At 41.8% G+C, this 108431-nt stretch overlaps 1 protein-coding gene across 4 annotated transcripts; it reads left to right on the top strand.

Moving 5' to 3' along the window:
- Positions 1 to 292: 292 nt before the first annotated feature.
- On the top strand, positions 293 to 85342 carry NFKB1 (nuclear factor kappa B subunit 1). 4 transcript variants are annotated; one of them, XM_050944406.1, is made up of 25 exons: positions 726 to 920; positions 3751 to 3753; positions 17936 to 17988; positions 21975 to 22059; positions 30481 to 30521; positions 34101 to 34199; positions 45225 to 45373; positions 46045 to 46208; positions 47101 to 47259; positions 50436 to 50540; positions 52650 to 52741; positions 53348 to 53486; positions 57460 to 57588; positions 58910 to 58999; positions 60341 to 60535; positions 63492 to 63633; positions 67813 to 67927; positions 70515 to 70716; positions 75090 to 75259; positions 77191 to 77293; positions 77811 to 77935; positions 79232 to 79298; positions 80716 to 80888; positions 81065 to 81242; positions 82982 to 85342. In XM_050944406.1, exons 1-25 carry the CDS (start codon positions 860 to 862, stop codon positions 83158 to 83160), a joined length of 3018 nt encoding a protein of 1005 aa, XP_050800363.1. In that variant the 5' UTR covers positions 726 to 859; the 3' UTR covers positions 83161 to 85342. The 4 variants fall into 4 exon arrangements, with proteins under 4 accessions (XP_050800361.1, XP_050800362.1, XP_050800360.1 ...); XM_050944404.1 differs by lacking the exons at positions 726 to 920; positions 3751 to 3753 and adding an exon at positions 293 to 719 and having other exon boundaries at positions 30484 to 30521; XM_050944403.1 differs by lacking the exons at positions 726 to 920; positions 3751 to 3753 and adding an exon at positions 294 to 719.
- Positions 85343 to 108431: the final 23089 nt, after the last annotated feature.

Genomic DNA, 108431 nt, shown 5'->3' with positions numbered 1-108431 from the left:
TAAGGGATCCTGTGAGCTCCTCAGGGGTGGGGCTGCCCCTCCCCAGTGTGTGTCCCGTGCACAACACAACGGGCCACTGACCTGATTGGGGTCTCCGGCTGCTACTCTCATATCAATAGTAAACAATAAGGCTGGCGGTTTTTTGAATCTTCCCCAACTCAAATCCTCGGCAGGGCAGGGCCCTGCTCTGGGACCCGCACCGGGATGGCTGCGCTACCCTCTGCCCCCGCAGGCACCCCTGGAGCTGCTGAGCCTTTGGAGCGCCTCCTTCGCGCGCAACTCCCCACCCTTCCGCGGCGGCCGCTGCTTCTCTCGCTCTCGAAACGTCAGTGGGAATTTCCAGCCAGGAAGGAAGTGAGAGCAGCAGCAGCGGCGGCGGCAGCAGGGGAGGGAGAGAGGAGGTAACTCGCTGCGGAAGGGCAGCTGCTGCTGACAGGTCTGTGGGACGGAGCCACCCGGGCCGCTCTCCAAAACGAGGGGGAAAATCCCCGCCGCGCTGCAGCTGCAGGGGAGGAGGACGAGGCGGCTGCTCCCGCCGGCCGCTCTGCTTCTCAGCCTGGTTTACATGGCGCCGCGCTGACTCCTGCAAAGGCGGCGGCGGCAAGCAAAGCGCGGGGCTGAGCTGCTGCCCGGAGCGGGGCTCGCCCCCCGCCGAAGTAGCGGAGCGCGGCCAGCCTGGAGGAGAAGGGGGCCGAGCCGGAATACGCTCCCGCCTGAGGGTGAGCACATAAATCAACGTCGGGTCTTTGTCCGCCGGGGCTAGAGCCGCCCGAGCGCTTGCTCTGGTGCCTTTTTAAACATTCACCTTCACCAGCTGCTTCACTTCCTCATTCCTGGTCGGGCTGCCCGTCCGTCCGTCATGCGTGTGAAGGGGGATGAGCTTCACACCAGTCAGCTGCTGCGCGGGGTGGCCAAGTGCCGTGCTACTCTCCTTTTAACCGGTGACACTGCGGAGTAACTCCGGATTGATGCTGGTACAACTGACAGCAGGTTTTGGCCTGGCGGGATTTGTAATGTAAAAGAAACTGTGTGCGGGGGAAGGAGAATATTTTCTATATTTAAATGTCACCTTTTTTTCTGAGAGCGCCTCAGGCATTGTTCTTGCCTTCCTAGTGCCGTTAAGTTCAGCTGTCTCTTAGGGGGAGGGTGGCAGCCCGGTGTAAAGTACAGTGCGTGCTTTCACAGAGGGGAATTTTGGCAAAGGACAGTCAGGCAGACCCCACTGCTTCTGACACTTGTCATGGGATCTCTAATAACAATAACACCCAACTCTTGTATAGCTGTCAACAGGGAACTGACAGAACCTACTTTTTTAAGTTCTCATTCCAAAAGACTGATACACAGTAAACGGCATAGAACTATTTCTCCAGGGTATATCCAGATTCATTAGTATTAGCTTTAAAAGAAAACAAAGGAGAGAAAATGGAGAATATTTATTAAAATAATCTGAGCGGGTCCAAAGCAATAGGTGTCGAGCAGGTGCTGCCTGCCAGGGGCACATATGGCTTGGGATACTGTTCAGTAATGTAACATACTGAACCCTAGCTGAGTTTACAAAATGAGAGCATAAGTGTACTGTGTTTCTCATTCTGAAAACCTCATTGCTTCTAAGTGCAGGTGTCTTACCTGTATATGGGAACCTGTCAATATGATTGATTTACTCCATCCCTATCTTCCCTTCTCCATTGATCTATAGAGTCATTGGACCAGAAATGAAGTGTAACTGGTCATTTAACTAGTCTTTCAGTAAATGAATGACTTATTGTGAATGACTTTGTGTTGTTGATTTTCCTTAAAGGGTGACTGTCCAATTAATTTTTTTTTTCAATTATGCAATTTCAAAAATTCCTGTTTCTATTAGAGCACACTTTAAATTTCATGCCGTGATCTTTCTTGGTAAAGAATACTGGAAATAAAATAAATGTATATTTCTATTCTTTTGTTAATGTTGTAAAGGTAAGTAAGGGAGAAACTCACTGGACATAAAATGCTTTCAGGTCCACAAAACAAACAAACAAAAACTGAAAAAGGAAGGGGGGAGAGATTTTTTAACTTTGTAGAGGTTACTTGTAACTAGAAGAGGCACAGATTTTCAGTCTGAAAATACAATGATTTTTCAAATGTCCCCTTGATTTCACATATGAAATTCCTACTTCATTTGAAAGAAAAATCAGGGGTTCTACTACCTTGCATTGTTTGGGTTCACTTAAAAACTAATCATTTACCAATATGACTGGTGTAAGGAATATTTCTGATATTTTCAATAATTCCATTCTAAGTGTAGGAAATACTGCAGCTATTTTAAAGTAATTTCAAAAGCAGTAGATGGGATCTTCAGTACTAAATAATGAAAATGAAATTATCATGGATGGAAAATAATAGCTAATTAATTGTTTGTTACATTTGGCCCTAAAAACAAGAGGATTCAACTCTCCATTATTTTTCATTTGAGTGGCATTTGTTGACATGAATGAAGGAGCATTATTAAGTTACTCACTTCACCTGAATAAAAAATAGGATATAGTGTCTGAAACTTACATATAAAATGGAGTCTGCATTAGGATGAATTATATTATGTGGCCCTGATCCCGCAAATGCTTCTGTGTATGAGCAACTTTACCCAGAGAAGCGAAATTAAGTATGAGTGTAAGAGTTTTCAGGATTGGGGGTTTACAGATTAAGCATTGCTATTGCTATAAAGTTCATTTCAGTTTTCAGTTAAAAATGGTAAGTTTTAAAAGGCAATAATCTTTGCAAAAACTATACACACTTACTAAAATGAAAAGTTTGAGAGGAAAATATAGATAACATAAATAGACAAATTTAAGTCCTTTTTCCTCTTTTTCTTCCGAAGAAGAAAAATCGAAGCAAATACTAAAAAGTTTGATGCTCCACTCCAGTACGCCAGATTTTCAGCAGTGTTACTCCATAAAACTGATGTAATTGGTGAGGAATGTGACCAACTGTTTCGTTTTGAATTCTGGAACTTATTTGCAATTTATTTGTGAATTTGTTTACTTTTCTAAATATTCTGCTAGCCAAAGAAGGATTTTTTTTTTCTGGTTTAGAGACATGCTTCTGTCATTTGAAGAAAGGAAACTATTGCTGATTTTTTGGGAAGGTTTTGGAGTATTTTGTCATCTATATCAATAAATGAGCAATAACTGAATTGCTAAAATACAAAAACAATACACTATTTAAAGACTTAGACGTGGTTCTTCAGCTGGTGTAAATTGTCATAGTTCTGTGATTCATTGACATTCAAGCTATGGGAGTAGGGGAGCAGTGCCTCCTCTCTGACCCTAGTTTGTCCCCCACCCAGACTTTTCATAGGTCTATGTGCTCCATTATGTCTTCTACTTCCTCTCCCTCACTCTTCTGTCCCCCCCACCCCCCCTGACTTTTCAGGCTATAACACCATATAATGTTATATATACTGAAACACAACTTCTTCCTGCCCCCAACAAAAAAATATTTCTGAAATGGCGCTCCCAGAGTTATGACATGCACACTAGCTAAGGATCTGCTCACAGCGTTTATGCACTTAAATTTTTATTTAGCCTTCTAAGGACTAGCTTTGGTAAAGTATTTGCAAGAACTGTGAATAATTGCAAACTGCAGTATTGATTTTAACAGGTGGAAAGCTTTTCTTTCCCCTTCCTGCCCAGACCATCCCTTTTAATGGAAGAAATTTACGTCAACAAAATAAGTCATCATAAAATTAAATTAGTTTCACTAATAAGTAGTCAGTAGGTGCTGGAGAGAGTTAAGCTTATGAAAGTGAGAATGATTTGGTTTCATTTTGGTGTGGAGTTGTGTAGGTCTAAAAAATACTGACTTCCTTAGTGAAGTAATTTTGTGACTGACAGGGAGCCCCCCTGGGCTATCTGAATCCTTCGGTAAATTTTGAAGCTGTTTTGCACAGTGAAAAATGCCCTGGAAAAAAGTACTTGTGATGGGAAAGGAAAATGGGGAAGGGGGAGGGAATGGAGAGCACTGTTTAATTGAGTATCACCTCTTAAACATTTCCTGCTTCTTATAATTATATAGTTTCACAATTATTTTAGGTATTTTTCTTGAAGCTTGATTTATTACTCTTATTTGATTGGGATTATGTGATTTCAGTAATGCTTAGCAATAGATATCTATAGGGAAGCATCATGACATCACAAACTCAACACTTGGTAAATATTGGAATTTTCATGAAAAATCGAGTTCCCCTTTCTAATCAGTGTTGCTTTATCCTTTTTACTTCCTGCATGCCGTGGCTTCATATATAATGCTCCATAAACAAACCCAGAAAATGTCCTTCAATAGTAGGACCCCATGTAGGGAGTTTCTTATATACAGTGGACCTGTTCTAGGAGCATGGGAACCAAACTGGAAGCCCTTTCTGTGTATGAAGGTTATGGAGTATGTTATAATTATTAAAATTCAGAGACTAATTTATGGAACCAAATTTTCCCTTTTAGTTACACACATCCTACCCCACTAACACAGAGATTGAAAAGATGTAACTGAGAACTGAATGTTTTTATTCATTTATTGTTAGTTTCTCTTGGCACAGAAAGCTATTGCTCAGAAACCTCTGTGGTCTTTGGACACGCTGTTTTATCAGATTATCGTGTGTCCTGAGAGACCACTTGAGAACAGAAATTAATCTGAACAAAATGTTCCTGCCTTGTAGACCACTGTTGTTTCCCAGCTATAATTATAAATGCAAATGTATCTTTATGGGAGAGAGAATCTTATTTACTCAATTAGCAATCAAGAATGTTTCAAAACACTTTCTTTCAATTTACTGATGGATTTATCCTGCAGGGGATTCCTTCTCCCAAGATGAAAATATTGGAATAAATTATTTTAAAAAATGGAAAAAGAGTTCTAGACATTCAGCTGTAGGTCACTTTCAGCTCTAGCCCAGACAAATTGTGTCTTAAAGTTCCCATATAATGGCCACTAAGTGAACTGTCTGATAGGCTTAGAAAAATTTCTGCCTTTCCAAAATCAAAATCAATCACAACTGTCACTAATTATGAAGTTAGTCCAATATTGTACTTATTTATTATCCAATATTGTCTCAGTAATTATTTCCTCATTTCCAAAAGGTACGTAAGCATGTGCCTAGCTTTAAGCACATGAGTAGTTCCATTAAAATCCATGGGCCCACCCCTATCTTTCTCTTAAGCATGTGGTTAAGTACCTTGCTAAATTAGGGTCTGTCTTCGTTGACAATTTCATCTGAGAGGCCAAGGACTAAATAGGCGTGTTTCTGAATTATTCAGTCTCTGTCCCATTTTATAGGTAAAATCTCTAGATTAGTGTTGAGTTACACTGGCAGACTGAGCACCAGTGAAATCCAGCACCAAATTAATTAAATTCTTCCTCTTGTAAGGCACAGAATTAGTTAAGGTAAAAACACTGTGGTCTAGACTAACAAAGAAATGTATATGTGGTAAGGTTGAGTATTTTAGCATGCCTAATTTTTAGGCACCTAGAAAATCACTGGGTTAGGCACCAAGGTTCCCTGTACAATGAATGGGGAGAGATGGATGCCTCAGAATGTGATTATGCAAAAACCAGCACACTGGGTGCTCATTGCCTAATTTAGCCTGTGGAGATGCCACATCAAGAAGTGTGCGCTAAACCCTGCTCCTCTCTTGGAGATGAGTGCCTAAAGCCAGGCTGCAGGGATGTTTCTCCCTCTCATTGGGATTCCCAGCTGCCAATCTTGTTTTCAGACTAGGACCTCCCTTATAGCCTTTAGACGAGTGGATACGGTACTCACCCAAGATGTAGAAGACTTCCCTCCCTGTACCCCATTTCAGATCCCTCGTCCTGATGGGGAGAAAGGTGGCAAATCTCTCTTCAGATGCTCTCTCAAGCGAATGCTCTAACCACTGGGCTAAAGGATATTTTGATCTGAGTCTCCCTTAGTCTCTCCTGTTGAAGCTGTCCCACTTTGGATTTAATAATGAAAGACTCACTGGGCAAGAGAAAGTGTGTGCAAACATGAGAAGGAGTGTAGCCTGGTGATTAGAGCAGGGAGATGCTGGAAGAGCCAGCATCCAGTTCCCCCCTGCTGCAGTGACTTTTTTATTATTATTCACAGTGGAATAGATTAAACAGGAGAGATTGAGGGATTCCCCTACTTCAGAATATCCTATAGTTCAGTTGTTAGGGCACTCACTTGAGGGTGGCAAAGCCCACTTCAAACCCCTTCTCCCCTCACGTGGAGGGTTGACTTGAACTGGGGATCTCCCACATCCCAAGTGAGTATCCTAGCCACTGGCTTACAAGTTATGAGAGTGGTCCTCTTTCTTACACTCCTCCATTTTGTGTGAGTTCACTTATTGGGGTCCGATCCAGTAGACAAGATCTGAACACGTTCACTGGATGGGGCCCTGTAGGCGAGTTAGGTGTAGGAATGCCTATCTTCACCTAGTTTGTGAATTAATCTGGGCTTTAGGCCTCCATAACCTGGCGTGGAGCTGCAGTGTACATGCCCAGAGGCTGAAACATAATTTCCTTGGAAACTTTTACTGCACAAATGTAGGCGGAGAGTGATTTTTAAGCACCAACAAGGTGTGGGAGGCAGCTGAGTGGGGGTTTTGTGAATCCCAGTGGAGCCTGATTCTGGGATTTAGTCACCTACCATGGCAGTTGGGATACATTCACAAAAGGACTTAGGCACCTATCAGCTTCAATACAGGGAGTGACTCCTATTGGTATTTAAAAGGGTGAAGAACAGGTGAGGCCCTAGGTTTGATAATGTTCTTTAAAATCAGATTTTTTGCCTCTCACAGACCGATGGACAGTTTGAGGTACGTTAATAAAATGAGCAATAGAGGTACTCCCATGATTTTCTAATTTTACTAGTGATGTTTTGCAATATTTTATGTTGTATAATATGAATTATACTGCATACAATTGAGGCCTGAGCAATTGTTGTCATTTGTTTTGTTTTATGTGGATTAAATCCCAAACAGCCTTAGTTCCTCCTCCCAAATCTCATTTTGAAAACAAGGTTCAGCCTCCTCAAAACCCACACTTTTAAAAACTCACGTTGCTGTCCTCAGTCTTACCTATGTTATTTGCTAATTGACATTGCACCACCGACCAGTCAGAAGGTCAGCACTTCCAATTTTCAGTGTCAGCTTGCAAACAAAGGGCCATTGAGAATCTCTGGCCATCCCCACCACAAAAAAGAACGGACTTAGCTCTTGCTACCTCCAGAGCCCCCTCTCTCCACAATGTATGTTAATGTTCTTGTTTAAATAGGGAACCCACCCTGTCTTTATTACACTCTAGAGCCTGCGCTGAAAGTGCGACTGATGGTTCATGACAATGTGTTGGTGCTAGAAATGTGAAATTGTGTTGGGGGTTTTGTTTTTTAGTTACTTGATCATTTATGGAGGATGAATGATTTCTCAAGTTCTACTCTGGATACTCATGTGCAATTCTCATTTAGAAGAAGGGAAAGGGTGTATGTTTCCTGGTTTACAACTTGACTGCAGTGGTCAACATTTACATGAAACTTGAATATAATACAATTACAAACAGGGCCAGCCTTAGGGAAAATGGTGTCCTGGGGAAACTTGTATTTTGGTGCCCCGACCCCCACTGCTTCCCTCCCCCCATATTGCCCTCAGGCTCAGTTGCCTCCCTGGGCTCCCCACCGAGCCACTCTGTCACCCCTGGCCCCTGCAGGCTTCTGCTCCTGGCCCCTTCTGCTTCCCCATCCATCACCCCTGGTCCCCGTTACTCCCTGGGCTCTCCCCCCTGCCCCTGTGTCCTGCTGCCTCCCTCCCATTGTCCTAAGCTCCCTTCTGCAGCCTTGCACCACAGACCTGCCTTCCTCCTTACCTGTCAACCACGGAGCCCCTCTGACCACAGCGCCCTGGGCACTTGCATACTCATAAGGCCAGCCCTGTTTACAAACATAAAACTTAAGGGTTTTATAAAAGCCACTCCAAATTATTGTTTCTTTATTTCTTCTGATATTTTTAAACCTGAGTTGAACAAAAAATAGATCATCCAAAATTCTGTTATCACTCAAGAAAGAGATCTTGGAGCCACTGTGGATAGTTCTCTGAAAACATCCACTCAATGTGCAGTGGCAGTCAAAAAATCTAACAATGTTGGGAATCATTAGGAAAGGGATAGATATAAGACAGATAATATCATATTACTTCTATATAAATCCATGGTACACCCACATCTTGAATACTGTGTGCAGATTTGGTTGCCCATCTCAAAAAAGATATATTGGAGTTGGAAGAGGTACAAAAGAGGGCAACAATTATTAGGGGTATGGAACAGCTTCCATATGAGGAAAGATTAATAAGACTGGGACTTTTCAGCTTGGAAAAGAGACAACTAAGGGGCAATATGATAGAGGTTTATGAAATCATGAGAGGTGTGGAGAAAGTAAATAAGGAAGTATTATTTATTCCTCATAACACATGAACTAGGGGTCACCAAAAGAAATTAATGGGCAGCAGGTTTAAAACAAAATGAAGTATTTTTTCACACAACACGTAGTAAACCTGTGGAACTCTTTGCCGGGAAATGTTGTGAAGGCCAAGACTATAACAGAGTTCAAAAAAGAACTAGATAAGTTCATGTAGGGTGATCAGACAGCAACTATGAAAAATCAGGACGTGGGTGGGGGGATAATAAGAGCCTATATAAGAAAAAGACCCAAAAATCGGGACTGTTCCTATAAAATCGGGACATCTGGTCACCCTAAGTTCATGGAGGATAGGCCTATCAATGGCTATCAGACAGAGTGGGAAGGGATGGTGTCCCTAACTTCTGTTTGCCAAAAGCTGTGAATGGGTGACAGGGGAGGATCACTTGTTAATTATTTTTGTTCATTCTCTAGTCTAAAGCACCTGTAATTGGCTACAGTCAGAAGACAGATACTGGGTAGATGGACCTTTGGTCTGATCCAGTATGGACGTTCTTATTCCTATTTTACTGAGGATCAATATGCTTGAAGCACAACTTATGTGTGTAGGGCAAATGTTAAAATATCGCCGTCTGTCATTAGGTCACTACTTTATTTTGTATTCCTTCCTTAAATGCCAATCATCTAGAAGTCCCTGTAGATGGAGAGTAAGGAAAAGTCATTAGATTTCCAGGGATGCTCAGTGAAGTAAGATTAATGAGAGAAGAAAGCATTAAGGAACAAAGCAAAACACAAGTGCAAGTTACAAGAACTACATATTCCTCACTGATTTTCACATTATGTTTAGTGCCAGTTATTATTTGCACATTTTATCTTAAACTGTTGGCATCAGGAGCACAGTATTGGGGCAATTAACCTTATTAGGCTCAATGGGGGAGCATATTCTGCAACTTTTATGCAGATTATTCCCAACCTATTTTAACCCTTAAAAGCAGCAAAAATTTGGTTTATATTGTACATAGATTAATTATACAAATAAGACAGCCATTCCCACAGTATTATTAGTGTTTGTCTGATAAACTTCCCCATGCTGTTAACGTTTAGCTCAATAAAGTAATTGTTTCTTGTAGAAAATCTATGGCCATATATTCCAAAGAGCTCAGTCTGCCCCCAGTAGTTCATGTTTACATGTTTAAATAAGTGTCTACATTTTCATAAGATTTCAGCTCTCCCTTAAGGTACGATATTAAGTGGCCATATTTTCAAAAATGCTCAGAATTCAGCAACTTCTGTTGAGAGTAGTTGTGGGTGTTGAGCACATTTGAAAGTGTGGCCCCTAGTCTTTGTTAATCATTTTATTGTCACAAGCAATCACAGACTTTCTGTAGGCTATAATTCTATGCGGATTCTGTGGGTAGGCATCCTTGATGGCTGGTAATGCATCCTTTGCTGAAAGAATGTTTAAGATGGAGTGTAAAATTATTGCTTAAAAAGAACTAAGATATTATCTAAGATCCCAAATCAAGAGGAAAAATAATTTTGATTTGAAATAGTGTCAGTTTTAAGATACACAGGGCCAAAACCTCCTGAATCCCATCAAACAGCAAATAACAAAGATTGTGTTAGTAGAAAAACCAGTGTGCAATGTCATCATTCTGAGCTGACATAGAAAAATTAGACGATCTACAGATTTGTAAGTGGCTGGAGAAATGTAGCAATTTAAATTCTGCACCCCCTTAACAGCACTGGAGAAGGCTTCTTCTCTGTGATACAGTAATATGCAACTATTTTTAATGTATTTTCTTTTCAATAGCATGTCTAAAACTGTATGATCAGTATAAAATTCTTTAAAAAATCTCAAACAAAATCAGTACTGAAGTCACAGAGGGGGAAAAAGACATTAGTAATATGTAAAAAAGGAAAGCATCTGCTAAGAGGTTTAAAGGATTCTGTCAAGTTGAGATTTACTCAGTTTCTGTAATGAGTTAAAAGTAGTTTCACATATTTCAGCTGCCTCAGAGACCCCCATCAGTTTTTGTGATTTTTTTACCAACACCTTTCATGTTTTTTAAAATGTTCTTTCCCCTCTTGGTGTATAAAAGATCCAGTCATACAATGAGTGTAACAGTGAGGTTGACTGTATACAGAATGATGTTAAGAGCAAACAAACCTAAAAATTGAGGGAAATGTGTCTAATCTCTTCGTTACAGTAAATTGGGGGTATCACGTCTAACTGTAGCAGGCAGGTGTACATATAAAATGTGTAATTGTGCATGCTATACTGGTGAGTGTGCTGGCAACTTTCAAATTCCCAGTATTTCCAAAGCCATTCTTCAGAACAATATTTTAACTTGATGATCGCATCTTATTCTGCCATTACCTAGGTATTAGGTAATACTGCCAGGTATTAGGACTAATACAAACAAAATAGATAGTGGTATACTGTGAAAACAAAATAACTGCCACAGTTAAACCTTCTCTGCAATAGACTTTTTTTTCCTGAATAATTTCTCATTGGTTCAGCTCCACCTGTGGTAGCAATGATGGGAGTGCAAGACACAGGTAGCTGCCAGCGATTATACCTCTTTGTTGTATATACCTGCTTTAAGTAGGTTTAGACAATGTGATCTTTACAATGCCGGTGACTGCCTGGAGCTCTGCCTATGCTAGTGTTAGCAAAGGGAATTTTTTCAGAAAAAAGCATTGTGTAGATACAGTCTAAAGTTTTACAGTGAACTAAAAGGCCAGACGTGATTAAAACTACAAAAAGCAGGTGCTTCTATGTAGCTGTTGTACATTAAGTTGATGACCTATCTTGCCCTATGTGTATCCTCTCCCGGAATTTAGAAGCCCTGAGGCTTTGTGCATGTAATATATTGTGCTTCTCATCAGTAGATCTTAAAACACTTTACAAAGAAGGTCCGTATCATTATCCCTGTTTGCAGATGGGAAAACCATGGTGCAGAGCAGTGAAGTGACTTGCTTAAGGTTCCCCCAATCTGCCAGAGGCAGACCTGGGAATAGAACCCAGGTCTCCTACGCTCTCAGCTCGTACAGTGAGATATAACAGTTTACTCTGTACAGACATGGATTATGTACCAGTAGAGAAAAAATAGGGCTAAGGATGCTACTGAGCTTACAGAGAGTAGGAGCAAATAGGAGGTCTTAGTGTAGGAGGAAGAGATTCAGGATGAAGTATTGTGTGAGAATTATGTAGTACAACAATTATCAGTTGTATCTGCCGAATTCACCACTAGAATTTCTAAGCACTCAACAACTATGGGCATATCTCCAAAACCACAGTCATCTATAAGCAAACAGAAAGCCTGCCATATTTTGTAGCTGTGATGTAGTACAACATGATATATAATTCTGGTATCATTCCTGTGAAATATGACTTCAGTTCACCTCCCCATTTCCTGTTTTTCCTTATTGTGAGTAAGCAAAAGAAACCTGCTAACGGGATTAGTAATGGTTTATCTGCAGCAGCTGTTGGTTTACACATTTTTATTTGGAAACCCTTCTTTTTTTATATATAAATACTAGGGAAGGGCAAATTTGAATAGAAAATAGAATTGACGCATGTGTGTGTGAGCATCTCTGGCTGGAAAACTTGCAGCAGAAGCTGTTCTTTCAGGATTTCCAGCCAGTTGAGGGTGGGAGTTGTTCGTCATTGGGCTGTATTTACTTTCTAGAGTCCCCTTTCTGAAAGAAGAGGGTGTGCTTATACACACCAATATCAAGAATGAAAAACGAGCTGTTTTGTAAAAGTTTTGTGGGATATAATAGAGGTAGATATCCATCCTATAGAACTTTTAATAAACCATCTGAATAATTCTGTTGCAGAGGTATTATCTTTTGAAAAATCTATATGAAGGAGACATTCTCCATTCAGTTACATACATTTTCAGAGTAACCTCTATAGAATTTTACTTAATTTCTAGAGATCCCTGTTAGTTTAATCTCTATTAAATTCTGTAGGACATATCTATTGGACTGAATTTAAATATCTTGGCTTAGGAGTTGGCCAAATGGTTTTCTAAAATAAAATAGCAAGAAACCCTTCTAAACAGGGAGGGTTGGCATGTATGTGCTCTGAAGAGGCTGTCAGCATCATGTTAACTTGTAATTGACCGCTTTAATGCAGTTTAGGTGGCATAGAAAATTTGAGAAGAGAGATCAGTAGCTGCTTAAAATGTTTTCACCAACTGTCACTCTTCATGTGACTAGGCTTTAGATGTAAAAACCCTAGAAGGTGTTACGGGGATAGTATTGGCATTGATCTTTCAAAACTGAGTTCTCAAGAACACCTAGACCATTTGTACTCAACCTGTGTAGACAAAAAGCAGAGACCATATCCCTTCTTGCAGGGTGGGATGAAAGAGGCATATGCTGTATGGGTTTTTTTCTGTGGTTTCAGGCCTCACTGAAGTATGAGTCTTACTCATAATTACGCTTCAAAACATGAATAGGGAAATCTCTGGGAATAAATCTAAAATTATTTTTTGTTTTCACTTTTATAAATAACTTTTGGCTCATACTGTTTTTTTCATGTCTTTACTTCCTGTTTGGATTTCCCAGTTCATTAGTACATGTTTGCTATATACGTGTTTCCAGCAAGACCAGTGTCATGCAACCAAAGCTAATAAGTAAACATGAAGTTTAAAAAAAAAAAAAAAAAAAGGAATTTTGAAAAGCCCCAGTAGCTGCTCGAGAAGACCTTTGTAAATGTTTGCTGAAATGACTGGTAAACCAACATCTGCATCATCAAGTCTGATTCCTCCCAGACTAAGAAGTTAATATCAGGTTCTGCTTGTTCTCAAAAGGGTGAATATTTTTAAAAAATCCAATCCCAGTCAGTTTCTATTGTGTATGCTAGTATGGCTACTAATTTAGAGGAGAGAAATGCCTTTGCTCACCTATTAAAATCCAAATCTGATAATGAGCCAGCAACAGTAGCTGGGAGGAATTGTCCACCAAGAAAGCAAAAGGCATAATGAAGATAGTATAAGCGCTTGCTGGCATTGTCTGGAAACGCATATCTTACTCATAGACTTTAAGGTCAGAAGGGACCATTATGATCATCTAGTCTGACCTCCTGCACAAAGCAGGCCACAGAATCCTACCCATCCACTTCTGTAACAAACCCCTAACCTATGTCTGAGTTACTGAAGTCTTCAAATTGTGGTTTGAAGTCCTCAAGCTGCAGAGAAGTGCAGTGGAAGTGACCCATGCCCCATGCTGCAGAGGAAGGCGAAAAACCTCCAGGGCCTCTGCCAATCTGCCCCGGAGGAAAATTCCTTCCCGACCCCAAATATGGCGATCAGCTAAACCCCGAGCATGTGGGCAAGACTCACCAGCCAGCACTCAGGTCTTGTTTTGTTGTTTTTTTAAAAGGCTACATCATTTCACATATAGTCATCGAATACAGAAAGATATCTAAAATATGCTGATTGAGCGACAGCAGCATTCCTCAGGTTTTGGTTATTCTTACTGGCTCTTACTCAAGCATTAGTTCCAAGCCTTAACACCAAGTAATAGTTGACATTATATTCCATACTCTGCCCTGAGTTAGATCCATGCAATCCCATTAGCTTCAGTATACATTGTAGAAACAGATATTTGTTACTTCATTATTTAATAACAACAAAGCTGTAAATGACTTTTCTCTGGGAACTTCTCTGAAAGTGTCTAACCCTTTCCTCTTCCCGAGTCACCTTCTCCTACATCTAAAAATAACACTAAAGGGCAACATTTTCCCCTCTGCTTCTATGAAGTCATACAATAGCCACCCTGCAGTGGGGACAAGGACGTAAAGCAAGGACACAGGAATTCAGCCTGGATGGCATGGATCTCAGCAGATCCAACCAGTCTTCAGGGACCTCCTGTCTGTGGTCCAAGGGGGTAAATGCTGTTCTTCTATCCTCCTAGGGAGCAGTCAGAGGAAAATTCCATAAGTTCAGAACTCCAGTCTCTTATGTGGGAATAACCCAGAAATGATTTCCCCCAAATTGAAAGAGTTTAAATTGTGCAGTCTTTCTCTTTCACTAGACACCTCTCTTTCACATCATACCTATTCATCTGCTCTCTACACTGGCTTCCCATAGAATATTGAGTTAAGTTCAAGGTCTCAGTCCTCATCCTCAAGGCACTCAGTGGCCTAGGCTCAGAATACCCAAAAGATCACCTGAGGTTCCAGGATGAGGACTGTGGTTGACAACTCTCCTCCTCAGGCATATTGGAATTTTCTACCACAAAGTTAAGGCTCGTCTGTGCAGGAGACAGAGCTTTTTGGGGGGCAGTCCTAAACTGTTAAACTATCCGACAGGAACTGAGGACCACTAGAAATTTCTCCATCTTCCATGCCGAGTGCAAGGCACAGTTCTGTGACCAGGCTTCGCTAATGTAAAAACATAGCAGCATATAAGTTTACAGAAATATTTCCTAAACAAAAACACTATGCTGCACATATAATTTTCTTTCTAGGAAGAAGTTGAGAGAGTGAAAGAATCACACATGACAGGTGTTATGTCATGTAATATACGTGTGGAAGGTGCTCAGATACTACAGTGAGGAGGGCAGTGTAAGAATTCTTTGGGGAGGAGTTATTCTCAAAGTCTCCTATTTTTGGTGATGTTATTGGCTTTGCCTCAATTTCTTGGATATATGGAAAACCTAAGAGATGGGTTAGAATTTATTTAGAGACCAAAACATCTTGTATGTAGGTGAAATGTTCTAAGAGCATTTTCAACACTACTTTGCTTTGAAGATGGATGAAATGCTTTTAGTTTGAAACAGAGAGTATATTAGTCATTTGGAGGGGATTGTTTTAGACTTCTTGGGGGTGAATTTTTAGCTAGTCCCTGAAAAAGCACTCAGTCTATTTACATACATAAAGCAGAATGTTTGCATTCCCAAGTCAGTGTGTGTGTGTGTGTGTGTGTGTGTGTGTGAGAGAGAGAGAGAGAGACAGAGGGTATTTAGTCAGTAGGGTTATATTCCTCTATAATCCAGAACTGTAAAAAACAAAACAAAACCTACTTAGAATGCCTCATTGTTTGCAGTAGCTGTACTAATTTTAAACACATTTGTTGGAATTATTAATGGTATAAATAAATAAAGTCTATTACACAGAAGGATGTTGTGTAAAGAGAGGCTGGCTACAGATGCTCTCTCTGCCAGTCTTTTTCTTCATAAAGGTTTATAATGTCCATAGCAAATTATAAAACATAATAGGAAAGACAATGCTTAGCTTTCTGAGTTTTGTAATGTTATATAGTTGACTAACCGTGCTTTGATTACTGACATCTTGTTGTAATAATTGATCAAATACAATTTATTATTATACCCACTATTTCATCTTTGGCTGAATACCATTTCCAATTATTTGATACATGACCAATACTGCAACTAGACATAAGGTACACTCCCACTTTAAAAAAATCTCTCTTGAAAGTTGAAGTTAAGGGAAAAGCAAGTTTGTACTTGCTGTGCTAAGATGTAGTTTTACCGTCATGAACTCCTGTTTTCCCAAAGAAGGCTTCTGTTTTTCCTTTTTTGATTTTCTCTCTCTTTTACAATGGTGCTGGAAGACTGAGCCACATCTCCTTTGGACCCTGTCAACTTACCAGGTTTAATTTCTGCCCAAAGAAAGTACATGGATGTTCCAATTTTTCTTTTCAATGCTTTCCCCTCTAGTCATGTAAAGGTCACTCGGTGACTCAATTTTCCTTACAGAGTCTTAATCATTTCCCACATTTTGCATGACTATAGATTTTCATAATTGGTTTTTAGCTCACTGGAAAATATTGTTAATAATCTTTGTGATGAAAGATGAGAGCCATTGGCTTCTGCCTATCTTTGTAAAGTTAGTCTCCTTTATTTACACCATATGTTTGCATGTTACAGTCAAATGAGTCTTTTAGAGTTAATACAAGTCATTAGCTACATTGTACTATCTACTCATACATTTCCCTGAGAAGTTTTTTTTAAAATATTTTAACATTATAAAGGAAATTTAACTACATTTTACAAAGTTAAAATAAAAAAGCAGTCTTTTGTCACAATTAGACTAGACAACTAGAAGCCAGGATTCTGAGATTAATTTCCTAGCTCATTTCCTAGTGACTTGCTCTGTGGCCCTGGGAAAATAAATTAGGTCCACATTTCCGAAGTGTCCACCAATTTTGGGTGCCTCTCTTTGGGAGTGCTCACATTAAGGTATCTGGAAAGTTAATTGTGAGAGGTGCTGAGCACCTGCAGCTCTTACTGGCTACACTTGCAGTTGTGGGTACTCAACACAAGTGGCAGTCAGGCCACAGATGTCTCGCATCGGGCATCCACAATCAAAGGCATCCAAAATTAGTCAACACTTTTGAAAATTTGCACTGTACCTTCTTTGGCCCTCCATTATACTGTGCAGGGTTTCTGTGAAACTTAATTCATGAATGTTTGTAAAAAGTTTTGAGATCTTTGGAAAATAGATTCTATAGATACACAGTATATGATTATTGTTGCTTAAAATATGCTAATAGCTTTGCTTAAACTGCCAAAGCCCAGAATGTTCAGAGTAAAAACCAGGGTAAATTGATTTTAATCTCCAAGCAGAAAGCCTTGATTTAACTTGGTGATTTTCATCATCTTTTTTGTTTGTGTTTCAGTTATTTTTATAGAGAAAGATGCATTCTTATTTGTTGATATAGCCATTAAAACCTATTTATTTACAACTAAATAGAACGTTTGCATTAATCTTTTTGCTACGTAGGAGGATACACGATATCTGCATACATTTATTTAAGCAATTACATAACTTAATATTTTCAGATTCTTATTAATTGTACATTTTTAGTATGTTGGAAAATGGTGAATGATATATTGCTAATTTACTAGATAATTAACTTTTTGCTTATGATTTGCATCAAGTTGCATTAGGATGATAACTGAAATTTAATTAAAGACACAAAATAACATATTTATTTTTCATTTAAATATTTTAAGAGAGTATAATAAATTTGGGTCTTAACATATTTTGTATTAAATTCAGATTTCATTTTAAACAGGTTTATTTTTAAAAAGAAAAATTTATAATTTGAATAACTTAATCCAAAAAATCTGATTTTTTAAAAAATTCATTTTAAATAAAAAAATTGATTTTTATCCACCCTGGTAAGACAAATTTATTCCTGGTTTTAATATCGTTACAAGGGGAGATGAATGTTGACCCTAATACTTTGTTTGAGATTTTCAATTCAATGGGAGCTGAAAGCAGGAAACTCCAGTCTTTGTTCTGAGTCCCACCCTTTGGAGGTGCTGAGCAATTTTAAAGGTATCTGGGCAGTGGATAATGTTACTATTACAGTTGGATAGTTCAGAGATGGGTTGTCAGAACTTTAAGAATGAATGCATGTGACTTTTCATTTGAAAGCAGACTAATGTTATTTTGATACAGGTATTATTATTGCATACTGAAAAAAATACGGCTGTCAGTGAACAATCATTCTCTTCGTGCTTTCATCATTTCAGCTCTTAAAATGGCAGAAGAAGATGCCTATATCATGGGAGTATCTGATCATCAAGTAAGTATTAACACACAGTTTTTATATGCTCTAAATGTGTCAAAAGCATATGAGTTTATTCTGTCTGGCTATCTTAGCTATTTCTCATGTGCCCATTCCCATAGTGTCTAAACTTTCTATAGTCTGACAACATTAAAGAGAAAAATACCAGAATAAACCTGTCTCACTAAGAATCCCATATCAGTAAAATGTAAATGTCTCCCACTGTCGGGCCTACCCTTTGACATTGTCTGTGGCTTTGAAAGAAATTTGTTGATATGATATTGACTGCAGTGTTCCTTCATTCACAACCATTTTGGTACAACTCCAGAATTCCCAAGCTCTGCACTAATCCAAAATGACTTTAGGTCACTTTGCTTATAATTAATTCAAGTGATGAGAACTGTGCTTGATTCAAAGGCTCCAATTAAAAATATATTAATCTCCTAAGGCTTAATGTATGTAAATACATGCTAAATGGATTACATTTGACATTTGGATCTGGCTTTGCCCAGGGCAAGAATACAGTATTGCCAGTCCCAAACTTTCAAAAAGCATAAGATTGATTTAAAAATAATGAGATTAAAAAATTACATTTGATGTTTTTTGTTTGCCTTCTGGTTTTGGAACTACCAGGGTACATGTCTGGGGTTACATTTTTAAACTTTTCTCCCTAGCCATGAGATCTAAAAACATACTTTTTTAAAATAAAAGTTCAGATTCTCACCTATTCACATGACTCCAGAGATTTAAGAATAACGCCCAATGTCGTGAAACTCGCAATAAAATCACTAGGGTTAGTAACACTGAGAATGGGACTAACTTTTCTTACAATACATAAAAAAAGAAACATAAAATCCTAGCCCCATTAAAATCAACAGCAAAACTCCCAATGAGTTCAGTGGGCCAAGGTTTCACTATTCAGATCTATTTTCCCATTGAAATACTCATGTAAACCATCATGAGTGGCAGTGAGGGATATACGTACATATAGGAAGGGGAGAAGAGATCTCGTAGTTCATGAAATCTATTGAGTTTAATTCAAAAATCAGAGAGCTCATTTGTGTACATAAATGCATCCCTGAAGAAACCAGTCTGACTGAAGTCCCTTGTCTTCATTGATGGGCAGTCACCTTCATAGAATCATAGAATATCAGGGTTGGAAGGGACCTCAGGAGGTCATCTAGTCCAATCCCCTGCTCAAGGCGGGACCAATTCCCAGCTAAATCATCCCAGCCCGGGCTTTGTCAAGCCTGACCTTAAAAACCTCCAATGGTTGAGATTCTACCACCTCCCTTGGTAATCCATTCCAGTGCTGCACCACCCTCCTAGTGAAATTTTTTTTCCTAATATCCAACCTAAACCTTCCCCCACTGCAACTTGAGACCATTACTTCTTGTTCTGTCATCTGCTACCACTGAGAACAGTCTAGATCCGTCCTCTTTGGAACCCCCTTTCAGGTAGTTGAAAGCAGCTATCAGATCCCCCCTTCATTCTTCTCTTCTGCAGATTAAATAATCCCAGTTCCCTCAGCCTCTCCTCATACATCATGTGCTCCAGCCCCCTAATCATTTTTGTTGCCCTCCTCTGAACTCCTTTCAATTTTTCCACATCCTTCTTGTAGTGTAGGGCCCAAAACTGGAAACAGTATTCCAGATGAGGACTCACCAATGTCGAATAGAGGGGAATGATCATGCCCCTCCATCTGCTGGCAACGTCCTTACTTATACAGCCCAAAATGCCATTAGCCTTCTTGGCAACAAGGGCACACTGTTGACTCATATCCAGCTTCTCATTTACTGTAACCCCTAGGTCCTTTTCTGCAGAACTGCTTCCTAGCCATTCAGTCCCTAGTCTGTAACAGTGAATGGGATTATTCCGTCCTAAATGCCGGACTCTGCACTTGTCCTTGTTGAATCTCATCAGGTTTCTTTTGGCCCAGTCCTCTAATTTGTCTAGGTCCCTCTGTATCCTATCCCTACCCTCCAGCATATCTACCACTCCTCCCAGTTTAGTGTCATCTGCAAACTTGCTGAGAGTGGAGTCCACGCCATCCTCCAGATCATTAATGAAGATATTGAACAAAACCAGCCCCAGGACCGACCCTTGGGGCACTCCTCTTGAAACTAGCTGCCAACTAGACATGGAGCCATTGATCACTACCTGTTGAGCCCGACAATCTAGCCAGCTTTCTATCCACCTTATAGTCCATTCATCCAGCCCATAGTTCTTTAACTTGCTGGCAAGAATACTGTGGGAGACATTATCAAAAACTTTGCTAAAGTCAAGGAATAACACATCCACTGCTTTCCCCTCATCCACAGAGCCAGTTATCTCCTCATAGAAGGCAATTAGGTTAGTCAGGCATGACTTGCCCTTGGTGAAGCCATGCTAACTGTTCCTAATCACTTTCCTCTCCTCTAAGTGCTTCAGAATTGCTCCATGATTTTTCCAGGGACTGAAGTGATGCTGACTGGCCTGTAGTTCCCTGGATCATCCTCCTTCCCTTTTTTAAAGATGGGCACTACATTAGCCTTTTTCCAGTCATCTGGGCCTTCCCCCGTTCGCCATGAGTTTTCAAAGATAATGGCCAATGGCTCTGCAATCACATCCGCCAACTCCTTTAGCACCCTCGAATGCAGCGCATCCAGCCCCATGGATTTGTGCTAATCCATTTTTTCTAAGAAGACAGTGAAAGCCTTCACCTACTTATCATGGGAAGGGCCCTCCCTAGTCTTTGTTGACCATAGCTGAGAAAGATGAGGAAACAGTCACTGACTTGCGATTACAATGCAGTTGACTCCAGTGTTTTCCCCTGCTGAGGTCAGTGGGTCGGGACACTGCTAAGGGGGAGAAGAGAGAGAGGAAGGAGAGAAGAAAAGCATGGAAGGACTGTTGAAAATTCTCAAACCCTATCCTTAGAGCTGAGAGCAGAGCTTGCACAACAAGCTGCCCCTGTGGATACAGAGGGAGCAGACTGGAGCTGTGGTGCAGTCGCTAGACTTTTGACTGGACAGCTGTGTATTCACCACCAGTGAGCTGTCCCTGTGATCCTGTCCTGGTAGAATCAACTCAACAATTTGTTCTAAACTAGTGGATTAATTGTGATGAAAATACAATAAGACTTGCTGCTTGTATGTTAATTGCTAGACGAATAACAAGTACCACATCATTCAGTCCAGGAAGAGTCTCTCTTCTGTCATATTAAATACTTTCTGAAGCAAACATCTAGGTTTATAAAGAGGTTCTGTTTACTCATTTTTATTTCACAGGCACTTTTTTTGTTTTGTGCTATCCTCCAATTTGAAAATTTAGTTGTGGTACTACTTACAGTAAATAAAAAAGGCTGTTCTTAACTATATTTTTATAGTATTCAATGAGAACTTTTGAAGTTGAGCCCACGGAAGCTGCTCGTTTGGTACTGTCATTTTAACATGGTGTGTCCCTTGTGAATATGTTTTAAACAAAGATGGTGGCTAGATGATGGTTAGATAAGGGGATTGGGAGTTGGAACTTTTTAGCTCTGTCATTGACTCTGAGCATGACCTTGGGCAAATCACCTGGGGCTAGATGTTCAAATGCTTAGTGGCCTCTATTGGGGCCATATTTTCAAAAGAGTTCCACTTCCAAGCGCTTTTGAATATTTGGCCTGTGGTGCATGTACACTAGCACTTTGCACTGCTCAGCAGCCCCTTTCCATGTTTGCTACAGGTTACACTGGTCAAAATGCTGACCCCTGTCTACACTACCAGGTCCACAGGAGCTAGCACTAGTGGAGTTGCACCATTACAAGATGCATCAAGGAGTGTTAGTGTGGACAAGTCTTTAAACTCTCTGAGCTTTGATTTATCTTACCTGTGATACAGGAATAAGAACGCGTGCCTATCAGAGGTATATTGGGAGTCCTAATTAATATTTTAAAAGTGCTTTGAAATCCTTCCCTGAAGGATACTGTATGTGTAAAAGTATTTTGTGTATTAATAATCATTAATTCCATTTCAATACAGATGTTTGCAATGGATCAGTTCATGGGAGTGAATGCACTATTTAATAATACAGGTTTCATTACCTCAGATTTACCACTACGAACAGGTAAGAGCCACTGCTATTTGGTCATGGTGATTTATCTTCCTAGTGTTTCTTCCAATTGTGTGTGTGTGAGGGGGCGATGTCTTTCAAAGAGGACTGTTTGTTTGTATTTATTATGTTCTATTATGAAATACCTTGAAGTTTTTATCCTTACTTCCTCATATTGTTGTTGAAATGTCAGATTTTAAAACACCTTTAAGAATCCCCCCAACCTCTCTTCACCTGTGAGAAGAATCTGTGACTGTTCTTCTACCAAGGATACTTCTGTGCCTAAGTATAGAAACTGAATGTTTTAGCCAGTTAAATGTTCTGATTGACCAAACATCAATAAATGATGTGTTGAATTTTTAAAGGGACAGTACATTTTTAGATGCCTCCAGTTGTTGTATTGCCTGCATAGTGTAACAGATACATTTTTTGCATGCTATCTTGTGCTGTGTTTCACTTGTTGTAGTTGTTTTTAAGGGAATATGTTTCTCACTAATGAAACCTAGAATATATTCAGCTTCCTGTATTATTTGAATCTGTTTTCCTTCTCAGTGACTGTATTTCCTGTAAAGTGTCAGGTTGATATTAAAAGCACCTAACAGTTTCCTGAATGTTGACACAATGTTGAAAATGCAGAGCTAACTTCTGGCACTTCCCCCCCTGCAACCTCTGTTTTAAAAAAAAAAAAAAAAAAAAAAAAAAAAAGAATATTGTGAGTCAGTATGCGGATCAATTATCCCTAGTGTGGGACCGATTTAGGAGTGTTGAAATCCTTGGCAGAGATCAAGAGAAGAATAAACATATATTGATTAATATTATCTGGTAATTTGTTCTTGGAGGTTTTTTCAAATGTCATTTGTCAATATTACTTTTAATTTGAAAGTAGAAATCCTGAGCCTCCCCTGTCTAGTCTGTTGGATTAACAGATTTGGAAAAGGAAACTCTGAATCCTTATTTATCAATAATGTTGTTAGAAGTTTTCTCTGACCTATTGTTAATGTCTTTGCTGCTGATTCTCCACTGCAGCTTACATGCTGTCATCATGTTCTGTTGATGATCCATTTAAATCCACATTCAGTCAGGACATATCTGGTACTTTTGGCATCACAAATTGCTTTTTATCACAGAAAACAAAAGTGCAGTTTGGTGGATGCATTTTCAAATATGACAGCAATAAAGGGCATAAAAGTAAAATCCATGTGCAGAGAGCTATGTAAATCCCATTTAAACTGAATTTTAAGGGATTAAGTAATGCTTCTCTGCAGAGGATTAAATTTCACCCTAAAAGAATAATATATATATATTTTTGAGAATGCCGTAGAGGTTAGGAATTTGTTGTTGCTTTAGCATGTCCTATTGTAAATCACTTTACTTTTTCCTAGGATGAGTATGAATACATTAGGGTCAGGAATTGCTTACAGTGTAAGTGATATTGTTTCAAGAGAAATTATTTATCTGAGCAGCAAATCTCTTAACTCGCTAGCATTCAGTAAATGGATTTTGCCATCAGTTGGTATAGCAACATTTTTTTATTAACACAGAGTGGAATTGGTCACTAGGATTCAATTGCAAAGCTTAGAGGCTTGCTACAGAACATACCCCTAGTTTTTTCCCCCCAACTTCTCCAAGTCTCTGTGAGAGACATCTGCTTACTCATTTGAAACAGTTCTAAGTAGCAGGTCCTAACTCTGGCGTGATCAGTGTTGCACATACCTCTGGGTCCTTCTGCCATGATATGCTTCTTGCTACATATAGCTTTTTAGTTTACCTAATAATCTTCACTTAACTTCTTGAGTAATGTCACCATAACAAATCATGGCACATAAATTTCCTACTGTTCTTTGAATTGTGGTGTTTTCACTGCTCTGAGTCTGCCTTTTAGCCACTTTTTAATATGGTATTGTGAGATGGGGATTATATTTTAACCATTGAAAACAGGAACTAATACTCTTCTATATTCAGTCGAGATTACTTGCAGTTTTGTCTTGGGATTTTCAAAAGTGCTTATTCTTGGTTTAATTCATCTCTGATTGAAATCTGTGGGGTTGTTACAATTTACTTCAGTCAGAGCAGAGTTAAGGCAACACAGAGTGCTTTTGGAAATCCCACCCTATTTTTGTTTGTGTGTGCGTGTGTGTGTGTGTCTGTCCATCTAAGAAAGTGATCCTCAAACAGGCCTGAGGAGCTTCCCTGGTAGTCTTCAAAGTGAAGCACTTTAACAGCCATGTAGGGAGAAATTGAGGTGGGAGGTGTCCAAGAGAGAACTTATCTCTCACAAAGTGATCTGCCGAATAAAGAAGTTGGAGAACCGAGTCGGCTAATAATCTGCCATTGATGCAGCTCCAGCACTTAAATCTTTCAGTCAACCATGGACAATGGCTGAGTTACTGTTTTGACAAGGAGCAGGTTTAATGTGTAACCATGGGTTGTAGTGCAATATGAGCATCATTTAAACAAATAATAAACAACTAGGGAGTTTAGGGACTTTCTGACAAGTAGGCATGCATATGTTTGTCAATATAATGCAATGATGTCCTGCTGTCCCTCCAGCTTCATTCTGACTGTCTGAATAATACACTGCACTGCTCATGGGGAGCACTGGGATGCATTCTGCCTTGGAGACAGTGTCTCCAGCAAATCCTTGCTGTTTAGGGGGTCGAGGGAGCACAGTCTATGACACCCTTGTAAGAAGAAGAATTTACTCACCCAGTGTGGCAAGCCAGCCCATTCTAGTGTGGAGTAGAGGGGCAGAGCTGTACCTCTGTTCATCCCTTACCCCCCTCCCCTTTTTGGCAAGTTACACCCAGAGTGCAGGGGCTGCAATTTTGGCTGGTTCCCTACTGCCTCCTTCTCACGGCACAACCATTCGCAATCATTCCCACAACATATAGAAAAAAATGTGTGCAGCGATGTAACAGTTTGGGGAATATGTCTGCATAAACTTAAGAAAAGATGTGATTTTATGACCTCTATTCAATGCGAATTAAAACTTCCATTGTACGGCAAAAGACAGACCATGCCAGCAGATCTGAAGCGGGGCCATTAACAATTGAATATCTGCACCCAGCAGCTGACAAGGACTATTATCTTACTAATGATTCTTACCCACTGAACCCTGCCCTATGCCCGGCAGCCATGGGGTGTGTATGTGTGTGCTGGAGAATGGAAAATCCCCAGGAGAAGGGCAGAAGGAGAAAGAGGTGACAGACTGATTGTAAAAAGAGACATGCGCTCTAAGCAAGGAATCCATATCACCATCAGAAAGAGAAGACACGCTGGAGGAGAGGGGCAAGACAAGCTTGCCTTTTCCCAGCAGAATAGCCAAACCCCAAAAGAGTCTCAGGAGTGAGGAGGACTCTGAGTGGGAGAGGGATTGCATAGCAGTTTTGTTGTCTCACCTAGATCTATACCTCTTGTCCTCTCTCTGAGTAAAGTGTGTGCGTGTTAAAGAAGTTCCTTAGCTTTAACTGTCATGTGGTCCCTGAAGAGAGAAACTATAAATCAGAATGCCTACAAGGTTAGACCTCTGGGAAGGGCATTTATAAGCTCCAGAGGCAATCTGGAGGGCTGAGGCACTGATTCCAGGGTGTAGGCATCTGGTTGGTGGGATCCCACTGCCAATGGAATGTCAGACAGGAGGTGCTCACCTGGGAGTGCACCTGAGTGACCCAGAACTAGAGATAGTGGTCAGTCACTGCCCGGACTGCAGCACATGGGATCCAAAGGTTGGGTCCAATACAGCAGCCTGGTCACCATCCAGAAGTCAGGGCTATCTCAGAGGCTAAAATTAATTGTTTCAGGCACTAACTAGCCAGGCGCTTGGCTAGGAAAATCCACCGGTCTTGCAACTCTGCCAGTCTTGCCTGGGTGAAACTCTCTAATCTCATGAACCCCATTCTCCTTGGCATTTCTGTGCTGGGAAGGATTAAGGAAGTGGCCCTATCCTGAAGATTGGTACTCCTCCAGAAAGTGTGTGCAGGAGCAGGCTCTGAGAGAAAAAGGAGGAGTGTGTAGCAGTGAGAGGTGGCAAGAAGCATGAGGTCTGTGACTCAAGTGTGAGAGGAAGGAAGGAGAGTGAAGAAACACAGCAGTTGAAGGCGATGAGAGAAGTAGGCCTATGACTCAAGAAGGAGGGCAGGTAGCGAGACAGAAGTTAGTCTGAACTGAGTGTGGCGAGAGGAAGGAAAAAGAAGTTAGGTAAATAAGTAGGTTCAAAATCAAAATGTTGCCAGTCTGCCCCAAATGTATCCATGTGAGGAGAATGTTAATTTCAAATACAAAGCCCTCCTGTTTGCAGCGGGAGTGTCAGGCAAATCATGAGGAATTGTGATGTTAGAACTTGGCCTTCTGTGGAAGTGAAATTCATCCCTTTGCAGAGGGCTGCACAGGGGTGAATTTCATCCAAACAGCATAGAATTCTGGGCAATATACACTAACTATAGATTATGCATTTTGAAAATGTAGGAGTGCAAACAAAGGTTGACATATTTAGCGTTTGATTCGCTGCTGTGCTTTTTTTGCCCGATTAACATTTATACATTATTCGTTTGTTAGAATGAAATATGCAGGAGACAGAGCTTTCTTGATAGGTGGTACCAACTTGTCAAAAAAAAAAAATCTCTCATGAACTGAAGACCATTACAAGTCTCCACACCTTCTGCTCCAGCACACACCTTCAATGTGCCTATATTCTCAAAGCAGCTTCTACATGTTAAAATAATCACAACTCAAAAACTCTTCTCTAAACAGAACACTCGACTGCACACATTCTCTCCCCGGGGGAGATTTGAGAGAAAAAATGACCCACCCAGGACAAATGTTAGCCACATTGTTTGATGCATTCCTGGAAGGAGTTCAAACACACTAATGATGAACGTGGTTTAAGAAACTGTATAGAATAGAATGGAATCCTTTCTAGCATTCAAAATAAAATGACTAGGGCATTAATGTTTGAAAGTCAATTAACATACTTGCTCTTTATTTTTAAATAACATTTCTAATAACACATAACAGTACTACATCAGAATGACTTATTTCTGCAGGGTTTTTTTTTTCAGTCAATCAAGTTCAACAATCTAATTTTTACTGGTGATAAGAAGGTGCAACTCCAGGCCTACTTTGTTTAAATAAAGCTATGATTTATGTAATCTGACTAGGCTATTAACAAGCCATTATGCCAACCTTCCTGCATTTCCGATAGCTTTTTCTTAATTAATTAATATGTGAGGTGTCCAAAGTCATGTTCTGCCTTGGTATTTTTGTCTCTGCTATTAGAACGTAGTTCAAAATGGACCCACTGTTACAGACAAAGAGAATAAGCAAAATGGTATATCGCTCTATATCTATTAAAACTTTTAGTAAACAAAATGTTCAGTTGTGTTCTAGAATGTCAGCAAAATGTTTAATTGCATAGGAAGAATATAAACCCAATTTCCATATTTGTTACTTTGGCTAACTTAAATATTAGTTTATTTTATAGTTAGTTGCATTTAAAAGGAGCTTTAGATTCCAGATTGTCGTTGCTGACCTTTGTAATATATCTTTGTCATGAAGGCAGTTGCTGAGTCAACTGATTTTGACAGATACGCAATGAGGGATCCTAATATATCTGCCAGTTAGAGTATTTACCAAGTTTCCCTCTTTTGAGACGATTGTGTGATATCTTTATTTAAGGAATAAAAAGCTATTTTACTAAAATTGAATGTTCTCAGTGCCTGGGTCAGACTTAACACAATCACATACTACAGATAAATGAATCCTATAGTATTTCAACCAGTCAGTGAACATCAGGTTGCAAAAAGATTAATGGTACTCTTCTAAGCTGCCCCCACTGGAGATGTCAAAACAACATGCCACTTGTGGTGGATTGTGCAGTTGTTCAGAATATGGTCATGCATGCTCTGATGAGCTCCTGGATCTTATCTTCTCAGTGGGGTATGGAAATACCCAGAGGCTCTGCTAGATTACTATGGTGTGGCTCATTTTGGTGAGGTTCTGGTGTCCTGGCGGGCTCTGTTAGACTTTTTGGACTTGTCTTTCTCTTGGCTGTTGGAAAAAAAAAAAAAAGTGATGGTAACCACTTGTGGCACCAAAATGATATACGACTCATAGTAGATTGTGCAGATCTTCCTAAAATTATTCTTTTATTACAGACTTTGATAATCAGCTGATTGTTAACTTTATTAACATTTAAGCGTTATCATTGCTCTTATGAGTTAACACCTCGTTAAGATGAAGGGGCAGTTTACACCTCTCAGAACTGTGTTTTTCAGGCTCTCTGAAACTCATGAAGGCATCCCTCCATCAGTAACACTTGTTTCACATTATTAAAATTATCTTCACAGCCATAAGGGCAAGAGATGAACTTTCTCTTTTCACAGCTGAGAATCTGAATGAGATGGCAGGCAGGGGTACTCCTTCGCTCCATGTACCTCCCTCCAATTTAAGCCCTGATTAGACGGAATTCTGTGCTCAGATGCCATGCAATGAATGACTTCAGTGAGAATTTCTTGCGTAGGACCTGCTCTAAGGCCATTGAAGTCAATGGAAAGATTTTTTATTTCAAAGACCTTTGGATCAGGCTTATTAGGATCAAATTGACCTCTCTTCAGAAGACCAGCATGATCCTTTGCATCACTTAGGTTCTCAAAACAGGGCTTAGCTTAAGTAGGATTTAAGTGGTGCATTGACTTTCTACTGGCCCAGTGCACAGGGATGGATTTAACCAATTGCATCTAATTATGGACCATTTAAGTCAGTTGGAGTCTGACATTATTAGTCGAGCAGACCCATATACCTGATATCAGAAACTGGCTCATGAGTAAAATTTTTGAAAGTGGATACAGGACTTAGGAGCCTAAGTCCCATTTTCAGGAGTGAGTTAGGCACTTAGGACGGGATTCGTGAGGGGGACTTAAGGACCTAATTCCACTTTAGTAAACCTAAGTTCAAAATTTAGATCCTCAAAAATCTGGCTCAACTGCATCTAACCCTCTAGGTGACCAAAGTCCTTAGGCACCTATGTTTCCACTGGGAAAGTCCCCACGGTGCTTACATTTCTGGCAGTGGGCAAGTGCACAGTCACCGGATACCACCAAGCAGCTTGGCACCTAACTCACACTCTGTAAACGAGGCATTCCCCAGCCTATCTTGCCTGCGGGACCTGTTCTGGTGGACATGTTTAGACGCTGCTTTAGAGCAGAGGACTAGGCTTGGGGCGCACAAAACTCAGCCGTAGGAGGAGGTGGTAAAATATGAAATACTAAAATAGTCATTAGAGCAGAGACTGGAACTTGTGTCTCCTACCCAGAGAAGTGCCGTGTTAGTCAACCTCTCATTTTCTCTGGTGCAATGAATATTTAATTATTTCATACCAAGCGGAGTGGCTTCAACAGGAGACTGAGAAAGCCCCACCGTAGGATGCCCCATAGCCTAGTGGTTAGGGCACTTGCTTTGTGGGTGGGCGACCTGGTTTTAAATCTCTGCTCCATATTAGGCAGAGGGGGGTATTGAACTGGGGTCTCCCACATCCCTACTGAGTGCCCTAACCTGTTGGCTAAAGTTTACAAGCAGCCACCTCAGTTTTTCTTGAAAAATATTTGACCTACAATACATGCCTAACTCCAGGAAAGGGTTCACAGCTATTAATACCAAATCCAGGGAGGTGCCACCCTTTGGCCCAGAGTTGGGATCTTTAGCTCATTCAGGGGGCAGGGCTTTGGCCACCCACCTGTCTTCGGCATTTCCAACTAGCCTGCTTAAGCAGCCTCCTGCTCAGCTTGCTGGCTTATGTGTATCTCTTTTTAGGCACCTAGCTCTCCCTGAGGCATTGTGTAAGGAGCCTGGGTGCATAGCTCAGGACTATGAATTCCACTTGCTGGCAGGATGCATTGCAGGTCTCAGCCTTAGCTCCCTTTGTGAATCTCACCCTTTAAAGCCTAAGGCTATGTCTGCACTGCACACCTAACAATGACGCGGCTGTGCTTCTGCAGCCGCGCCATTGTAAGGTGCGCTGTGTAGTTGCTCTTTATCCCCGGGAAAGAGCTCTCCTGGTGACAAAATAAAACCACCTCCAACAGGGGGTAGTAGCTGTGTCCATGGGAGCGCGGCTCCTGCCAACGAAGCATTGTCCACACTGGCGCTTTTCATTGTTAAAACTTTTGTCATTTCGGGAGGTATTTTTTCACATCCCTGAGCGACAAAAGTTTTGACGACGAAAGTGCCAGTGTAGACAAAGCCTCAGTCCCATTGAAAGTCAATAGGATGTCAGCTCCTGAGTGCCCAAGTCACTTTCAAAATAAAACTTGGGTTCTTATGCATATTTGAAAATTTTACCCCATGTCATTCTAGAGCATCTAATTTAGCCCTCTGACTTCTTATATGTGATGCTGATGTAAATCAGAGGTGCGTTATTATTTTTCTTTTTTTCTTTATTAGCAGATGGACCATATCTTCAAATTATAGAACAGCCTAAACAGGTAAGAGGAATACTGCATTTTGAAAATCTTTTGGGTAGTTGTGGCAGCATATTGTCTGAGTACCGCTGTAATCCAAGATGGAGGGATACTGAATGACCTATCTCATTGTAAAGCATTTTGAACTAATAAGAAGTGTGGTGCATTATTAGCTGGGTTCTGTTTTGTTTTTTATGCTTTTATAGCAAGATTGTTTCCTGTTTTGTTTGGTTCTTATCTCTAGTCATCTGTCTGGAAGTGTCACAGGGCAAAAAAAATCTGAGGGTTATATTAAATGTATTTTACTAAAGATAGAAAACATTTCCATCTAGGAATGAGCGTTAAAATAGATTATGATAGGAGAATGTCCCAAAGTTTTAAACAAATATGAGTCAATGAAATATTTCTGGAAAATTTGTAGGGTTTTTTTCATATTTCTTGCTAAAATGAACATTAAAAATAACAAATATAATGGCCGTTTTCCGCACTCTTTCCAAAACCGTTGCAGGAAATTTTACCTCATGATTTGTGTAGTGCCGTGGGATTTCTTTTGTCACATGCTTGGTAACGCTGAATACCCCAAGAATAAATTAAGGTAATTTTGGGATGCAATTTTTGTACAGGTGTAACACCAACAGACCCTCTTCATCAGCAAGTGGGATCAAACCTGAGACCTCAGTGCATGAGCCTCTACTGCATGAGCTAGAAGCCACATGGCTTTTAGCTAAGGCTATAGTAGACTCATTAACTGTAAGTGGTCTCAGTGCCACTAGCGGGGACAGAAACCATACCCAGGGGGTGTGCGGGTTACACAAGCACAGAACAACACTACTTTTCACTCCTCTGTCAGTATGATTTTCATCTCACTGTACTGCTTAGACTTCATGCAGGTAAAGTGTATGGGAGTTGCTGGGGATGGAAACCACCTTTCCATCCAGGGCAAAGGTGCAGAGTGTTCACTGTGACTGATACTCCAGCATTTCTGTTGGAATTGTGGCTTCAGCCCTTCTAAAGCATTTGCACATAATCCTACATCCAGTGATTCCTCCCTTGGCCAATACAATACTGAGGCCCTTTTCCTACCCCTCCCACACAGTCACATACAAGGCCAGATTCTGATGCTCTTGTGTGGGTGCATAGGGAGATGGAAGTGACCAAAGATTGCCCCACCACAGGCACACCCCGTGTAAAGGCCTGTCACAATACAATCTTTGCACTCGGGAATGCAGTGACTGCTCACTCCATGCACATCTAGAGACATACATCAGCCCAAAGGAAGTTCAGGGGAGGTGGGTCCCTGACCCCACCCCTAGCTTTGCACCAGGCTGGCCTGGCCCACCAGGGGGATGCACGCTGCACTCAGTGAAGTGTGCATGCTCCGTGCACCAGGAGCTCTGGGAGCAATTCTGCTTCTCATGTGATTCTGAATCATCCCAAACGCCAGGCTGTGCCTTAAATACATGATTGGGTCTACAGTGTGCAACGGCTGTAAAATGGCCACCCCACCCATGCTCCCATTGTGGAGAGGCCCAAAGCGGACCAGAAAATTTAAGGTTTGTAGTGCGGCTGTGCGGGCTGAGCCATGGACAGAGCACTGGGCAGGCAGTCTGCTCACCGGCCCCACATAGGTCAGTGACGGTGGGAACGGGGCGGGACAGGACAATGCTGGGTAGGGAAGGTTCTACAGGCAATTACATGGATCCAGTGACCTTGGCAGTTTGCAATGGCTTCAGTGTGGCTGTTCTGCAGCCTTCACTCTAGGTTCAGGAATGAATTTCAGCCCTGGCTGCCACAACTCCAACCCCGACTTGAGCGCTTCACCAGCAGAAAGCCCAATTGCTCTGCCTTAATGTGTTGAAGTGAATTTTAACTTTCGTGTTTCATGATTATCAGTCTGTTCTGTGGGTATGTGAGTGAAAGTCAAACATTGTATAAGGCACAAGTTTTTAAACAGCTAGATATTGCGGAGGCTTTGAGGTTGATTACTCATTTTAAGAGTAATAGTGTGAGCATTGTGAATAACTGTGGGCTGACAAATACTTACATTCAGAGGAACCTGGTGTGAGATGTCTGCAGCCTGATTCTGCCAGGCAATTGTTGTCTGATTAAGGCTACAACCGTATAGTTGACGCTACTTGGCAGACTGCTGCACTACCTAGAATCACACTGAACTCAAAAGAGCTCTGTCAATCACAGGATTGGGGCCTAAGAGGGGAAACCTTCCTGACAAAGAGAGGTAGTGCCATTTGTAATACTACAGTTAAATGTGTATTAACGTTTCTTTGTAGTGGATCCTATTAAATACTACTGTCTCCCAAATCCCCCCTCCCAGGTGGCTTTCATTTTCAGTAGTTTTTTTCCATCCCTGGTATGTCAATGACTATAGCAGTTACTTAAAACCATCTTGTTTAAATTTCTTTTTGATAGAATAAATCCTTTGAAATTTTATATGTTTATTTACTTCACTGGGTTTATGCCAGTCTTTCTCAAACTGGGGTCGCCAGTCGTGTAGGGAAAGCTTCTGGCAGGCCAGGCTGCTTTGTTTACTTGCCCCATCTGCAGGTCCAGCCAATCGTGGCTCCCATTGGCTGCGGATCACTGCTCCAGGCCAATGGGAGCTGCTGGAAGCAGCGCGGGCAGAGGGACTTACTGTCCGCCACTTCCAGCAGCCCCCATTGGCCTGTAACAGTGAACACTGGGTTATGCTGATTTATGTGTTTTGAGGATCTGACCCATGTGTCTATTCTTAACCTTAGAATCACAGATAAATTGTATTATCTCAGATATGATGGTGTAGTTATTGTTGGTAAAGGATGACTTTCCAGTGGCAATCACTGTATGCTGGCAGAGTTCCTTTGCAAAAATTGTCAGTGTCCGCTCATGTTTTCTGTCCAGTGTAAAAGTAATCTAATCATAAAAGTGCATTATTTTGTGCAGCTTTCTTAACCTGGACGCTTCCTACTCCTTTCCCCACCTTTACAACAATAAATAATGGGGGAAATAAAGTGTTCATAAATACAGGACACCGAATCTCATGGATTTCAGTTCACTAGAACTTTCTGTATTTTTGAATTTGCCTTTGTTCCTATATGAAACACATTTCTTGGCGAACTGGAGATCCCTCGAAAACTTGTTTGAGAAATATTAAAATATGATGTTCCTGAAAGAAATGTGAAATTGACATTCTTGTTGGTTTCATGGCTGCTATGCTGTGAAAGGGAGAAGAGCTCTTTCTTTTCCTGCCCCCTTCACCTTCCTTGCACTGTTGGGGCTCTTATTTTATCTCTCCCCATCCCCTGACTGCTACCATGATGTCTTCAAGAGTGTCTTCCCTATTCTAAATCCTTCATCTTCTGACTGGTTTCTGGGGTGCAATGAGATCTCTGCACCTAAGTCCATTTAGTATAATCATATTAACATTGGGAGAAGAGATTCCTACTGCCGCTATGTGTGTGAATGAGAATAAAACTCTTTGCCACCCATGTAGAAGTATCCAGAGAGTGTTTCAGGAATTAGCAGCCATAACATTTCAATTTGTCAATGGATAGTTGTTTTGAAATGATGATTGTCAAAGTTGTTTTTATTTTTTTTTAATCTCCACAGAGGGGGTTTCGTTTCAGATATGTGTGTGAAGGGCCATCACATGGTGGACTTCCGGGTGCTTCTAGCGAAAAGAACAAAAAATCATACCCTCAGGTCAAAGTAAGTTCATAAATTATTAATTATTTAACAATATGATCGCGAGTGCCATACAAAAAATCCTTACATAGGATTGGTTTGTACATCACCATAAATCTATTTGAAGTTATTGAGATAAACTGTGTATTTCAATGCCAGTTTTTAAACTGAGAGACTGTAGTGCACATAAATAAGGCACTAGCTGGTTTTATATTTTTGGCAAGTGAAAATCCATCCTGTGAATTAAAAAGAATCTGCTGAATGTCTCTGGTCCTTCACACTCCAAGCTTGTGCGGTTGAACTGCTAAGTTTTTAAGAGCGGAAATTAGTGCAGAGCTTCTGAAACTACTTTTCCCCCCCCCTTAAGAGAAGAGGTAGGTAGTCTTTCCAGATGTTTGCTTGTGCTCACTGTTGTGGTAGTGGTTGAAAGCACATTATGCAGCTAGTGCTCCTGGGCCCAGGTTTTTAAAAAATGCTGCCTAACATTAAGCTCAGTGCAAAGACAGATTGATTTTAATAGGAGTTGGATCAGGCTTACTATGCAGTATTTCCGAAGCAGCTTTGTCTTTATTATTAAAAACCATCAACCAAAGAAAAATACCTATGCAAATACAATGTCAGGTTTCAGATTATGACAGAACTAAAGTTAGGAAACCTCCAAGCTTAAGGCTCCCTCCGCAATCACGTTTTCCTTGCATTGCCGGGGAAGGATATACTATATTTTATCTTGAGCTTTCTGAGCTCATGAATTAAGAGCCATTAAGTTTAGTGAAGAAAGAATTAATTTGCTCTTCATGAGGTAATATCTAATGCAGTGGTTCCCAAATTACCCGTAGCAATACCACTCACAAAAGTCTCTATCAATATGACAGAGTGTACTTTCTGAATTGTTCCATTAGAGATTTCCCCATTAAGAGCGAGAATTAATAGCTTTTAATTCATGAGTTCTTTCCCCCTTCCTACTCCTTAGCGTGCTGAAGGTGAGCTTCTGTGCGGGACTGTGCTCACCATCCATTCAGGTGCATGTGCTCTATTCTTCTGTGAATCTTGGGAGAGACGAGGGTTTGGAACAACTGTATCTCCATCTTGAGTTAGAATGAGCATCACTCAGTGTAACCAGCTCTGGCTGTTATAACCTCGAATGTTAGTCTGGTAAATTAGAAATCATAGATTTAGTGTAGCCTTGCAAAGCTATTCTGAAAATTTACCTGCTCTGGCAAAGAATCTACTCACTTTCCATTTCACATGATGATGGTGATGAGACAATGAATAAGATTTCATTTCCAGGTTTAAATATAAAATTACTTATCCCAATAGTGGGATCTTTGAAGGCTTATCCAATATATCTTGCTAATCTATAAGATTTAAACTGATGGAGTACATAGTAATATTGGAGCTCAGATAGTAGTCTATGCAATGGGAAGCAATTTGTGGAAAGGATTTAATCAGAAAACAAACTAAAAGACAAAAAGTCAAGTAATTCAGTCTTTCCCATGGGTCCCATCTGCGTTTTTTTTTTCCTGGTACAAGTCACCACCCGGCAAAACCTTGTGGGAGAGGCTGGCAAAGGAACGAAGTAAGTTCCTCCTGGCCGCTGCCTGTTAGTGCCTGTTTTTGATTCAAGTTGTGCCAGTAAAGAGAGACGTGTTCTACTCCTTTTCCTATCAGCCTCTCTTGCGTTTTGTCAGAGCCTCATTTCCTCTTCACAACTGAGCTGATCTCGAGGAACCCAACTGAATATTCAGGAACAATAGTCTATAAAAAATAAAGGAGTGCCAGAACCTTAGATGTGCTACTGCGGTAGATGCGAATCACTTCTGATGTGCATAGCTGTCTTAAAGCATCTGCAGGAGCCTTGTCCAGCTCAGTGCTGGTCCAGCAGCAATAATCTATGCTGACTAGCAATAGCGCCTACAAGCCATTCTGGCAGCCAGAAATTGCCAAGACATAGGGAAATACCTGCAATACCCCCATTTGTAGAATCATAACATTGTAGCTTTTAAGGCCAGAAGAAGGAGCATTAAGTTAACATAGTCTGACCTCCTGCATAACAGAGACCACAGGAACTTACAGATTTCACCCAGTTATTCCTATATCAAGTGCAAAACTTCCGGCTGAGCTGGAGCATATCTCTTAGTGTAAGTCTACACTGCAAAATTAATTTTGGTTAGCTAACCCCCATTACCTAACTCGGGTTAAAATAGCTGTGAAGACATAGTGACTTGGTTTTTAACTCTGGTTAATGGCTCAAGTTAAAGTCCATTGATGTACTTGGAGTTGAACTAGACCTGTTAACTGAGTTAAAAGCCAAGTTGCCATGTCTTCACTGATTTTTTTATATAAGTTAGCACCCAGGGATCTGGCACTTCAAGTCTAAAAGAAATAGACATCAGTAATCCAGCATCTCAGGGTAAGCCGTTTTTGGGACCACCTCCTAAAACAACAGACCATCCCCACTCCCTGGACCGCAGGTGTTGGTCCCCCATCACTGCAGCCTTAGTCCCTGGTTAGAAGGCACAGGACACCTGAGTCATGATGCCGAGCCCTGTATCCATGATACTGTTGGGCATCCCGCCAGAGTTCGTCACTGTGTAGATCTCTGTCGTCTAGGCAGTCTCCCAGGTGTCGATCCCCCACAGTGTGGGATTGTTCCCGGTCATGACACCGGTCTCCAGCTCCGTGGTACCACTTTTCACCCCGACACATCTGGCACCCGAGTCAGCACAGTGCTGAATCCGATGCGGTAGTGACACAGAGGGCCCCGGTGACCAAGGGGAAACCGCCTCTCCCATTGCCATGCAGTCATCTTCTTTGTGTCCAGACAAAGCGGTGGTGGGCCCCTCGCAAACAAGCAGCTCTGCCGACGACTTCAAGGAGAACCAGGCCTTGCTCAAAAGAGTGGTGCCAACCTGAACTTGGAGGTTGAGGAGTTAGCGGAGGAGTCTGACAACCTCTTTAATGTTATATCCTCCTCCACCTGGGCCAGGTCACATTGCCCGTCAACCCAGGGGTCCTTAAAATTGCCTAGTCTGTGTGGCAGACCCCCTCTTCCATTCCGCTTACCTTCAAGAGGGCGGAAAATAAGTACTATGTCCCCATAAAGGGGTTTGAATACCTGTTTACCCAGCCTCCAGCGGGATCCTGGTTGTGTCTGCTGTCAATGAAAAGGACAGGCAGGGACAGGCGAGCGGCACACCGAAAAATTAAAGATGCCAAGAGGTATCTATTTGGCTGGAATTTTTATTTGAAAGCCAGCCTGCAAGTTCAGATGTCTAACTATCAGGCTCTGCTAGGCAGGTACAACTTCAACCCATGGGACTCCATCACAAGTTCAAGGAGGGCCTTCACAGGACCGAGCCCAGGAGTTCGCCGCCTTGGTGGACGAGGGCAAAGCGGTGGCGAGAGGCACCCTCCAGATGGCCTGGGACACTATGGACTCAGCGGCCAGGGTATTCACCTCCGCGATGGTCATGTGAGACAGCTCTTGATTACAGTCCTCTGGGCTGTCTCAAGAGATGCAGATTACCCTTCAGGACCTTCCATTTGAGGGAGCTGTGCTCTGGCTGACGCACAGCTCCATGGCCTTAAAGACTCCCATGCCACCCTCTATGCCTTGGGCCTTCACACCCCTCAGCAGTCTAGAAAGCCTTTCTGTCTGCCTCCGTCAAGGTCCTGGGGTGTCCCCCTGTCCACCTCCTACAGGAAGAAGGACAGACACAAAGGATTTAAATGGCATCACCTTTCATTTTCCTGTTCCTCTGCCCAGCTTGGTTCTTCCAGAGGCAAAGGAAGCCAGAAGTAGGCGTTTTGAGGACCAGAGCCACTTACCTGGCCAAATGGAAGCGGTTCACTTATTGGACCTCGGATAAAGGCATTCAGCTCAAGCAGGCCTCACTGCAGTTGATCCTGGACTACCTTCTGCATCTCAAGCTCCCAGGCCTGTCCCTTTCATCTATCAAGGTCCGCTTGGCCACTATTTCGGCCTTCTAACTGCCACTTGAGGGTAGGTCAGTTTTCGCCAAGAACGTGACAGTCAGTTCCTTCAGGGCCTTGAGCACCTTCTGCTTGCACATCAGGGACCCCATTCCACCATGGGACCTGACTCTTGTGCTGTCGCGGCTCACAGGAGCACCCCCTTTGAGCCTCTGGCTTCCTGCTCTCTCCTTCTCTTGTCCTGAAAGGTCATGTTCCTAGTTGCAATAATATCTGCCTACTCGGTCTCTGAGATTAGGGCGCTTACCTCGGAACCACCGTAAACAGTCTTCTGCAAAGACAAGGTCCAGGTGCAGGCACATCCGGCTTTCCTGCTCAAGGTGGTCTCGCAGTTTCATACAGATAAGAACATTTACTTGCCTGCCTTTTTTCCAAAGTCTCGTAAAAAGGAGGAGGAGAGTCGATGGCATTCCCTAGATGTCAGGAGGGCACTAGCCTTTTACATTTAAAGGACCAAACCATTTTGCAAGTCGACACAATTGTTCATTGCAGTAGCCAACAGGATGAAAAGTCATCCAGTGTCTGCTCAAAGAATTTCTTCTGGATCACTGCCTATATTCACTGCTGCTATGATCAGGCAAAAGTATCACCTCTGGCAACTGTCACCGCCCGCTCAACCAGGGCGTAAGCCTCTCTGGCAGCTTTCCAAGCCCAAGTGTCTATCCAGGACATCTGTCGGGTGGCCACCTGGTTGGCCATCCACACCTTCACAGCCCATTACCCACTTACCCAGCAGGCTAGGGATAATGCAGAGCAGTACTGCAAGTGGCTGAACTGTGGACTTCGAGCCCACTTCCAAAGACACTGCTTGTGAGTCACCTAGAATGGAATTGACATGAACAAGCACTCGAAGAAGAAAAAACAGTTACCTACCTTTTTGTAACTGTTGTTCTTCAACATGTGTCGCTCATGTCCATTCTATTACCCGCCCTCCTACCCCACTGTTGGACTTGCCAGCAAGAAGGAACTGAGAGGGCGTAGGATCGGCAGCACCTAATATACCAGCGCTTGAGCATGGCACTCAAGAGGGCACTACTGCCGACCCTTCGGGTACTGCTAAGGCAAAAATCTCCAACAACTGTGCATGTTAGCGTGCACACACCCAATGGAATGAACTTGAGCAACACATCTCGAAAAACAACAGTTACGAAAAGGTTGGTAACCGGGTGTGACGATGTGGTTCTGGCGGGACCCAACTGAGAGTGCCAGTTCAGGACCAATTGCTTAAACAGAGTAGTTACAGCCCTAGGCTGGGGTTTTTCCACCTTTAAGGCAAACCAAACCAGCCAGACAAAAGGGACTTCAGTTTTACCCCACTGGCTAACCACAAGTCACACAAGCAATTTCCTTAGACACTGTAGTCTCCCAGTATCACCACCAGTCCCACTCATCCTGTGGATGAATGGTTATGAAAACCAACACCCCAATAAAAGAAAACGGTTCTCTCGATCCCAAAGAATCAAGCCCCAGACCCAGGTCAGTATACACATCAGATCTTAGCCACAAATCACGCTGTTGCCAATCCTTTAGAATCTAAAATCTAAAGGTTTATTCATAAAAGGAAAAAGATGTAGTTGAGAGCTAGAATTGGTTAAATGGAATCAGTTACATACAGTAATGGCAAAGTTCTTAGTTCAGGCATGTAGCAGTGATAGAGTAAACTGCAGGTTTAAATCAAGTCTCTGGAGTACATCCCCAGCTGGGATGGATCATTCAGTCCTTTGTGTAGAGCTTCCTTGTAGCAAAGTCCCTCCAGAGGTAAGAAGCAGGATTGAAGACAAGATGGAGATGAGGCATTTGCCTTATATAGGCTCTCCCAGGTGTAAGAACACTTCTTTGTTCTTACTGTGGAAAATTACAGCAAAATGGAGTCACATGGGCAAGTTCCTGCACACCCTGCTGAGTTACAAGGCATATCTGCCTCCTCTCAATGGGTCAGTTGTGTAGCTGATGGTCCTTAATGGGCTGTCAAGCAGGCTAGGCAGAGCTAACACCAACTTGTCTGGGATGTCTCCCAGAATCACAGCACAAAGTTGAAATACAGACAATATAGAGCTAATACTCATAACTTCAACAACAAAATGATACATACATAAAGACAGCATAATCATAACCAGCAACCTATAACCTGGTCTTAGACATCTTATATGACCCCCTTTACGTAAGATTTGGTGCCACTATAGCACCTTGGTTGCAACCATGTTCTATATGGTCCCAGTTTATATCAATAACGTCACAAGGGGGGTTTTTAAAGCTGAGCTCCTAACTCTGTAAATTGGCACCTAAATAAGATGCCTGATTTTCAAAGGTGCTGAAGACCTGCAGCTCCCATTGACTTCAGTCAAATCAGGAAGCCATTTATATTTAGATGCAGAAGTATGTACTCAGTTGTCTAATTTTTAGGCCCCCAAATTTTAGGGACACTATCACACTGTGGCCTAAAAATGTTTTACTTTAAGTAACAGCTAAGGTTGTGCAAATCCTGAAACACCTACACATGTGAGTAACTTTACACACAGAAATAATGGAATTATTCACGTCTGTAAAGTTACTCACAATTTGAAGTTTGCAGAACTTGGGCCAAATGTTGCTGTAACTGAAAGAAATTAGAAAGAAGGAGCGGATTCTCAATTTTTACGTTGTTGACTTCATGCATTTCACAGCACTTTGTATAGTTAGTTTTGCTGTTTGCTCTCCCTAATCAGTCAGTCGGTTTCACTTGGTTGTATGAGGTACAGAAAAACATCTTTAAAATAGTCAAATGTGATTTGTAAACCATAAAAACTGCTGAGCAGACTCAGGGAGCTATGAAGCCGTTGAAACTACTTTCAACTTAATGTTTTGAAATTCACTAACTCTCAAGATGTCCCTTTAATCTCTAAAACAAATCTTAAACAGAAACATCAGATAAATGTGACTATGCAGCATTTTTAACTTTATCAGATTAGGTAAACTGAACACTGCTTCCATTTGGTGGATGCACAGCAAATATTGCAACTATACTCTTACTGGGACTCCTTATTTTCTTTTTCTCCTGTCTTTCATAGTAACTGGCTCCTTAGAAACCAAATATTTAATAATTTCCGTGTTAAACAAGGAATTAAACAGTAAAGTGACATTTAGATATTCTCATAATAGCTCAACGTTTCCTTCTTGCCATATTTTATTTTATCTATCTTGTTATGTTGGCACCAGTCACTGTAGTATCTGAATGCCTCTAGATGTTCGGCACTGATACATTTTTTATAACTTTCTAGAAATAATGTACTTGTCAGTAATTAATGTCTGTGACTATTTTTGGAATTCTCAGTGGAAAAAATTTGACAAGTACATATGCAAGTCACCTGTTACCAGATTAAACTTAGAATTAATTGTGAAATACTGTGAATGGTGTCCACAGTTCAAGAAGGATGTTGAAAAATTGGAGAGAGTTCAGAGTAGAGCCATGGAAATGGTTGAAGGCTCAGAAACCATGCCTTAAAATGAGAAACTCAAGGAGCTCAAGCTATTTATTTTATGAAAGAGAAGATAATGGAGTGATCTGTTTATTTTATCAAAGAGAAGATTATCGGGTGACTTGATCAAACTCTGTAAGTAGCTACACAGGGAACAAAACTTGATAATGGGCTCTTCAATCTAGCAGACAAAGGTATAACATGATCCAAAGGCTGGAAGTTGAAGGTAGACAAATTCAGACTTGAAATAAAGCACACATTTTTACCATTGAAGGCATAGGCACCAACTTTCTCCAGCGCTGGTGGGTGCCCGGCTCTTTCATCACTCCAGACCCCGCCTACACACCCCATCCCTGCCCCTAGCTCCGCCCCATTCCAACCCCATCCCCAAAGTCCTCGCCCTAACTCCGCCCCCTCCCTGCCCCTATTGGATCCCTTCCCCAAATCCCCACCCTGGCCCCGCCTCTTCTCCCAGCATGCCGCATTCCCCCTCCTCTACCCTCCCTCCCTGCCCCGCGAATCAGCTGTTTCATGGCGCAAGCACTGTGAGGGAGGGGGGAGAAGCAGGATGTGGTAGCATGCTTGCGGAGGAGGCAGAGCTGAGCTGGAGCAGGGGGGTGGGGCGGGGCCACAGGGAGCTGCTGGTGGGTGTTGAGCACGCACCAATTTTTTAACATGGGTGCTCCAGCCTTGGAGCACCCACAGAGTCGGCACCTATGATTGAGGGTAAATAACCATGGGGACAACTTACTCTGAGGCTTGTGGTGGATTCTCCATTGGCAATTTTTAAATCAAGAGTAGATGTATTTCTAAAATATATGTTCTAGTTCAAACAGGAATTAATTTGGGGAAGTCTATGGCCTATCTTATGCTGGAGGTCAGACAAGATAATCACATTGCTCCCTTCTGGCTTTATGTATATACAAGTTACATTTTAGAGAACTCTAGCTTCTCTCCCTATGCCAATTACAAAGACTGTGTTGAGCTGAGTAAACCATGTGAAGATTACAATCTTGATACCACAGTACTTAAATGTTCTGCTTTCAGATGTCTTGGAAAGTCCTTAAAACCCAGCAGCACTAGATACTGTTTCACTGTGGTTTGAACAGCTGATACAGAACTGTCTTGAGCTATTCTGACACAAATATGGAACATGCACATTATTTATTATTTATCATTTATAGAGCGATGGAGATACACAAGGCACTTTATAATAGTGAAAATGCATATGTCAAAAACAGGAAATAATGTGTCCTAGAGAGTTATTAATCATTATCATCATACTTGGGACATAAGTTGCAATTTTCATTCTCAAATCATTTTGTAAATGTTAATTAATAATCATCGTACCTCTTTGAGATTGACAAGTAAGTATTATCACACCCATTTAACAAACAAGGAAGATGAGGCAGTGACTTGGCCAAGGCTGTAGGTTGAATCACTATCAGAGTTGGGATTAGTTCATGTGTGCTAGTCTTATGTTTAGACCACATCACGCTTTTAAACTAGAGGCATTTTTATTGTACAGTGCAGGTAAAACAAATAAGTAGCAGACAAGTGGGTTATGAGAGGATTTTCACAGACACATGCTTCCTGGAACTGTTTAGCTTTTAGCAGTGAGTAGGAGGGAGTCATGTGGGAGGGCACTGGGCAAATGTTGAGACTGTTCCAAGTGTAATGGAGTGGAATCAAGAAGGGCTAAAGGAAACAAAAAAAGTAAGCAACACATGTTACAGTGGTGAAATAATGGTGAGTTCTGATGATCAGTCTTATCAATACAAGAAGCTGAAGTAATTTAGTCATCACTCTTACTATACAGTAGAATCTCCACTTACAAACTCGTTGTTTGAGGAATTCATAAAATCAAACAGCTCATAAAATTGAAAATAACCAAAAATACGGTTGGGGCAGTGCGTACACTGTAGCATGGTTCACTGCATCAATTTCTTCTTCTCTTTCCAACACAGCAAAGTGAGTTCCAGTGTGTTTCAGGCCTGAGAATGTGATGGGATGTCAAGTTGTTCTTCATCAATCTCACTTTCGTTATATGATTGTTATTTTTTCCTTCAGGAAGAATGGTTTGTGTAACTGGTTGTTTGTCTGACTGGTTTTATAAAATTGATGTTCTACTGCATTTGTGTATGCTTATCCTTCAGTATCCGGTTTGATTAAATCTACATGTTTCTGTAATGCAAATGACTTCACCTGGGGCTAAATGTGAGAAAAGACTTCTTGATAAACTGGTTAGTTAATTAAGTGAAACTGTGGGAAGGATGTTTTAGAAACAGTGGGTATGGGTTTGAAGATTTTACACTAAGTATAATTTAAAAGATGTGGATAATTGATAATCACTTGATTAACATAGCTTGTGAGAGAAGCTAGTCAGAGATGTGAATGATATCAATAGTAAAATAAAGCCCTTATGAAAATGCTATTTGATCAGTGCTTTTTAATTTGTACAATTTCTATGGCATCTCTCGTTTTTATAACCATAATCTTTAATAATGTGTCAGAAAAAAAGATGTTGTGAGATGCTAGGAGACAGAGTTCGACACAATTCTGCACCAGTGGTCCTATGCACTCAGTTCACCACGATCCCAATCCTGCAAAAACGTATGCATGTGCTTATCCTTTTTTCTCATGTATAGTTCAGTGGGACTATGCACGTGAGTAAAAACAAAACATGTGCATTAGTATTTTCAGGCCTGGGCCTCGTGTGTGAAGTGGAAGATGGTCCGGTTATTAGGGTGCTATCCTGAAAACGATATTCAGTTCCCTGCTCTGCCACAGATTTCCTCTGTGATCGTTGGGGAGTCTCTTTGCCTCTCAGTTCCCCATCTGTAAAATGGGGACAGTACTTCCTTGTTTTACGAGGTGTTGTAAGGATAAATGTGTTGATTGTGAGTACTAAGATACTATGGTAATAGAGGCTATTGTAAGTGCCTAAGATAGATGCAGTTTTTTGAGCCAATGTAGAATACTTTCTTATGAACATAGAATGAATTCCATGCCAAATGTCTCTCTGAAAAAACCTCTGCCAAAGGAGGTTATTGAGAACACAGCATTGTAAAGAAAATGCAGTAATCTACATAATATTTCAATCTTAACTTTTTGAGAGCACTTTTACATTCAGCAAAACAGTGCATTTTCTTGATGCTAAACACATACCATTTCGCTGCACTTCTTAACATGCTTTAACGTCTACTGAGAATGCAGTCTACTGAATGGAATTTAACCTACTTAGCACAAAAGGCCAAAGTGAAATATTTACTTATTTATTTTCTGAAAAATGGATATGTGCCTCTCGAACTGTTTTTCTCATTATTTTTGTTTTCACTCCTGCTATTTGTAGGTTGAGTTTAATTTATTTTTGTTGCATTTACTTTGAAAAAAAAACAGTTATTAAATGAATGATAAGACTCTCCTCTTTGGTGACATGGGACAATCATTTTATCTTGCTTGTATTTCGTGAAGGAAGGAATGAAAACATATGAGCTGTATGCAAATTTGTTTGTATTCAGATATCAAAGTGACAGAAAATATCTACTGAGAGTAATGATAATGTTTTGGTTTTTTAAATATTTGTTGTGCTTGTTTACAGATCTTCAATTATGTTGGGCCTGCAAAAGTAATTGTGCAGTTAGTCACTAATGGAAAAAATGTTCACCTGCATGCCCACAGCTTGGTGGGTAAATATTGTGAGGAAGGAGTATGCACAGTTAATGCAGGACCTAAGGATATGGTAGTAGGGTGAGTACACTGATATATCTGGCAAAGCTTGTGGGCAGAGAATTGAGTATTAAAAACTGTAACTGGTGAGACAAAAATAGTAAAGGTAAACCATTAAATGGAGCATTAGTCCTTCACTTTCTGCTCTGTACTTTGATCATACCTTAAAATGGAAAAATAAATGTGGTCTCAGTTTATCCCTAGTTAGAAGACACTGACATGTAGGAGATAGAGGGATTTTTGCACAACAGTTAAAAAATATAGAAGACCACTGGTTTTAAAATCAAACTCTTCTCCCTACACAATTCATGAGTTTGAACATCTCTGGTTATGGCAGTACCAAGACAGAGCAAGCATGCCAATTTTTTAAATATTGTTTCCTCAGTTGCCTCCACAACATGAACACATGCACAAAATCAGTAACTACTCATGCAAATGGGTACTTGTGTGTCAGGTTATCTGTTTTTTGCACCCACATGACCACTGGCACACAGTGGTTTAGGTTTTGTATATGCAGTGGGTGCCCACACATTTTGTAAGTTCTGTTCGATCTCCCACATTTGAAAATTTAGTCTTTCCATTGACTTCAGTGGACTTTGGATCAACCTCAAGTGATTATGATTACAAAGAGAGACTGTGGGCAGCTTCTCCATAAGGGACTAAGAAAATATTTCTCTGATCATATTGTGTAGGTTTCCAAACCTAGGGATACTTCATGTCACAAAGAAGAAAGTGTTTGAAACTCTGGAAGCACGAATGACAGATGCCTGTAAAAAAGGATACAATCCTGGGCTCCTAGTGCATTCTGAACTCAACTATATTCAAGCAGAAGGTGGTGGAGAGAGACAACTAACAGGTGAGTGGGATGTTATCCATTTGATTGTCATGGATCTTGAGAACATGTGTTCTTGATAATAGATTTTGCTCCAAGAAACACAGATTTTCAGCCGGGATAATGTCTAAGTATACTCCCTAGATAGTCTTCCCCCAGCTGTGTATTTCGAGCGGTCCTTTGCTTTTGGGATCTCCATTTCATCATGCAGAACCAAACAATCCTCTCTCCTAGATTTCAGCAACATTTACAACTGTGCACGAGTTTCGCCAACAATGCTGCCATCTTCAACCCCTGTTTAGTAGGCTGAGAAACTGAGTCACTTTGTATTATCGTGGAGAGCTATTGGATCCTTTAAGTGGTTGTAGACAGAATGGAGATCCCCCTGGGGAAAGATCATCCCTGCAATCTCTGCTTTACACATATACCTGCAAAACCTTGGGTCAGCATTACTCCCAGATTGTTAATGAAAGACCGAAGCGCCAATCCAGCTCTGACTACGCACAGCCAGAAGTTAGAGAATACTTACTTATTTTACTGCTGGTTAGTGCCAGCTTCTAAATGTGAACTTTGCTTAAATAACTGCAGTATCTTATCCTTGTCCTCCTTTATCGTATTTCCACCCATTGTAAACTCCGCAGGGTCGGGACTGCGCCTTTTTTTGTATGTTTGTGAGATGTCTGGCACAATTTTGGGTGCAGTATAAATAATAATATACAGGCAACAAATTGTATGTCACTCCATTTATTAGAAGTGCAGAATGCAGTGAATTACCCCTTTACTATTTTCCAAATAAAAATAGGAATTGAAGCTAATGGTTAAAAAAAAAGAAAAGCAACTTTTATCAGTGCTTTTTGGAGGTAGAATTATTTTCCCCTGTGTTGTCAATTTTATCTCTGCTATTGATTCTTTCTAGAGAGGGAAAGAGAAATCATCCGTCAGGCAGCCGTTCAGCAGACTAAAGAGATGGACCTCAGCGTGGTGCGACTCATGTTCACAGCCTTCCTCCCCGACAGCACTGGCAGCTTCACAAGAAGACTTGATCCTGTCATATCAGATGCAATATATGACAGCAGTAAGTACATTTGGCTTTCATGTCCTTTTTAACAGGGACGGGTCTTACTTTCCCTTTCTAGGAACATAGGCCATAGGAATCGCCAGACTGGATCAGACCCAAGGTCCAGTTAGTTTCTATTCTGTCTCTGACAGTGGCCAGTGCCACACGCTTCAGAAGAAGGTGTAAGAACCCCACATTAGATTGATGTGAGATAATCTGCCCCTCACATCGGGTGTCATCCAGGTCTCTAGTAGTAAGAGAGTGGCCTAAGCCCTGAAGCATGAAGTTTAATATCCTATAATGGGGTCCTTGGTGGGCCAAGGGACCTAACAGTTATCATCCATTCAGTTGTAGGCCAAATCCAACCCAGAGCCCTAAGTAGATCAGCAGTGTTTGGCCTCTCGGAGGAGCCCTCTGAGCGACCTTCCCTGGGTTGCTTCCTACCACTGCTTCCTTCTTTCAGCTTCTGCCCCCAAATAAGGAGAAAACTGCCAGCCCCAGCTGGGCTCCGCATACAGTCCTGTTTCTTCAAGGAGACTTCTCCAGCCACTTTTGGCAGGAATCTTCAGGATAGGTTTGCACTCCTCCCTCTTCTGAGCTGGGTTGCTCCCTTTTCAACCCTGTCTCCAGTTGGAACATGCTTTGCAGGGTTGGAGGGGCAGGGCTACCTGGACCCAGTGTAGTCCTTTAACCCCTTCTGCCCCAGTGAGGAGTTTATATACCCCATCAGACATCCCTTCCAAAAATTTTACTATTATGACAACATTTGTTATTCTTGTTATTCATATAAATGTCCAGTTCCTTTCTGAATCTTGATAAGTTCTTGACTTCAACGACTTCTTCAACAACTTTCTGTGGCAAAGAGTTACACAATCTAATGGGTATCCCTAGCCTCTGTTTTCCAGAAGCTGGGAATGGGCAACAGGGGATTGATCACTTGGTGATTACCTGTTCTGTTCATTCCCTCTGAAGCACCTGGCATAGGCCACTGTTGGAAGACAGGACATTGGGTTAGATGGACCTTTGGTCTGACCCAGTATGGCCATTCTTATGTTCTAGTTGTACATTCTGTGAAAAAGTATTTCCTTGCATCCCTTTTGAATTTGCCATTTTATAATTTAATTGAATGTCCCCTTGTCCTTGTGTTATGAGATGGGCAGAACAGAAGTTCTTGATTTACCATCTCTAGACCATTCATTATTTTAAATACTTTTATCATGTCCACTCTGTTCATCTCCTTTCTGAGGTAAACAATCCCAATCTTTTCAATCTTTCTTCATATGAGAGCTTTTCCCATGCCATCGATCATTTTCATTGCCCTTCTCTGAACTCCCTCTAATTCTGCAATTCTCCTACCTCCTACTGATGACTATTAATTTAGCAATATTCATGCAATAATAAGAAAAAGTATATACATTTTTTTTTTTTACATTACCTTACTTGCGTTTTCTGAAAGAGAAAAAGCCCCAGGTGCATTATCTGGAGGGTGATGTGAACTACCAAGTGGTGTCCTTGAGGAATGTTGTTGGCTTACTTTAATATCTGTTATAATTCCAATGTGCTTTCATTACAGTAACACACACCTGCATATTGATACAATAAGCAGAGGAGGGAAGTTACTATACAAACTGAGGTATAGTGTACACCAAGCCACATTGAAAGGAAGTTGATGTTGCTCTGTGCTTTTGTTGTTGTTTTTAAGTCTGAGCATCAAAGTCTCTCTCTTCCATTTGTGGGGAAGGTGGAGGAAATAGATGCACCTATCTCTCTCACTGTCTAGGTTTTCATACCGCTCGTTGCCAGTGACCAGAGTATCTCAGACCACCAACTGAATTCATTTATTTCAAAAGAAACAGGGATTATTTTTTCTTTTAATTTGTTTTTGAGTGAATTTAGTGATCTTGAATGCTGCCATTGAAGTCCTCTGCCATACGGATGCAGCATGTGGCAGTGCAAGCTTCTGCCATGCTGCCCTGTTGTTGTGTCTCACACTTCGCCTGAAGCTATTATTTGTAATGGTGTGAGGATAGTTCTGTGTCCATGCCCTTTTAACTCTTGACATATCTATTGAGATTGCAAATAATTGCCAGGTTTGATGGTGGCGATGTGGACCCCAGTCCACTGTGAACTGGACAGGGACTAACAAACTCTTTTTAGGTAGGCCACAGAGCAGTAAAGAAACAGGAGATTTAGAAATATATGGTGACGTACGCACGCACCCCATATCAAGCACTTAGTGGGACAAAGGAAGAGAGCAAGATAGAAAATGTGATGCAGTTCTCACATGGCATTTTTAATTAGAAACAATGGAGAGTCTTGATTCCCCACTGCATTACTTGACTGGTATTGTGCTCATACAGGACTAGCACAGTAGTGAATGAGGCCCTTATTTTGTAGCCCATAGTCAGGCAAGATTTCTCCAGAAGTCAGTGGGAGTTTTGCCTACATAAGGAGTACAAAATCTGGCTGTTAAGATGAAAAATTAGTGGTTCATCCTTCACTTTCACAAGATAAGGAATCCAGACAGTACCACGTGATTCTTGTTTGAGGTTTGTCTTTTATCCCACTTCTGTGCTTTCTTGTTCACTAGGCTTGGCAGAATTTGATTTTTTTTTTCCTAATGTTGATGATTTTTCTCCATTTTTATTTTTAAGATTTTATTTACTATTTTAACTATGTTTGTTTACAGTTGGGATAGTAGGGCTGGGGTTAGAGTTGGGGCAGTGCTGACAGTGGGGCTGCATGGGGCTCTCTGTTCGGCTAACGGGCCAAAGACACCAGAGTGCAAGGTGGGGGAGGAGGCTATGGTCATCCTGGCCCCGTGAAGCTGAGAATCCCCTGGCCAGGACTACAAGGAGAACAAACCCTTGACCTCAAGGTGCTGCTGAACATGTGCTGCCTGGGGACAGTTCCCACACTCCTGCTGGTGTGCAAATCAGGCCGTGACAGCAGAGCTGCATAGGGGTACCTGCACAGCTGCAGGGCCGGTGACACCCAGTCCCTGCAGGCATGCCAACTGTTACCGATCAATATTGTTTTCATTGATTTCAGTGCATCAGCCAAAAGTTATGTTTAGTGACAGTTATGAATTAAAACCAAACCCTGACAAACCTATTTTTAGCCTACAGCTGTCAGCAGAGTCAATACTGCTGTCAGCAGAATAACATCTTGTTTCAATTCGTCCCTTTTGACAGAAGCCCCCAATGCATCCAATTTAAAGATTGTAAGAATGGACAGAACAGCAGGATGTGTGACAGGAGGAGAGGAGATTTACCTTCTTTGTGACAAGGTTCAGAAAGGTAAGAGCCCCAAACTGTCTGGTGTTCTGAATCGGCCCCTTTGATTGGGATTATAAAGTAGTTTTGCTTTGTTTCTCATGGACTGTATGCTTAAGGCCTGCAGTAGTGGCCTAGCATTCCAAGGTCCTGTGCCACCACCGCTCCCATTAACTTCAGCCGGATTTGTGAGTTCTCAGCATTTCTGAAAATCAGGCCAGCAGTGATTAGGGCAGCGATTAGTGATCGTACACAGCCCACCCGTAAGTAATTTGTATTGGACAGCCTGGAGAGCTGGGGGAAAGAAACTCACGTACCCTTTCCCCTCTTCCCCAACCAGCAGACATTGACAAGGACACCACCCGAGCCCCTCTGAAGTTTCTGTTCTATCCAGGGCTTGTGAACACTGGGTATGTGCAATCGTGGACCCTGTGACCACACCCCTGTGGTGCCCCCAACCCCTTGTATAATGTGTAGTGAGAGCTGCGGGTGCCCAACACTGCCAATAATCAGGCCATATTTATGTAGATATCAAAGGGAATGAACCTGTAAATAGCTACTACTACCAGGTATCAGGCTTGTGCAATGTGAGGCATCCTGTGGACTCACAGTAGTAAACATTCCTGGATTGAAGTGTTTGCAGGATCAGGCTCTAAATATGGATTTTGATGCCTAATTTAAGATGCTCAAATTTGAATATATTGGCCTTTGTTTTCAATAGTCTGGTTTCCTGTTCATAGATGGAAGTAAGCAGAAAAGAAAAAGGGGGCTTGGAGTGTTTTAATCTGTTGATTAAAACAGGGACCCACAGATCTACTTTATCTCTACAACAGCATGCACAGTTCTCTATCTGACTGTAGTGTAGAGTTGTTAAATGATTCAGGCATTTTCTGTTATTCCACACTGCAGCAGAGAAGAGTGTGGGAGAAGACGGCATACCATGTAGTTCTGTAGGGAAGAGAGAAACTGGTAGAGTTTGGGGAAATGTTTTTTTTTTTCCTTAACACTGTAAATCCACGGCCTTTTCAGGGGATTAAGTAAGATGTAATTTTTTTCTTAAGTCTGAATAAATGGAAACTCCAAAGTGGGGTTTCCCCTTAGACTGAGTGGGGTTTCCCCTGACTCCGTCACTCTCTGAAACCTCCGTGCGCTAGGAAACTTGAATGCACACAGCAACAGCGGTGGAAGGAGTGTTTCTAAATCTGAATGCAGCCAGATTGGGGATCAGGTGGAATCAGCCCACCTACCCTAAGGCCCTTCCCATTGCTTAGGAAGATAAAGAGTTCCTGGCCATTAGCCAAGACAGAAAATGGGCTTTTCATATCTCTCCTCTCCAGGATGCTGAAGAAAGAGTCCTCAGGATGTCCTGTTTCCCTACTTCTCCAAAGAGGTCTATACAGAAGGCCCCCAGCCCAACAGAAACGTCTCTGGCCCCTTGCACTGCTTTGTGAAGGGGAGAGGAAATGCATTGCTGGAAAGCACTTAACTCATGACTGCTGCTGGAAGTAGCTGCTGTCACTCTTAGCAGTAGCTGAGAAGTGGCTTTTTGCCAGCAGTAAATAGAACTTAAACCTGAACAGTTCAAGTTTCATTCAGATTTCAGAATGCAGACTGTGGGGAGGGGATCCTGATTTCACACCATCCCTACATTCTGTGTCGAGCTACTGCACTAATCTTGTTTAACCATAGAACAGGAAGCAGTGAACCTGATTTTCCAGTCACACCAGTTTAAAACAAGAGTAACACCACTGAAGTCACAAGAATTACATCAGTGTAAAACTGGTGGAAATAAAAGCCGAATTCGACCCCAAATAATGTTTATATAAATCTTCCTAAACTTATCGTACTTGAGAGGGGTAAAGTTCTTGATGTTTAATGTATTCTTCTAAATGCAGCACCTTACCACAGAAAACATACTGGGTGCAATTCATCATTAGAGAGAATTATTTTCCTTTACCAAATATCTTTTACTGTTGTTTATAGTATACAGTATGAATTAGTACTAGGAAAAATATAATCTCCTAAAATCCGCTGTTAGAACTGCCATCCACCATATTCTTTTTTATTAGAAATTGATTTAACCAAAAGCTTAAAAAAAACCTAGAGGAATTAACACACTCACACTGTTTGCAGATGATATTCAAATTCGTTTTTATGAAGAGGATGAAAATGGTGGTGTATGGGAAGGCTTTGGAGATTTTTCTCCTACAGATGTACATAGGCAGGTAAGTGACCAAATAGCTGTCATTTGCTAATGGCTTTCAATTCTTCAGCTAGTAGGGCCCCATTTGAACTGATGGCTTAGTAGTGAAAGGCTCTAAATCCCAATACTAATTTTCGCAGTCACCATCTCTGTTACTTCATAAGAATAAATATGGGCCGGATTTATTTTAAACTGGAAATCATAGTGCCGATGAAAGGTAGAAACACACTAAAAGGAAATTTGAAAACTCTGGTGCAAAGGTAATGGTAAGTGAGAAATGTAAGGCATGTCTATGGAAACAGAGTACAGGTTAAAATGTCTCCAGAGCTCCTACAGGAATACCTGGAAAAAAGATAAAGCAAGAGAGAAAAGTACAATACCCACATGTGTTATATATTCATGTATCATGTGACAGTTCAATGTTTTAAAAGGCATTTAAACTGTAATTAGCTCCAAACTAGAAGTGAAAATGGGAATTTATAGTTGTGGTAGCCTTCATGCAAGTGAGATATTCCTCTCAGCTGTAACTAACTCAAATCCCCCCCAAATACAAAAAGTTAGATGTAAAGCAATATCTTGTTTCAGAAAACTCTGTTCCTGATAACCTGCTGATCAATATTTTTCACAGTTTGCTATTGTATTCAAAACCCCAAAGTACAGAGATGTCAATATCACAAAACCAGCATCTGTTTTTGTCCAACTGCGGCGGAAATCTGATCTGGAAACAAGTGAGCCAAAGCCGTTTCTGTACTACCCAGAAATCAAAGGTAATTCGTTTAACCTGTTCCATGCATTACAAAGGGGAAATATCCTGTTTGTGAAACAGCAGAGTCCTTGTGTTTCCTGATGTTGGGTAATGTCCTTGTTCTATGGTTTTTTTAGCTCTAGAAAATACTACACTTGTTGCTCATATTGGGCAGAATTAATGGAAAAACTAGTCAGGGCAGAATGTGTTTACTTTGATATTTTATATTGGACTGTTGTGCAGTAAACACACAGGTCCATACAAGGGATTAGTGCCAACAGGTATCTTATACACATAGAACGTATATATGCAGTAGGTGGCGCTTTTTTCCCCGAGTCACTTCTGAAACAATACTAGAGGTTATTGTACTGCAGGTGCTGCCTTTCAGATGAAACATAAAACCAGAGTCCTGACTAGAGCTGATGAGAAAATAGAAAATATATTTTGCATTTTTCTTTCATTTAAATTTTAGGAATGTTCTGACCAGCTCTAGTCCTGAGCACTTATGTTCATCAAATAACCCCCGGCACCTTTTGCAAGAGGAAGTGTGGTGTGATTGGTGTGGTTTTTTTATTACAATATTGTAAATCTTTTGGGTTAAGTGTAATAGTTGGAATCAGAGCTAGTGACTATGTTGTTCAGTGTCAGGAAGCTTATCCAGTGGATTAATGCTTTTTAAGGCGTTGCATGCTGTGAATTAATCTGATTGAATTATAAGGTTGTTCATTGTGTTCGTGTTAGAATTAATAATAAATAGTAATAAAAATATTTGTATTATGGCAGAGCTCAGGGGTCCCAATCAGGGATCAAGGCTCCGTTCTGCTCGGCATCATACTATGCAGTTGTAATAAAAAGACAGTAGCTTACAATCTTAAACCCTGATTGAGTAGCATAGGCACGTGTGCTTAAATTGAAGCACATGAATAGTCTCGTTGAAGTCAATGACTACTCGTGTGCTTTAAAGCATATACATAAGCATTTGCAGGACTGAGGATTTAGCTTGTGATGAGAAAATAGGTGGACAAAACAGACATGAGGGGGAGTGAGTTATTTATATTTTGGTATAATAAGCAGCAGAAAGTGACGTTTGCTGAGAAATTTCTATGTTTGCTGGTGGATATTTGAATTTAGGTGAACACTATTTTTAGCATCCAGGAACTCCTTACCCAAATTGTATAGAAACATTTTACAATGCTCTAGATCCAGCCCACCAATTTTGAGGCTGACTTTTTTGTAGTTTTTAGAGGGATGAAAATAATTCATAGATTGTAGGGCTGGAAGGGACCTCGAGAGGTCATCGAGTCCAGTCCCCTGCCCTCATGGCAGGACCAAATACTGTCTAGACCATCCCTGATAGACATTTATCTAACCTACTCTTAAATATCTCCAGAGATGGAGATTCCACAACCTCCCTAGGCGGTTTATTCCAGTGTTTAACCACCCTGACAGTTAGGAACTTTTTCCTAATGTCCAACCTAAACCTCCCTTGCTGCAGTTTAAGCCCATTGCTGCTTCTCCTACCCTTAGAGGCTAGGATGAACAAGTTTTCTCCCTCCTCCTTATGACACCCTTTTAGATACCTGAAAACTGCTATCGTGTCCTCTGTCAGTCTTCTCTTTTCCAAACTAAACAACCCCAATTCTTTCAGCCTTCCTTCATAGGTCATGTTCTCTAAACCTTTAATCATTCTTGTTGCTCTTCTCTGGACCCTCTCCAATTTCTCCACATCTTTCTTGAAATGCGGTGCCCAGAACTGGACACACTATTCCAGCTGAGGCCTAACCAGCGCAGAGTAGAGCAGAAGAATCACTTCTCATGTCTTGCTCACAACACACCTGTTAATGCATCCCAGAATCATGTTCGCTTTTTTTGCAACAGCATCACACTGTTGATTCATATTTAGCTTGTGATCCACTATAATCCCTAGATCCCTTTCTGCCATACTCCTTCCTAGACAGTCTCTTCCCATTCTATGTGTGTGAAATTGGTTGATCATTCCTAAGTGGAGCACTTTGAATTTGTCTTTATTAAACTTCATCCTGTTTACCTCAGACCATTTCTCCAATTTGTCCAGATCATTTTGAATTATGACCCTATCCTCCAGAGCAGTTGCAATCCCTCCCAGTTTGGTATCATCTGCAAATTTAATAAGCATACTTTCTATGCCAATATCTAAGTCGTTGATGAAGATATTGAACAGAGCTGGTCCCAAAATAGACCCCTGCGGAACCCCACTTGTTATACCTTTCCAGCAGGATTAGGAACCATTAATAACTACTCTCTGAGTACGGTTATCCAGACAGTTATGCACCCACCTTATAGTAGCCCCCTCTAAGTTGTATTTGCCTAGTTTATTGATAAGAATATCATGTGAGACTGTATGAAATGCCTTACTAAAGTCTAGGTATACCACATCCACCACTTCTCCCTTGTCCACAAGGCTCGTCATCCTATCAAAGAAAGCTATCAGATTGGTTTGACATCATTTTGTTCTTTACAAATCCATGCTGGCTGTTCCCTATCACCTTGCCACCTTCCAAGTGTTTTCAGATGATTTCCTTAATTACTTGCTCCATTATCTTCCCTGGCACAGAAGTTAAACTAACTGGTCTGTAGTTTCCTGGGTCTGAAGTTTCCCTTTTTATAGATGGTCACTATATTTGCCCTTTTCCGGTCTTCTGGAATCTCACCTGTCTCCCAGGATTTTCCAAAGATAATAGCTAGAGGCTCAGATACCTCCTTTATTAGCTCCTTGAGTATTCTAGGATGCATTTCCTCAGGCCCTGGTGACTTGCAGGCATCTAACTTTTCTAAGTGACTGAATGCTGATTTCTGTAAATGCCTTTTCATAAACTCTGTCCAACATATTATGAAGGCTGGCATTCAGGGATGGTATTCTAGCAACTGTACTCTGCTATTTCCCTGTTGAATAGTGCTCACACGAGCTCAGAAATGTGTGTTTTTTTTATTTCCTGGGCCAGATTCATTAGCTGCTTTTTAGGGCTTGCTCTCTTCCTGCGGGTGAGTATATTTGATGCAGGTAACTTAACTACATACTGTATATGTCTGTAAATTGTGCGGTCATATGTAGACTATTCATTATATTGTTTCATATGTTCAATGCTTGGGTTTGATGCACTGATTGATACTATTCTGCATGCAGTTTCCTTATCACGTGCCTGTTAGGAATTATTACATTGTTTGTTGGGGGATATTTTTGTTCTTTCCTCAACAGTGTTGCTGGGCTTCCTCTTTGCTAGAATTTTTCTGTCACTTTTTGACAGCTCCTCTTTTCATGACTGTTTCATTTTCTGTATGTTTGACTTTAGAGTGCTGGTTTTTTCCCCATTGTCTTCGGGATTTTTTTGATGGAGCTGGGGATTCTGTTTTTCCTTTATTTGTTGTACTTTGTGTAAGGCTGGTTCTCCTGCTACTGACCTGCATGGGTTTTTTATGTCTTGCTTTAAACTCATTTTTCTTTATGGCCTTTTTGGTACTGAAGTTTGCTTCATCTCAGTTGGACCCTGTTTCATCACCAAAACATGTGGCCTCTTTCTAAAGTGTATTTGCTTGGGAGAGAAAATTGCCCTTTTGTTCCCAATGGGTAACATTTTCAAAAGCATATAAGTGATTTAGGCACTTAGGTATGTCTGCCATGTCCAGTCCCTGTCATCTTTATTTGAGTATTGTGGCACCAGATACAGTATTAGAGAAGCTGTATGGACCCGTGTGCATGATTTTGTCTTTGGTTCTGTGGTCTGAAAATGTTTCTTGGGTTGTTCACTTACTGGAATGTTTCACCAAGTCTTGCTGTACAAAAATGATTTGTTGTTTGGAGCTGAGACAGTTTACCCTACTTACAGCACTTCTGATTTCCCCTTAAGCTATTGTTTTTTAGTAACAATGCTCTTTTCTGTCCCCAGCTGGTAATAGAAGTGACTCATCCTCTCCTTTTGCTGTTTCTCTTTCATTCTCTCCCTCACTCCAAAATACAGATAAAGAAGAAGTTCAGAGGAAGCGACAGAAGCTTATGCCTAATTTTTCTGATGGTTACGGTGGAGGCAGTGGTGCTGGAGGTGGAGGAGGTGGAATGTATGGAGGCGGAGGAAGTGGTGCTGGCTCAGGTAAAGAGAAAAGATAATTGATCTGAAGCATAAGCTTTAAATTGTAATGTGTGGTTTGTCCCTCTGGGTCATAGAGAAAGGACGTGTTTATTTGTTATTGAAATTGACATGGCAAATCTCTGTATTTCTATAAGTATAGAAGGCCTGAATCTCATTTCACTTACTTTGATGTGGAACCAGTGTAACTCCATTGACTTCAGTGAAGTTACTCCTCATTCTTACGGGTGTGAAATGAGAATCAAAGTTGTAATGTTTTCCGTAAATCATCTTCTTTCCTGTGGGAGGCCACATAACCCTCTCATTATTTTTCTTCCTGGAGGTTGCATGTCACAGATAGCTTCCTTCTGGCCAAGGAAGACTGGGCAGAAATCCTTCACGCTCCATCATTGTCAATGCCAATTAGTTAATGGCAGTCGCTGTTGAGAAATTTGAAGTGGGGGCTCAGGGCTGGGGCAGGGTATTGGGGCGCAGGGTTGAGGGGCAGACTTACCTCCAGTGGCTCCCAGTCAGCGGTGCAGCCGTGGTGCAGAGGCAGGTTTCCCGCTTGTTCTGGCACCGCGGACCACACTGCACGCCGTAAGAGGCCAACAGCAAGTCCGGCTGCTAGGCGAAGGAAGATGCACAAGCAGCTTTGTGTGACTCTTGCCTGCAGGCACCCCCACCCCTACCCCAGTTCCCACTGGCCAGGAACCGGCCAATGGGAGTGCAGAGCTGGTGCTCGGAGTGGGGGCAGCACGTGGTGCCCTAAGGCCCCACCACCCAGACCCGCTGCTGGTTGCTTCCAGGGTGCAGCGCAGTGTTGAAGCAGGTAGGTACTAGCCTGTCTTAACTGGGCAGCACTGCCAACAGGACTTTAAACATCCAGGTCAGCAGTGCTGACCAGAGCAATCCAGTATCTGACGTGCCACAACCCAGTACTGGGTCGCGACCCAAAGTTCGAAAAACGCTGGTCTAAAGCACGTTATCAGAATAAAAATCCATTATAACTACACTAATTACAATTATTCAAGCAGAATGCCAAGCCGTTCTTTGAGCAGTAGAAGTGGTATGCTACCTCTTAAATTCTGAGAACTGCAGAGATAGAGAAAGTGGCTAGCCAGGCCTCTAGACTTTCCTTTGATTGACATAGAGATAGGAGATGAGCTTTCATCCAGAACATGTTGTTCTAGTAGGGTGGAAAATCCAAAGGACAAAATACTAAAGGAGCTGCACATGAAATACTGGTTTTGTCTGAGCGTTTGATTTTCATTGTATTGCTTGTTTTTGTTCTGGAGAATAATTCCAGTGATTCTTTTTCCTTTTACATTGCTGTTGTTTTTAGGGTACGGTTACCCCTCCTATGGGTATTCTGCTTATGGAGGCATGCCTTTCCACCCAGGCACCACAAAGTCTAGTGCTGGAATGAAACATGGTAAGAAACAAAATAGCCTGGTTGCCACAGTAATCTTTAGTTTACCATCTTTGCTTCACTAATCAGCAATTACTGTTAATGACTACCAAAGTGATGGAGCTTGGTCGCTCTAAACTGGACTCAAACAGGATTAAAATGTGTGTGTAAACACTGACATGTTTACAGTGATCACTAAACATCAGCATTAGCCAACAGAACGCCTCACTGCTGTCCCAAATACCACAGTTTCCCCTATGATTAGAATAGAGAATAATTAGATGGCAAATGCTGACATCTTAATGGTGAACTATATATGCTATTGACTGGATTTGATGTTTATAAGCAGCAAAAACTATTTTCCTCAAGTATTTAAAAATTGGCCAGTGGACTGTGGCTTCTGTCATTATAGCCCACTGGAGGCTACTTTTTTAACCTGCGGAATATTCATTTTCCCTGAAAATGAAAAATTCCAGCCTTCAGAAAAACCATATTATGTGATATCACATGACGTACATATTAAATGAGTACAAATGCACAGTGAGACATATTGACTAAGCACAATCAGTGGGATAGATGGTGTTAAAGTGACAGCACTCCAGAGAAAGCACTGAGAAACATCCTGTTTCTGTGAAGCAAAATGCCTTGGAGGTGCCTTCTTGCTCTGGGGGGAGAATGATCTGCAATAGCTCTTTAAAAGATACTGCATTGTCCTTGCTCTTCCGCTCCCCTTTCCAGTGAGTTGTTCCCAGCTGGCCCTTCCTCTCCCTGTTGTCTGGCTGGGTTAAGGGAGAGCCACAGTCTGGCCCAACCTGATAAACATGCATGGCCACTGAAAAATTAAGTTAACAGTAAGGACACACTCATTCTTTGTGCCCAAAACCGGGGAAAATCAATTCAAACCCAAAAGCCCCAGAGCTTCTGTGAAAAAGACAGATGGGGCCATTTATTTCCAGCGTCTGTGAGATAAATTGTACAGCCTGCTACACCAATGTCAATTTGGAATAATCCTGTTGGCTTTGGTGGAGATACTGCAGATTTGTAACATTGCAACTGAGATCAGAATTCATCCGTACATTTACTATTAGATAATTGGTTTGTTTAATTTTATAGTCTAATATGGGGATTGGCAAAGTGAAGATCTTAAATAACTTCAGAACAAGTTACATTTCTCTCTGTGTAATGAACTTGAGAGCAGTGACTCTGTAGCATGTATTGATATAGGTCCTGATCCAGTGCGGATTGAAGTAAATGGGCATCTTTCCATTGATCTCATTGGGGTGTGAATGAGACCCACAGAGCATTATTATTTGTACAAAAGAATCACAGTATCAAAAGACTAATGCTTTTCATTTATGTTGTAAGGAATTTCAAATGATGTGGCTGAACAGGATGGGGAAAGCTGCAATAAGCACGTCGACAAACCAGATGTGAAACATAACACGACAGTGGAAATCACAGAGAGGAGGGAGTCCAGAGTTTGTAGTGGGGATAATAAGGAGGAGGATGTTACTTTGTCATGTACAGCTGGAGTAACTGAAGCAGATTGTAGGTTACAGGGTAAGTGAACAAATCAGTCTATGTAGGGCCATTCATGTGGCCAATCTCTCATATGGGAGAAGTCTGTGTTAAGGACTGGAAATGTCACAAGTTCGCGCTCACAGAGTTTCCATCTTTGCAAGGGTGGGAGGGTTAAAATTTGCTCCGACTTGGAAATGGCAGGAAATCAGTCTCCTAAACCTGGGATCTCCCAAGATCCATGTATGCCAGTGCTATCTATGCAGAACCCCTTGTGTCTCTGCACTGCCTCCCATTGACTCTGTGATCCCATTGAAGTCTGTAGAATTACACAGGTTGTAAATCAGCAAAAGGTATGGTCCTTGATATTTAACAGGCTTCACTGTATGTGTGGAAAGGTTTTTTCCAAGTACGTAACTGTTGCATTATTGTTCCATGCAAATCTATTTCTAAATTGCATGCGGAGCATTTTATTAAATTGAATATAAACTGCATCCATTTCCAAATAAAGAATAAATTAAACAATCAAATCAGCATTGCTTCACAGCAAAGTATTTATTAAACAAAAAAAATGGAAAAGAGAGAAGGAATGGTTGAAGGAAGTCTTTTTGAACTAGGATGTTAGCCCGCTGGAGACTACAAATTTACACCTTTGCCTTGCCAAGCTTCCTTTTGCTGGCAGCCTGATCAGTCCATATTTTGAGGGTTAGATAGCCAGATTTTTCAGATGTCATGAGTGCCCATAACTCCCATCAAAGTCAACATCTATGAAAACCAGGCCATATGTGTCTTGGATCATTCACTGGAGACATGCTGTTGTTTGGTTGTTATAATAGAAATGACAGATAAGGAACTTGCTTTCCCTGTCCCATGTATAATGTGTTATGTAGCTCTTTCATGCAGAATGTTCCTTCTTTCTGGAATGGAGAAAGGGACATATTATGTTGTGTGCTGGTTTCATTATGTGTCATTTACTATAACAATTAGACATTGGATTGGGAAAACAAGTTCACATAGTAATAGGGTTTCAGTATTGAAGCCTTCCGTAAGTGGCTTCTTGGCACTTGAGAGATCATGTGGTGCCCTAGAGAGAATTTCTGCTTGCTGGCTCAGAGAGTCAACTCCTGTGTTAGTTCAGGAAACAAAACTAGTAATTGATGGGTGTGCACTTGTGTGAGGGCGTGATGTTGTCTGTCTGTTTCCAGTGAAAGGAAGGGCTTGGATTGTTGAATCTAAAGGTTGAGTAATAGACAGCACATCAGGAAGCTGATGATTATTTCTTTATCAATTATACAAAAGTAAAAAGGAAAGAAACAGGGAATCTGATTTGTGTGAAGAATATATGCAGAAGAATTGGGTCTGTGAAGTGCACCCATTGAATGTAATCTGCACAGGTTTGACAACTGGGTTTAAAGGAAATGTATCTTCTCTTATTCCAGTGACAATGTAGTAGGCCTTTTCCCAGAGGTCATTATGACAAACCAATGAGGTTTAGTGTCCTGCTTATACAAAAATCTGGAACAGAGTTTGATGAGAAAGAGACCATGTTGCTTGTGGTGTCCTATCTTGACACACATGTTGTGTGTTGATTGCATTAGCATTAGACAATAAAGCTGTTGTTTGGTGCTGAGAGGTAGTTATAATTACAAGTTATAATTGTCGGGCTAATGATGTGTCTACAGGACCCACTGTCCTCAGCTAGTTGGAATGTCAGCCTGACTCGGGTATCATAGAATCATACAATATCAAGGTTGGAAGGGACCTCATGAGGTCATCTAGTCCAACCTCTTGCTCAAAGCAGGACCAGTCCCCAGACAGATTTGATAATTATGTAACCCCTAGAGCATGGCCTACAAAAAGAACACAGGCATTAATACTGACCAGAGTTGAAGAGTCCCTTTTATCCCACACATTACAGTGTTGTTTTTTACATAGCAAAAGGTCCTGAATTTCTTTGCTCAATGTACACGTGTGTTTTAGCTGGCAACTGCTGTTTTCCTTGCTTGCTCATACTAATTTATTACAAGGTCCCATGAAATCTCACTTCGGAATGGTTAGGAATATAGACTAGTACAATTGACAGTCCTCTCCAGAATGGTAAATGTGGTTTGAAAGTTCATCTCGCCTCACCCTCTTCACCATATTCCCATTAAATTGGAGCTGTGGATTTTATTTGGTCAGCCGTTTGTGACTTGGTTCCACTGATGACATATGCAAATCTTTTTCTTTTTTTTTCCCTGGAGTATACTGGGGAATTGAAATTGCTGTGGTTATGGTGCTTTGACACTAATCTGAAGATGTTGTTGTTTAATTTAAAAATTTTCTTTGATGTATTTATGAGAGGAGGAAAGATGGTATAATCTTGCGGTTAAGGTACAGGACTGGCCGTTGAGACATGAGCTCGATTCTTGGCTCTACCACAGATTTTCTGTGTGACCTTTGACATCAGTTAACCTTCCTTTGCCTCAGTTTCCTCATTTAAACTACGAAGGTGATGTGTCGTGAGGCGCCATTTATTAATTTTTGTAAAACAATTTGAGATGCTGTGCATGAACCATAGAAACATGAAGTATTTCAAAGTTCTGTGAGCAGGCTGTCTTCCCAAACTGCTCTCAAATATAATCCACTAGTGTGCATAGTTCAAATTTACCCCCTTTACAGAGTGCAGCTCAAGTCTTCTCCCCAGATGTGGTTGCTCCTATGATTCCACTCCCCTGACTATTCAGCCCATACACTAGTTCATCTTTCTAGAGAGCCACTACCTCCATCTTGACATCTGTATGTGGTAATTAGCTGTAGGAGCCTCTGTGAGTCAGCAGAATGTACTTAACAGTACGCGGTTAACATGCCCCAGGCAGAATCAACACCTGCTGAATGGTGTGCAGTGCTTCAGGAAAACCCTACCAGCCTGTTACAAACCCCACACCTGTTGTGTTATATCTGGACATTGCACTGAGATAATTTGTAACTCTGATGAACGCAATGATTTGTGTTGCAGATGATCTATTCCTGGAGAAGGCAATGCAGCTTGCTAAACGTCATGCCAATGCTCTTTTTGACTACGCTGTAACTGGTGATGTGAAGATGCTACTAGCTGTTCAGCGACATCTTACTGCTGTCCAGGACGAAAATGGTGACAAGTAAGTCACTACTGGGTGAGGCCTGGATTTATTGAGTTGAACATTTCTGTCCCTTATTCTACAGGAGTGTGATCAGCTCATTCTTGTCATCAGCTCTTTGGGGCAGTCAATGGATCATTGTGGTAGGAGTTTACTAATCAGATAAATATTTTTCACCATCACATTCCTACCTGCCCATCACCTCACCTTTTAGAGTCTTCCCTCATTGCATCTGCAAGGATGTCATTCATTACAATAAATTCATGTAGCACAGTATTTATTATTACCAGTCCAGTTAATTCATGTTTGTAAAGCACCTTGAGATTCTTGGCTTTAAATCACTAAGGCACTGAGGGTGAAATCCAGCTCAGTGCAGAGGGCCCACACAACACCCTTCACTCCATTTAATCCCGTATCCTAAAGTGGAGCCTAAGGTGCAGTTTGTTGTACAATGAAAAGTGACGTCGTAGAAATAATATCATGGGGTTCCATGCTGATTGTCTCTCAGGAGACCACACACGATTTTCTCAGTTTATTCCCCTGATCACCAGTAGTAAAAATTCTATAGACCTGAATTTTGCCCTCGTTTGTACCTGTACAATCCCATTGCCTTCCGCGGTTGCACAGATGTAAGTGGCAACAGAATCTGGCTCTGTAGTCAGAACTTATTTAACAACCCTGTTTGATCATGTGTGAGCCAAAGTAGAATCCAACTCACTCCTCCTCAGTTGCACTGACTCCATGGTGCTAAAGGGAATAAAATGTAGCAAGAAACCTACTTTTTCAAAACTAAATTCAGTAGATGCAACTCTGAATACAGGCCTAGAGCAAATCTATTGAATAAGAAATTACCATGTTTCCACTGCAACTTCTCAAAGGATGACTGTATTTTAAATGGCATGGAGGTCTTGGACTGGTGATTTCCTCTAAATCGAAGCATAACATACTGTAGAAGCAGTTCAAAGCCGACAGTCTGTAGCTGCCACATGAGAAATTACACTTGACAAATACATGCTATCAAGTGTTTTGATAACCTAATGGGAGGCTGCTGTTTTTGTTGCAGTTTCTGTGAAAATGGATTTCAGATTACTGAAAAAGCAAGGAACATTAAGTGTTTCAAAAGGATAGCTAATTTATTATTAGAGACAGTGGTTATTTTAAAGCACTTTGCTTGCCCAATTTTGGACAATCCAATATCTGTTTCAAAGACAACAGGAATAAGAATGAGCAGGAAACAGCAATAAAATTGTTAGAACTTTTGGTGATGAATTTTCTGGGTGAAATGAGTTGTTAGTCTCGGTCCAGTTCCCAGTTAACTTACTGACAGTTTCAGCAAAGGCAAAGAACTGAATGATCCATTGAAAATAAACTACATAGAGGCAGTCCTTCTGGATCAAGGTTGTGATCCCTGTCGTGGGAGCTTACACTGCTGCCACCTGCTGTAGCTGTCATGTGGATAAATAGTAGATTTCATTCTCCGGGATCTTGAGACCTAGTTCCTTTCCTGAGTGCTCAGTTCATATACACACTTCAGAAATACCAAATAAAATAGCAAACTCTTGATGATTGTGGCTGCCAGCTTTCTTGCAAGAGTTGTTTTATAGCACAGAACTACAGAATCTAGGATCAATGCCCATCGTTTTTCTACTCAAATCTGTTAACAAATCTGATTGCCTTAAATAAAAATATGTAACTGATGAAAGTATCTTTAAATGAATTTGAATTCTGAGATAAAAATAAAAACTCATTTAATAAATTCAGTAACATACTTCAAGAAAGACAATTGTTCTGAATACCCACAATTCCCTGGATATCTGGTGGCCTTGTGACCTTGTGCCTTGCACTGTAGTGCCAAAAGATACATTATTAGAGCTGCCCACCTTATTAGACCATTCAGTGAATTAGTGGATGTTTCACAGAATATATATTCATCAATTCTTTACAGAGTTAATTACAGTTACAGGGTAGAATAATAATATTAGGAAAAGGAAAGAGAAATAAAGAATGAAGGACAAAGGAGAAGCAGTGTATTTGAGATATGAATATAGGCAGACTGTCAGTGTTATAAGACGTCTGTTCCATTTGGCAAGAGCTGCAGAGGAGGCAGCTCTTCTATAGGAATGGCAAGACTGTAAGAGGAGGCCAATGCTAGACAAGTGGAAAAAGAAAGGGAAGAAGTAGCACAGTATCGCCAACCCCAAATGTTCCAAATTAATGAGCCAGTCCCCCCCTCCCCACCCAATCATGAGATTGGCTTTAAATAGTACATCTGGGGAGGGGGGTGTTTACCTTCTGATTTCTGAATTGTTTGGCTGCACTACAGTCACTGTTTCAAGCTTTCCTCCGCAACCATGAGGACAAGAAACTTTGTTTTTAATTAAAGCTCAGATTTGCCCTTATTAGAATGACTTCAGGAGCTGGGGGCTTAAGAAATATTATATATTGCAAGAGACACAGTAAAACCTGAGAGTCAGTAACAGAAGAGAAGTTCAGAAATTAGACCAGAGCAAGTCCAGGCAGGGTTTCAAAACAAGGAGGGCAGTTTTGAACTGAATCTGGAAATGAACAGAGGGTCTATTTAGGTATTTTACAGTTTGGGTGATAGGATTGTACTACTTTGATTTTGTTACAATTTTGAGAGAGCTGGGACTTGGGAAGAAAGTAGAAAATGGAGTTATAATAGTCTGAGTGGTCTTGTCTTGTGTGGTCACTTACATATTAGCAGGGCCGCCCAGAGGATTCCGGGGGCCTGGGGCCAGCGTGCCTGCGGAGGGACCGCTGGTCCTGCGGCTCCGGTGGAGCATCTGCAGGCACGCCTCTGGGAGGTCCACCGGAGCCGCAGGACCAGCAAACCCTCCGCAGCCATGCCTGCGGGAGGTCCACCGGAGCCGTGGGACCGGCAAGCGGCAGGGGACCCCCCGCGTGACAAAATGTCTAGAGCTGGCCCTGTTCAGCGGCGGGGGGCCCTTCCATTCTGGGACCCGCTGCTGAAGTGTCCCGAAGACCCGCGGCGGGGGCCCCCCGCCGGCGAATTACCGCCGAAGCGGGACCCGCCACCGAAGTGCAGCCCGCTCTTCGGCAGTAATTCGGTGGCGGGGGGCCCCTGCCGCGGGTCTTCGGGGCACTTCGGCGGCGGGTCCCTGAACGGAATGGCCCCCCGCCGCCGAATTACCGCCGAAGACTGGGTTGCACTTCAGTGGCAGGTCCCGCTTCGGCGGTAATGTGATGGCGGGGGGTCCTTCCTCCCCGGAGCGGAAGGACTCCCCCTCCAGTGAAGACCGGGAGTGGAAGAAGCTCCGGGGCCCGGCCCCGCAAGAGTTTTCTGGGGCCCCCGAGCAAGTGAAGGACCCTGCTCCAGGGGCCCCGAAAAACTCTCGTGGGGGGCCCCTGCGGAGCCCGGGGCCTGGGGCAAATTGCCCCTCTTGTCCCCCCCTCTGGGCGGCCCTGCATATTAGTGGGTTTTTCCTTTGGGCTTGACATCTCCAGCTAACTTTGAGTCTAGGGGTCCTTAGTCACCTTCTTTATGAAAATGAAGACAAGAAAAAAATGACAAAGTTGGGGAAATCCCCATGGGAAAATCTACTTTAGTTATACAGAATCCTGTGGAAATTCTGTATGCAGCTTCTGAAAGTGTGAAACATTTCATGTGCTTTATGCTTCTAAAACAGTAGTGGGCAACCTCCGGCCCGTGAGCCGCAGGTTGCCCACCACTGTTCTAAAATATTCTAGGCTTTTTAACACACTGTAAATCAGCGTCTCTGTGATCCAAAGCTTGCTACAAATAATACTAGATTTGGTGTAGGAGTCACATTTACACTCATGCCGTCACATTCCCCCCACTGGTTCTGTGCTAATTTTGAATTAAAATTAACAACTAGGTTATTGACTGAAAGATTTAAAGAGGGAGGGAATAATCTTCTTTATACAATACACTGTCTTTTTAATACCACTCTGTTTTATGTACTAAGGCAGGTGTTTACGCCTTGGATTTCAGATGTGAAACCTCATTTCCACTGAAATCAATGGGAATTAGGTATCTAAATACCTCTGAGGATCTGGACCTTAGAGCCCAATTGAGCTGTCAGGACAATAAATGGAAAAACCCCTGTTATTGTCAATGGGAATTGGATCAGAACCTTATTGAAAATTGTTTGATTTTTGCAATTAAAGTGAACTTGGTTTTGTTTGGTTTCATTTCAGTGTCATTCACTTAGCAATTATCCACCTTCATTCTGAGCTAGTGAGAAACCTCTTAGAAGTGGTGCTGGATTTTAATTGGGATGACATCATCAATATGAGAAATGACCTCTATCAGGTATGCCAGAATGCAGTGATAAGTGATGTTAACTGGTAACAGAAATTTTCTGCAGTTTATTTTCTCCTGTAAAACTATAATGCAAACAGTTCAGAAATTCATAGACAGTGGGACACAATGACAGACGGAAAGGTGGTAACAGAGCGTGCATTACTCTCATTGGTGCAGATGTGTGACTTCAATTATTGTTACAGAATATGTCTTTATTGTAGAACAGAACCCATATTTTATGCCATTTATTTCCATTTTCTGTTCAGTCTTTTTTTACCATGCTGCTCTGTTACTAAACTAGTGGTGTGCCAACCTTGTCAACATGTTTTGAGCTTTCAAATGCCATGCTCCTTCAGGCTGGCGGATCAGTTGCTGGGTCACATATGGGCAGAAGGAGGCATGTGTAACAAATAAATGCACTTTATAGTAACCACTTCAAGTCAATATCAGCACCCAGAAATAGAGCTCAGAGATTCCCCTTTCCTTTCGTCATTCACATGTGCAAAAAAAAGAGATGCTTAACCCCATACTCTCTTCAATTAGAGAAGAATTGTTAGGTCTTGGAAGCGTGAGCCTGAAACTTGCACATCCCCAGCCCAGCCATGTTCAAAGAACTGTGGAAATCCTCCTATAAAGGGTCTGTTTCCATATCCCCTACTATAAACACAAAAGGTCTATATGCCTCCTAGGAAAAACAAATAATACTCCCCTAGTAGAGGTGTACCAATGGTAGCAAGAAAGAAAAGCAGACAAGGCTCAGGCAATGTTACTGTTTTATCTAACTCTGCTCAGAGATGCACCAGTAAAGCGTTTCAGGTCTGATTTTTCCCTATTTAGATAAACCCAAAGGTTTTTTCACAGTCTTGTGCCTTTTGTAGTTATTTTCACTGGTGTAAAGTAAGTCTAACATTGGTGTAAATGAGTGGAGAATTCTGGCTTGATAGTGTTTTACACCCACTCCCTTTCTACAGGTAGAATGACTATACAAGGAACAAGGCAGTATTAGGTTCTCAGCATCTATTACAATCCCTATTTAAACCTTCAAAGTCTCCTTAGAGTGAGTATTTTGTAAACCAAAAGCTGGAGAGGGTGGAATACTTTAAATCTACAGTATGGGCTGGGACTTCATGAAAATACAAATATATTGGAAATGGATTTATACATGTGCTCCAGAAATAACTAACAACTCCAGACGGTGTTTCTGTACTGACGATTCTGGTGACATTCACAAACAACTGTAACCTTACCCCTGTAGTTTACATTATCACTAGACTCTCGGGATGGAATTAATCATTTTTTATGCATAGTTGAGTATGTTCCTTAATATAGTAATCAGAATATGAAGTTGGATTTGGGCTTGATTTTGCTTTTATATGATATGATATGACATATTTTTAAAGGCTAAGAATCTGCTTTCCCTCATAGTAAGAAGGCTCGCTGTACAAATACAATAATATCTGTAAAAAAAGGTTCAGTTTGATGCTGTTTACCCACCAGAATGTCACTGCTGCAGTATACAGTCCCTCCTGTTGAAGTATGAACACAAATCTTAGGCCTTGGCTACACTGGCGCTTTACTTTCTCGCTCAGGGGTGTGAAAAAAACACCCCCCTGAGCGCTGCAAGATACAGCGCTGCAAAGCGCCAGTGTAAACAGTGCCGCTCCCAGCGCTGCAAGCTAATCCCCATGAGGAGGTGAAGTACGCAGAAGCGCTGGCGCTGCGACCACACTCACACTTGAAAGCGCTGCCACGGCAACCCTCCCACAGCAGCGCTTTGAAGTTTCGAGGGTAGCCATATCCTTAGTTAAAGGCAATAAAAGCCTTGAAGTCTAATGTTGGTGTTGCAGCTGATAGCATTGTCATACTAATGGAGAACATGCAGATTATATCACCTATCTAGACAGACATTGTATAAATACAACATTCTTCTGTGCTTTGTCATTTTTTAAAAAGAAAACAGCAGATTTACATTTAATATGCCTAGTCATTTTAAAGGATTTAGGGGACATAGTCATGGAGTTTTTCCTAGGAATGGAATCAGCAGAGTGGTTCAGTTACAGATGGGAAATCTGGATTTGGGTTTATACTCCCTGTGTGACACAGAACTCAGGTCTTTTTGGGTCCAGGCAAGCACAGGAATTGGTTTTAGGCCAGAGAATCCACTTCCATATGGATCCGTTTACTTCCTGAGTCCTCCACCCTGTGCAGCTCCCTAAAAGCTTGACTGCTTGGTCTGGACAATAGAGAATCAATTTGCCTCTTAGAACCCAGTCCTTGCACACATGAAGCTCCCATTGACTTCACTGCGAGTTTTGAAAGCCTGAGGAATGAATGATCAGGCACTTAATCTGAATGCTGATACTGGGCTATGGGGATTTTATGTCCTTTAAGTGCAAGTATGAATCGTGTTCACAGTTCAGTGGAAGGAAATATATACTGGTTTGCATCTAGCATTTCAATTATCGTAGTATCTTTTTGTGTAAGAATAAAACATTAAAATTATTAAAATCACTGTGAGTAATTTTTAAGAGGCTTCTATGAAAATGACATATATGTTGCTCACTGTCTTGTGGTTACTTCTTCCTCCCTTTTCTAGGCACCATTGCACTTGGCAGTTATCACAAAGCAGGCAGAAGTGGTAGAGGACTTGCTGAGGGCTGGAGCTGATGTCAGCCTTCTGGATCGACATGGCAATTCTATCTTGCATCTAGCTGCCAAAGAAGGAGATGATAAGATTTTAAATATACTCCTTAAGCATGAGAAGACATCTCCAATGATCAACTATTCAAATGGGGAAGGTATGAAAGGATCACAGCGATTTTTCATATTATCTCTTGGACAAGCATATTAATTATGCTTCCAGTTCCACATGCAGGGCCAGTTAGACAAAATTGCAGGGTCCCAATGTTCGGGGAGATGATGGTGTTTGGATGAGGGATTTAGGTTTAGTAGGAACTGGAGAACCTTTTGGGAAAGAAGGAGCCTATATAGGAAGGATGGGCTCCACCTGAACCAAAACAGAACCAGATTGTTGGCATGTAAAACTTAAAAAGTCATAGAGGAGTTTTTAAACTAAGGGCTGAGGGACAGACAACAGGTATGAAGGAGCATACGGTTGAGACAGACACATCCCTTAGGGAAGGATTTATTGAAGAGGATACTCTGTATCCTAGTAAAGAGGAGGCGGTAGAAGTTGATAAAGTTCAGGTAGGAACTGAAGAGAAACAGTCAAACAAAAAAAATTCCCATTCGATTACATCATATGAAAGCAGAAAATTAAATGTTGACAAATTTTTTAAGTTGTTCTATACAAATTCAAGAAGTCTAAATAGTAAGAACTTGAATGCCTGTTATTAAATGAGGATATTAATATAATGGGCATCACAGAAACTTGGTAGAATGATGATAATCAATGGGATGTAGTAATACCAGGGTACAAAATATATAGGAATGACAGAGTAGGTTGCACTGGTAGGGGCCGGTGAAAGAAAGCATAGTCAAAAATAGTAAAAAAAAACTTAAATAAATCAAACTGTACCATAGAATCTCTATGGATAAAAATTCCATGCTTGAATAATAAGAGTATAGCAGTAGGAATATACTACCAACCAACTGACTAGAATGGTGACTGTGATTGTAAAATGCTCAGGGAGAGTAGAGAGGTTACAGAAACAGAAAACATAGTAATAAAGGGAGATTTCAACTGTCACCATACTGACTTGGAACATTTAACCTCAGAGTGGGATGTAGATATAAAATTTCATTTACTCTTCAGTAGTGACAATGAACTGACATTAGAATAACTGTTGCTACACCTAAGAGTTTATGGGCAATCTGAATTAATGGAATACATGAAACTGGGCTGTAGAAATTTAGGGGGCCCTAGTTGTCCTGGCATAATGTTTGATATCTGATACATTAAATATTACAGGAGACTAAGGTCCAGGCTTTATAACGACAAGCCATTGTCCAGGCCTTTTAAGAACATAAGAACGGCCATACTGGGTCAAGACCAAAGGTCCATCCAGCCCAGTATCCTGTCTGCCGACAGTGGCCAATACCAAGTGCCCCAGAGGGGGTGAACCTAACAGGTAATGATCAAGTGATCTCTCTCCTGCCATCCATCTCTACCCTCTGACAGACAGAGGCTAGGGACACCATTCCTTATCCATCCTGGCTAATAGCCATTATTGGACTTAATCTCCATGAATTTATCTAGTTCTCTTTTAAACCGTGTTATAGTCCTAGCCTTCAGAACCTCCTCAGGCAAGGAGTTCCACAAGTTGACTGTATGCTGTGTGAAGAAGATCATTTTCTTATCAGTTCAAATTTCCATTCTGTTTGATCTTTAGGATATTAGAATCTTATTGCTTTAACTAGTTTATTCCTTTTTTCTTTAGAAGGGATTAAAAAGAGTCACTGTTCTTTATAATACACAGAAAATGTATTTTTAACATGTGCATTCCTAATAAAAGTTTTTAAAAGTGGCACCATTCTAGACATCATTAATGATTGCTTCTTGGAGCAGCTACTTTTGGAACCCATAAGTGGGAAGAGACAATTCTTGATTTAGTCCTAAATGGCGCACAGGATCTGGTCAAGAGGTGACTATAGCTGAACCTCTCCGTAATGACAACTATACTGTAATTAAATGCAACATCCTTGTGGGGCAAATACCAAAGAAACCCACCACAGTAGCATTTAACTTCAAAAAGGGCAACTACACAAAAATGAGGAGGCCAATTAAACAGAAATTTAAAGGAACAGTCACAAGAGTGAAATGCCTGCAAGCTGCATGGGAACTTTTAAAAAACATCATAATAGAGGCTCAAACTATAGGTATACCTCAAATTTAAAAAAAATCAGCAAGTGGACCAAAAAATGCCACCACAGCTAAACAGAGTAAAAGAGGCAGTTGGAAAAAGTAAGGCATCTTTTGAACATTGGAAGTCAAATCTGATTGAGGAACATAAACTCTGGCTAGTTAAATGTAACATTGAAATTAGGCAAGCCAAAAAAGAATTTGAAGAGCAACTAATAGAAGACACACAAATTTATAGCACAAATTTTGTTTAAGTATATCAGAAACAGAAAGTCTGCCAAACAATCAGGAGGGCCACTGGACAATCAAAGTGTTAAAAGAGCACTCAAAGAAGACAAGGCCATTGCAGAGTAGCTAAATGAATTCTTTGCGTCAGTCTTCACTGCAGAGGATATGATTGAGATTCCCACATCTGAGCCATTCTGTTTTTAGGTGACAGATCTAAAGAACTGCCCCAGATTGAGATGTCAGTACAGGAGGTTTTGGAACAAATTGATAAATTGAACAGTTATAAATCAGCAGGACCAGATGGTATTCACCCAAGAGTTCTAAAGGAACTCAAATATGCAATTACAGAACTACTAACTGTGGTATATAACCATCACTTAAATCACCCTTTGTACCAGAGGACTGGAGGATAGCTAATATATTGCTGATTTTTTAAAAAAGTCTCTAGAGGCAATCCTGGCCATTACAGACTGGTAAGCCTAACTTCAGTACCAGGCAAATTATTTGAAACTATAGTAAAGAAAAGAATTATTAGACACATAGATGAACATGGTATGTGGAGAAGAGTCGACATGGCTTTTGTATATGGAAATCGTGCAACATCAATCTATTAGAATTCTTTAAGGAGGTCACCAAACATATGGAGAAGGGTGATTAAGTGTATAGGATACATGGACTTTCAGAAAGCCTTTGATAAAGTCCCTTACCAAAGACTCTTGAGCAAAGTAGGCAGCCATGGGATAAGAGGAAAGGTCCTCTCATGGATCAGTAACTGGTTGAAAGATAGGAAACATCTGGTTGGAATAAACCGCCAGTTTTCCTGGTGGAGAGAGGTCCACCAAAGGTCTATACTGGAACCAGTACTGATCAACATATTCATAAATGATCTGGAAAATGTGGTAAACAGTCAAGTGCCAAAGATTGCTTATGATACAAAATTACTCAAGATAGTTAAGTCCAAAGCAGATTGTGAAGAGATACAAAGGGATCTCACAAAGCTGGGTGACTGGACAACAAAATGGCAGATGAAATTCAGTGTTGATAAATGTGAAGTAATGTGCATTGGAAAACATAATCCCAAGTAAACATACAGAATTATGAAGTCTAAATGAGCTGTTAACGCGCAAGAAAGAGATCTTGGAGTCATTTTGGATAGTTCTCTGAAAACATCTGCTTAGCTAACAGAATGTTAGGAACCATTAGGAAAGGGATAAATAGTAAGACAGCAGATATCATAATGCCACAATATAAATCCATGATACGCCCACGCCTTTAATACTGCATGCAATTCTAGTCACCCCACGTCTAAAAAGATATATTAGAATTGCAAAAAGTGCAGAAAGGGACAATAAAAATTATTAGGGGTATGGAACAGCTTCCTTGTGAGGAGAGATTAATAAGACTGGAAAAGAGCTTGGAAAAGAGACAACTAAGACGGAATATGATAGAGGTCTATAAAATCATGACGAGTGTGGAAAAAGTGAATAAGGAAGTGTTTACTCCTTCACATAGCACAGGAACAAGGGGTCACCCAATGAAATTAATAGGCGGCAGGTTTAAAATGAACAAAAGGAAATACTTCACATAGCGCACAGTCAACCTGTCGAACTCCTTTCCATGGGATGTTGTGAAGGCCAAAAGTATAACTGGGTTAAAAAAAGAATTAGATAAGTTCATAGAGGATAGTTCCATCAATGGCTATTAGCCGAGATGGTCTGGGACACAATCCCATGCTATGGGTGTCCCTAAAACTCTGATTGCCAGAAGGGGGAGCTGGATGACAGGCGATGGATCCCGCGATAAATTGCCCTGTTATGTTCATTCCATCTGAAGAATCTGGCGGACAGGATACTGGGCAAGATGGACCATTGGTCTGACTCAGTATGGCCATTCTTATGTTCTTACATTCTAATTTTTAATACATATTACAAAGATGGATAAAATTTGTACTAGTGCTGTTCATAGCTATGTTCACTGCTAACAATTTTCCACTCTTGTTTTCTCTCTCTCACACACACACACAGGAGAGGGAGAGAATAACAAAACATATGAAGTGTTATAAAAACTTATTACCACAATATTTCCGTATTTGTCAGTGTTCATGTGTATTTTGTTCTGTAGGTCTCAGTGTGATTCACATGGCAGTGCTGGCAAATAGCATGCCTTGTCTCAGGCAGATGATTGCTGCTGGAGCTGACATCAATGCTCAGGAACAAAAGTCCGGGCGAACTGCCTTGCATCTGGCTGTCGAACAAGAGAACATCTCTTTGGCAGGCTGCCTTCTCCTTGAGGTGAGCGCCATCTGGGCATAATTGTTTGGTTTTTGTAGTTCATTTCTCTTTGCTATTTAAGAAAGCTTTATGATAAATTGCTAAGAGCTTTGTGATTTTGTTGCTTACTCTAGTTGGTAGAATGGCAAACAAACACTGTAATAATGAACAATGATAGTAATTGTTTGTTTAGTACTCATAGTAAGCTTGTTGCGGTGCCTGAGGAATTTACGATCCAAGATCGGCCAGGGCCGCCCAGAGGATTCAGGGAGTCTGGGGTCTTCGGTGGTGGGGGCCCCCGCTGCAGAATTGCTGCCAGAGACCCACCTCGGGACCCGCTGCCGAAGTGCCGAAAGGACCCTCCGCTGCAGGTCTTCGGGGCACTTCGGCGGCGGGTCCCAGAGCGGAAGGACCCCCCGCTGCTGAATTGCTGCCAAATACAACCCGGAGTGGAATAAGCTCCAGGGACCTGGGCCCCATGAGAGTTTTCCAGGGCCCTCGAAACGAGTGAAGGACCCCGCTCCAGGGGCCCCAAAAAACTCTCGTGGGTGCCCCTTCGGGGCCTTGGGCAAATTGCCCCTCTTTCCCTACCCTCTGGGCGGCCCTGAGATCGGCAAAGAGTTCTGTGGCACCTTATAGACTAACAAACATATTGGAGCATGAGCTTTCGTGGGTGAATACGCACTTCGTCGGATGCATGTAGTGGAAATTTCCATAATTTCCAAGATCCTGATCCTGCAAAGACGTACACATGCTTAACATGTACTGTGAATAATCCTACTGAATCTAATGGAATTACTCATAAGTGTAAAGTTAAGCACATCATCTTTGTAGGGTTGGGGCATAAGCAGACAAATGAGAGAAAACATACTTTGTGTGTGTTCATGTATACACTATACTCAGTCATATTCTGCTCCCATTCCAGAGCAAAATTCCAGTTGATTTCAGAGGACACTGGTTTGGACCTATAATAGAAATATGACCGGTTTCAGAGTAGCAGCCATGTTAGTCTGTATCCACAAAAAGAATAGGGGTACTTGTGGCACCTTAGAGACTAACACATTTATTTGAGCATAAGCTTTCGTGGGCTACAGCCCACTTTATCAGATGCATAGAATGGAACATACAGTGTGGAGATATATATACATACAGAGAGCATGAAAAGGTGGGAGTTCCCCTAACCAACTCTAAGAGGCTAATTAATTAAGATGAGCTATTGTCAGCAGGAGAAAAAAAACTTTTGTAGTGATATTCAAGATAGCCCATATCAGACAGTTTGACAAGAAGGTGTGAGGATACTTAACATGGGGAAATAGATTCAGTGTGTGTAACGGCTCAGCCATTTCCAGTCTCTCTTAATTTAAATTGATGGTATCTAGTTTGCATATTAATTCAAGTTCATCAGTTTCTCGTTGGAGTCTGTTTTTGAAGCCTCTCTGTTGCAAAATTGCCTCCTTTAATTCTGTTACTGAATCACAGAAGATTAGTGTTGGAAGAGACCTCAGGAGATCATCTAGTCCCACCGCCTGCTCAGAGCAGGACCAACCCCACATAAATCATGCCAGCCAGGGCTTTGTCAAGCCAGTCCTTAAAAACGTCTAAGGATAAGATTCCACCACCTACTACATTCCAGTGCTTCATCACTAATATCACATTGGGTGCAAAGTTTTAGGCTTTTTAATAACCTTTAATATCTATCTGATCCTTGTTGGATTATATGCTGTGCCTAATATCCGAGCACCTAAACACCATCTCTTCATGAATACAGAGAAGTAATTTGTTCGTTATATTTTTCCAACTCCTTTTGTTCAGGGTATGATTAAAAGTTTTATATGCATAAGGATAGAGGTGCTTATTTGCATGGTTACAGTGTTTGTGCAGACATGAGGCTCCACTGTATTCTCTACCAAGGTAGCATTACTTTTTTATTTCCTCCCTCAATAAAATTTTAGGGTGATGCAAATGTTGACAGTACTACATACGATGGGACAACTCCACTTCACATAGCAGCTGGAAGGGGGTCTACAAAACTGACAGCTCTTCTCAAAGCAGCAGGTATAAGTGATAAAGGGTTGGAAGTATTGTGGAGAGTATATTTCTACTTGAATGAAAATGTCACTTATGGCTAATTGAGAATTTAGATATGAAGTTTGGAGTCTTCTCTGTTGGGCACAAGGGACCCATTAATGAGTGACCCACTCCCACCATTTCGACCAGTAGAAATCCGATGTGTTAGAGATATGAGGAACTAATTCTATGGAGTAGAAGGGGAGTTGTTGTTAACTGTGTGGCTCTTTACTGCTATCTGCTGGCTAAATTATGATGTTGATAGTACTTGGGATGGGAAATTGGCTGAATCTCACAAGCAAATAATCTCATATGAGGTTCTGAGCTGTGTTTTGTTTGCAGCTTCCTGTATCTGAGGAGATTTTTCCCTGAATGGTTCAGTGTTACATTAGTTTGCTGCTAGAATGCCAAATACAGCATAAGCTGGCATTGTTGAGTATGATCCAATGTAGTGAAGTCTTTGGAAAGCCTTTAGTTGTTATAACTGTGCTCTGTAATTCTCCAGGTGCAGATCCTCACATTGAGAACTTTGAGCCATTGTTTGACCTAGAAGACATGAGAGACAAAGACAGTGAAGATGAAGGAATCGTACCTGGAACAACACCTTTGGATATGGCCTCCAGTTGGGAGGCAAGTGATCTGTGTGGTTTGAGTTATTTGGACAAACACAAAAAACCCACAAACCCTTTCTTTTAGTTTAATGTGAAGAGGAAGGTACATGATTGACAACCAGTGGCACATTTCTGCAGTCATTCATTCATCGAAGACCTTGTTCACTATGAAAATCCAAGGAACTGCACTATTTTCACAAATCACAGTTCTTGGCACAACTCACTGAATGCATCCACCACTGCAATGCTTTTGGTTCTGTTTTTTGAAGAGCATTGCTTCATGAGGAGTCTTGGGTAACTTGTCGCTGCTGAACTGATGCAGGCGGCTGTGCAGTCACTGTGGCTGGAGCGATCTCTGTTGTCTTGGAAGGGGTTAGGAAAAGGACAAATTAAGTTAAGTGGGCTTCAGCCAGTAAGAATATTAGTAGACTGCAAACTCTTGAAAGGTCACACTTGAGACTTCAGGATGAAAAACAGAATACACAATTCAAATACACAAAATACACAGAGTTTGGCTGAAAGGATTGTGTATTCCAATTCATCATGAATCCTTTTCAGGGCAACAGTCCATCAGGATCCATCCCTAGTATCCGTATGGGGCACCTTTCATAGGTATTTTTGTCATGAGTTCTTCATGCTCACACTTTATAGTATCCCATTTAAAAACTTTAGATAACCCCCAGATTTTCAAACTTGGATCCCTTAATTAGGCCCCTAAATCTGTATTTCGGCAACTGCATGAGTGGGCCTGATGTTTCAGATGTGATGAACACCTGTAGTTCTCTTTGGGTGTTCCTACAGCACAGTCACAGGGTGTGATTGTCTACAATGCAGTCACTCCTCAGTGGGAGGTGTAGATACTCAGCACCTCTGATAATCTAGACACCTTGTTCAGGTGCTTAAATATGGGTTTAGGAGGCTACGTTTGAAAATTTGATGCACAATTTTTGTTTTAAATTATTAGTTTTCTCGGGTGCAGGTTACTGTGCTCCTTGCTTGGAGGATTTTCCATCTCCCTTAACGAATCTCTGGACCTTGGGAACAGTTGATATTTGCCAGATGAGTTACTTAAAGGGCGACAGAAGGCAATCTCTCTCCATTTCCCACTTGGGCAGAGGCACTACTCCGCTGCAACACTTTTAGTTCTGCTAACCCTACAACAGGAAAGAAATATGGCTGCTGATCTATTAATACATAAAGTATGGAGAATATAGAGCAGTGTAAACATTAGGGTTGGATATGATGAGATGCAGGATAAAGACCAAGTTTCTTGCAAATATTGATATTAATGTCTAATTCTTTTCCCACACTTCAGGTATTTGACATATTAAATGGCAAACCCTATGAATCAAAGTTGGCTTCTGATGACTTACTGTTGCAAGGTAGAGTATTTTAAAAAGAAAAGCTCCAATAATACCCATTTATTAATTGATGAGTACTGACAATATGCGCAGAATATGGAGGAGAAACAGCTTGCAATATAAATAATAGAACAGGAATAGAACATGTCATGCTATCTGGAGTGGCTGATGACCTTGAGTGCCAACCTCAGGGCAGACTGTCAAGAAGCAGGACAGAGACTCCAAACTGGTTGCATGTTCTAGAATTAGATTTCACCAACCTAGTAACAAATGTAAACTCCTGAAGCACTATAACAGTCTTGCCAGGCAAGCTGGACTTAGTGATAGTTGGTTGCTATACACTGAAGATCACAAAATATTCAGGTTGCTTCCAGTTGCAAGAGACCTGTCACTTACCTGTCACTTTGATCCAGGTCAAATTGTACCTTAGATCTCTCACCAAAGACAATGCATGTAGCCAATCTTGTGATAAATTAACTAAAGATTTATTAACTAGGAAAAAGAAATGAGATCATTATTACAAGGTTAAAAAAGGCAAACGTATATACACAAATGAGTTACAGTCTATGGTTTTAAAAGATGATGGAATTATAGTATTCTGTCAGCTCTGAATGTCTTTCAGGGCTAACCCAGGTTGACCCTGGGGATCTTTTATTTTGTTTCGTAGCTCCAGCTCTGTGAGAGTTCAAACAGCAAAAGAGAGATGAAACATTTTCTTGTCAGCTATTTTTATTTCCTTCTTCCAGAATTCAAGCTAATAGGATTAGTCCTTTTGTACGTAGCCTTTTCCTGAGTGAGAAGGGGCAATTAACAAAATCTTTGTATTGTGATGTCCCACAATGACCCATATAGTTTTGATAGGCCTTCTTGATGGTTAGAAGACAGTCCCTCCTGATTGGGTTCATAGTTGCAGAACAAACATTTTTTACAGTCATAAAGCAAAAAGTTAAATATTACTTTGTAGCATGTGATAAGGATGTTATAAGTGAGATTAATGCATTCAGCAACTTACAGACAATTCATAAAATCTAAGCACGTTGTTATGAGGGCAATACCCATCTTAACCATACTAACCCAACGGTGAAGCAGACTGGTTTCCAGTGCTCAGCTGATGCCTAAACCGTCAGCAAAAGCTGGCACCTGGTCTGCCAGCATCACAAGCCATACATCAGAAGTGCAACTGCTAGTAGAATAAATATGGTTCTTTTTATAGTCATACGTTATTTCTGACTTTGGAATTATGACAAGACATAGTCCACATGCTCACTGTTATGCTACAGTGTGAATAAATATATTGAGTAAATACTTTCATGTCTACCAATCACTTTTTAATTAAACAGTTTGCCTCTGTTTAGGAGCACAAATGTGACTGTGATTTCATAAATAGGTGCGTGGTTTATTCATATAATAAACTTGGTTTATTTCTCTATTTCACCAGGAGATATGAAAAAATTGAATGAAGACTCCAAGCAGCAGCTTTACAAGTTACTGGAAGTACCAGATCCAAACAAAAACTGGTCTACACTGGCACAAAAATTGGGTCTGGGAATACTTAGTAATGCCTTCAGGTTGAGTCCTACCCCAGCCAAAACTCTGCTGGATAACTATGAGGTAACTCTTTTTTAAAAGATGTTCTAAAGGACCGAGGGAACACAAGGTCATATGTGACACAAGCAACTGCCCTCAATAATGTTCTCCTCTTGCATGGATAGGTGGTTCCACCCTTTATTTTGTAACAAATCTGCCACAGTGATATGTATATTATTTTCCTTTCTGTTTTGTCGTAGGTTTCTGGTGGTACAGTGAAAGAGTTGGTTGATGCCTTGAGACTAATGGATTACACAGAAGCAATTGAAATCATTCAGAAAGTGCTCTCCATCCCATTAAACCAGTCTAGCAATGAGGATAATGCTGTGAAGGCTCCGCCATCGTCATCATCTGCCTTCGCCAGCAAAGAAGAGACGGGTAAAATATATAGGCATAGATAATGTGTTTTCCAGCAAGTTTCATGTGATTCTGATACATTTCAATCCAGCTGTCTTTGCACGGAACAACCCTATTCAGTTGCCTGTCTGGGAAGTTCTAAAATATATAAGAGTTTCTCATTTTACACTTGCCAGGCCTAATAGTGAGGGGAGATAAATGGAAGTTGAGCACGTAGCAATGACTCAGGGCAAGAGTTATTATAGTCTGTTTTCTGAAAATAGATATTTGCCATGTCATAGGTATTAATTTATCCTTGCCAGCAGCAAGAGACTAGTCTCTTTCATTTGCCCATGTTTGAATATCCACTCTGTCACGTCATGTCCAGCCTCCCTTGGTTTGTACAAAACACCTTCGTTTTCTTTTATAGTTTTTTCCTATGATCTTGATTGGACTTAAGTGTTTTGGCCTCATTAACTGCTCATCAAAGTAGTTAGGCTATACAGCTTGATATTACAATTTAAATAGTTGCCAATTCTACAGCTCTTGTCATCTACAGATTTTAAATGCTGTATGGAGGTGAGTAATGCCATTTATCCCCATCTTATCAATAGGGAGACAGAGGGATGGAGGTAAAATGAATTTTCTATGGTCACATACTGAGTCAGTTTCAGAACAATGAATAAAACCCAAGTTTTCTGACACTCAGACTAGTGCCTTATTCATTAACTAACACTGCCTCCATAGCCCATGTATAGTATATACTGAGACACAAGATAAACCGGTCAGGTTTCACTTCCATCACCTTTGCTAGCTTAAATTTTATAGTGCCATTCAGTTTAGACTGAATGCCTATGTATATGCTATGTAAGAACTAAGTATTATTCTCTCTATGTTCCTGAAGATTACAATATCAAATCTAAATTGACAGCACTACCAGTGAAAGAGCTTTGCCACTTAGCCGCAGTAATAAGCCACTCCTTAGTCATTGATTTGAAAATGTGTTTTAAAGAGTTAGTAATTTAAGATCTTAAAAATTCCAAAATGTGCTGAATGATCTGTTTCAGTCTCATCGAGCACTTTGTTCCCAGCTTTATAATGATGACGGGTCTCTGTGCCATAAACACCTTCAATTGAGGAGACACAGCTCACATAACAATCAATTATTCCTTTGTAGATCTTGCACAGATGGCAGCTGTCGCTGAACTTTTCAGATTTCATACTCACCTTAACTAGATGCAAATTTATTCAAGTATTTTGACAATCCATGGAAAGATGTCTTAATAGCAAAGAGACCTCAACCTGGACACTATAGTTCAGCATCAGTTTATACTTCTAAGATCCAGCATGCCTTTATCCTGGTACTGAACACACTCCTATGGGCATTACCAGTGTGAGGATAGTAGTAACTTTTATGGATCAATATGGCTGCTAGTTATTCTGCATGGGATCCTACTTAAATACCAGGCATCAAACCCTATCCATCCTCCCACCAGTGATACCCATTTTTCACCATTAAACAACCCTGCAGACTCAATCTGCATAGTGTGATAGAAGGGCATCAAAGTAAGTAGTCTTTGGTCAGTTCCTGAGCAAAAACAACCAACACCTTCCTACTGCAGTACTGAACCCAAAAATTGCAGTATTTTGATTGTATGTTACAAGTGCCTTTGTCTATTGGAGAGTATTTCTCATGGCTCTTGAGGACATTAAACTAGCTTATAATGTTTTTAGTGCAGGATGAAAAACAAATGTCTATTCTTTTCTGTTTTCTTTCTCAGGTGAACTTTATAATGTAAAATTGCAAGACAATGAAAGCATGTGCGATAGCGGTGTGGAGACCTCCTTCCGCAGACTTAGCTTCACTTACTCTGAGTCCCTTAACAGCAAGTCATCGATAACACTTAGCAAAATGGCCCTGGGATATGGACAAGAAGGCTCAGTTCAAGGCAAAATGTAACCAGTTAGTAACATGCAATTATATGAACCAAAATAACAGTTAAAAATATGCTTGTATAATTCTCTCCAGCAGAAGTGATTTTACAGCCAAAAGTGCACTGGAAAATACCTATCTGAAGTGTTCAAGATTTGAAAACATGACTCATGAACATTGCTTCTTTCTTTAAGTACTTTTAGTTTTGTTCATTTACAAGCAGTATAGTGTTACCAGAACCAGTAACCAGTGCCGCATAGTGCATAGAACTGGATGATGTAACTGAATGAGCTTTTCTGGATGCCAGAATTTTCTGTATGGGATGGACGTTGCTACTTCTTGATAATGTTGAACATCAACTCACCGTTCATAAAAGATGTACTGCACACAGAGCAATTGAGGATGCATCTTCTAGCAATCCATTCCCCAGTTATACAGCACAGCTACATGGAAAGGGGAGCTCATACAACTCTTAAAAGAATTCCGCTGATGTTAAAGACAAATTGTGGTTTTCTCAAAGTAGTCATTGTTGCAATTTTTAAAAAACTACAAAAAAGCGATCATGTATATTTCAGTGAATGTATTTAAATTTAACTCTGGTGACTATAATCATTCAAAGCTTTAAAAAGTTTGTCACTTTACTATTGTAAATATTCTTTTTAGATCAATTCCTTTTACAGAGGAAATTTGTGCTTTTTAAATGCTTATTTTTATTTTACTTTTATAATAAAAACAAAATTAAATTAAATCTTCCATCTTCATTGACCATTTTGACTTCCCTTTGTAGCGTTTTACAAAGATTTGTGTCTTTCTATTTTTTTCCTCTGTTCACCTTTTCAATTATAGGATCTGAGAGCAGATAATACAAGATTAATGTGATTTTTTTTTTTTTGCATTAAAAATAGCCATGAGGCTGAAAACAATTCCTATTCAAGCATTGCCCATTTTTACTTGAGAAGTCAGGGGCCTGAGATATAGCTGAGCAGAGGTGCAGTGTGCAGGCTGTGGTTTGTAGTTTTGGAACTATGGCCTCTAATGCTAATCCTCTTTACTCCCATTTGTGTATCTGTCCTGTTGATTAACAACAGTGAAAGAGAGTGCTCCACGGGAGGATGTGCACACACTGCAAAGTAGGGCTCGCATCTGCGGAGAGCCATGCCTCGTGCTTTGAATGAGGGGGATATAGGGAGGTGCAAGCCTGCAATCACTGGGCTGCAAAGCCAGAGACTCCACAGCAGAAGAGAAGGAAATGGGGAGGTAGAGCCCCAATAGGGACAAAACATAGAATCATAGAATACCAGGGCTGGAAGATACCTCAGAAGGTCATCTAGTCCAACCCCCTTCTCAAAGCAGGACCAACCCCAACTAAATCATCCCAGCCAGAGTCTTCTCAAGCCGGGCCTTAAAAACATCTAAGAATGGAGATTCCACTCCCTCCCAAGGTAACCCTTGGTGCTTCAGCACCCACCTAGTGAAATGGTGTTTCCTAATATCCAACCTAAACCTCCCCCATTGCAACTTGAGACCATTGCTGCTTCTGCCACCACTGAGAACAGCCTGGCTCCATCCTTTTTGGAATCCCCCTTCAGGTAGTTGAAGGCTGCTATCAAATTGTCTCTCTTTCTTCTCTTCTGCAGATTAAATAAGCCCAGTTCCCTCAGTCTCTCCTCGTAAATCATATGCCCAAGCCCCTTAATCATTTTTGTTGCCCTCTGCTGGACTGTCTCTAATTTGTCCACATCCTTTCTATAGTCGGGGGCTCAAAACTGAACACAATACTTCAGAGGTGGCCTCACCAGTGCCAAATAGAGGGGAATAATCACTTCCCTCAATCTGCTGGCAATGCTTCTATTAATTCAGCCCAATATGCCGTTAGCCTTCTTGGCAACAAGGGCACACTGTTGACTCATATCCAGCTTCTCGTCCATTGTATCCCCAAGTCCTTTTCTGCACAACTGCCGCTTAGCCAGTTGGTCCCCAGCCTGTAGCAGTGCATGGGATTCTTCCTTCCTAAGTGCAGGACTCTGCACTGGTCCTTGTTGAACCTCATCAGATTTTTTTTTTGGCCCGATTCTCCAATTTCTCTAGGTCACTCTGAACCCTATCCTTACCCTCCAGTGTATCTACCTCTGCCCCCAGCTTAGTGTCATCTGCAAACTTGCTGAGGGTACAATTAATCCCATCATCCAGATCATTAATGAAGATGTTGTTGAACAAAACCAGCCCCAGGATTGACCCTTGAGGCACTCCGCTTGACACCAGCTGCCAACTAGACATCGAGCCATTGATCACTACCTGTTGAGCCCAATGATCTAGACAGCTTTCTATCTACCTTATAGTCCAAGCCCTACTCTTTTAACTTGCTGGCAAGAATACTATGGAAAACCGTATCAAAAGCTTTGCTAAAGTCAAGATATATCATGTCCACGGCTTTCCCTATATCCATAGAGCTAGTTATCTCATCACAGAGGGCAATCAAGTTGGTCAGGCACGACTTGCCATTGGTGAATCCATGTTGACTGTTCCTAATCACTTTCCTCTCCTCCAAGTGCTTCAAAATGGATTCTTTGAAGATCTGCTCCATGATTTTTCCAGGGACTAACAAAGAGTTACAGGGATTTCATGGGGATACAACTCCCACCCTCAGGTGACAGCACATTCCACCAGATTTTTTAATTTAAATTGGATTTTTATTTAAATTAAATGCATTTTTCTTTTTAAAAAATAAACCTATTTAAAAGTACATTTGAACCTGTGATAACATATGTAAAATATTTACATTTAATAAATTAATATTAAGCAGTACATGTTAACTGCTGAAGTCTCAAAGAAAATCAAACCAATGAAATCGTGCAAGTCACTGGCTAAACATCTGCAACCAGTGTTTTTTGAACTGCTAACCCAGTTTTTGACAGCAATAACCTCTTCTGCAGGTGCAAGGATTATATATATATATTTCATGTGAGTTTATTCACCTAGTTCAGTTCAATGACTAGTTCATTCAAAGTTAAGAAATGAGTGAGAAGTTGAAAAAGCAGAAAAACTTGTTTTCCTCTTCCTGTCTAAGAATAAAAACTCAGTGTGAAAGGATGAAATTCTACAAGTCCTAAAATTTTGAAGGACATGGTGACTAGAAAGAATCGTTTCAATTCATTAACTGTAGATCATACTTTTTCAGTTTAGTAAATCAGTTTTAAATGCAAATGTTTGGATAACTTTGTTTCTTATGTACCCAGCTCACTGAAGTAATAAAAGAATTAAATGCTGTTTCTGCACATTTCTATTTTGAATTCCAGTTTCCATCCAAACAACTTGACACAAATCACAAGTAAAACAAAATTAATCATCCAACAAATAAGAAACACATCAGTCACCGTTTCTAACATAAACATTTAAAAATTAAGAATCTGAACAAATGTATGTTGAGCAAAATGAATGAGTATAGCTTTAGTGTATCCTTCTGGTTAGCAAACAGTAGTACCAAATTTAGTGTAAAGGTTCTATTTAGTTGCAGATCAATTTGTTTTAATTTTTACCAACCACTGCGTATCAGCTATTGTTTAGCAAAATAACAAAAAAGTACAAATGAAAACAAGATTAAAATTCATTATTTCAATCAAGGTTTACTGCTTGCTGATTTAAATCATGATTAAAATCCGTGATTTGAATCATTTTGCTTGAAATGGTATGGAAACACTGGTGCTGCTGGTCTCGATAGCAAAAATTTTGGAAACAAAACACAAAGGATCAAACTGAGTCCTCATACTCTCAGTCCTGTGAGCTCATTACAGCTCCCAGATTTCAGCCCAACTTGCCAATGCACTACGCTTCCTTGTGAATTAGAATTAATTCTTATTTTAAGCACATCTGCAACTAAAGCCATCTTCAGCCTATAAACTTGATTTTTCTTCCCCTTCCATCTTCTCAAATGGGTATCATTCATGTCACATAGTACAAAATTTTCTCTTGTTTATATTGCCATATGCCATATACTGATAGGGCACTGGTTGTATTTTATATTGTCCTTTCTTTTGTCTTTTTAAAGGGTGGAAGTTGAAAAACTCTCTCCCTAAGCTGATGTCTAATTACATTAACAAGAAAAGTAATGCAAATGCATTAATAACCCACACTTTACCCTTGGATAAAATCAATTAAGGATTTGAACTGCCCTCCAGATATCTAGGTGGCCAGAGAGTGGCAGCTGATGACTGAGGGCCCAGCTCTGCAGGCAGCAGTGCAGAAGTCAGGGTGGCAATACTGTACCATGCCATCCTTATTTCTGCACTGATGATGGCGGTGGCTCTGCCTTCAGAGCTGGGCACCCAGCCAGCAGCTGCCGCTCTCCAGCTGCCCAGCTCTGAAGGCAGCGCTGCCTCTAGCAGCAGTGCAGAGGTAAGGTTAGCAGTACCATAACACTCCCTACAGTACCCTTGTGCCCCCCAAACTCCTTTTTGAGTCAGAACCCTTATAATTGCAACACTGTGAAATTTCAGATTGAAATGGTTGAAATCATGAAATTTGCAATTTTAAAAATCCTATGATCATGAAATTGATAAAAATGGACCATGAATTTGGTAGGACCTTAGTCATATAAATGGTGTAAATAGAAAGACAATGGCCCGTCACTGTGAGAATTACGAGTGCTTGGAAATTCTGAAAATCAGGCCACTAAGTTAAGAATCTAAATACTTAATTTAGGTGCCTAGCTTTAGGTAAATTTAGCAATACAGCTCACATGAAAAATGAGGTGAAATGATCCTTATTCTCTGGACAAGGGTTATTTCTCTGTCTCTGTGGTAAGTTTATATATTGCATAGCAAACAGAGTGGAATTGTGAAAATAATTGAAGGAGGAGAATGAGCTTTAATAGACATCCAATGTCAGCGCACAGACGATTGTTCTCTCTGGATATATCGAGCATGATTTATGTGTACGAAGAACATCTTGACGTGTGTGGAGCATTGTTTGGCAAACATTAATTCTTCCATTTTCTATTTCAGTATCTGCAGCATTCTGTTGTTTTAAATCTCTGAGTGATAAGGAATGGGGTGTGAGCAACACAGCGCTTCTCCAGAATCACCTGTCTGACTCCTTCCCATTAATCAAAATTTTATTAATATGTTTTTACAATCTTTGCTTCTAGAGCTGTGTAAATTGGGCCTATCTGAACCTGGAAACATCTGAATATATTTAGGAATCATTTTTGTTTTGGACTAAGAATTCAAACCTCCGTCCATAGCTTTGAGGTGTGTGAAAGAGAGCAGAGCATGTAGGAAGGAGGTTATAATAGAGATAGGTCTGCTTCCAAGTTATTCAGAATTAAACTAAATTAACCATTCTATCAAGTAATTACAAGAGCTCTCATGGAATCTATCCCAGTATGCTCTGCAGCAGCATTGTCTGCCGCCTTCTAGTTGCTTTTTAATCAAGGCTCCTGTCATAAACAGATAGGTAAGAGTTAATAGAACAGAAGTACTTCATATCTCTTTTGCCTGTAAAGGGTTAACAAGATCAGTGAGCCTGGCTGTCACCTGACCAGAGGACCAATCGGGGGACAGGATACTTTCAAATCTTGAGGAAGGGAAGTTTTTGTGTGTGCTGTTAGTTTTTGGTGGTTGTTCTCTCTGGGTTCTGAAAGTGACCAGACGTGCAACCAGGTTTCTCTCCAATCTCCCTGATACAGGTTCTTATAGATTCAAAATAGTAAGTACTAGGTGATAAGGCGAGTTAGGCTTATGTTTGTTTTCTTTATTTGCAAATTTGTATTTTGCTGAAAGGATTTTAATTTGTACTTGTATACTTAGGCTGGGGGAGTATTCCCAGTGTCTATAGCGGAAAGACCCTGTAACATATTCCATCTTAAATTTACAAAGATAATTTTTACTGTTTTTCTTTCTTTAATTAAAAGCTTTTCTTGTTTAAGAACCTGATGGTTTTTTTGTTCTGGTGAGACCCCAGGGGACTGGGTCTGGATCCACCAGGGAATTGGTGGGGAGAAAGGAGGGAAGGTGGGGAGAGAGGTTAATTTTCTCTCTGTGTTAGGATTACTTTCTCTCTCAGGGAGAATCTGGGAGGGGGAGAGAGAAGGAGGGGGGAAGGTGAATTTTCCTCTCTGTTTTAAGATTCAAGGAGTTTGAATCACAGTGATCTTCCAGGGTAACCCAGGGAGGGGAAGTCTGGGAGAGGCAACAGTGAGGGAAAGGGTTTACTTTCCTTGTGTTAAGATCCAGAGGGACTGGGTCTTGGGGTTCCCCGGGCAAGGTTTTGGGGGAACCAGAGTGTACCAGGCACTGGAATTCCTAGTTGGTGGCAGCGCTACAAGTACTAAGCTGGTAATTGAGCTTAGAGGAATTCATGCTGGTACCCCAACTTTTGGACGCTAAGGTTCAGAGTGGGGAATTATACCATGACAGCTCCTCTGCCTCTTTCTGGAATCCACAACTTGATCAAGTGCAAGTACCAACCAAGCTGCAACCAACTGCACATAACTTGAGTGCGATACACAGAGGGCTTCTACTGAAACAAAGAAGTAATCTGAGAAGACATTTATCAGATGAAAAGAGTAATGCTTTTGTTAGCATGGGTTTCCCATTCAAACTGAATAATGACCTTCTGTTACTGTAACATTTCATTAAATGTGTGAAACTAGTTTTCTAATTGTTTCTTGCTTTGCATGTTCTCTTGTGATCTCTACTGCAAAGTTTGTGTAAATGTACCAGGCTTGAAAGTAAAGTTAACTAATTCAAAGTTTGTGTTTTCCCCCCCTCTCCTAAACAGGTGGAAAGATCAAGAATATCGATCTGTACTTTCATAGATCACAGTGTACTGACACTACTGTAAGCTGACAATCTGCTCAGAGGGAGCACCACCACCTCCTTTTGCCTGTTGACATAATGCTACTGTTCGCTCTCAGAATATGGAGTTCTACATCTAGTCTCTAGTTTCAGATGTAACCTCCCCCCACATGTGACCTAATCTGCCCTTCCTGTATAGATTGTACCCAGTCTGATGGGGTCCCATTGATCAGTGTATCACACAACAGTTCAGCAATGCATGTTTATGGAATCATAGAAATGTAGGGCTGGAAGGCACTTCAGCAGGTAACCTAGTCCAGCCCCTGAGCCACACTAGGTGGTTGGCAAGGTGGGGTGCAGGCCCTTTGCTCTTTCTGTTTAGAAGCTGTTGTCAGCCACGAGGCTGAGCATCTCCAGTGATCCTTTTCCCCAATTGGCCTCCCAAGAAGCAAGCCATAGTGGAGTTGAAAGCTGCTCGGCTCTGGCCCTTGTTTGCTGTGCAACAGCAGACGCTGGCTGAGAACTGGGGAATTAGCTTCAGTGGTTGAACGTTCACGTTACATATGAGTAGCAGCAGGATGGAGGCCAGCATTCTCACAGCAGGGGGATTGATGCCTGTGCCCTTCAGATAGTGGGGCAAGGACTTTCCCCAACTCCCTCCAAGGTAGCCAGCTCATATCCTTCCCTTTTTTTGCCCCCTCTTCCCATAGCAGTCAGGCAAAAGAGCAAAAGCCGCTTTCCTGAGGGACCACTGGGAGGAGTCAAACCCACAACACAGGCACTATTAGCACCACACTCTACTCAGCACACAAGAAGCATGCATCCTGTGACTATTTGGAAAGAAGCAACAGGATCCCAAGGGAACTCTGTGGCCTCCAGCATGACATGGGTGTGGTGAGGACAGTCTCCAGTTAGGGGTCTGAGTCCAAATGATAGAGCCATTGCCTTCCATGCAAAAAGTAGTGTGATCGATGCCTGCATTCTTCAGTCACCCTGTCTCACACCGCCTTTATTGCCCCTCTAGCTAAGGCAGTGAGGTAACAGAGCAAGTCCCTTGCAAAGCCTCAACTAAGGGAGCTTCCAGTGGAATCAAACCCATGTTCTCAGGCGCTGGAGTAGGCACTTGTGACTCAGTCACCTCACTAGCCTGTTTCTGTTTACTATGCATAGGTTACAATGGCAGGTCAGGAGGCAATAGGCTATGCAGGAGTAAGGGCAGAAGAGTCTAGAGGCAAGGGGAGGGCCTAGAAGGGTGAGTCTGGAGTTAATTGTGTCATGCAGGGGACATAGGGAGGTTGTCAGGGTCACATAGGGGTCAAGAAGAGCAAGTCTGGAGGAAATGGAGACAGACAGGGATCACTGATGAAAAGTTCGGTAGGAGTTGGGGTTCAATCAGGGAATGCTGGGGGGAGGTCATGGCAAAAAGACTTGAGGGTCATGAATAGATCAATGAGGATAGATGTGCAGGCAGTGGGGTAAATGATGCCAGAGCAAGCAGGACTGGAGGTAGTGGGGGCTTTCAAGTGATCACTCAGGGTCAACTCAGAGGCAATGGGGTCACAAAGAGCGAAAGCTGGAGCCAATGGGGGCTGGCACAGAACACACTGCGAATCATTTTAGATTCAGTGGGGTCACATGTCACAGAGAAAGGGATAGTATATCGTGGGGTTTATATAGAGGTCAATGAGGCTCAAATTGGATGCAAAGGGGACGCGCAAGGATACAGAGAACAAGGCTGGGGTCATAGAGCGTTCACAGAGGCACAATCTGAAGACATACAGTTCACATGAGGGCAGAGACAGCAGAGCTGGAGGCTCTGGAGAGGTTAAGGGGAGGTCAGTGGGGATCCATTTGGACTCAGAGGGTCAAATGACACAGAGGCCAAGGCTGGGGTCATGGAGAATTCAATGTAGTTTCATTTGAAGGAAGAGGGGTCACACGATGTCACAGGATACCGGGTTCCACATACTATTGGGTCACACTGAAGTCAATGGGAATCAATTTGGATGCAGAGGGCTCAAATAAGGACACAGAGAACAAGGCTGGGGTCATGGAGTGGTCACAGAGGTTCAATTAGCAGGCAGAGGGTTCAAATGAGATCACAGAAGTAGCTGGAGGCACTGGGAGGGTCATGGAGAAGTCATTGGGGATCAATTTGGACTCAGAGGGGGGTCAAATGACACAGAGGTCAAGGCTGGGGTCATTGAGGCTTAATTTAAGACCCAGGGTTCACACGAGGTCACACACATTGGGGCTGGAGGTTGTCTGGGGTCATCGAGAGGTCAGTGGGGATCAATTTAGATGCAGAGGGGTCAAATGACACAGAGAGGAAGTCTGGGCTCATTGAGAGGTCACAAAGGTTTAATTTAAGACACAGAGTCACACAAAGCAGGGCTTGCGGTAGTGTGGGGTCGTGGAGAGGTCAATGAAGGTCGAGTTAGTTGCAGACAGGTCAGCTGAGGACACAGAGGCAGGCAGGGGTCATTGAGATTTCACAGAGGTTCAGGTTGAAGGCAGAGGGTTCATATGAGGTCACACACAGCAGGGGAGGAGGCACTGAGGAGTCATGGAGAGGTCAATGGAAATCAGTTCGGATGCTGAGGGGTCAAATGAGGACACAGAGACCAATTTTGGGGTCACTGAGCATTCATGCAGTTTTAATTGAAGGCAGAGGGTTCTCATGAAGTTACACACAGCAGGGCTTGAGGTAGTGTTGGGTCATGGGAAGGGCAATCAGGCTCAATTTAGATGCAGAGCAGTCAAATGAGGCCACAGAGATCAATGCTGAGGTCATTGAGAGTTCATGTGGTTTTAGTTGAAGGCAGAGAGTTCACATGAGGTCACAAACAGCAGGGCTGGAGGTTGTCTGGGGTCTTTGAGAGGTCAGTGGGGATCAATTGAGATGCAGAGGGGTCAAATGAGGACACAGAAACCAATGTTGGGGTCCTTGAGAGTTCATGCAGTTTCAATTTGAAGGCAGAGGGTTCATATGAGGGCACACACAGCAGAGGAGGAGGCAGTGAGGGGTCATGGCAAGGTCAATGGGAATTAATTTAGATGCTGAGGGGTCAAATGAGGACACAGAGACCAATTCGGGGTCATTGAGAGTTCATGTAGTTTTATTTGAAGGCAGAAGGTTCACATGAGGTCACAAACAGCAGGGGCTGGAGGTTGTCTGGGGTCTTTGCGAGGTCACTGAGGATCAATTTAGATGCAGAGGGGTCAAATGAGGACACAGAGACCAAACTGAGGTCAATGAGACTTCACAGAGGTTCAGTTTGAAGGCAGAGGGTTCATATGAGGTCTCTCACACACAGCAGGGCTGGCGGTAGTGTGGGGTCATTCAGAGGTCAGTGAGGATCAATTTAGATGCAGAGGGGTCAAATAAGGACACAGAGACCAATTCTGGGGTCACTGAGAGTTCATGGAGTTTTATTTGAAGGCAGAGGGTTCATATGTGGTCACACACAGCAGGGGAGGAGGCAGTGAGAGATCATGGAGGGGTCAATGGGAATCAATTTAGATGCAGAGGGGTCAAATGAGGACACAGAGACCAATTCAGGAGTCATTGAGAGTTCATGCAGTTTTATTTGAAGGCAGAGGGTTCATATGCGGTCACGCACAGCAGAGGAGGAGGCAGTGAGGGGTCATGGAGAGGTCAAAGGAAATCAATTTGTATGCAGAGGGGTCAAATGAGGACACAGAGACCAAGGCTGGGGTCATAGAGAGTTCACAGAGGTTCAACTGGAAGGCAGAGGTGTCATACGAGGTCACAGCAGGGGAGGAGGCACTGAGGGGGTCATGGAACGGTCAATGGGAAATCCATTTAGATGAAGAGGGGTCAAATGAGGATACAGAGACCAAAGCTGGGTTCATTGAGAGTTCATGAGGTTTTATTTGATGGGAGAGGATTCACCTGAGGTCACACACACCAGGGCTTGAGGTAGTGTGGGGTCATGGGAAGGTCAATGAGGATCAATTTAGATTCAGGAGGGTCAAATAGGGTACAGAGAGCAAGGCTGGGGTCCTGTACCATTCACCAAGGTTCAGTTAGAAGGCAGAAGGTTCACATGAGGTCAAAGCAGTATTGGAGGCAGAGGGGTTAAATGAGGACACAGAGAGGCAAGGCTGGGGTCATGGAGAGTTCACAGAGGGTTCACACAAGGTCACAGAGAGCAGGCTGTAGATACTATGAGGTCATGGAGAGCAAGGCTGGACATATTGGACTCATGGAGAATCAATGAGGATAAATTTGGATGCTGTCAGGGTCACAACTGGGTCTTATCCCTCTCAATCTTAAACTAGTGGGGCTTTTGGTATCACTGTTAGAGAAAGGATACCAGACCGATATGGAAGGGTAATGCTTATGTTGTTAAAAGTTCAAAATTTCACATTGGATGCTGGGCTGTACGGTTCTTCAATACAATGGTAAATCTTATCCTAATGTCAACATATGTGCTGCCTTTTATTTTTAAGCAAACAAATAGCAAAATAAACATCCATGTAAATTTTGACACAATGGTCAAGAACACAGAGCTGAGTTAAATCAAGCTCACGTGTGCTTCTTTCAAGCATCTTTTCTGAATAAAAAGTGTCTCCTGTAATATCACTTTTATTTTTCATTACAACTTTTTTCAAAATCTCAGAACCACCAAATCTTTCCTTTTCCACTGCTTGGTTCCCTCACTCCCACCACTACAGCCCAAGAATTTAACCCACCCTCCTTTCCTTCTGCCGTGCTCTCTTCTTCCAGACAGAGCCATGACTCATGATGCCTGTTATTGTGCATCAATAGTCCATGCACCTGACAGACCTCTAAAGTAGTTTGCTTCTGCATCGTTAATGGAAACGGGATCTTGATTGTTTTGGCACTCATATGCCTTGTAGTAATACATAATGACCTCTCTGAATCTATTCCCCAGAGTAACACAGATTTATTGGCAGATCACAAATACAGTTTTGCCATGAAACAGCCCAGAAGCTCTTGTGAGCATTTTCTGATATTCCCAAGGCTTTTCCCTGAGGCAAAAATCTTTTTATTAATATAAACAGTGGAGAAAGACAAGTAAGAACAACGTTACAATTAACCAACATGTTGGTTTGTAAAAACCTCTTCAGCCTTTGCTTTACCAACTAGATCAGTAGTTCTGAATCATTTGTGCTGTGTGACCAGCAAAATACACACAAAATCATCCTGCGACTCACTATATTCTGCAGTCCTTTGGTGACAGAAAGCTCGTGGGATTTGGGTCACCAAAAGAAACAATGGGAAGTTTTGAGATACTGTAGGGGACATGAGAGATGGCTAGATGCTAGAGCTGGGTAATGTAGAGGGTTTGTCACAGGCCCAAGGACTCTCTCCCTCAGCGGGTCCTATGGGGAGGCAAATCAGCATTATATGTTGCTAACGCAGTTGCAAGCATCGCAAGGCATTTCGGGGGAGGGTCAAAGGTGAGAGTGTGAACTGGAGGATTCCTTTGCAGGTTGCAAGAGGCCAAAAGAGGGACAAAGGAAAAAAGCAAAGAATGGGTTAACTCAACACTTCAGCTAGCTCCATCTGAAGATAAAACACTGGTCCTGGTCCAAGCTTATGGGCTCTAGAAAAAGTCTGCAGCTGCCCAGCCGTGAGAAGAGAACTAAGTGGAGCAGGGCTACAAAAACTGCAGTAAAAACAGCAAGAGCAAATAAAACAGCAAAGGCCAACGGGGAGTGGGGGGAGCTGGGGAACAAAGTTTCTGAAGCGGATGTGTTTTGGGAACACTGAGGAGCCCACAGCAAGCCAGTTTGGACTGGTACAAAGAGCATAAGGAACAGAAGGCCCTAAAACAAAAACACCCCCAAAAGAAACCCAGGACTTAAAAACCCTCCCGAGAGCCAAAGCAACTCAGAGATCACAGTAGACCCTGGACGACCCATGCCTGGAACAAGAACTCCCATTCACCCCTTCCCCTCTTCTTCTTATGTTACACCCAGGCTTGTGTGAGTATAAAAGTGGGCTAGGGCTAGGGTATGAACGCTTTCTTGCTTCCTTTGAGTGATGAGGGAGCAGTCCCAACACTCACTGCTGTTATTTTATTAATAAAGCTTTAAAACTTAGACACTTGGTGTGCTCCATCATCTCCTCCCCTAAAGATCCTGCAACCTCAGTCTGATCACCTGACGCCTAGGGCAGATTGGTAACAGAAATCTGTTTGGCTGGGAGGAATGCTAGGTTTGAGGCTGGTGCTGGATTTGTAGCTAACACCTCCAGTGCACCCACCACAGTTCAGCTTCAGGATAGTGTCAGGTTTTCCTTTAGCATTTGGTACCAAAACAGACTATAATCTCTGGATATAAGACGAGAGAGCAAAAGAAAAGATGCCATCTCTCTACTCATACCCATGTAGGTGTGATCAGTTACAATGTCAAGGTGTTTCACAGTTCCCAAGTGTTGGAGATTCTGGCTATTGTAACGTTCATCTACATACATGATTTGGTTAGCTGGAGTTATAAAGAGGTAGGAGTGGAGTGAGAAGGATCAAGCTCATTTAAGGTCACATGACAAGACACAGATCCACCTCTCTCACCATTTCACAGGCCTTGAGGCTACAGGGTCCATTTAAAACATTCTTTACCCCCAAAGTTGCTTCCTTATTAACCTACAAATCTTTTCAGCTTTCATTAGGCCCATTTTTCACAGCTCTCCATGTCAGAATCACCCAAAGCCTTTCACAGCTCTCTTCATGTTATCATAAGAAAAAAAAGAGATCAGTGAAGAGTAGATACTGGATATGAATTGTTGAGATGTTAAGACCCACATATCTCCCATTACTCTGAACCTTAAAAAAGAAGGATGCTGCCAATACTGAAATATAAAACAAAAGTAGTTAGTTACAAATGCTGACATGCAGATAAAAATCAGCTAACTTCTGATTTGTTTTTCAACAATCCTATCTTGCTTCTTGTCAAACATATTCCTAACCCAACCCTGTCAGCAATGTAATGCAATGAATGAATCCATGGTACACCCACACCTTGATTCCTCCATGCAGATCTGGACACCTCATCTCAAGAAAGATATATTAGACTTCGAAAAGGTGCAGAAAAGGGCAACAAAAACAATTAGGGGTATGGACAGGTTTCCATACAAGGAGAGATTAATAAGACTGGGACTGTTCAGGTTAGAAAAGAGACAGCTAAGCAAGGGTATGATAGAGGTCTATAAAATCATGTATGGTGTGGAGAAAGTGAATAGAAAAGTGTTATTTACCGCTTCACAGAACACAAGAACTAGAGATCACCCAATGAAATTAATAGGCAGCAAGTTAAAAAACAAACAAAAGGAAGTATTTCTTGACAGCACATAGTCAACCTGTGGAACTCATTGCCAGGAGATGTTGTGACAGCCAAAAGTATAACAGGGTTCAAAAAAGAATTAGAAAAGTTCATGGAGATTTGGTCCAAAAATGTCTATTAGTCAAAATGGTCAGGAACACAAATGCATGCTCTGGGTGTCCCTAAGCCTCTTCTAACCAGAAGCTAGCACTGGATGACAGGGATCACTTGAAATTGCCCTGTGCTGTTAGTTCCCTCTGAAGCATCTGATCCTGGACACTGTCTGAGACAGGATACTGGGCTAGATGGATCATTGGTCTGATCCAGTATGAGCATTCTTATGAATGAACTGACTGCCAACAGTTGGGAGCGGTTGGATGGGGTGGGGATTCTGGGGGCGGGGTCAGGGGATGGGAAACAGGGAGGGTTGTGAGTGGGAATCCGTGGGGTGGCTTGTCAGGGGGCAGGAATGTGGATAGGGGTCGGGAGGGCAGTCAGGGGACAGGGAGCAGGGAGGTTGGATGGGGGTGAGGGTCCCAGGAGGGGGAGGTCAGGGGACAAGGAGCAGGGGGGGTGGATGGGTTGGAAGTTTGAGGGGGGAAGTCAGGGGGTGGGAAGTGGGAGAGGGCGGGGGCCAGGCTGTTTGGGGAGGCACAGCCTTCCCTACCCAGCCCTCCATACAGTTGCATAACCCCGATGCGGCCCTTGAGCCAAAAAGTTTGCACACCACTGCTCTTGAAGAACAACTATTCCCCAAACATTTGGGTGGGGTAAAAAATCTATTTGCAAGACTGTTCCTAAAACAGCAAATAAAGAGAGCACAAATGTGGTTGAACAGAGCAGCCACTTGGAGTTCACACACTGTTTTCATGGTATTTACTAGCACAGATATTCAGATAGATATTTAATAAAATCATATAAGAGAAAATGGAAATGTTTTATGATGTCCAGTGTCTATGTGCATAATATATTTTACAAAATATGTGTCTGAATGAGCCAGCTTTTCAAGCTTAGGCACAAGCAGTTACATGTACATATCCATATTTATAGGCATAATTGCTTTTTTCTTCATGCAAACCTGGGTTTTCGCGTTCTACTCTGGCAGCAGCAGAATTACCATTCACTTTCGTATTCCATAATATACATCAATAAAATAGCCAGACTGACCACTAAACATTTCACAAGCAATGGAACAAGTTAACTAAGACTGAAATTTTCATCTACTTTTGTTTATCTCCATGCGCCATTAAAACTCTTTTCCCAGGGATGTCCAGTGAACGGCAGCATAGGGCCAAAGGATATCTAAAGGATGTGTTCGAATCATCATACAGTTCCCAGAGTCCTTGTGGCAGAATGGTTAAAAAATGAATTAAGACATCATACAGAGGAAGTGTGCAGGTTATGAAACAAAAACCTCCCCTCAGTACCACAGGGTACATTTTGCCTTATGAAATAATTCTAAAGTCTATTATTTAGAGTCTGAAAATCTTCTATATATAAAAAATTAGTCTATCAAAAATACATTTTATCCAGCTCTTATTTATACAGCAAAAAGCATATTCTCTGTATAAAACACAGCCAAGACTTAGCCCTTGTTTCAGGGAGCTCTTACCTGAACTGATCTTGAGGTTGGCCTGCAGATAAGGAGGCTCCTTGTTAGGAGTCTTGTGAAGAATAAACAAACACGTACTACATTCAGTAAGTCTGCTCTAACATTGGGCCACTAATGAGCAAAGAAAATATGTGCCACTCTCACATGCTATAGTATCTATGCACCCAGTAATTTCAGAGGAATAGTCCACACCAGGGGTCAGCAACCTTTCAAAAGTGGTGTGCCAAGTCTTGACTCTGATTTAAGGTTTTGCATGCCGGTAATACAGTTTAAGAAGGTCTCTTTCTATAAGTCTATAATATATAACTAAACTATTGTTGTATGTAAAGTAAATAAGGTTTTAAAAATGTTTAAGAAGCTTCATTTACAATTAAATTAAAATGCAGAGCTCCCCGGACCGGTGGCAGGACCCGGGCATTGTGAGTGCCACTGAAAATCAGCTCGCATGCCGCCTTTGGCACGCGTGCCATAGGTTGCCTACCCCTGGTCCACACCATGGCCGGTCATCTCAACCAGCACCTCCTGAAAAAGTTTCTTGAAGTCCTGAGGGTTGATGCACTCGGTGGCTCCTAACTCTTTAGCCTTTGTTGATGTCAATCCCAATGATCGGGGAAGCATCAGCTGCTTTACAGCCAATAACAACGGAAAGGCCCATTCCTCCCAAACTGAAGATGGCACAAGTTGAACTAGGTTTAACCTGCATAACAATAAAACAAGGGACTCTGTAAGAATCCATCCATAAATTGTAGCCCTGGAACACGCGGGGAAAGTTTTCTGGTACATACAATGTATTAATATGCTAAGAAGGCAACCATTTCTCATTGAAAAATGTGTGCGCAAGTGCATGTGCGTGCACACACACACACACATACACACACACACACATATATATACTCACCTTGGGAGTATTAATGGCAGCCCCATAACTGGTGGAAAATCTACAGACAGACAGACAGATTTTATCCCAACAAGCAGCAGCAACAATTCTTGCTAGGACAGAATCAGGCAAAACTTTGTATTCTGAGAAAGTGCTGATGATCCACAGGAAATGGTGAATCTGCTGGTCTTGTGTGGCATGAGGTTCTGTGAATCAGAGTGGCTGCCAAGAGACATCCGGACTCGTAAGTAATATAAGGCATGGCTAATGTTGTCAGAATCACTGAGGATGAGATTCAGGTAAAGGAGAAATTGAAACTTATTGTGTTTTCTGCCAACAGCTGGTGTCTGGATTCAAATCGGAGCAGCATTCCCCACAGTGGAGAGACAAAGAGGCACAAGACTTTGCTCCTAGGAAAAAAAACAAAACAAAAACAGAACTGATCTTGTCAAAAGCATCTTCTGAACCACAGACTCTATATTAATCCCCCAGCGAACAAGTCTGCTGTCTATTGCAGCTTTCCAGTCAAGTTTTCAACAGACAGTTTCATGCATAGAACAATCTGCTTCATCTATCAACTGGAGATTGTGAAAGAGAGGTTACTTACCTTAAAGTAATTTGAGTTCTTCGAGACATTTTGTCTCTATGAGTGCGCCACCATAGGATGTGCGCGCACCATGTACTCTCAACTGGAGACTGCAAAGTAGTATTTGCAGGTTTGCACCTGCACCAATAGGCACCTCATGTTCTAAATGGGGACATATAAGGAGGTGAGAGTCTGCCATCTCTCAGTTCTCTCTTGACCATGAAGCCTCACTCCACAGCAGAGGTGAAGGAGGATGGGAGATGGAACATCCAGCAGGACAAAATATCTCAAAGAACTCATGTTACTGTGAGGTAAGTAATTCCATATCCCTATGGGTGCTCCACCAGAGGAGTCTCCCAAGCAGTTACTCAGTGAGGAGGTAAGACCAGGACATTTCGAAAGATTGCATCATCAAAGGCTGTATTATTTCTGGAAGCAGGTAAGATGGCATAATGTTTGGTAAAAGTCTGGAAAGACCAGGTTGCACTCCTGCAGATTTCTGTTATGATGGTATGGTATCAGTGGGTGGTAGCACTCTTTTTCTTGACATCCTATTGAACTGGTTGCCAAAATGGCCCCACAAGTCCTAGTAACCCCACTACGGAGGGGGATAGATGGAAGGTCCTCAGAGATAGCCATACTTTCTAGGCCTCTGATGTCTGGTAGGGTACGAGGATCCTCTTCATTAGAGGGACTCAGAGGACTGTGGGGGTATGGTATTGGGACGTACCACGATCTCGAGTCGGATGAATCCTCTCCTGAGCTAAAGCAGTAGGGTGGGAGCTCAGGTGTTATGGCTGGTACACCAAAAGCTAGAAACATAGACAAGTCTCAGCTTACAACTGTCTGGACTATACCAGTGAGTGTGCTCTGACAGGTCTTTGTAACAGTGGAGACCCAGGCTCATTGGAAATTACAAGATCTTCTGAAGACAGAAATCTTTAATGAGGCATAGGACTCTAATAGCCTATAGTCAAGACTTGGGTCAGTAACACAAGTGGGACTATCAACCTGTGGGATGGAGACTGCTGTGGTATCAGGGAGGTTGCAAGGTCCTCCCCCGTGAGCTGTGGTAAAAGGCTGGTACTGGAGGCATGCACAATAGCCCTGTGGTTATCACAGTGCTGTATGAGATTGGTTGGTACCACTGCAGTAGGTGCTGTGGCGGTAAAGGGCTTTTTCTTATGTGGTGCCAATGCCTCAGTACTGGATTCAGCTGGAGCATCCACTGTACCCTTTGAGGGATATGAGGTCTCCCAAACGCGGGTCTTATGGGATGATCTACCCCTTTTCTTTGTTTCCCTGGTTCTTTCAAGTCTTCACCTCCACGGTCACAGACAAAGCTGTAATAGTAACCGAAGCAGCCTGTGACATTGAGGATGATGTGCTGAGGGGGGGAAGGGGCAGTTGACCTCTCTGAAATTAGAGCACGTTCCATTACGGAGCTTTAGTCTAGCCTCCCTATCTTTTTTGGACCTGACTTTGGCCAGAGACTGACAGACTTTACCCTTTGAGGTGATATGGGGGGCCCCCAAACCCCTCAGGAAACTTGAGTGTCCATCTCTGTGGAGAAAAGATCCGTGACAGGTTGAGCAGGGTTTAAACTCTGGGGTTTTACGCATAACATTGTGCTCCAGAACAAATGAAAGGTCTTAAACTAGGAGGAGGTATCCCCTCCCCACCCAAGAGCACAAATGTGCTAAACAAATAAATAAAATAAATTAAAGTTTAAAAAGGGGTTTTTCTACCGTGAGGAAAAAGCGGGGAGCTGAATATGGCACACAGCAGAAGACTCTGTCTCAAGCTGCAGACAGTTGAGAAGGAACTGAGTGGTGGGAGGGATGTGCCTCTCTATATTCCCATGTTCAAAGCATGAGGTGCTGCTCTACACAGGCCTGAGAGCACTGCTTTGTAGTGTCTAAGCAAAACCATAATCCTTTGGTAGAGCACTCATAGTGCCATGTTTTCAAAGAAGAAGAGTTGGTTTCTTGAAGAAATAGCCAATTTTGTACCTCAGAGGGCTGATGAGATGGCTGTGCTTGGATTTTCATTCAGATCTAAAATTCTTGAATATCTCCAGTTCCCTAACAGAGTTTTTCCTCAGATTCCGTTCATTCTATTGAGATGATTGTCTGACTTATGAATTACAGGTTTAAAGAGAATCTAGTATAGCTACTGGATTCCATAAAGAAAATCAGTGGGCAGGAATACACTGACCATGATAAACATTGCTTCATTTCTATAATTAGGACAGGATCATGGCAGCTACCGCAGGATGCAGCATTGGTGGACTCGGTTCCATGGATGCAGTTTCTGCTGAGGTCAGAACCCTGAGCAAAATCTGCATCCTTATTTTTATCATATCTGAGTCTCTTTATTTAGAATGCAAAATGTAAGTCTTATCCAGTGAAGAGCTGTGATTTTATACCTACATAAAACTCCTGAGTCATTTCTATATGAACAGTATGTACAGTATGTACAGTGGCACAACCCTCATTCTCTCTAAATCTAATGGCCTTTTATCTTAAGTGTTACGGCACTTGTGATGCTGTCTGTATAAGTAAGTTATTAGTTCAATAAACTTACCTGTTATCAGTGTTCTCTTTCCACTCTAGCGGTGATAACCATTTTCTGAATAGTCCGTTAGAAGGGCTTTCCTGTTGCTGGGGTTAGTTCTATCTTGAATTCTGCTGCTGTATGAGTGAAATGCACCTTATAGTCTCACAGGATTATAAGCAAAAATCGAAGTGTTGCCAGACTTTTTATCGAAGTTTCTATATGTGGCAGGTCACCAGCAGCAAGTTTGTCATTTGTTAGCACACCTAGTCTGTTAAATCCGATATGCTTCTGCTTTAAAACCTGTAGAAGGCATCTAGCTCTGTATTTCCCTAAGCACTTTGTGACCATGAGCTGCATAAAAATATCCATCAGGACAACAACTCAATGAACAGCAGATGACCTTTCCTAGGCCCCTGTATACAGGGACCTGAATGTCAACCATTGTTCTTACCAGTTACTCTGTAGCACGTCATGTATGAACCTGTTTCAGACTATTTAACAAAATACATTTCATTCCTCTTTGGCTTGGAAATGAAACATTTTCAGGATTCATACTTCTCTATCTCAATAGCCCAAAGTGAACCGATAAAGGTAAGTTACATAACAATATAAGGATGGTCTTCCCCATCTCCCTTAACCCTTAGCATCCAGAGCAGTTTCCAGGCACACAATACCTGCGACCTAAGGGGTGGATTAAAGTGGGTCCAGACTCCTCCAGATAAGGTAGGCAACATTAGGCAAAGTGGCGTGGTGTGAAAGGTGATTGCTAATATATTGCCCTGTCTATTCTAGGATACTGCAGTGCTTTAGCTATCTCCTTGTACATCCTTTTTCCTAATGTAGACGTACCCTAAGCATATGCCTGCACTTGGAGCTGGGGTCAGTTACTCCCAGCTCAAAGAGGCATAACACAGGGCTAGCTCTGATCAAGCTACTGTGATAAAAAAAGAGTGCAGCAGCACAGGCAGGCGGACACATACCCAGATGAGACAACAGCCACATACTCGGGGTGACTAGCCCATCCCACTGGTTGAGCTGTGTGGATCTGTCTCTGCCATCAGACACCCAGCTCCAAGTGCAAGCATACCCGGAGTGGGAGCCCAGTCTCAGAGGCAGAATAGCAAGTGGCAGAGTCAATTGCTGCCTCTTGGCAGGTGCTAGGTTGCCTCCCCTGGGAGGAAGGCAGCATATGGAGGGGACATGTGTCCATCCAGAGACAGTCTGAGCAGCATGGACAAGGATTACCTTCCCTATAATGGTGTCGCAGGGCCGTCCTGTAGATGTATCTACACCCTTAACAGGTGGCATTATACAACTCTACCCAGATGGATAATTTATAGCATTATCCTAGCGACATGTGTGGCCCTTATCATGGTATCTGCCCACTACAACTGTTAGTGGATTTTCTCTTCAGAATACCTGCTGGATGGTAGGGAAGTATTAAAGGGGACCTGAGACATAGAATATAGAAAGAAACTTGCCAGTGGTCACACTTGAAGTCTATGGGTGTGGCAGGACCTGACCTAGGGTCTGAGTGGAGCTGATGGAAATTCTGAAAAATTCCATTTAGAAAATTTCATTTTTAAATGAAAATTTCAAAAATATTTCAAATGGATTGTTTAAATTTTTATTTTAATGGTTTTTCATGTTTATATTCTTTTATTTTTCCATTATTTCATGACACCTCAGTAGCAGTCGTACATAATATATGCCATGTCATAATGACATAAATGAAAATCTATTTGATAAAAATATTAATGGCAGCTGCTATAGTACAGACTGAACCATCTTATTTTCTAGATCAAAGCATCTCCTGTTTCTGTTGCAATGGAAGAGTTCAACACATTTTCAGGAAAATTGGTTTTCACAGGAATTTGCATTGAAATAGATACAATTTCATGAAAACTTTCAGTTTCATTGAAACAGCATTTTGTGACAGAAAACTGTTTCAATGAAAATTTTCCAACCAGCTCTGTTCCTTAGACCCGCTGAAATGCTCTATCCACTAAGCTATCCTTCCAACCTGTTACTTGTGCAAGGCTGTTAGAGTGAAAAAAATCCATGCCCACACTGGTCAGGCAACCCTGCTGCAAACCTGTCATCAGCCATTGTCCAGCCACGCTAGAAAACAGACAGCAGGCAATGAATGTGGCCTAATTAAACCACAACATTATTCACTTGTAATATCTGGGAGGACCCAACAATAGTATAGTGCAGGTCATTATTGTCTCCTTAATCATTTCCACATATGTCCCAACTTTGGTCCCAGCCATCCTGTTGCTGGGACCTTGCTGCCCTTCCCTCATCAGAGGATTAAGAGGGCTACAAAAGGAGGGCGTCAGCTCACCACTGTACAAGATGCAGGAGCCCTGAACCCTCATTCCTCAGCTTCCTTATGAGATGATTTCCTCTACATCTTTTTCCAATGCACGTTATCTAATAGCCATATCACTTTCACCATGAGTATCCACACTGGACTTCTGCCACAAATTTTACTATCTATGTGTTGACATTGTAACCTAGTCCCCCATGCCTTACCCTGCTGGGTCTCAAACCTGCTGTGAGGAAGGTGGAAAAATCCAGCCTGCTTTGGCCAACACCCCTGGAAGACTAACGTGATATCCACAGTGGATCATGAAGGAATCAGTCCTTTATTAGATGCTATGCGTGAGAGGGTGGGTGCTGTCAACCTGATCCAGGATCAAGGAGGCTTCTCTGGGACTGCATGGGATATGAACACCTCCCCTTTCAATCAGCAAAAAGGGCAGTTTCCCCTCACACAGGTGGGCCAGCCACTTGCAACTCCTCATCACTCTGTACAGGAAAACATTACCTCTCCTTCCACCGCTGCTACCATTGCAGATGGAGCAACAACCCCTTTTCTTCCAGCCAGCTGAACAAGGACCCACTGCAGAAAGTTGAGGTGAGCACATCATGAGAGAATATGGTCTGGTCTGTAGTAGCAAATATTAAAAAGAGAACATCTCCCACCCCCCCTTCCACCAAATACATTGCATCTCTTCAGCCCAATTTCTCTTTGTCCCTCTTTTCAGCTCCCACTATACCCTGCACTCCCAGAAGCCATGCTCCATCACACTATGCCCTGCCCACCAGTATCCCTGCATCTATCCTCTTTTCTTAACCAATTCTGTTGCCCTCAGCCTACCAATTCTCTATCTCCTCCCTCCAGACTCCCAATCCCATTGCTGTTACCATCCTTTAGTTTCCTCCAGGACTCCAGCCGGTCATCACTTACCCCATTGAGACCACCCACTGATCCTAAGCTGCGCTCTGCACTCTCCTCCCTATAGCAAAACTGATCTGTGTCCTCCCCCTCTGCTCCTGTTTTATTTACTGGGGGGGTGGGTCTTTGCACCAATGAAGGGCTGATCTCAGAGTCAACTGCCTCCTTCATTTCTATGGCTGGAAAGCCATGAACAATCCTGTTATTGGTGCTCCCCTGCTTCTCCATAGAGCCAAAACAGAGTAACAATCCTGCTCCAGGCTCCCTATCACGCTTCTTGCCAAGCAGAACAGCCAGGGCAGCTCTCCTCCTGCAGTGAGGCAGCAGTGATCAGAGGTGGAGGGGATTTGCTCAGCAGCTTTGACAGAGCATAAGAGCTGAGCATTTCCTGGTATATGGGAAGGGGAAAACAGTAATTAAGCTGCAGGCCTGGGGGTAAGGTAGGGTTCTATTCCTACCTCTGCCATACCCAGGACCACACAGAAAGACACAGTCAATTTGTGGCTTGTCCTATGCTAATATGCAGGAAAGAGAAACAAAGAGTCTCCCCTCCTCAGGAGAGCAGCTCCAATCAGAGTTCGTATAAAAATTCCTGAGCTCAAGGACAGCTCCATACTTGTGTTGCTGGTGCAGCTAGCTACCTTAAAGGAGGGGGAGCCCTGCCTGAAACCCAGTGTGAACGTCCACATGAGGAAAACTGGAACCCATGAGCATTTTTTAATGCTACTCAGGTACTTAAGAATATTGAACACAAAGGGTTAAATTAGAAACTACTAGGGTGAGGGTAGTACCTCTTACCTGTGGAATCTGCAAGTTTTTCTGCTCTTCCAGTCTGTCAATTCATCATAGCAAAGCCAGAAGATTCAGCTAGTTATTTTAAACAGCTTAAAGATGTACCACAATGCCACAGTAAGAAAAGATTCAGGAAATATAGGACTAAATGCTTTAATCAAGAGATCATCATCATCATCATGTTCCTATTCAGTGATGAAGCTCCTCCACTCCTGTCTGTTTCTAGCAAGTCTTTCAATTTTCCCCAGCTGTGCCCCAGGTATAAATGCATTAGAAGACTGAGGTTCTCAGATACTGTGGAATTGCAGGGATTGGGGGGCATAGAAGTGTTTAAAATAGATTTAGGCTCTGATTATACAAGTAACTTAAGCATGTACACTTTACGTTAGGCATGTGTTTAAGTGCCTTATTGAATATGGGCCTTAATTCAGTGGTTTTCAAACTTCTTCTCTGGTGACCCAGTTGAAGAAAATTATTGATGCCCGTGACCCAACGGAGCTGGGGATGAGCGGCTTGGGGTGTGGGAGGGGCTCAGGGCTGGGACAGAGGGTTGGGGTGCAGGAGGTGAGGGCTGTGGGGTGGGACAGGGGATGATGGGGTTCTGGTTTGGGGGGGCTCAGGGCTGGGGTGCAGGAGGGGGTATGGGCTCTGGGCTGGGGGTGCAGACTCTGGGGTGGGGCTGGAGATGAGAAGTTTGGGGTACAGGAAAGGGTTCCAGGTTTGAGGGGGGGCTCAGAGCTTGGGCAGGGGATTGGGGCATGGCCTTATCTCGGGCAGCTCTCAGCCAGTGGTGCAATGGGGGTGCTAAGGTAGGCTTCCTGCCTGTCCTGGCACCATGGATCTTGCTGCGTCCTGGAAGCAGCCAGCAGCAGGTCTGGCTCCTAAGTGGAGGTGTGCAAGGGCTCCGCACAGCTCTCACTGCAGGAACGCCCCCCCCCCCAAAATCAGCTGGGAGTGCAGAGCTGGTGCTCGGGGTAGGGGCAGCGCACGGAGCCCTGTGACCCCCCTGCCTAGGAGCTGGACCTGCTGCTGGCTGCTTCCGGGGCGCAGCACAGTGTCAGAACAGGTAAGGACTAGCCTGGGCAGCACCGTCGATGGGACTTTTAACAGCCCGGTCAGTGGTGCTGACCAGAGCCTCTGCGACCCAGTGCCTTACACTCCACAACCCAGTACTGGGTCATGACCTGCAGTTTGAAAACCACAGCTTTAGGTCATAGTGGCTGAAAATGTCCTTTTGATCAGTGACTCTGTTACCATCTGGGCACTGTTTCCACTCTACTCCATACTGGGTTTGTAAGACAAAAATTTAGCAAGGCACTCTCAATTAAAATGTAAGAAGTTTGGGCATTCTGGTGCATACACAGTATTTTACAGTCATATAAGAAACAATGGCTGAAGCCTTTGGCACCATGTGTATTATTTTATTAAAATATAGTAGGAGCTCTTTCTGGGCAAAGTGTTACATTTTAGATTGAACTGGAGTGTAATTAAAACCCGGCACTATAACTATGGCAACATGA

The sequence above is a fragment of the Gopherus flavomarginatus genome, chromosome 3 (assembly GCF_025201925.1).
Source record: "Gopherus flavomarginatus isolate rGopFla2 chromosome 3, rGopFla2.mat.asm, whole genome shotgun sequence".
Classification (NCBI taxonomy): Eukaryota; Metazoa; Chordata; order Testudines; family Testudinidae; genus Gopherus; species Gopherus flavomarginatus.
Note: the sequence above shows the minus strand (reverse complement) of the source record. Positions and strands in the feature narration are given on the sequence as shown.

Bases quoted from the DNA above. Each gene is read 5' to 3' on its own strand.
- NFKB1 (XM_050944406.1), top strand. From the start codon at position 860: ATGCGTGTGAAGGGGGATGAGCTTCACACCAGTCAGCTGCTGCGCGGG. The intron at 45,374-46,044 runs GTGAGTACACTG...CATATTGTGTAG, and splicing joins CCTAAGGATATGGTAGTAGG to GTTTCCAAACCTAGGGATAC. The intron at 70,717-75,089 runs GTATGAAAGGAT...TTTGTTCTGTAG, and splicing joins CAACTATTCAAATGGGGAAG to GTCTCAGTGTGATTCACATG.